Raw genomic sequence first — 143,243 nt, forward strand, 5'->3', positions numbered from 1 at the left:
ATTTCTACTCTTCTAATTTTATTAAGGTACTTGAAAGCCTGATGGATTGGAAAGTTTGCGGAAGTCCTGAAAACAACAGGCCAATAAGTACCTGCACACAAACCAGGTCTCTCTCCCCACCCTGCTGTGCAGCTTCAGCTGAAGATGGAACATCACTGAGGCAGCTTAATTCCCCTCAGCCAGTTCAACACTCAACTTTTCAGGTCCCTCAGCTTATGAGAGTAAATCCAAACTGCACCAAGTGACTTGGATCAAAAGCAACTGGTTTTAAAAGAGAGTTCGTTCAATGCTACTTTTTTTAGAATAATCAGGATTTGTGATTGTGTAAGCACAACATAATGCTGAATTGCTTCATCAGGCAAGGCAAAACCTATACTGGCTTCCCCTCAACAAAGTTTGAAATTATATAGCTGCACTATCACAAAGCTTTTAATATTAACAGGACACGTTCTAAGAAACATGAATGCCACAGGTGGATTCCCCCCCGCCTTCGTTCTTAAAACATCATTTATTTTAGTAAATATTTACATATGCCCAAAAAAAAAAAAATCATCAAGAACAGTACCAGAAAGTCGTCTTATCAATTATATTAAACTTCTCCTGACAGACATTTGTCTAATCTGTTTTTAAAATTTAATTACTGACATTGGAAATTTATGGTGTCCTTAGACCATACCTTTAAAACCTTAAACTATATTTTGTCAGACTTTCAAATTAAGCAATAACTAAAAATCAAACATCCAGGACAGTATTCACAACACAAGATACATGAATTTTTCACAATAATAGGCTTTTTAGTTATCAAGAAAGTACCTTACTTTTTCTGAAACAGAAGCCATCATCCCTTGAATAAAAAAAAAACTGTACAAAACTAAAAGCAATTATTGATATTAGTCAGCATCATTTTCATTTAACAATCCTCACATATGCTATCAAAGTAATAGAAACTCTCCGCCCACAACTGCAAGCAAAGAAGAATCCTGGATCTCAAACTCCTCATTCAGTATTTGAAATGTTTGTTGAGCAGCAAAGAACTGTGATAAGAGGCTATTTGATCATCTATGACAAATAAAAGCACTGCATGTTAACTATATGTATATATATTTAAGAAACCTCAGCTCTTGCAACAGACACCTTCTGGAGAAAAGAGGGAACACCTCAGTATTATCCAAATTTCTCCCCTGATATCCATCACAGCATTTTGGAATTACTAACAGCTTTGTCTCAAGAGTAGCTGAATGTAAGGAACAACGCCTCTGCAATCCACCATGAAAAGGTCCACACGTATTTCCATTCAAGGGTAGTAATCTATTTTAAAACAAGAATTTATTGTGTTATAGTATAAAGACACTAAACACAAAACAAAGTGTTTAACAACATGAACATTGACACAAAATAAAAGTAAGATCATATCAAACCAATTCGGTAATCATTTCACGTGAGAAATTCCAAGTGAAAGAAAAGTTACATACACAGGGTCACCCTATGGAAAGGATGGCACCACCTTCATCTAATTCAGCCTTATTTCAGGGCACCGTAGCATTGTCAGAATAGTTGCATTACTTTGAGGGCCTGAGTGGTATATAGGCTTTGTCTTGGCCCTCTCTATATAGGTGAATTTAACCACAGATCTACAAGAGAATCAATGGAGGCATTTCTACTGTAAACTAAAAGACCTGAGGTACATTCTCTTCTAATCTACCTTGCCTTTTTTTTAAGTAAGTATATTGGGGGCCGGGAGAGTATTACAGAGCAGCATAGATTTGGTTATTTAAATTTACTGTAGTCCATGTGACAGCACAGGTCAATAAAACATATAATGCTTTCCACTACAATGCACATCTTCAACAAATATATACAGTATGTCATAAAGCTTCTCTGAAACCATGTACTGTAGTATGGCAAGCCACTGTATGAAAAGCTACATGAATCTGAGAAGATGTACTTGAACTGTTTCTTCAGAGACATTACCTTGTGGCACAAAAAGGTCTCTTTCCTGTGGACTATTTGATAGAATCCGTTACGTGAACCATTCACACATGAATTTCTCAAAATGTGTCAATCCTTTCAATCAATACAGAGCAGTTGACATGAATATACAGATTAAGAATCAGACTACTGCTGTTTCATATGCACCGTATCCAAAAATAACCAGTCTGATTAACTCACAACAACATTTTGCTAAACAAACAGTTAGAAGCAGAACTATTTCATTTGCTTAAAATTATTTTTGGCTCTTAAAAGAAACTGAACTCTATGTTTTAAAGGCTTATTGTGAAAGTATAATACACGCATCAAATTTATATGCAAAGCTAGATTTTTACCATTGAGTTTTAAAGGCCAAGAGATTTTTTCAATACAGTAGAAAAAACAGCAGTTCCTGAAGTATATTGTAGCCTCACTTCACTGGCAATACCCATAATTCAGTTGCTGTACAAAATACTTCTCTGAAGCAAATCCATCTGAACTCTGTCCACCCTGAGTTAGCATCTCACTTTTTAAAAATGTTTTAAACATTAGGTAACAGAGAAGTATGTACAAGGCTATAAAACTCGTCAGTTATCATACAGCAGTAAGAAAAAAAAAATCATCAGTATTTTCAGCCAATTTTCTGTTTTTATGGTTAGTCACTCTGGGTTGTTTTGGGTTGTTTTTTTAATTTTTTTTCTTTTGTTTGTTTTTATATCAAGTAGTTATTTGATTTTGACATTCATGCATTAACCACTTGACTTTTGTTTTTTGAGTGCAACAATAAGGCAACAGTAAAAAAAAAATCATAGAAATTTTGCATATGTGTAAAGGTATTAAGTTTATAAAAGTGCTTCCTAAAAAGACAACCTAATTGCAGTATCAAAATATTACAGAGTGGTGAGAACAACTATCATTTCAATAAATGTTGCTCCATAGAAAAATGTCAATCTGATTTTAGGCTTTTTCCCCTTTTTTGTGAAGTAAAAGCCTAGGAAAAAAAAAAAAAACAAAACAACAAACCTGGTATGGCTGCATGGGACAAGCAAGTTAAGAAAATATACTTTAGTCTAAGCTTAAATAAGAAGGTCCACACTTTTTTGTCAAAACATTAAGCCTCTGTCAAAAATGTATTTTTTTTCTTTTTATAGTACAGATTAAAAGACAAGACGATGTTTACAAGATAAAGAAATAATTTACATGAAAATATCTTCTGACAAAGCTTTTCAATCAAAATATTGTTTTGTAACATTCAAACATGACATACAACAAAAAAAACAATGAATGCAAACAAAAAATGTTATATGAATTGCTTTCAAATACATAAATAAATGAAATATTGGTGTAGGCAGTAGGGCTCATGCTGATGGCTAGCAGGAAATAACAGTGTGCAATCTATTTGGAAAAAGCTCTAAAGTACAAATTACAAGCCCAGTTATGGACTGCAGCAAGTTCAGTTACATCACTGCCATCCTCTTCTATCTCCAAAATAAATTCTTGATTAAATCACTCATACCCTAAATTACTCATACCTTTGCTTCAGAGATATGAATAAACTATATACAAAAAGTAGTTTTATTTCACCATAGGGATAACATTGTACCTCTCTGCCAATGTCACTTGAAAAACCTTCCATGTCAAAACAATTTGACAGCAGATAAACAATTTCATAAGTATGCAATGATCTTATTACAGACCTTCAGCTATGCATGTTAACTCATGCTGCTAGTTTTGTGATCACAGTGCATAGAATCCAAATACAAAAGAATGGGGTGGCTTTTAAGGTAATGGTAGATCCCTTGTTTATAATCCAAACATGTCTGAAACTTTCATAAGCTCTGTCATGCATCAATCTTTTTTTTTTTTTTGTGGCAGGAGCAAAACCTTCCCTGGTACAATGTCCATTGCCGGCAATGGATGCACCAAAACCGTCAAGGAGCTCAGTGTTATTGCACAAGATATGAAGACCTGGAATTCTTCCAAAAGCTTAAAATAAAAATAATGGAATTATTCTGACATTTCTGGACACCTGCATTAATACTGTATGACTAATAAAAGCATGTCAGTTGCATGGACTGAACCAGCGATCAACATGCGCCCAGAATGCACAGGAGTAAAAATGCAGTCAAAGGAAGTAGTCTTCATTGCCTATAGGTCACTTCCAGTCAAAGGTTAAAGTTCAAAGACTGAATGATCAAAGTGCTCATTTTCTCAGTAGGACTATCTTCTGCTACGAGGATCACAAAATGGTGGCATCAACATGTGTCATCTTTAAAATAAAAGAAGAGCATTTATGGAAAACCTATAAACATTCAAGTCCAAATTAGCAAGGTGCTGTAGGCAGAAACAATTCCTGGCAAAGGCAGGAACATGCAGTGGAAATACAGGCATAACTCTGTGGTTTTTTTCAGTAATGACCCAGGAAAAAAGGGAGAAAATATCAAACATAAAACTTCCAAAATACACACATAACCCCAAGCATATTAGTATTAGCAAATATTCCATTCAAAGGACAGTAATTTCCACATTTGATATTTAGAAAGCCACTCATTAGGAAAATGAAAGACCAAATAAAGGGTGTTTCAAAAACATGGAACCAATTTGAAATCACTATATCTCTGAAATTGAGTCCGTCTTTTTGAAACACCCCATAAGCTTAACATTTTACCCCCTTGAAGTACAGCAGGTCCACATCAGTTATAAAATTACAAAATCGTTTTATAATGAACATACAGCAATATGAGCTGGCAGAGGGGGCTTCTCCTGATGCATTCTCAACACTTTATACATATACACATGTATGTATATTCATTTATTTTTCAAGAATCAACATGAACCATAGCTGACAGAATTAGGGAAAAGTCATGTTACTACTATACTCCTAAAATCTTAAGCATGAAAATAACTTATATTCACTGAAGTTTAGCTACTCTGAATGGAGAGAACATTACAAAAAAAGTATTCTATGCCAATCTTTTCTGCATTATGCTCAATATTAAAGTAAATATGGGTCTGTGAAAGCTCTCCTTTTTAAATTTTCTCTTCCACACATCAACCTGCAGTATATTTGCATCTGGCAACAGCAAATATTAAGCTTGTAACAGAAAATAAACTTACTATCTGGTTATTTTAATGCACTTACTTGTAACCTTGCACATCTAGAAAATGTAGCCTCAAACAGTATCTTTGATTGAACAAAGATCCAAGAGAGACATTTAAACTGTGTACTAAAAGTTTAGGCCAAATACCAGAGAAAACACTTTCTAATTCAAAAGGGTAAAAATCAAAAACAAACAAAAAAAAACCACCACACGCACAACACCACCACAACACACACACACACACGAAAATCCCACAACAACACAGAAGTTCTAAGGAGGTGTTGGTTGAAAACAAACACCATTGCCCTCCTTTATCACAAAAATCTACCTCCTGACAACACCAAAGCCAGGCAAAAGCTTTCAGGAAACTAATTTCAGCCTGGATGCCCAAGAAAACTATATCTGGAAGATCCTCTTTGTCTTTAATATAACATGATCAACCTTCAAGACTGCAAGTCAACATGAAATTCCATGTACTGTTGAAGCAGACATTGGGTCAGGCAGACAATCTAGAAATATTTTTGGTTGTTAAAGATTTTTAAATGGGGCTTGTGAGGACATCAGTTTGTAGCAAACAAGGTTCCACAACTCTGCTTATGGATAAGTTGCTTTGTTGTGGAAGGGATGAAATGAGAGATTAAAAACTCTGCAATAAGATAAATGCACAGATAAATACATGTTTACATACAGAATAGATCTCAAAGTGCCACTTTACCCCTCTATGTTCACATCCATTTGCTTTACATCAGCTCCCAATCACACACTATTTGCTCCCAACTAAATAAAAACCAGGCACCTGCTAATAAAAACAATCCTTCAAAGGCATATGTTTAAAAGTGATGACAGTCTCCCTCCATTTCACATTAAAGGTAAGCCAGTCCAACGGCTACCTGATGAGAACAGGCAGAATGCTGCAAATCCCTCCACACATTCTTGTGTAAGCATTGGCATTTCTCTCACTCGCTGGTTACCCTCAGACAGCTGGTTTTACGCCTTGGTTGGGATTGGCTTTTCTCCCTAATTTACCCACTCAAATTGGTTCAACCACAAGATTAGATATGTGACACTTCAGTTGAAGCAGGAACAGAAAATGAGGAGGACAATCACCTTTTCCAAGGGCTTGTAAATCTTTTTAGGTGCATGTAAGGTTGTGCAAGCAGTTCTTTTCCAGAGAGAGGTGGTTAAAATTAGCAGGCAAGCTACACTTCCCATTTTAGTGTAACCCACCACTTCTGCAAATCCATGAAGACAACACCGAAAATTTAAAGACTGTGCCTTGGCAGTCTTGTTATTATACATGTCCACAGAACAGAAACAAAATTACTTGTAACTGAGAGAAGAAGCGACATGCAAAACTTGAAGGAAAAAACCTCTAGCATTTAAGAATATTTTTGTCTAGTGGATATCAAGCGCATTTTATTTTTAATGTAAGAATTTAATGGGGGCAGGAAGCCCAATAATTTTTTAATCATGACTTCTTCTGTAACCAGTACTTAATTTTAAAAAATACACACACAAAAAAGAATATATTACAAAGCAAAACAATACAAGTTATCTAAATGAAATGCTTTCTCTTGCCTCAGATAGTTTTTTAAGGTTGCTCTGCACTGGGGAGGGGTAGGGTTTTCTGACTTTCAGAAAACAGTCACTGCATAGTTACTCTGAAGTAATTAAATGACTTGTTCAGTGGCCTATAAGCAGCTTGATGGTTTTGAGCCACAATTATATAGCAAATTTCAGAGTCAGATAACCCACATCTCTTTTCATGTGTTTTGCTTGTTTAACTCAAATTGAATTTCATTAATAAGGAACCTGAGTAGTACCTGAAGACTGTTCTTCTTGGTAAACTTCAATCCTGAATCAAAATGAGACTCTAGTGCAAATTCCAAGTAGACAGAGCACTTTTAAATCACAAAATAAAGTCAATAAATGACTTGACTCATTTCTCTTTAAAAATAACTAGCAAATGAAAATAAAAATAGTTAATAAAAACTCTCCCAAAATTGCTAATAAAGGGGAAGCAAAACTAGAAATGGAGAAGCATCAAATACATTATGAGAGTATGAAAACAGAAAGATAAGAGAAAGGGACTACTGAATAACCTGATGAAGATGAAAACCCCAGTCTTGTGAGCAACAGGATTATTACTGTTGGAGTCAATTTAAATAAAAATATAATGTATAACCACACGATAAAGAGTTCAGAGTTTCTTAAATAACTCTTAATCCCAAGACATACAGCACTCCTCTTACTGTAAGTGGTCCCTTTGTTTTAGTGATACTATTAGAGTATAATGAGAAAGATACATGGTAATGTAACAGAATGAAAGTATCACAAAGCCATCAGTCCCAGCCAGTGTTACAAAACACTCAAGTTTTTGTTGTTAAGGCATTCACAGGCTTTTAAGGGTGAAGGCTGTGGCATCCGTCTCTCCAGTCATTCATTCTCCCTTTCTCAAAATACCTGGTCTCATCTCACATAGGGGGCAGAACACGTCCTGGGGTGGGGAGGCAGTGAAAAACAGAGCATGCCTTATGATGGAGTGTCTATGATGAAGACTTCAGATGAAAGTATTGATGGAATCAATACCTCCTGCAACACCCTAGCATGCAGTATTTCCTACTCTAACACATCTCTTGACAAAATACATGGGCTTCTGATAACCATCATTTGGACAGTATTTCCTGAGGGAAAGCAAAGTATCAGCCAACAAGAGAGGACAGAAGAAAAGCATAGCTTGTCTCTACCCTCTCCTCCTTTCTTTCCTCACCAATGGAGTAGACAAGACAAGCACACACAGCCAACCCTAGCTCTTAAGAGAGGATGACAAATGTTGAGGCAGAAGAAAGAAACCACAGAGTATAAAGCCAGACAGAGAACACATGTAAACAACATCCAAATTAAAATAAAATAAAACAAACACACAAACCCACCAAAAAACAAAACAAACAAAAAAAAGAAACCACCACACACACAACACTAGCACTGCAGACACTGTTACTATATGTAGCAATTTTAGTATCGTATTTTTTTTTTATCATGTACGTGTCAAATCTTATTACTGTATTATTGACTGCAAGTTCTTATGAGCAATGGAAATCTATTAAAACACAAAGTTGTTTACAAACATAGAGGCATCTTTTAATTTCTGAAAAACCTCCTAAAAGTATTACCAACAAACTCTGGGTTCAGAGCTAAACCTAGTTTCATTATGGACCTTCCCCAAACTCAAACTTAAGACTTGTCATGGACTAATACAGTTTACAAGAACTTTTGTTCAAATTCAGTCCCACAATTTAGAACACGGAAATCTGTGCTATTTAAATTTCCATCAGGAATTACTAAAATGTGATATATTAAAAAACAAAAAGTTCACAGAGGAGTACCTCAAAAAAAATTTTTTTTTAGAACTCGATGAAATTTCTAAAAGATAGTTTAAGGTTTTGAATGCATTTATCCTGTTTTCATACATTTCAATTGCCTTCAGCCTGAAAAAAACCTTCAAAATTCCTGGTCCTAGTTAAATACTTACCATGATACCACCATTTTGTTTTCTTTGGGTTCTTGTTACACGTTCTTACATAAAATGAGTTATCTGGAGGTCGCCTCTGCAACAGAAGAAAAGACCTACAAATAATCAAACAATCCGCATATTGTAATACACGAGCTACTTAATAAGCTTATGAAAGGCTACCGTGTGAGTGCAGTGAAAATGAGGTAACAGGGAGGGCTAGACCTTTGTCACGAAAAATCTCTTAAGGATCCAGGTAGCAGATCTTACTGGAAATACTCTAAGCAAAGACTCAATGAAAAATAGCAAAACGTTTGGGAATAGATAAGGGGAGAAATCATTAAAAAGAGAGAAAACAACCCACAAGAAAGGAACAACTATTGTTCAAAAAAAACAAATGAAATTAATTTGCAGTTTGGGACCAAATTCTAACAGATTAGATCCAATTCACATCTGTAAGCCTCATCTTGGATTGGGTGAAAAAATTTAAGCAAACATCTCTATCTGATTAATACTTCTTATGTTTCAAGTTTTTTCCTAAATGTCATCATTATGCAAAAGCAAAGTCACAGGACACAATACAATGCCATTTGGGGAGTGTTTTTCTACCACATACACATGACTGAAACTGACCGGGATGTGACACAAATAGGTATGTTTGGATAGCACAGATGTACAAGCTCTGACCACACCTTAATTCCACATATATTCCACTGCAAATGAAATGGTCAAGAGTAAAAGCATAGTCTCTTTACAAAAAAGGCCTAAGGTATCAGTGCCACTCATCTATGACCAAAAAGGCAGCTTAGCACCATTTCCTTTCCTGAAATCTTGAAACAATCAAGATCACCAAAACAGTACAGTTGCAAAGCATTACAAACATCTGCAATAAAGACATTTCAATAGTCATTTTGCACGTCTCTTTTTCCAATAATGATATATGAGCAGGTTACCATGAAAACAGTTACAAAGTACTTACTGTACTGTTTATTTCATAGTTCTACCTTAGAATTTTTTCAGTCATAGAAATGTAGGTAGAGTAGTTTTTCCTATTTTAGAATCTAAGAAATAAAAATCTCACTTTGCAAAATAGAAAATTATTAATTTATCCTACTCCGACAGTGCTAAAAAAACCCCATACCTTTTCTTTGCAGCTGGAAAGCATGCTAATAATGCTAAGACAAACAGATTGCACTGAGAGTGCTGGAGACCAGTCTTCTGTTAGAATGGATAAACAGATATGACCATTGCTATAAACATGAGGATGAACAGGAATATTGTCTCCAGTAAACATGACCTAAAAAAAAAAAAAAGGCATAATTGTAAAGTATTGTCCACATTTTCAATAAAACTGTATTGTTTTTGAGAAAACAGTAATATCTTATTTAAGAAGTGGTTCCGTCATTGTCACACTAAGTAACACACTTTACCATGTTCAGTTCACTAATTTTTAGAATGTATTGTTTGAAATGCAAAATTTTAATAATGGACACCTAAAAGCTAGTGAAGGTGAAGTTAAATTAATGGTTATATGCTGCATTTTTTTTTTTCAGCATAGAAAAATGCCAAGATAACAGTGTAAAGACATCAAACTAAACTTGCTCTGCCCTGCAGCCTTAGTCTTTTATGTCTTAAGGAATACATTTGCCTAGCCAAAACACTGGATTCTAACAATTTCGTAAGCCACAATAACATACGCCAGGAAACAGGAGATTCACAAATGAGAATTTCCATAACCCAGACACAACAGAAATTAAGTTCTGGATAACTCATCCAGGTTCCAGCATAAAGAGTAAAATGCATCAATCCTATTGGCTATAAAAAAGGACATGTACAACTGAAGCACGTTACCATATAGGAAATACATTTAGATAATTATTTCAAACGGAATATGTTTTCATTTGACATGGAAAAATATGGAAGAGCAGCTTTAACTCCTTTCTATGAAAAGATAATATCCTAGTCAAAAAAGGTTAAAAAAGCACTTTTGAAAACTATTGCTCTTAGGTCAAGTCTTCGTCAAACACATAGCTGGCTTAGGACCAATGGAAATGGAGTAAATGTGAAACCTTAGTAGCAGCTTTATCCCCCTGAGCTCCTTATCCAATGCAACCACTATCATCTTTTATGCAGTGACATAATCAATCTCTACCACTCACAACCATAATACCCAGAAGCCTCTTATGTGTTTCTATGTTATACAGATATATGTATAAACATAAAAACATGTACACATACACACCACATCCCTGATTACAAGAAAGAAGTGACACCATCATACATGAAACAGATTAGACAGCTTAAACTATTTGCCAAATGCCAGAGAGGTTTGTAAGACAGTAAAACAAGGGATGCAGAATAATCTTTCACAAGTTTTTAAGCTGATATTTCTTAAGTGTTGAAGAGCTTACCTTTATAATCCAGTAACATATTTCACTTCTAACAAATGTCTTCCTTTTATATGAAAACAAGAACTAGGCACACCAGGTAAGTAAAAGCATGCACACTATGACAGACAACATATATTTAAAGGCAGAAAACAACTACATGATTACACAGCAGAAGTGTAAACTGTCAATTCAGCGTAAGTAGATTTGAAGGAGAGATAATTACGACCAAGAGGTCTGTAGTATAGAATGAACTTATGGCACAGCAGCATTTTTATAACAGAAATTTTAGCTATCTATAAGAATTTAAGTTCTGCATTCTTGATTTTCTTAATTCTCTTCTGTGCTAAAAATCAGTGTGTGTGTAGGGATGCCATTTGCTGTTTTAGAACAAATTGCTCAGAACCACACACACAGATTGGGTAATGAGTATAAATAGTATCTACTTGGAACTATGGAAGCAGCTGCTGCCCCGTAAGTCACCTATGAGTAGTTCACTGCAAACTCATGGGGCGGCCACTTTGTTCTTTAAAACCTAAGACTAAACACGTTTATGTAATGTTTACGGTTTAAGTGTCTCTCACAGACCATGCTTCAGTTTCAACACAAATGAGAAAAGTGTCAGAGATCACTCTAGGAACTTTGAGCTGAAACACACAGGACTAAGGCACTATTGCTTTCCTTCGAGTCAGGAATCATTTAGGTGGAAAGGACTCTTAAGATCACAAAATCCAACCATTAATCTAACACTGCCAAGTCCACCACTAAACTATGTCCCTAAGAACATCATCTACGTGTCTTTCAAACACCTCAAGGGATGGTGACTCCACCACTTCCCTAGGCAGCCTGTTCCAATGCACGGCAACCCTTTTGGTGAATAAATGTTTCCTAATATCCAATCTAAACTTCTCTGGCACAACTTGAGGCCATTTTCTCTTGTCCTACCACTTGCTACTCCAGAGAAGAGACCAACACCCTCCATGTCACAACCTCTGTTGAGGGAGTTATAGAGGGTGATAAGGTCTCCCCTCAGCCTCCTTTTCTCCAGGCTAAAAAAAACCCAGTGCCCTCAGACACTCCTTGTAAGATCTGTGTTCCAGACTCTTCACCAGCATCATTGCCCTTCTCTGAACTCACTCCAGCACCTCCAAGTCTGAAACAGTATTTGAGGTGCAGCCTCACTAGTGCCGAGTACAGGGGGACAATCACTTCTCTAGCCCTGCTGGCCACACCATTCCTGATACAAGCCAGGATGCTGTTGGCCTTTTTGGCCACCTGGGCACACTGCTGGCTTAGATTTAGCTGTTGCCGACCAATACCCCCAGGTCCTTTTCCACCACCAGGCAACTTTCCAGCCACTCTTCCCCAAGCCTGTAGCACTGCCTGGGCTTGTTCTGACTCCAATGCAGGACCCAGCACTTGGCTTTGTTGAACATCACATAACTGGCCTCGGCCCAACAACCTAGCTGGTCCAGATTGTCTGTAGAGCCTTTCTACCCTCCAGCAGATCAACACTCCTGCCCAATTTAGCATCATCTGCAAACATACTGAGGGAGCACTCGATCTCCTCTTCCAGATCATTGATAAGGATATTAAACAGAACTGGCACCAACAGCCCTGGGGAACATGACTTGTGGCCAACTGGATTTCACTCCATTCACCACAACTCTTAGAGCACAGCCATGCAGACAGTTCTTTACCCAGGAGAGTGTGCATGTCCAAGCCACAGGCATCCAGTTTCTCCAGGAGAATATGTGGCAAACAGTGTCAAAGGCTTTATAAAAACCTAGGTAAACAACCTCCACAGCTTTTTCCCCTCATTGACTAAGTGGGTCACCTTGTCATACAAGGAGATCAGGTTATTCAAGTAGGACCTGCCCTTCATAAACCCATGTGAACTGGGCCTGGTTGCCTGGTTCTTCTGAATGTGCCACATGATGCCACTCTAGATGCCTCAACACAAAGGTCAGACTGACGGGCCTGTAGTTCACTGGATCCTCCTTCCAGCCCTTCTTGTAGTTGGGCATCATATTTGCCAACATCCAGTCAACTGGGACCTCGCTGGTAAGGCAAGACTGATGATAAATGATGGAAAGTGGTCTGGTGAGCACCTCTACCAGCTCCCTCAGAACCTTCAGCGGGATCCCATCTGGTTCCATAGGCTTGCATTTGTCTGCATGGTGTAACAGGTCACACTAAACATTTCCCCTTGGTTTATGGGGGCTTCATTCTGCTCCCCATCCCTACCTTCTAGCTCAGGGTGCTGGGTACCTGAAGCATAACTGATCTTACTAATAAAGACTGAGGCAGAGAGGCATTAAGTGCCTCAGCCTTTTCCTCATCCTTTGTCACTGTGTTCCCCCCTACATCCAATAAATAATGGAGACTCTCTTTAGCCCTCCTTTTGTTGCTAATGCATTTATAGAAACATTTTTGTTGCCTTTTATAGCAGTGGTCAGATTCAACTTCAGCTGAGCTTTGGCCCTTCTAAATTCTTCCCTGTATAACTTTACAACATCCTTGTAGTCTTCCTGAGTTGCCGCCTGTTCTTGCAAAGGTTGTAAACTCTCCTTTATTTCCTGAGTTCCAGACAGAAGCTCTCTGTTCAGCCAAGCCAGTCATCTTCCCCACCAGCTCATCTTTCAGCACCTGGGGATGACCTGCTCCTGCACCTCTAAGATTTCTTTCTTGAAGAACAACCAGCTCTCCTGGACTACTTTGCCCTTCAGAACTGCCTCTCAAGGGACTCTGTCAGCCAGCCGCCTCAACAGGCCAAAGTCTGCCCTCTGGAAGTCCAAGACAGCAGTTCTGCTGACTGCCTTCCTTACTTCTCCAAGAATCAAAAACTCTACCATTTCATGGCCTCCAACCATCACATCACCCACAAGTCTTTCTCAATTCATGAGCAACAGGTCCAGTGTGGCACCTTCCCTAGTCAGCTCACTGACCAGCTGTGTCAGGAAGTTGTCTTCCACATGCTCCAGGAATGTCCTAGACTGTTTCCTCTCTACTGTGTTTTATTTCCAGCAGACATCTGGTAAGTTGAAGTCCCCCATGTGATCAAGGCCTAGCAATAGTGAGACTTCTCCCAGCTGCTTACAGAATATTTCAGCTGCCCCTTCATCCTCGTTGGATAGTCTATAAGAGACTCCCACTGGGATATCTGCCTTGTTGGATTTCCCCCGATTCCTACCCAGAAAAAAATCGTATTGTCATCATCATCAAGCTTTAGACAGTCAAAACACAACACCTCGCCTTCCTTGTCTGTCCCTTCTGAAGAGTTTATAGCCATCCATTATAGCACTCCAGCTGCGTGAGTCATCTCACCATGTTTCCATGATGGCAGCTATACCATAGTTTTCCTGCTGCACAATGACTTCCAGCTCTTCCAGCCATCTCCTCCTTCCTTTTTTAGAGGAGCAGGGGTGATAGCCAAACACTACTCTTACCAGTCACATTCTGTAACATTCCCGTCAGGTAATGTAGGGAGGGATAGATGTACAGAGTTCCTTTTGCAGCCTAGTAGTATTGCTGCCTGTTTAGTTCTTTATGTTGCTGTGACAGAAACACAGTATCTCACATCTCAATTATAACCACTAGATTTTCAGGCTACTCATACAGATGTCATTTATGTATGAGAATCCCTACCACAGTATTCCCCCAGCTGTATTAACAATGGCAGCAGACAAGACGCAACAGGCTTAAAAACAAACTAGGAAAACGAGAAGTTGAAAGCAGAAAGAAAAGGGATGAAGGAGCAGTTTGCTGTTTACTCCTACACTGCAGTGAAGGGGACAGTCTTATTTTACCCTGTGTTGCTCTTTCATATGAACATCAGCCCCAAAGAAGCCTTCAGCTTATGCTGCTCTTTCATCTCCTACGAAACCAAGTAGACCATCACAACACTATACTTCACTGAAGTAATTTTTAAAAGGCATCTGCACAATGTGTTTAATACAAACTGAAGTAACTAAATTTCAAACTAGGATATGTGGATGACACTAATATTCAGCATATGTCATGGAGCTATAATCTAAAGGTAGTGTTAAGAAACAGTAAAAAAGCAGTTACCTGAGGCGAATCAAAAGGATACCGACTACTAAACTTAAATAGAAGCTGAAATTTCTCCCCTTCATATAGTGTTCCTGGAGCACCTTCCATGTCCACAATCCACCTAAGGAATGTGAAAAAATTGTTAGAATTGTGGACTGACAAATTACAATTTTATTCCTGGATTACAGGACTAATCAAATCAATTACCAATCACAGTCATACCTTCTAAATTCTCCCTTACTACCATAACTATCACAAAAGTCAATGACACTAGAAATCTACATTTGAAAGCAACAAGCTTTACATACAGGCACTGATATAGTGCTGCAAATTATACAAGTAATTATGACTTGAACTCGCCACAGACCAATAATTTCCCAATAAAATGACTGTTAAAGTGAGGAGAAAAAACAAAACAAAACAAAACAAAACCTGAAACAGAAGACCCGTTCCAAAGTTTATTCCTACACAAAAACAGCCTTGCAAGGAAACAAACTAGTACACATTCTCTTTCATGTTGTTTCACTTTTCTGTCAAGGAAATCATCAATACAGTCTATTAAAACAAAATCTGCATCCAAGGGGGAAGGGCAGTGCTCCTCTTGCACTTACATCTGTGAAAAACTCAGAAATTAAATGGTATGTAAGCTGGCAGGTAACAGAGCCAAAACTGGAAAAGTTAATAGTATAAAAAGGATAAAATAAGAGAAAATTTAAAAGAAAACACAGGATGCTTTGCAACTGTAAAAAAGGTAACCTCAACATATCACAGTATTCTTTTACCTCTACTTCTGCTCCTTTCATCATAGTAACATGGAAGTAACTGACAGGTGGAGCTGATGGAGGCAGATGTTGGGTATGCGTTTTTTGGTGGTGGTAATTTTGGGTTGGGTTGTTGGGGTTTTTTTGATCCAATCAAAAATAGATGCTTTGCATATTGTTCAACACATGCAGCAACACTCTGCTATCTAACTTCTATCATTTTGGAGTTCTGTTGTTGATCACTTAATACTATTCTTCGTGGCATCACTTCTTCATTTTTGTTTTTCACCCTTGACTGAGTTTTACACATTTGAGCAATACAATAAGGTAAAGATTCAGCAAGAGACTACAAAAATGCTCAGGTAAGATTTACATTAGACTGAAGGGAGGCAGCTGAGATTTTTCAGAACAGCAGCATGTACAGAAAAGTCGACATCTCCTCTAGCTGGCAATCTGATGATCCTGTTCCCAACTTCTCTAGCCTCCTGTCCTGTCATGTCATATGCACTCTCCCTGTGTATTTAAGCCATACACATTTTTATCTTCCCTCTGTTACTCTTTTTTTTTTTTTGAGAAAAATTGCTTCACAACTGCCAGCTGTCACACTATTCAGAAGGAATGCATCTTCAACAGTAGTGCTATGATGGCTGTACCAGTGTTCCATATTTTAATTTTGTGAAGATTCCTTCAATTTAAACCATCTGCACTCCAGACCACTTATCTTTTCTTATGCCTTCTGCTTTTACATTTATACACATGCTGCACCAATACTCTTCATTTTCATTGGTCTTTGTGAACCAGAACCTTCACTTTCAACTTTTTAAAATGGTTTCATTTACTAAACAGAAGGATAACTCTGCCTGGACATTGCTCCTTTTATGGTCAACCAATCACTAGAATCCATCTTTTCTCTGTGTTTTATGGTTTAGATATCTCAAATTTCTAATCCTTGTGTATTTAAGATAGATGATTGCTTAGCATTTCACATGACCTAGTTACATCATGGGATCCAACTATTTTATTCAACATCTTTCAAAACCAAGCTAGTATTGCTACAGAAATCCTTACTGCACCAGTTCAAACTGCAACTTCATCAATGAACTCCAAACATGCTACTTTTCATCAAAAACCCTCAAAGAGAAAAAATACAATGTTACTTGTGACAGAAAGCTTCTTAAACACAGATTTAATTCCAAAATCTAGCATGAGAATAAACATGAAGTTTTTATATGTAAGGTATTGAAAGGCATAAAAATTGAATATAGCAGAAAAAAATAAAGTCATACTCTTGGAACACAGGCATCCTAAGAGTCGTGGAAATCCACAAACAGGAGAAAAACACACAGATTCTTCCCCTTTTCCATCTCTTCATCTGCTGGAAACTTTCATTTAATAGCTGTTTTTTGTTTAAATGAATGAAAAACACTGGTAAATATTAGCTTGAGTCCTTTTTTCAGAAAATTTAAGTATTTTGCTTCCCAGAGAAAACCCAAAGGAAAGCAAGAAGCACAAGCTGTAATTCAGCAGTTGTACAGCAGTTTATTTGTATCAAATTCTGAAAAGTGCTATTTCAATTTGTTTTAGTCATATTCATCTGCATGAACTGTCACAGAAACAGAAATCATTTAAAAAGCAATAGCAGTGTTTCACTCAGTATATACAAGGCTCAGAAAAGCCTCATGTAACATAGTCTGAGTGTCACCACCAAAACTGCAGATGTGAAGCAACATCAGAAGTCAGCTTTATGTTATTTTTTAAATTGAGCCATTAATTAATAATATAGTGCAGAACATATAGCCTGAGATTCATACTCTCATAAATGTTTGCATCTGCCAATAATTTTTTAACATTTTTTTGAAACTAAACTAAGAAAATTACCTAACGGAAATATCAACACAGTGTAAATCTTTTGAATTTCAGTCAATTAAAAAAACAGTTTAAATACCAGGAACAACTTCTGTTCATTTCGATTGATAGAACGTAGAACATTCCTCTGCGTTTCTCTTTCTGTTTCATTAATTACAGAAAAAAAAAGGGAAGAAAGTGCAAAAAAAGTACTTAGATAACTTTGCTCTTCAAGCAGTTTCTTCCATATTAGAGAAAGAAGGTAATGGAAATTAACATCTACAAAATACACTCAACACAAATAATGCAGAAACTCTAAACAGACTACTCCATTATTTCAATAAATTTAGAAGGGTTTCAGAGGGTAGTAGCTATGACAGATTAAGTTATTTTATTCTAAAATACACAGAAGCTTTTACCAATTACCATTTTGTTAGACAGTAAAACAACTATTAAAAATTTAATGAATTCACTATCCGATTCCTGAGTGTGACCAGCATGTTACTGCAATATGCTCATTAAGTAGAACAATGTTTCAATTCCCTAGACCAAAACCAAAAATTCAGACTGTAACTTGGAATAGGTGGTAAAAGTGGCATGCAGAGGACTTTTCATTACTCACAGTTTTTAGCTCAATAGGAAAAAACAAAACAAAACAAAACCACAAAAGCAGTACATATACTTACTGTGTAATTGAATTTTGTACACTCTTTTCATTTAGAGTCATTCCTGGAGGTGGATCATTTTGCAATGCCAATAGTTCTTTTTGTAATCGTTTCTATAAATAAATTGTACAGAATATTTGAAATATTAAATAAAGTTCAACAATAAACATGCACACTAAAGTACATTTCATCAATCATTGAAAGGTAAAAGGAGTTTTACTTAAAAATTTAGATAAAAAGTGAAACTCAATGTTGAGAAAGAGAGCAGACTCTGTTAGAAATTAAACAAAAGTCACAAGCTAAACAAGTCACAAGCCTTAAACTTACCTTTTGGTAAAATGCAATGGCACTTTCATTAGGAACACTGCTAAGTGAAGAACTGTTGCACTATGAAATACACAGAGGTATCCAAGATTTTGTTGTATTACAAATATGTCAATTTGAGCTCCACACTCAGCAGTGACCATGTTATATTCCCTGACAGCATAAGATATACAATTAATTCTCCAAGATTTTAACAGCACAACTCTTCTTTCTCTTCTGTCTGGCATGTGTGCAAGCCTTTACCTTGTTCTAAATCATCCCAGAGGAAAGAGCACGAAACTAAAACAAGACTGACATACAGAACACAAACTACTTCGTAATTTATAGTAACTGTATCTTAGAACCTACAGACTCCTGATATTTAAAGAAATGTTAAACCAGTAGCTCAGGTAATTTTAACTATTTTGACAGGGATAAATTAGTAATGCAACCAACCACTTCTACAACAGCTACCAGAACCGTTTCTCACAATCCACAGAGCAAGAGAAATGCAGTCTCAGTGAAGTGCTACCACTGGCACTGCTTTCAGAGTCTATTTTTGCCATATAAACAGTTATGCAATAATTTGTTGTCATTTCCATCTACATAACAAAAAGTTCAAGCCTTTCTCATGTCTTAACTCTCCTTTTTCCTGCCAACAACTTTAATGTTTACCATCTCCCAGTCTGTTCCCATCAACCTACTAGTCAAAATGACCTTAGGTAAGATTTAAGCCTGAGCTAGCACTCAAGAGGAGTTTAATATCTGGGGTTTAATATCTGATTTTGATTCAATATAGGATTTTTAAAATGTAGGTTTATCAGATATTTGTAGCTGTTTCTTACTAATTTTTCAACTTTTCAAATAACTTCTCTGATGCTTAGTAGAACTTTAAAAAAATCACAGGGGAAAATAAAAAGTGTTCATTTGTCAATACAGAAGTGATTCTGTTATCTCATTACTATCTTTGAAACAAGATTACCATGATTTCAGAAACATAACTCTTAAAGAAAAGGCCCCCATACATTCACAATTTACATTTTGAAATAACTTTCTGTCTCTGTCAAGCAGCCCTGAAAACTTGCTTTGGGTTTCCATTTTGAAAGTTCCTACTGTGAACCAGATACAGACTTTAAAAGTAATTTTTTTGCAAGTAATTAAACAAATATGTTTAAGTGAAATGTTATGTCGTAAAAGCATTTTACAGGCTGTTATAATTGGCGTACAGGTATAAACAAAGCCAAAAAACAAAGCTAGCATTTTCAGAAGAAAGCTATTTACAGTGCTAACACAGTGAAAGATCTGATTCCTAGTTCATCTTTTGCTTTCTGCACAGTTTAGGAAAATTTCAAATTATAAACACCAACCCTGTTTAACATTACTATTATGAAATATATTACAAAAGAACAAAGCTTCAAAACCATTTTATAAATCCTTAATTTGAGTGACAGAGATGTTCTGAGGTCACTTCTCTTTCTGACACTTTCCAAGACACTCATCAAGTAAACCTCAATGGTAGTCAACCAGTGTATGCCTTGGCATATAGATCATCACACAGAGAAATACTTTAAAAGTTCAGAGATAAGAACCTTTTATGATTAGGTAACTTCAAACTCTTCCCCTTAAAGAGGAGATCTGGAAACATTAGGTACGAAATAGTCATGAGCAAATGTATATAAGAACAGCAAATAATTCAGTACCCCCATTTACTTATACATGTAGACCAACTATACAACTGTCTTTATAAAAAGGAGACTAATATCCATTTTAAAATTAAATTAAGACCAGCCATAATAAGCTATCAGTATCTGATCAAACACAGTAATTTGAAAAGAGGAAATGTTGTTTTTCTGTATCTGAACAAAAATCCCAAATTATCAACACTTAAAACATCCTCTCATTTCAAGTTCAGCAACTGTCTTTTCAGTCTAATACAGTCTCAGTCACTGTTTTTTCCTCTCCATCTGCTTCACAGCTTTTCAGTTCTCACATATAATACTTATGGTTCTTTCTAAAAAGCCAGTAACCCAAGAGGAAAAAAGAAAAAATAAAATGTCTACTTGATCAGCAGAGGACACCAAAGTGCTCTGTTCCTCCGATCTTAAAACATTTGCTGACACTGTCATAGGTGCCTGGCCATTAAATGCAAATAATACATACAGACAACACATTGCTTCTCATCAGCTGCAATACAAAAAATATTAAGATCCAAAAATGCATCCCAGAGAAACAACAGGAAATACTATTTACACTTTGGGTCAGAAGTATAACAGTAAACAAAACCATCTTTTTAAAGACAAATAAGGCATTATCAGTTCCAAGTTAGGCAGTTCAAACAGCTATCAACGTAAATTCTGTCTGACCTGTATTTGCAGCTCTCAGTGAGAATATCAATAAAAAAAAAAATACATCCATGTCATTCCCATATAAAGCCAAGAAGAGCACATTCAGCAGAAAAAAGGATATGTTATCTGACTATTAAGCCAAAGAAACTCAATAACCTAAGACTCCCATAAAAGCAAGCCTATACCATTGATAAAGCTTGTTTTCATTTCAGTACATGGATAGCAAAGAAATTTATCACTTGGAAATAAGGGAAACCACAAAGAAAACCTGACTATGATTACCTATAATGCATAGAAAACCCCAGTGCAGTTCTGACTAACAGAAAGTTCCTAGGCACAGCTCTGCATTGGAAAGGTAGGGAGGGGACACAAAGGTCAAGAAACCCACAACTCTTTTGGACTTGCTCTCCATTTAGAGCAGTGTCCCAAACCAAACCAACAGGATAAGCAAAAGGTTTTATTCCCTTCAGCTTTACTGTAACCACTCTATGTCTATCTGAAGTATCAGTCGTGTTCTCCTTCATACTCTGCCCTGTCAGACTTCATACATTTCAAGATTGTTCCCCTTAAGAGTAAGGCCAGGGAAAAAATAAAGAAAAAATAAACATCCACTATCCTCAAAATGAAGAGGGTTTCACCCCACAACTATGGACAATCAGGACAGAAGACCAACAACTGCTATTAGAGATGGCACAGAACCCTTTCATTTTTATTCTCTCCAGCTATACTATCTTGGATAACTTCCCTTGAAATTAAAGGATGAAAACACCAATTCTGAATAAACTCGAGGTTTTTTTCAGTCCCCGTAATGACAGGAACTCCGGGGAGACCTTACTGCAGCCTTTCAGCACTTAGAAGGAACCTGTAAGAAGGACAGGGACAGACTTTTGAGCGGGCCATGTTACAACAGGACAAGGAGTAATGGTTTTAAAAGAAAAGAGGGGAGATTCAGACTAGACATGAGGAATAATTTTTTTTTTTTTTTTTTTTTTTTTTTTTTTTTTTTTTTTTTTACGGTGAAGGTGGTAAAATGCTGGAACAAGTTGCCCAGAGAGGTGGTAGATGCCCCATCCCTGGAGACATTCAAGGCCAGGCTGGACAGGGCTCTGAGTAACCTGATCTAGTTGAAGATATCCCTGCCCAGTACAGGGGGGTTGGAATTAGATGACCTTCAAAGGTACCTTCTAATACAAACTATTCTATGAACTCTGAAAGTTGTAGACAGCTCAAGGGGGAAAAAAAATGTTTTTAAAGATTTCATGAGTGTTACTCTAGCCATCACAGATAGAAACAAGGCAAAGTCTTTTCACAAAGAGAATTGCTACTGTTGGACCAACTGATATATATTTAAGAAGTGACACTTTTGGGAATACAAGCCCTCTTTTTCTTCCAACTGGAATAATAAAATATACTATTTCACAACACTATTATTCCATTAACCATGCCACACAAGTTAATCATACCTTATCTGATGAACATAGTTAAGTATCTTTAATAGGTTTTCACCAGACATTTTCAGAATTTGGTTTGTTCTGTCAGGCGTAAAGTCAATTATTTCTGTACGGGCTAGCAAAATAGCTGCCTATAGAACTTTCCAGAAGAGGCTCAAGAGTACCCTATAGCAACTGGGACAAAACTGTAAACAGCATCACAGTCCACTAACCAGAACTCCTTCAAATACTGAAAAATTGTTTTAAGAGAGGGGCTAACTAATATTTAGAAAGCTGTTTTTTTTAAATCAACCTCTCTGGCCAATGCATTCCAGTGTTTGACTGTCCCCATGGTATGTTTCTTTTATACCTTATTGGAACATCTCATATTCCAATTTGTCTGTTGCCCTCTGTCTTCCCACTGTGACCCTGTTTTCGCTGTCGCCCTTCCATTAGGTTGTTGTAGACAACAGGGAAGGCAAGGCCTTCCCTTTGCCTTCTCTTCTTAAGGCCAAAGAAATCCAGTCAGCCTCTCTGTGCACATCATGTAGTTCAGCCCCTAATCATCTTGGTGGCAACCAGTTGAACTTACTCCAGTACATCAATGTCTTTCTTGTACTGGGGCTCCCTGAAGACAGTGCTCCAGATGTGGTCTCAAGTGCCAGAGCAAGGGAAAGAATTGCCTTCCTCAAGCTGCTGACTACATTTGCAGACACAGCCCAAGATGCAACTAAGGATGCTCAGAAAATTTGGAAGATACCCTTCAAAGATATTACGAAGAAATGTTTTTTTCTTCATCTTTCAGTTACTTGAAATCTTAAAATAATTTGTCTCGTGTTATGTCTCAATACACAACACTGTATTATCAGGAGTCAATCTAGTTAAAAAAAAAATCTCTTCAATGAAGCCCTTGAAGGACATATTCATACAGTTTAATTAGGAAATTGAGCTCCTGGTTACCATAGTAATTCAGAAAACATCTAAAGTTTAAATGCAAAAACCTGAAATTAATTCCTGTTCAATGTGTAACAATATTTGTACTAGATGACCAAAGAGGTCACACAGAACATTACTTTTCTCAGAGTAACACTAATTCTAAAGACTACTGTAACATCTTGCACAAATCCAGAGACACACACTCAGCTTCAAGATAATTCAGTTATGTACTTATTAAAAAAAAAATGACTCTGATATACCAAGCCCACACATATTAAGAACAAAAGGCACACTGCAAACATTAGTTTCTGAAATTAAGCATTTGAAAAGGAACAGTTTCAGAGGGAGAAATGTCTTCCTTGTATTTGACAGCCATGAATACAGAAGACTTTCTTTTCTGGCACAAAATCCTCAAGAATTAGCAGCAACACACATAACAGGACAAAGTAAAATGGATTAACACTTTTCAGACAATTTTAACTATCCCATTTGTAGAATCTTATAAACTTACAACCTGAAGATACCTCAGGGAAGTCACCTCTCCAGCTTACAAAAGAATGGATCAAAGATTCTTATAACATCCTTGTGGTTAGAAGCCTTTAATATTGTCCACATTACCCTATCTCTTGCTTTTATAATGGGAAGAACTTTCTTCACAGTAAGAGATCTAGCTGAATTGAATAAACTATGTCAAATTACTTCTCTTACTATTCATGGCTACAAAAGAGAATTATTTTACTTATTTCAACTTCTCTCCTTCTCCAACCTTCACTAAACTAAATTCCTTCAATGTCCCCCTCTCCAAGTCTCATTTTTTAAGTATTTAATTTTTACTGGTCTGCAGCTGTCTCCTTAATTTGTATTTTTAATATATGTATTTATATAAATATCTATCTTTATATATATAAAGAAAATAATGTTTCATCATGACCCTTACATGAATATACCCCAGAGATTTCTTTTTTCTTTGTAGCAGCACAATACTTTTCCCATCTCTTCCCCATATTAAACAGTTTGTAGCTTTCTCTACTGAATTGCATGTTATTAATTTGAATCCTCCTCCACTTGTTGCCAGATATGTATTTTGCAAGAACACTTATATCCCAGTCATCCAAGCCTCTTTCAGAAATGGCAAGAAAGCCAATGCAGACTGTCCTCAAAATACTCTTCCGTAGGTCCACTCAGCTTGACAGAACCAAATGCCCTCTCTCAGTCAGACACACAGATGAAGGAGAGTGATTTTACTACAACCAAACTACAACTGTGATACCCTGATAAGCAGGCTTTGCAGTTAATTTAAAAAAAAAAAAAAAGAAAAAAGAAAAAGACCCCCACACCGATTCACACACTGATTTAGACCACATTTTTCTTGTGTTTTTATTCAAATGTCACACTAATGCAAGTCGAAAATATTTACACAGTCAGAACACAGCTACTGCTCCTCTTTTACCATACTTAGTTTACTCTTCTTGTGCAGTATGTTAGTTCAATGTGATTCATCTCTTGAAATCCATTCTTGCTACTTTTTATCTAGGAACTCCCAAGTTAATGGTCTATTATACCCTATAGGCACACAGGCATCAGAGACTATTTGGTACAGTGATTTCTGGAAGCCACCTTCTCACATGATAGTAGAATAATAAAAATAGTATATATCATTTGGAAAGTCACTCAAAATAATTGTCAAAATAATCAGATTCAGTTGCTCAAACACTCCAAACAAAAAAAGAAAACCAGCTCACACAGGTGAATCGTAGTAACTGACATAACATCCAGTGCCTAAAAGGTAATTATACCGTACTTTTTATTTGGAATAGTTTACTGACTCATTGTTAATTTAAGTATCTGTGTCATCTATTCTCTGTTTTCCTTTTCCATTCACAGGCTCATCCCTTTCTTCATCTTTCTAGTGATTTATAAAAACCTTTCTTAATGCTTTTCAAATCTGCTAACTTAAGACAATGCACTATGGGTAGATTTCATTCATCTGCTTGTCACTTTCTTTCATATTGAGCTTTAGCAGTAATTACTTATTTTCACTTTTCTGACTTGTACAAAGCCATTTCAGTCTTCAAGTTATTAAATAGCTCCTCATGTAGCCATACTGACTTTTACAATTATTCCTATATTTTATCCATACTGAGACGGCTTGACACATCAGTATTTTATTCTAGAAACTTGTAGCACTTCAACACCCTTAATTATTGGGAGTCCTCCTTTATTTACAGATCTCTAGCTATGTTGAAACACGCATATCTAAAGTCAATACCAGAATTACACTTGCTATTTTTCTCACCATGAATCAAGAATATTGTTTTTTTAATCGCATAACTCAAGTTGCTTTCAGCCTCTCAGGCAGCTCCTTTAAGTCAAAATACAAGCTAGTGCAACTACTCATTCCCACAATAACCTCCAAATAAATGTCTTCTATACATTGATATGCTGTGCTTGCTGTATCGTTATTTCCATAACACAAGATCATCATTCCAATGTTTCTGCTAATCCACCAGAAGATTTTATATATAAGCTCCCTTCCTGCTTCTCTACTTTCTATTTAGATAAAACCCACAACAAACAAACAACACCAACCCAACAGCAATTGTGGAGTTATTTAAATAAAGGGGGATTAAAAGAAGGATGCACAAGCAGTCTTAATTTTATATTTTCCTTATTTTTGAGGGAGAGCTTTATGCTTAGACATTATTTTAATACAACTTCCAAGGAAAGCAAAAGTAAAATATATCAAACATATTCACTATCTAGAGGGAAACATAACAGCAGGGTAGGAAGACGAGAAACTCAAGACTGAATAACACTGTGGTACTTCAACTACAGGAAAAACCAGCTGCAAAAGGCAAGAGTAGTGACATAACCAGTAGTTCACACAAGTATGTTCAAAAACGTGGAAGCATTTGAAACCAAGATTACTTAATTCATCTACCTCTACAGGAAAGGATGATTCAAAGATGAAGTCATAGAACACAGCTTAACACCAATCCAAACATCAGTTTCATAAGAAAGTTTACTCAAGTAGTTGAGACATAACTGACATAGTGATGGCCTGTATTCTGCTGTTAATTCTGTCAAATATTTGTGCAACCCCTTCAGTTATCCTCCACAGATTTTCTAAAGTGTCAAGCTTATAAGACTTCTCAAAGCACATGGAGCAAAGAACACAAAATTAACTGGAAGTCAGTGGACTAAAATTCCTGCCAGCTCCACAGACAGCTCACAACAACAGCTATCATTTCAATCCCAATGGATGGACACTCACTGTCTGTCATGGTTCAAATTAAATACATCTCTGAAACAAACAGCTTCTAGCACCTTCTAGATAGCACACATCTTACATAGCCATCACTAGAACTGGTGTGGTAACATCACAAAAGCTACAGCTGAATTCTCATTTATGTTGGTTCCTGGTGAACCATATAAAGACAGGGCAGAACCATATAAAAAGATGCAATAGGTGAATAGGGGGAAAGGCCAGCAGTTTAGGACAGGAGGAGATTTGGAGGTTGGTAACATTAGTATTTCAGAATGCATCTCCTAGAATCAGATTGGTCACCATGCACCATTGAGCAAGATGTTATGGGTCACATAAATGCTTATTAACAGACACAAAATTAGTTAACTGATCTGCGTTCCTGTCAGCTACTTCAAAAGGCAATAAGCTATACTCCTAAAGCCTATATGACAATATCACCATCACATTTCCCCAAACCAGGGATCTTTTTTCTGATTCTGCCAAAACCAAGGATCATATCTATGACCAGACCAGTAGACAGACTTTAAGCACAATCCCCCAAAATGCAACAGAGCAGTCAAAAGTATTTTCCTTCCTTGCCACGAAAACATACCTAGCTTTTGTAGGTATGTGAAAATTGCCTTTCTCAATGCCTTTAAAAAAGGAATATCACAACATCAGATGTCTATTTCCAGCTCTAAGCTCATTGTCAGAACTCTTACAATAGCTTTGCCCCTCCCTTGAAAAACTGGAGCTTAGAGAGTTAAACTTTAACACAGTTATATGCAAACAAAAGCACGTGTACAGTGAAAAACCAAGGCATTCTTAGTCATAGAGGTAACTACCAAGTACGAATTAGGTACATACAGCTGAGGGCAACCAAGATAGCCAATGAATATTGTTTCAGTTAACATATTATACTTCATAACTGGAGTGGGCAAAGCAGAGCACAGATATACCGTTCCACTGGCTCTGTTGATTAGCAGTAGAATATTAACACCGTAATCCAATCAAGGTCAACTGTGTGTCTATACCCTGCTTTATCATTTCCTCAGAGCTGAAAATACAAACTTTATAAAGGCACATGATCCAACAAAAATAAGACTGAAAAACGATCAATGCATACCTTCAGCAGTCTTATCTTTGCAAATCTTGAAACTACATTTTTGGCATTTCAAGAAAAGTTGCACAAGATGTGTCATATATTAACTTGGTAAACTAAACAATGCCCTTATTTTAACGCTCTACTTATGAACAACCCTGAATATAGACCTGAAAGTCTGGTTTAGAGATTTGATTTTTTTTATTTTTTTTTTTTTTTAGGGAAAGAATGGAATAGAGAGAAAAGCTGAGCTGAATCAGTACAAGACAAGATATATTAAGGGCAGTTGCAAGAGCTTGGTAGAAAACAGCTGGGGGGAAAGCAATTTTTCTCTATCAGTGGAGCAGAAACCTACCAGTAGAGTAAAAAGTAGAACATGGGCAAACAGCTTCTGTTAATTTCTGCTGGAGGAAACATATATCGCCACACCTTATTTTAACACTAAAACAAGCTGTGATAGACGATGAAGCTGGAACGTGATGGCCTTTTCACCTGGAGTGGTAGAGACCCTACTAGCCATGCTCAGTTAGGCAATATCATGAGGATATGAAGAAACTGAAAAATGGAACAGCAACTTCACAGACTAGGAAGCATGAATGTCAAAAACATCTGCACTTGAATTTTGTTAGAAACTTTCCATTTCCACGCTCTCCAATTCCCTTTTCTTTGTTGCAATGATAAAGAAACTAGTAGCCTTCCAAAGCCAAGCCTTCCTAGACACTGTAAAGTCAATCTTAATCTGGCTTGGAGATCAAAGAGGAAGAAAAACTAACTGATAAAACAGCTAAAAGTTAAAAATTAATCCCACAGGGGCTCCATTCTTCTATTTTATGCTGGTAAAGCTACTGCGCCCTAGGGAGACCTAAAAATATTTCTTCAGTAACTACCAATTATTCTCTTCCACACCCAAAGATGTAAATGTACCCAGCAAACTCTGTTAGGACAAAAGCACTGTCAGTTCTATGATGAAGTCCTGGCAAAGAATTTACATTTCACTTTTGAGCAACGGGCTGTCACCTCCTCCCCATTCAAGTCAAAAAATGTTTAAAAAAGAAAAAAATCCTTTCTGTTTCAAATAAGTTTTTGCATGCATGAGTTTTTTTTTTTTTTTCCCAAAATGCTCCCTCACAGAATGGAGGCAAACAGTAACCTTGTACCAGAACAGAAGGAGCTGTTAGCAGGCTGTTTTTACAACACCACCATGTTGTTTCATAAGCAAAGCTGCTGCTAGTCTGCTAGTAAAATATACTAACTTGAGAGAGTTAAGACCAGTAACAACTGTATTTTCAGCATTTTGGTTCTTCCATTCACACATTTGTTACTGAAAAGGACATGAAATCCAGAATATGGAGTTCTAAACACTGGGTAGACAGTCCTGCTTTTCAAACAAAACTCCTCTACAGAAATAAAAGTTTTTAGTGGCATTAAGTACTGCTGGAATAGCATGCTATTCTCCAGTTAGAAATCTAACTTTAAACACCAACAAGCTCTCAAACAGAAGAAAAACAAGGTAAAGATTAAAAAACAAGGTAAAGATTAAATTTTTCAAGAAAATTTACCTGTTACAGTTCATCTTGCTATTTAGGGAGTCTAAAGAAAAGATGGCAGTTCCTACAAATTAAAAAAATCTTGGAGAGTGTATCCCATAATTCAGGTGAAATAATTTGGCCCAAACTCTTAAACTCATAAGCCATCCAGATACTGGATTATCACAACCCTGCATGATTTTTTTCCTAATTAAGTTCTTCTGATAAGTTTTAATCAAGACCCAGAGGAGGAAAGAAAGATAATTGTCTGAATGTGCGCAATTAAAGCTTCAGCAGGACACGTAACAAAACAGCTTCACAAAATACTCTGCCCACAAAAAATAATATCATTATTTGAAGAATTGTTTTTCAGTTTTATCTATTTTTGGCTGAAAATCAGGTTTTCAATCCGTACTGAGAATGCAGAAGCAGATTAGTCTCCTCCTTCTCATTCTAATAAAACATGTTAACATCTGGCAACCCAATTCTAATGTTATTTTCCCAGACCAACCCATAGTTCAAGTTCTAAATGTCAGGCATTTTGTACATTTCTCTGTTTTTAAACGAACCAAAAGGCAATACATAAATCTTTTAGCAAGCTACTTAGAAATAAATTTTCACCACTAATCTTTTGTTCTTCCAAGTATTTAAAAATTTAATTAGGTTATGGATTGGGGGGTGGGAGGAAGGACTGTTGACTTCTCAGTTTTATAACAGAATATCATCTTCACATGCTCCAAAATATTCTAAAATATTTGACTAGAAGGTCAAAGCAACACAGTCCTCTTCTACACAGAATAATATGCTTGTCTTAAACTAAGAGACAAGATCAACCTGAAATCGGAACTACAGTGTAATTAAAGACAAACCAATAACTACACACACACACACAAAACACTCTGTACTCCACAGTCTTACAAGCTTTTTGCCAGATAATCCATTTTTTTTTTTACAATGAACCTGCCACTTTAAAGCAAATTGAGTGAAATCCACTAATGAAGAATAAAATGAAAATGACAGCCAGTCATCTGTTTTATAAATGGAGTCTTCAAATGTACTAACACCCAGCAACAAGCCTCACACAGTAGTAGAAAGTCAAACAAAAAAATTTTATATTTTACCGACAAGAATCTGGCATTATTTGAACTGCTTCAGTTAAAGGAATAAATTTAAGATAAGGCTGGCACAATAAGGGCAACCATACGTTTACCAGGGAATTTCTTATCCTTATAAAAAACATTCCAAAGGTTGATAACCAAGATTAAATGCTGTATTCTGACTAGAAGTCTTTCGGAAAGAAAAGGGGCAAAACCTTGGAAGCTGCAAACTGTGACAAGAGTTAAATACTGATCAACCTGTATCCCTAAATATGACCAGGAAAGCATTTCTAACTTAGGAAATCTCAATCCATTCAGTTTCCTTGTCCCTTCTCATTATTGGCAACTAACTTCTAATCAAGAAGAAATAAATAAATTTATGTGAACAAGTAGCATCAAATTCCATGAAGCATTTTATTCCAACACACTTTTAGAGACAATATTTGATATACTCTAGTAAACTATTATCAAAATTTATTGACATATATACAGGTTTTTCTTATTTCAAGCAGTATTTTTAATTAAGGTTTAATGCAAAAAGATGATAACTTTGTATTTGTAATCACCCAAGCAGAAACAATTGTTTTTTAATACTGTGTATGAAAGGATGAATAGCCAGTATACTCAATCAGATCATTAGTTATCAAAAATAACTAAGTGTCTCACAACTGCTCTACCACCGTTAACTTCTGTTCTTTCTTGTCTAACACATTAATACCGCTGCCAGGATCACAAATGATGGGGTTCCCTCCCTTCTTCCCCTGCCACCCCGAACTGATGCTTGTTTTTCATTCCAACCACTAAGGTCACCTCAGAGGAAAGACAAACAACAAACAAAGAAAAAACACTGTAGAGGCTGGCACAGATTCCAGAATACCTTTTGAAAGCCCTCAACTACCAAAAGCAGACAGAAGACAGGTTACCTGATCTTCAGTCTATCACAAAAGGTTGCTTACTAGCTCTGTTTTAAAACATTTATTTACTGTATTTTTGTTATAATAAATGAAGTTTCAACAGGTTTCAATTAATGGGTAATATTGTCTCTTCCTCCCTTCAAAAGGCAAAAGCCCAACCCCCATCTGACAGTTCTGTCACAGTCCTCTGCTACTTCAAAACCATGCAAGATACACAGAATTTTTGGCTCCTAGTACTGAGCAAAAGACCTTTGCCATCTTTTTTCCCTCTGCCCCAGTGGGAACTTTAGCCTGTGACTGCTTGAAAGCTCATCTCTCGGTAGTAAATCAAGCGTACGTCAGAGACACGAGCATTATACCGAACACTTTGTGCTTGTTGTACACAGCCATAACTATGGGTAAATTCAATGAAAGTTATTCCTTCTCTTTGATCACATAATCTCTAGGAGTATTCACTGTTATAGCCTATACCTATGTATTACATGGTGCAGATTCTTTAGTCTGAAAGTCTTAGCTCAATAGAATTTGAGCAGATAATTAAAGAAAGTGCTTGATCACTGAGTTTTGCACATTGTTTGAGATAAGCTGCTTTACCTTATTAATTACAAACTTACAATGCTCCCAAAACTCTGTTTTACACAAACAAGTGAAACTCCTTTGGGCCTAAAGCTGTAACTTTGATTTTATTTATCTTTACTGACTTAAAGACTACAAATTTTAAACTTCATTAAATATTCAACTCACTTTAAAAGTGTATTTAAAAAGCCCAAGACTAAACTAACTCATCTTGGTAAAATAACTATAAATTTTGCCTTTATCTTATTTCACTGTAGCATGGCTATATGCCAAAACTAATATACCACCTATCAGTACACACTGATAACTGAAGGTTACATAAAGGACTAACAAACTCCTGGTGGACAGGAGAAATCCTTTTTACTCCCCACTCATTCTGGTCTCAATTATGGTACTTCCATTTTTCCATTTAAAAAGTGATTGAAATATTTATCGTCAACAGTATTTCACCAATGGCACCACTAAATAATTAAATTGTTACTAACTACCAATAAACACTCATTTTAATCTTTATTTTTAAAATATTTTATTTGAAATAACACAAATAGCGTTTTGTACTATTACGTTTAACAGTACGGAACATGCATCACCACGTAAGTTCCAGCTGACTGAGAGCTTTCCTCACTTAAGGTTAGGTTTGTCCAGGGTTTTTTGGAAGATATATTAAAAATGGTTCAGAACTTTTCCCTGGACAACGCTACCAAATAAGAGAAAAGTATTTCCAAATTATCAAATAAAAATGTTGTCAACATCAAGAAAGATTAAGAAATGAGGAACTGTTCTGAGAACAGCTGGAAGCACAGAACTTCCACTGAGACTAAAAGAACAAGTAAAGAACAGAACCAGGGAAGTCTAACCAAAAGCAGGCATATTCAGAGCATAATATTTTCCTATAATGTAATTACAAGTCAACTTTTCTTGAGATTTCAATAGCTTATATACATTCTCCCCATCCTTTACACCACTGGCTGAAAAAAAATGGGGTGAAAATTGTGGGAAGCTTTTGTGCTGCTACTGTCTTGTGTTTTGTGACAAAACTTCCTGGTGATCTCAAGTTACCATGAATTCTGCATTGTCATCTAGCACAATTATTTTATTAAATGTCTGTTTAGATATAGATTTTGAAAAAAAAAAAAAAAATCTATTGCTGTAACAAGACTCTTCAAGCAGCAGTTTGTATTTTGATGGCAGCCCACCAACAGGCAGCTGTCAAGGACAAAAAAATAATAATCCTGATAACGAAAAGGCATGGCAAAGGCTAAGGCTAATGTTCTACACAAGCTGTTTGTGCCATTAATTACATTTGTTCTGTATGTAATCAGATTTAAATAGCTACATGTATAAACCTCATGTGACCAATTTTAAAGGAACAACCAGAGGTTTTTTTGGGGATAAAATGTAAACCTAAAACTGTTCCCACAGATGTGTTTGTGAAAGCTGTTTAAATACCTCCAGTCATAATTGACAGTTTGAAGTAACATGGTATTAAAAATGAAAGGAGAGGAAACGTAAAATGGTAGTAGCTAGAATGTCAGCATTATGGATAAAGCAAATCTTTCAAGTTTAAGATGCAAATAGTTGATATCTGTGGGTTGAGGGAGAAATGCCTTCATTATCTAACACTTTGTAAGGCAATAATATATTCCATACACTTTCAACTGAAATTCCCTGGTTCTATTTTTTACTTGCTCTTCTATTCTTAATGCAAGTTCTGCATTTCCAGTTATTCCAAGAACAACTGTTAAATGCTTTTTTTCTTCAGTAATTGCCATATTTTTACGTTTATGTGTAGCTTTAAGACTTCAGATTACTAACTATGCTATACCACATTTTCCAAAGCAAATTCACTCTATTCACTTGTTCTACACTAGTGACAACTTCCAATAGTATTTCTGTGGGTTTTTTGTTTGTTTTTGTGTTTGTTTCCTGTTTGGTTGCTTTTTCGTGCAGGTATTTTCGGTGTTTGTTTTTTTCCAGGAAAAGTTGCACAAGCTTCGTTTTTTTTCTGGGAAAAAAAATCTTGCTGCAGAGAAGCTTTTCCTTCAAGTTTGTTGGTTTTTTGTTTTGTTTTGTTTTTTTTGGGGGGGCTGTTTTTTTAATTAAAAAACCATAATTTACCTGAAGTTATGCAAACCAGGTTTAAACCAATCCAGCAGTGGCAAATTAGTCACCACTTTAGGCAACACATTGATTAAAAAACAAACACAGGATCTTCTCAACATTGGCTGCTATTATTCTAGAAGAAAAGTGTTACAGAAAACTACCATTAAAGAATGTCCATACAGACAAAGATCACAATGAACTTAAATTATACAAGTAAAGCCTCAAACTCTCCAATTTTACAAGTTGCTATGCATCAACTGCACTGCAGTAGCCCTTCACGGGAATGTTCATTGCCATTGGCAAAAAGAGGTAAATTGTTACATTTTCAAAACTTTCTTTGTACCCTGACCTAGACTGATCAGATAACTCCAGCTTTAAGTTAATCAGATAAATTTTGGTGGATTTGTAAAAATAAGATGTAATTAACCCAGGGCATCATAAACTGCCATAATTTTATATGGCAATGTAAGAGGTGACTAACTCCTACTTAGTGTACCAACTCTTATCATAAATACAAATAATTTAAATATTAACTAATAGAAGAATTCAGAGCCTTGAAATCTTGTTCACCTGTGAAGGTGTCTACTATTGAGAAACTTACTTTTACAGTTTATTTAAAATAATTTCCCAAACAATTCCTTTTCCAATTAGCTAAACTGCATTACTAAACTAGTAATTTACTAAACTCGGGAAAAAAAACATAACATTACACAACTAGCAACACAGACAAAAAGAATTCCATAAACTTCCTTGAATCTCTCATCAAAAGACAACAGAACACTATTAAAAAAAAAAAAAAAAAAAAGAAGTGTGTAATCTTACCATCTTACCACTGGTATTTCTAAAACGAATGCAGTTACAACATTAGACTTATGGCATCGCCATATTTTCAGGAAGCAAGTACTACCTCCACACATATCTTGCTTTTAGGCAACATTTGTCATTCATGTATCCTAAATATCCTCATTTAATTTGTAATCATTATTTCCCCTTTAAAGAGGGAGCAACAAGAACGAGGGTGAGGCAAATTGTAGAAGGTCATTTCCTAGACCAGAGACAGCAACACAGCACAGGCATACAAAGTCCCATGGAGCGCCTCCTGCAAGTTTCACAACTGTCACTTCCCTACGGTTTTCACACAGTTTTATAAAAGATTTATAAATTTTATAATTATTGCCTCTGTTTTGCAGTTATACTTGTTGAAGTCTGAACATTAAAAAAAAAGAGCATTACAAAAACACATTTGCCAGATAGAGCTGATAAAATGAAGGCAGATCAGACTGTCTAAATTACTACTACATGAAGAACATTCTGTACAGTATGTTCTTGATCCCATTTTACTTTAATAACTCAGAAAGACACATTATGTTTTTTTATGCTTCTAAACTTCATAGAAGAATTTCTACCCCATGAAGTTCTATGCCTTACAATTTTAACTCTTTTTAGCTATGCTAAATCCAGGCTATTAGGACAATTAAACTAATTTCATTCATTTTGTACACCCTTTCCGGGCTTTTCAATTACAAGAGACAAAATAATATAAGTTATACAGGACCAAAATGAAAGAAGAAAAGAAGCAGCAGTTTGAGGCAGAAAACAGAAGTGCTAGATCATCCAGATCTAAAAACAAAATGGAAAACTGTAACAATTCAAGGACCACCAGAGCAGTTACAGGCAAAATAAAGAGGGGTCACTGTCACAAAACTCACGTGATCCTTTCCCCTGCTTCAGTCACAATAAATCACCACCCACTCAGAGCAGCACACAGTGAAAGCGATCCATTCCTCCAGTGCAATTTCTGTAGCTACTATTTAAGAACTCCTTTGGAGAAGGTATGAATAAATAATTCAGCTGGAAATACCTGTCAAGCAGCAGGATGTTTCATGCTACTGTACCTACAGCAACCCCATCCAACCAACTACACCAGCCATTATCTATCCACAGGACTAACACCACACTACAATCTCATTTTACCGAGAGAAAGAGCACCCCACAGGCAACACAGATACACGGCCTGGGACAATACCTGTCTGACCCAGTCCCCCTGTACCCGAGAATTACAGTGCCGTAACCCCAGAAACGCCTGGCAGGATGGAGCTGTTGATCACGTCCTTCGATGCAGCCCTCACGGTGTCACCAGGAGGGTCTCCCTGACTGCCCCCCACCCCCCACCCCAAACGCGGCCGCCACATCGCGGGGGGGAAGCGAGCCGAACACCTCCCATGGCGGCCAGTGAGGCTGTGGCCCCCTCAAACCCTGCCGAGGGGGAGATGGATCCCTTCGCCCTCCACTCACTTTCCCAAGGAGAGGGGGCATCGCTGCCAAACCTCTCCTCTACACGCCCGGTACCCCTGCCCTCCTCCCCCGCCCCACCCGCCCTCCCTTGCGGCTCCCTGCTCCCGTACCACAGTCGAGGCCCAGCGTCGCCCCTCAGAGCCTGCCCCAGCGGGTCTCGGCTCCATGCCGGCGCCGGGCCGGCTCTACTACACCTCCTTTTGCCCTTCGCGGCCCCGCCGAGCGGCCACCGACCCGCGGCCGCGTTGCCGCCGCGCAACCGACTCCCTCAGCCGTTGCCCCAGCGGTTACTCCACCCGCGCCGCTCCCTACAACGCACCACCACGCACACGCCCGCGGGAACGGCTCCTCCCGGCTCCGGTCCCCCGCCGCCGCTCGGCCCGCACCCCCACGCCCCGGCACTGCCCCAGCTCCGCCGCAGGCTCCTCACCTGCATAGACGCCATGATGGATCCACCCCCTCCCCTCTGCGCCGCCGGCCCAGGCCCACAGAGACGCAGCGTCGCGCGCCCGTCCCCTTCCCCGTCACGTGCCCGCGCCGCCGGCCGAGCGGCCGCGCATGCGCGAGGGGAGGGGGGTGTGGGACCCGTCCTTGAGCTCGCGCTGCCGCTCCCGCCCTCGGCGGCGCGTGCTGGGGCTGCCCGCGGCGCGGGGGAAGCTGCGTCTCCTCACGGCTGCCGGTCCCGGCAGGGACGCGGGTTCGGAACCTGCAGCGGCCCGGGCGCGCTCCGCCCCCTAGGCTCCTGAGCCGGTTTGCTACGGGGGAAGGGCCCACTTGCAGCTGGCGGGGATGAGCTGCTCTCCTGGCCGCGGGAGACGTGTCCCTGTGCTTTGCCTGCTGCTCTGTCACAGCTCTTCAGACTTCACATGTGATTTTGTTGGTTTGTTTTGTTCCCCCTCTACTCTGCCCTTGTGAGACCACATCTGGAATATTGTGTCCAGTTCTGGGCCCTCAGTTCAAGAAGGACAGGGAACTCATGGAGAGAGTCCAGCGCTGGGCAACAAAGATGATGAAGGGAGTGGAGAATTTCCCTTATGAGGAAAGGCTGAGGGAGCTGGGTCTCTTTAGTTTGGAGGAGACTGAGGGGTGACCTCATTAAGGTTTATAAATATGTAAAGGGTGGGTGTCACGAGGATGGAGCAAGGCTCTTCTCAGTGACAACCAATGATAGGACAAGGGGTAATGGGTACAAAATGGAACATAGGAGGTTCCACTTAAATATGGGAAGAAATGTCTTCATGGTGAGGGTAACAGAACACTGGAACAGGCTGCCCAGGGGGGTTGTGGAGTCTCCTACTCTGGAGACATTCAAAACCTGCCTGGACGCCTTCCTGTGTAACCTCACCTAGGTGTTCCTGCTTCAGCAGGGGGATTGGACTAGGTGATCTTTTGAGATCCCTTCCAATCCCTAACATTCTGTGATTCTGTCGTGCTCTGGTGGTGTACATGCTCAAATGAGCATGGGTGTATTTTAAATGTGACCATTTTTTGGATTCTACATTTTCCCTTCCTGCACTGGAACTTCCTTTGTCCTTTGCACTGGATTATTCTGTGGTGACTGTGTAGGTGAAAATAAACAAGCACCACTTACTAGAAGCAACCTGCATGCAATCAATAAATTAAGCAACTGGAGGAAACTATTTTTCGTAAAGCTGTTATTCCAGCTATAGTATTCCAGACTTAAAATCCTCAAGATAAACTTACAAAATGGTTTTCCAAAGGCAAACCTATAAAACTAATAATTCTAGTGGATATGTAAAAACAAGGATTTAATAGAGATACTGATTCTATAGCTCGTTATAATTTGTACCTCCCCACTGGTCTTGCTGCAGATGCTGAAAACATTGGAGTACGTTTGTGCCTTCACACCTCGCTTTCTGATGATGCTAAAGAATCCCTTTGGGTCACATCTGCTCCATGGGTAGCACCTGACTTTTCCTTCAGAGATGGCCTGATACAGATCCAATTAAATTATTGAACAATTGTTCTCAGTTTGTATTTACCTTTGAAATCTGCTTCTTTAATTTTAGACCTTAAGAAGAGTTGTGCATCTGAAAGCCTCCCTACCTTCTTTAATCATATTATTTAGTGCAATGCAAGATACTACTTCCACCTGTAAGCTTTACCTTCTGGGAAGTTTTTATGTATCCTCAACTTTGAAAAAGAGTAACTGGAGGAAAACAAAAAGCAGCTTCCAACTTGTATCCAGTGTCAGTGTTGCCATTGTCAAAGTGAATGTACAAACTTGTGGAGTTTGCTTAAAGGGAGGAACGGAAGGCAGCAGGGGTGTCCTTGCTCCAAGGTAGCTGCAAAAGGGAACAAGCCTCTTGGCTTTGCAGGAATTTTCTGATGACAGAATTGTGGGTATGTGCCGATTTTGGAATGGGAAAGGAGACCAGCCTACCAAAAGTAAGGATGGAAAAAGTGTCGCGATGTAAGCCAAATACTTTACTTTTCGTCTTGTAAATTCAACCGCAATTCTCAGTCACAAACCGTGGGCTTCCGATGCTGTGCAAGCTGGCATTGTTCTGCTGACTCATTTAAATGAGTTAGGAGAGTCTTGCCATGTTTTTTCCTTGGAAGTCAGTATTTATGTACTGTATGATTTCACACCACCATTGAGGTTGCAGAGGATTTATTGCATTACGTAGACATTAAGACCTGGTAGAAGTTTCTTTTTTCCTGCAGCTCTTCAGAACTAACTTGGGCTGTTACAGCATTAAGTGGAACGTTGGTATTTCTGTTTTACTAGATGTTGTTGTTTTGCATGATCCAAACATATGTTTAAACTAAAATACATTTCTTAATGCCATATGCCACAAAGATAACAAGAACATCAAGTTTAAGCAATGGACATGTGTTCAACTATAAACATGGACATATTGACTGTTCATGTTGATGTAATCTCAGTGCAATAAAACTGATTTCAATGCATGATACTCAGTTTCTTAACCCTGCTCCAGATAACCCTGTTGAAGGTCAGATGAGAAGACATAAGCTTATGAATGCCAGCATGCTTCACAGACTGCAAGCTAGTTTTGTATTAAAAGGTCAGCTTTGTAGTCTTAAGCTAACTCTAATTAGTACAAATATGATTTTACTCTGTAATGAAGAAAAATTATCTCTGCACAAAAAGCCACCTCAGCAAAAAATCATAGCTTTTAACTGTCGTTGTGTTGAAGAAGTCTTTTTTCCTGTCACACAGAGCTTTTCAACGTTAAAAACAAGGCACCTACCACATTTGGGAGTAAAATACTGTTTACTGACACAGCTTCACCTGTGCTGCAAATCCCATTCCTGAGGACAGCAGGCATGATAAGTAAGGAATAGTTTGCCCTTTACATAGACAATAAAGCACAAGTTAATTACTATCCCCCCATCTTAACTGGATCTGTAGGAAACTGAAGCATTACTCTGCAGCTGAAACTTGTGATCAGAACCACCCCCATCCCTAAAATTCACTTAGAATTTATTCTTACAGGGCTACCAAGGGTATCTTTTATCCCTGTTTTCACATCTTTGTTCTTTGAAGTGTCATGCAATTGCATAAGATATAGGGGCAACATTTTTAGCTCATCATCATAGGAATAGAGGCAGCTGGAGAATTTTTGTTGATTGTGTTTTTTTATTGTGTTTTTGTTTGTTTGTGGGTTTTCTTGTTTGGTCAGTTTGTTTTTGTTTTTCCTTTCTTCATATCTCAGTAACCTGGCTTGCAGAGAGTGATTTTAGTAACTGTTTTTGTACAGTGCATAATGCTATAGGGATTCAATCTCTTGAGCACAATATGAAACATTATTAGCAGACTACCAGAAAGAATTTGCATGAATATTGATATTTTCTTCGTTAAAAACAGTTCCATTCTTGATTTTGTGGTGGCTTATAGTATTCTTTGTTTGAAGTTATTCAGTAATCTCAACAATGAAAGGCCCAAAATTCCAGAGTGGGTAGATTTCACAAGGAGTTGGTTATATTGTAATTTGCTGTTCATTTCAGCATTGACCTTTACCTGTGCAAAATGTAAAACAAAACACTTTTGCAATTAACCCTTTCTAATCTGTTGCAGGTGTAGAGATAGCGAACGTAATAGTTGTTTGCTTTTAAAAAAAGCAAGCTTTAGTATTTGGCTAATGTAGCCTGATCCTGTACCAGTCAACCTAAGTTTTGCCACAGACTTCAAAAATTGGAGTCCTAGTTCTGAAATACTCAAAATTCTAGGGGTAGGAGGAATTTTTATCTGTTATGTTCATTATTTCAGAAGCTATGTTGTAGTGATCTGATCAAGTACATGATCATGACTCATATATCAAAAACATATAGAGCAATTCATGAAAATTGTACCTCCTACTAAAAAAGTTTCTGTAAATATTCATGAATTTGTTCTAAGAATCCATTTTTCTTCAGAGTTTGCACTATCTTACATTTACAGAAAAAATGCAGCTAGTGCTCAAACTGCATTTCTTTGATAGTTTTCTGATGTATCTAGCCAGATTCACAAAGGTCGAATATGTTTGAGTAGGGTCCTTATAATTTTATATTTTATTCCCTCCATTATCCATGTTTTCAAATGTTACCTTCTTTTTTTTTTTTTTTTTTTTTCCTGTATACTGAACTATTACTGCCTGTTTCTTTACAATTTCTGCCACTGTAACAGCACAAGAGCTTAATTTGTTTTGTCCATGTCCACTATACGTTTTAGCTTTCTCACACAGAAGTCAACTATCACATTAACGTCCCCTTGTTACTCCGGTGGCATAGCAAGCATAACATGCAATGCCAGGAGACTGCATCTCACCAGCTTGGAGGACTACGTACCTCTCAGAGGGACTGGGGCAACTTCTCCTTCCATGCTTGCTTGCCAGTCTCAGGAAAGGTACTGAGTTTAAAATGTTTGTGGAACAGAGATCTTCTGATAAACACAAGCCTCATGCACCTGCAGGAAATGCTGTCTGCATCACGCAAGTAAAAGACGTAGAATCAAACCAAGGTAAGATTGTACTGAGAATACTAAAGAAATAAATTGTAGACATAGCTAAACATGAAGAACACCCTAAATTTGCAAGATGTCTTTGACCCATTGAGATTTTACTATTATTTTATTCTTTAGTGACAATGTAGCTTTTTCATCAGAGACTTATTACATTTGTGTCTTACTTAGTTCTGCATAGTAATGGACATTCCAGACTTTCAAAGGGACAAATGGAGGCTGGGGGAAATGTTTCACCTTATTGTTGATCTTTCCAAGTGCAGCATCTGCAGAAGAGGGTCATCCTGTTCATGGGTGTCATGTGCTTCCATTTCTCATCTTGTATAGGATTTGACAATTTTGCAGCCACTGGGTGATCTGTGGCTTTCAGGTTATCCACAGAAGGCTAAACTACCTAAATAATTTTCCATCTGATAAGAAAAATAATCTCTCCTATTTTGTGGACACACAGTTGTTACAATTACTGCAGGGGAAGAAGGACGTGTGGCCAGGGAACAGAATGGAATTACCTGGTTTAGTAATATGCCATAACTACCAATTTATAGTAACTGTCAAGCTCTGATTTTTGGCACCAGTAGTCCTCTAACTCTTTTAAATGCTGTAAAGATAAATACCTATAAAGATACAAGCTATTAAAAAATGAGGTTTGTGTAGAACCTATACTCTATTAAATAGATTAATACACTAAAAAGTGCAAGGTTATGTAATCATTAAAAGTGCTGCCACATAAAAAGCATCCTTTTCCAGATCCCATGTAAGCAGGTTGATTACTGTATCTCTCAAACACCAGGGTTCAGACTTTGCTCAGTGATAATACCTATGAGATTCAAATATAATTATCATTTAGTAATTTTACTTTACCTCTGAAGACTGTGAACTGAAGGCTTCTCAGGTAAGACCAAGAAGTATATAAATACTTAGTTGATTTGGTTATTAGGAATACACAGAAATGACTGCTTGGTTTTGCTAGAGACCAAATTTGCCGGAGAAGAGGCTTCTCGTGTAACTGGTACAGCTGTGCAATCAGCTGCCACAGCTCCTGAGGGACGAGAAGCAAATGCCCCCCATGCACACAGCAGCGGGCAGCACGCTGCCAGCACCACAGCCCACGTGGCACTTGCAGAGCTTGCAGAATTGCATTGCGCAGGCCTGTACAGCAAGGTGACTCTGGTCCAACCCGTTGGTTTACATTTGTTTCTTTAATGTCCCTCGGGAAAGACAAGACTTATATGGGATATGAGTACCATGAAACGCACCTACATGATGAAGCACAATGGAAAAGCAGTTACTTGACTAAATGCTTTTAATTACTGAAGTTCTCTATGACAAATGTGAAAGCAGCTTAAATGTTAGTGCAATATTGAAATGTCATCTACATGTTTCAAGTAGTTTGCTACAAATAATTCTGACTCAAATGGCGTGCCACTTCTGGAAAACATATGTCAATGTAGTATGCTAATGTCTAAGTGTTTCCCTGTAGAAAAAGAGAAATTAAATCCTTTGTGCCAAATGCGTTTAGATTCTAGATATTTTTCAGGTTGGGTGATACCAGCCAAAACTGAGAACCATTTACATGAGAGTGAATTAACCTGCATAACAAGTATCCCATTGTTTTACTAGACAGAGTAACAAGAATTTTTAGTGACCTAAAACACAATATATATATATATATATATTTTTTTTTTTCCCCAGTGTTGACTTTGAAGAGAAAGGTTTTCTATTATGAAGTACAAAATACCAGTAGTATTTTTTCATGGTAAGCAAAGCCATAGCTATGAATTCTCACCTGAAAAGGCAGTTTTAAATTTGAATGAACATTAAAGGAATAAGCAGTATTTGCTTTAAATTTAAAGTAACTTCTGCTTGAGGGAAGAAATTTGCAACAAATAAATAGAGTAGCATTAATCCATGCTTGTGTTCCCAACAAACTCACATCACAAAACTATCCTGAAAACCCAGTGAATTTAGCATTGTACAGTAAGATTTTAATTTATCTAAAACCTCTCAAGTTGTTACTTTCACCAGTCTAAAATGCAGTCCATATTTCAGTGGCAATTTTAACTTAATTTTCCAGTATTACCCTCAACTAGCGAGGCTCCAAAACATTACATTATTAGTATCTTGAAAACTGTGTACCCAAGTTCAGTAGGATAAAACATTTAAGTGCTCCATTTGTCTAAGAACAATCACGATCTTGCATCTCTGATTCTCCTCCCACATAGCGTGGGAGGAAAATCCTGTATTCTGTAAACATCAAACAGTAATACGGGAATGACAGAGAAAAAGATCTTTTTTTCCCCCCTGTTTTTAAATCTGAGTGACCTTTCTCCCACAGAAGAGTGATTGCACCACAACCTATGTTTTAGATGTAACATACTCAAAGCTTTATTTCGTGACACGTAACTCTTGCTAAACTTGAACTGATAGAAGCTGACCGTTCTTTTCTCTGTGCTGCCCTAGGGATGACACTCAAACAAGCTTCATAGGTGACTGATAATAATCACAAAATCTACTGTGTGTTCTTTCTTAGCTCATCCATTTGTTGTGTAACACATTGAGTTCACAGCATTGGTATCTCCCCATAAAATTGACACCTGATAAGCTACATTTAAAAATAAATCCAACTCCAATCCAGTTTATTATTTGTCAAAAAATTCCTTCAAAGTTGATTTTCTTTTTCATGGGAAAAGCTACCAAATGCCTTTTTTGCTAATTGCAAAGCTTGGTCTTTAAAAACCAGCATAACAGTTTAACTTCCAAATCCACTCACTCTTTAAAAGGTGAGTTCCTACTATTTTTCTGTCATTCAGTTATTGAAATTAAATTTACACCACAGCCTCTACCCTTTGTTTTCAGCTAGGAAAACCTGCTGTTTCTCATTAGTATCTACACGTTAACACTGTACTTTTGTCGGCTCTGCAGTAGCTGTTACTCTTTTAAATTATAGTGCAACATTTGAAACTTAAAAAAAAAAAATAAAATAAAACTAGGGACACAAAACACAGGCTGTAAAGTTAACTTTCCTGCCCCATTAATTTCCTTGTCCCCTTTATCTATCACATAAGACAACAGACTTAGCCAGGCGTTGGGAAACCCCTTTCAATGGGAACAGTAACAAGAAAGGGTGAAAAAAAAATAGCCACTGCTGCAACTTATGCCTGTGAAATATGATATACAGCAATAAAACACAGAAGCAACAAATGACTTACTGCTGTTAATTAAGAAATGCCTTTTAGACATCATGATCAACGCAGCTGTTGAATACAATGGTGTGGTGAATCTTGATGGTGAATTTGCTTTTCTTCAACCTCAGAACTAAAAAGGACTTTCACGTCTTGTGAAGCAGAGTTCTGATCATTCTGGATGCATAGGCTATTTCATGCTGGAGACCATCAGAGACCCCTTCAGCAGCTTACACACACTCAAATGATGAAAAACAATAACCCAGCAAGACTTTTCTCCTCACTTAGTTAGTAAAGAACCTAGATGTTTGTATGGCTAAATCAGTGGTTCAGTTTAAAATTTGAACCACCAGATACAGGACTAGCTTACTAAGTAAAAGGGGCACCTGAGATCTTATCAAAGCATCATAGAATGGTTTGGGTTGAAAGGGACCTTAAAGATCATCCAGTGCCAACCCCCCTGCATGGGCAGGGACACCTTCCACTAGACCAGGTTGCTCAAAGTGCCATCCAACTTGGCCTTGAACCCTTCTGGGGCTGGGGCATCCACAGCTTCCCTGGGCAGCCTGTTCCAGTGCCTCACCATCAGCATGGTGAAGAATTTCTTCCTTTTCCTTATATCTAATCTAAATCTACCCTCTTTCAGTTTAAAGCCACTATGCCTTGCACTACCACTACATGCCCTTGTAAAATGTCCCTCTCCAGCTTTCTTGTAGATCTCCTTTAGGTACTGGAAGGCTGCTATAAGGTCTCTCTGGAGCCTTCTCCAGGTTCAACGACCCCAACTCTCAGCCTGTCTTCTTAGGAAATGTTCTCCAGCCCTCTGTCACCTTTGTGGCCCTTCTCTGGACTTGCTCCAACAGGTCCCATGTCTCTCTTATGTTGGGGGCTCCAGAGCTGGATGCAGAACTCCAGGTAGGGTCTCACGAGAGCAGATGGAGAGAATCACCTCCCTTGACCTGCTGGTCTCACTTCTTTTGACATAGTCCAGGATACATTTTGCTTTCTGGGCTGCAAGCACACGTTGCCAGCTTCTCATGAACCAACATCCCTGAGTCTTTCTCCTCAGGGCTGCTCTCAATCTGTTCCCTGCCCAGCCTGTGTTTGTGCTTGGGATTTCCCCAGACCATGTGCAGGACCTTGCACTTGGCCTTGTTCAAGTTCATGACGTTCACACAGACCAGCCTCTCAAGTCCATCAAGGTCCCTGTGGATGGCATCCCTTCCCTCCAGTGTGCTGACCGTCTCACACAGCCTGGTGTCACCTTCAGAATGTCCTCTTCAAAGCTCTTCAGGAATACCATTCTTGGTTGTTCCTGAGAGTAGTGCATACTTGTAATTCAGAGGAGCAAAAAGATATCTAAACACTTCAAATCTGTGAAACTCCCCACAACTACAAAAAATATATTTAATTTAGTAAATGCAGTTTCACCACCTATTACCCAAATACTAATTAGACTAGAAATTTGTTCACCACATAACCATGAAAACTATGACTCTACATATGAATACTTGCTCTAAGAAGTAAAAATCAATAGAAACACAGGTTTAAAAATTTTCAGTTTTGAAATTTATTTAGAACTCAGGGGTTAAGTGTGGTAAGTTTCCAATTGTCTGATAATAGCATACCCATGTCACTGTCATGGAAATTGCACTAATTCCCTCTGCCCCTGCCCCTCCCGCCCCTTAGAAATCTGCAGGTTAGTTTTCTTAACAGCCGGTGGTTCTGCAAATAGTACGCTCTAGGGCACTACTGCATTTCCTGAGTGTTCAAAGCTACTGTATGATACATTAAGTTGAAGGAAAAGCAATGAAAGTATTATTCAGAACTAAACCAGATATTTTACCTTAGTGCTGAATTATGGAATCAGAAAATGCAACGTATTTTATCAGATTACTTAAAAATAAAAAATAAAAAAATTCTGGAAAGTGAGATCCTTTTAACTTCAATTTTGAACTAAATAATTTTGAACATGAAATCATTAACCTCAAGACTATTAAAAGTGGCTAAAGACTTAAGAGTCACTCACACTGAAATGTAGTTAGGACTAAAATATGCATGTTGGTATTCCTTGACCTTTTAGGGTATTCCTTGTGGCTCTAACAAAAGCAGCATAACAGGGTCTGTCTGGTTTGTGTTTATCCTTTCAGTGCTCTCAAAAATGAGTTACTTACAGCACTGACCAGAGTGCTCAAACATAGGATTTCAGACAATCACCTTGCAATGCACTCCAGCTTTACCATGCAAAACTTATCTAGTCATAAACATCCCCACATTAAACACAAGAAATTGTGCCCAAGTATGTGATGTGAATAAATGTCAACTAATCTATCACCACGTTGACAAATGTCAGCTTGTCTATCAGGTGTTCTTTAAGCCCAGAGTAAACTGAACTCTTCCACAGGCAGACTGCACAGTCTATGCAAGTTACCAGCCTTTGTCCGGAAAAAAACCCTTCGAAGTTGTATTTGTGCTGGCAAATAGGTTTAGAGGAGTGTTTCAGCCCTCTAAATTCACCATTAGTTATTATATCAATAAAGAGGTCCCACCATCTGTCAGCGGGATTTTCCCATAAAAGACCAGAACCATTTCTTGATCAAAACAAAGCTGAAGCAGTGGCAGCTGATGGAAACGCTAACTACATTTTACTTGCATCATTTTTCATGATGCATTAGTTTTATTCTCATTTACAGATTATTTTGGGTTCTTCAGGCTGTGGATGAACAAAAAGCAACTTCTTGTCTCAAGTTTATTTTTTTTTCCTTTATGGAAACTTGTTTTGAACAAAGAACTCATAGTATGGGCAAGCACCAGCGGGAACTACCAAGAGATTATGTGTTCCACTCTAGTATTGTCAGTGGCTTGCCTTTTCCCCTAAAATATTTGTAAAAACATTGGAAATACCTATGAAATTTATAAAACAGCTCCTTAAACATCTGCTTAATGCCCTTTCCTTCAAATACAAAAGACCTTGACATTTCAGGGTCTTTTCCTGGGGATTCGAGGGAGAAGTTGAGGATAACTGCTATCTTTTCAGTTGCTACGTTAGAAAATTTAAATGATTATTATGCTAAAGATTAAATACACACTTTACAGAGCCAGTCACAACAATGGGAAAAAAAACATAACTGAAACCATATAAAATCCATATCAGGTCAAGTGACAGTACATTAAGAATAACCTTATATGTTATACAGAAGATAATATACACAGAATGTAAGTTATTTTTACCCTTAAAAGCCACTGTTAGTAGGATCACTGTCTTACTGTACAGACAAGTGACTTGAATATTTGTAATTAATAACGGGGAAAACTTAGGTTATAAAAGAAAAACGTATCAAGTACATCTTTACACATGTTTCTACTGTGATTTAAATTAAAAGCCTTAAGCATTCTTCTACATAGTCCACTTTCAACCTAAATGGAATATCGTTATCAGTACACAAACCCTAGGAAGGACACTTCTAATCTAGTTAGCATAACTTTGCAAAAGGACAGCTATCTTACAAAGGCGATTAAGTTCAGATGTTTAGAAACTTTAATAAGAGAAAGTTAGAAACCCTAAACAGCTACTCATATTTAACTATAATTACTTTTTAGAGAGCGTTAGACTAAACTCCAGTATTTTCTATGGTCATTTTATTAAAGGAAAGTTCTACCACACCTAAAGGATAAGGCATAGCCATCTACTAATTGGCATATTTGTTTATTTGTCTCAGTTTGTGAAAAGGTCCTTATTTGTGTAAGCAGCAAAACAAACTTCAACTGAATGATTGCTATATGCAAAAGGACTGAAGGCAACTGCCTCTGCAGTGAACTTTACAGTTCTCAATAGCACACACGCAACATGCTATCTGAAAAAAAGTTACTAACTGAACTACATGTATTAAATACTGAAAAAAGTTTTACATTTTTTAATTATAATTTATTTTATTTAACAATCTAAGAAGTTTGCAGCCATCAGAAGTTCCAGTGCAATTTCAGGTGCAATTGGGAATTCAGGAATCTCCGTAGAGCTGTTAGTATAGCGGACCTTGTAGGTGAAATACATGCATACTTTGGATAGGACATGGGATGGAATCTCTCTAAAATTCACCTCATTTGTTTCATTTTCTGCAAACTGTCCTGTAGAAAAACAAAACATCAAGCCAAAAATCACAATCTCAATTCACTGCAAAATGAAATGCTTTACCATGCTAATAAAATACATTCTAAACAAACTTGCATAAATCACATATTCCTGGGTATTAGATTCTTCAGTGTAAGGCAGGATGTGTCACATTCACAAGCCTCAATAACATTTAGATCCACTGCATTACAAAATTTTTATTCTGGCTGCAGCCTATAAACAATATTATGAACAACTACACCAGAATTTTACTGATGCTTGTTTGTTAACTATGAAAAAAGTTAATTTCATCCGAGCCAGATGCAGTACTAAAAGTTCCACCATGGAAGTAGCAATGAAAAAAAAAAACAACTCTTGTTTTGTATAAAATTCACATAATACCCTCAAGTTCTCATACCATGGGAAACTAGCAGTAATAACACTGTAAGATTACTAACTGTGGAAAACCAGAGTCAAATTATATATTGGGTAGTCCACAGAGGTGGACTGTTTCACTGGAAACAGGAACTAGTCAGCATCTGGAAAAGTTATGTTTTATTCCAACTTTCACTCACTGCATGACACAAATTCAAACTGTCCAAGAGTGAAAACAAAGGACATGAACTTACTAAATCTTTTGTACCTACCTGGTCCACTCAACATAGCTTTTATTGTTCCTGATGTTAATGCATGCTCTCTTTTTACAATGAACTCATGGCCATCGGAGGATATTAACTTCACATACATAGCATCCGGGCCCTCACACCCACCGTATGTTTTCTCTTCTCCATCTATAATGGAAAACAGATCAACAGTTTCAGAACCCAATGACTGACTCACATCATTAAGAAGGCAAACTGCGGCCTTTTCTATGACTGTGTTTGCAGACAGCAGAACAACCCAAAACAACCAAAAATAAGGCAGAAGCATTTTGCATATTTGAAGATGAGTTCTCCGAAGCGCTCAGCAATCTGTTTTAAAGTAAGAATTTTTCAAAAAGTAGGATTTTTTTTATTAACATCTATTACCAAATTCTGACATATTTCTAAGATCTACATAGCGATTAAGTTTTCCTTTAGACATTCTTAAGTGAAGTGAACATACTACTGCTTCCCTCCATAAGGTTATTGCCATGTTTATCACATTACTACTTACTAAAAGTTAGCTAAATACATACGTAATATTTAAGGATACAGACTGCAAGGGTTAAAAAAAAAAAAAAAAAAGAGCTTTTTGAAGCAGAGTTAAGAGCAGTCAGTATTTCTGTACTGAGGAAATGACATGAAATAGGATTCATCCTCCTCCACTGCACAGACAGACCCACAACCGTACGGCATTAGTGCACACCTGTGTTGTGACCTTCGGTAGAAAACAGGGAAAGTGGAAAAGCACTAAACCCAAGGAAATCTGGAAATTCTTCCCACAGCACTTTTGACTGTTTTTTCTGTTTCCTCTCTCCCTTTCGTCTCACTGTATACTTATTTCTCTATAAGCCCTTATCCCCCTTCCCTTTTTGTGTGTTCATTGATTCTTTCCTAACACTGCTGTCTTTCAAAGTTGGAAAAAAACCCCAAACATTACTGTTACCACCACTGCACTGTTCACTTTGTGCAGTCTTAACATGTTCCCCATCTCACACCTGTCTCGTCTATTTGGGCAGCACACTCGCTGGGATGGAACCACTGACTACTTTGTGCCCACACAGTGCTTAGCACGATAAGACACCATAGCACTATTGAGACCAGCTCTGTTGTTGGTCTATACACTCCTGTAAACTCTGAAGTAATAAAGACTGCAGTAACTGAAAAAAAAAAGTGTTAACAACCCCCAGCTCACCAAATACATAATTTCTATCCAATTCAAACTGGAAAGTTAATGCCTTCTTTCAAACACTGTGTTTTCTAAGGCAGTCCAGAACTAATATAGAAAGTATTGCCAGAATTCCATTAAAAATACTCGAATTTGATACTGCATGTAACATTTTATTCTCAGAACAGTATTAATCTTGACAAAGTGAAAAATGAAAGTCCTGGAAGTTCTTCCAGCTTGCAAAAGTATAACAGAAGAGTTCTGTACACTTTTCTAAAAGTAATACACTGCCAGTATCTAATGATCACATACAAAAGTACAGAAGATAAAACAAATACAGACTATAAACTTGACATTTGACTGATAGCGTTGTTTCTCCTTCCGACAAAACAAAGAATATAAATCATATCCATTATATAAGAATAAGTACCTTGCATTGTATATAGTGTTACAGCAAATATAACATTCCCCCAGTCAATTAAGTTGCTTTGTGAATTTGAAGTAAAAATTGAATTACTATGTAGTTATTGCCAATTTTAGTAAACTACTACCAGTGACAAAGGTGCTAAAATACATTCATTAAAAGTATAGATAAAACCAGAATCTGTCCAATGTTTCATGAAACAGCCATTTGCAGAAAGGCAGATACAATACTTTCAGACATTTAGTTAGCTCACACACACATATACACAGTTATTTATCATTAAAAGTCAGCCCTTATTATGATCTCTAAGCCAGAATTCAAACAGCTGACCTTAGTTAAACAGAAATCTAAACAAGAACATAGTAAAATTTTCTTGTCCACTATCTAAAAGTTTAGTGCTAGAAAGGCCTAACGGCATCCTATTTTAGCATGTACATTTTCAGCACTATCATATCAAGCAAGTGAAATGTATTGTTAGACAGATGTGCTCTGAACAATCCCTTTGACAAATGAACTTCAGAAAATCTTCCTAAAATACATTTGTAGGAAGTTCCATTTATTTTTGAGGCTACAAGAAAAACAGTGACAAGATCAACATTTGAAGTCTTACAATCTACCTTCCCTACCAACGTAACACAGAAAATGCTTCACATTGTAGGAAATAAAGAAAAAAGTCTAAGATTATTAACTTACCCATTCTCTTCTTATTAAAAAATTTTCTTTACAACTGCAGCTTTTGCAATAGGAGCGTCTGAAAAGACAAAAGTGGCAATATTTTCAGTCAGAAGTACAACTTCTTAAGTCAGCTTTAGTTATTAGCCTTTATATTATAATAAACACTCTTCAGAAAAGAAAGTGATGATACATCGCATGCTATGTTGATGAGCTTTACATTTGAAACTTATCTTTGCTGTCCAGAAATCCCTACCATATTCAAGAATCTCTAAATTTTAGCTTACTTTGTAAAAAAGTAGTTGCCCTATGCTTTTCAAAAGCCCTTGACTATAAGCCAGAGTTACTTCAAGAGCCCTATGACTTTTATCACTATGGACATGATCTATGCAATTGCATCGGGGATGTAAATGAAGCAGGTTTTGATATACTGCAAAAGGCACTTAAGAGACAGAAGGGCTTGTCTACAGAAAAAAAAAAAAAAAGTCAGAGAACAGTTCACTACACTGTGAAAGTGTGAAGGAGAGTTTGTCCTGCCATTCAGAGGGACCTCAGCAACCTGGAAAAAGAAGCTAACAGGAAACCTATGAATTTCATCAAAGGCAGACAAACCCCTACACCTTTGGAAGAATTACCCCAAGCACCAGCACCAGCTGGGGGCTGACCAGCTGGAAAGTAGCTTTGCAGAAAGAGACTCAGGAGTGCTGGTGGACACCAAGTTGTACATGAGCCGGAAATGTCCCCTTGCAACAAAGATGGCCAACAGCACCCTGGGCTGTGTGAGGAGGAATGTTGCCAGCAGGTTGAGACAGGGGATCCTGTTCCTCCACTCAGCACTAGCGGGACACATCTGGAGTGCTGGGTCCATCTCTGCGCTCTCCAGGACGTGCGAGACTGAACCAAGTCCTGCAGATGACCAAGGATTGGAGCACCTGTCATATGAGGAGAGGCTGAGAGAGCTGGGGTTGTTTAGGCTGGAGAAGGCTCAAGGATCAACCTAATCACTGTGTATTAAATATCTGGCCTCCCACTTGTCCTTCCTGGAAGACTGATACCTCCTAATAGAGCCACCAATGTCACCTAGATAATCTACCTCAGACATTTAATCTATTCACATGATGAGTTAACCAGGAGCTTCCATAGCTTATACATTCACATGCAGTTTGCACCATACATATTTTGCCATGTAAATGAATCCAAAGAGTTAGAAGAAAATAAGTACTTATTTGTAAAACAAATCCAGTATATTCAGATACAACATATATTTGTTTATGCTGAACTGCATCTCTGCTGTGGAAAATAAAACTTTGGAAGAGAAATTCTAACTGCCCACCTGCTGTCCTATAATTCCTTTTGTGTCAACAGCTACTCTCCAAACATTAACCCAGTACAAATCAATGAACTACTGTTCTCTGCCCACAGGATCAGGAAAACAGCACCAGTGATTTTGGGTAGTTTCCATGCAGATATCCAGGGTCGGTCAGTGGCAGTAAAGAGACTGTTAAGAATACAGGTAATCCATGTTGTTGCTTTGGAAAGCAAAGAACAACAACAGAGGCACACACTCAATACAGAGAAGGACCCCAGAGTGAAAGGTGCGGAAAAACAGAACAGAGCTACCCCTCACCCCCTCCCTCCTACATTTATTGTAAAAGCTTAGCAAAAAAAACTAAACAAGTTGAGAAAGAAGCTGCAAGACTTGGAGGAAGTTTCACAGAGATCTCTGCATCTCTTCAGAAGATGCAGCTCTTCCCTATTGTTGACAGTTTCACTTCTTATCAGCAACACTGGTGCGGATTTGTTCATCTCTCTTATTTCATAACTATGAATATGAAATTGTCTGAATGTTTCCTCTAGCTTTCATGAGAAGGCACTTTATTACTTACACCTCAAACTACACATACACAACAAATAGTTTTTAGTTGTCTGTGGAGAATTGAGCAAAATTCATCCTCCACTTACATGGTTGTTGTCTTTGAAAACTATCCTGATTTCACAGAAATATCTTATAAAACATTTCCAGACTGGTATAAGGAACATCTTCACCTCTAATCTTGCAGATGAAAATTTTCTGAATATAAGACACATTCAAGAATGCCTTTTGAGAGTTAATTTGTGTACAATGTCACAGAGGTACCTTAATATCGAGTGTTAAATGCCTTTGCCATTTTCAATAACTCCAGAAACTCACCCAAGGAAATTACATTCCAATGCTGGAACAATTGTCGCATAAAAACCAATGGGATCTTTTATCCTATTGCAACACTTTTTTGTAAATTGAAACCAAGCATCTTAATGGAGAGTATCTGTTGCTCAAAAACTGAAGGGATACCTTACATTATTAGTTCTACCTCAAAGAAGAGGATCACTTGTGCTACTTCTTTCTCTAACCACAAACCCCTTCCCTACACTACAAAATAGCGAAACTGTTTATGATTTATAAATAATAATAATTTAAAAAAAAACCACGAAGAAGTGATACCATTTTGTGAAGGTACTGGTGATGATAAAATGTGTCTTGTTTTCCAATACAAATAATGACACTCCATGCAGGAATAAAGACAGGCGAGTTAGTGGGAATGCAAATATGTTAACATCTTCCAAAGTACAAGCCTAACTTGAAAAGGCTAATACACTGAAGGTGGGGAACTGAAAAATATCTACACCAAAATATTAAAGCAGTCCCAAAAAACTGCAATAAGCATTTAAAGAAAATAAGCCTGCTATCATATGATTAGAGAGAAAAAAAACACCACAAAGAAAAAAATTATCAGGCACAGTGGTCTGAATTCAATTGTATTAAAAAGGAAAGCAGGATAAAAGCGCAGTAAGTTTAAGCATATTTAGTATATGCTGGACTAATCCAATATCTAAATAATGAATCAGTCATTTCCTTGAAAAAAGGAAACTCAAACAAGATGCAATCTGGACTCGGTAAATCATCTGAGGTTAAATTAAAGTGAAAAGAGGGTAATCTTAAAATGAGAACTTTTTATAAGAATACAGCACAATGTTGTAAACATAGAACAATCGGACTAGAAAAGAACTACTAGTTCCTCCAAAAATAATCTCAAACTTCAATTTTTTTAAAACAATGCTGCCAGAAAATAATAGGTAGATTTAGATGAGACAGAAGTGGAAAGCACTGCAACAAAAGGGGAACAGAGTATCACGCACAAGTGACTGGTCTTAAAAAATTGCATACTAGAGGCCACATGAAATGAAATCATATGAAATGCAAGACTCCTGCACTTAGAGACCAATGCAAGTTTCTTTCATGAAGTCAGGGCTTGTTATTTGGGAGTAGAGTCATTCTGTGGTCAACGATAAACTGATGCAACTATGTAGGGGAGAGGGAAAAAAGTGTGTGTGGGGTGGAAGGCAAAGACACATCAAGGATTCATTTGCAACAGAGATAAGGAAATATGAACATTGATGCATATGAGCAAGAACTTGTCTGGGATACGACACAGGATTCTGAATTCCTGTTTTCAAGAAAAACGTTCTAATTACAAGAACTACAGAAAGGCACTATTGATACAACCAAAGAGCCTGTTGTATAAAAAAATTATTAGTCTTCCTTACTCAGCTTAGCAAAATAAAACTGGAATTAAGGTAAATATAACAATTCATTAAAAGAATAAACAGAAGAATGCCAAGATTGTTCTTCAGTTTAAGTCCAACAAAGAAACTTTGACTAAAAAAAGAACACAATTTTTACCGCTATTCCAGAATTCAATTGTGGTTCCAATATAGAACAAAACTAACATTCTATTGCCAAAAGTAAAAGATGCAGAAAGCCTACCCGCTTTTATGAAAAAGACATAATACAATCCATTATATGATACACTCAACATGTAAAAAAGGGATACCGTTTGGTTTCACTCAGTTTCTATTCTGATGTAACAATGTATCATTTCCAAAAAGAAAAAAAATCTAAAAATATAATAGCGAATACTATTAGGAGTATAGATTTACTCCTGACAGCAGAGAGCACAGAAAAATCACAGAGTCAAAGAGTATAGAAGGAAAGAAAACCAAGAAACCTGGGAACCCAAAAGTGTAATAACATCCTGTTAGCATCTATGGGTTGCTCTTCTGCATCAAGAAGTGTTCAGTATGTTATGATACTTTATGAAGATTAGAACATACTGCAGTTCAAAATTATTTTGTGAAAAGCATCTCCTTTCCAACAACTACGCTTAAGTTATCTGAGACATTAACATGATCATGCGCAAGCCACAGCCTATTTTTTTTCAGTCAACTATCTTATTGGTCCATAAATTTGCAGAAAAGTGGGAACAGCAGAAGAAACACACTGAAAAATTGGCATAGAAAACTTGCAATATTTGATTGATATATTTTTGATGGCAATCTTGATTTGCTATTTAACTTCTTCCCAAACCAGAAAAAAAATGCACATAGAAATTAGACAAAGGACGTACAAGTCCCCGCCACACGCCAGTTCTCTCTTGTGCGTGTAGTAAAAGGGAAATTTTCTGCACTTTTTTTTTTTGACAACTGCATGCCCTTAAGTATTAAATAATAGGTTAGAGGCAGAAAAGTCAAGTGATCTCATATATTCTCTTACCAGAAATTCTTTTCTTATGGTGTATTTTCCAATACACGTGTAACTATATTTCCCTTCTATATAATGAAAACAATACAAACAAAAACATTTCCCAAGACACAGAAAAAGAGACTTGGTGAGACTTCAGAACTACCTATATTTTAATTGCTTTTACACATTTTATAGCTGCCCCTGTCTGACTTCACCAAGACTACACCAATGCAGCAGTAGGGAAGAGAACAATCCAAGTTTTCTGAACACTCAGACATTAGCCTTTTTTATTATATATTTCTGACCTGACTGTTTCAGACTCCTGCAAAGAACCACTAATTTTTGTAGAAGTACATTCAGGATTCCATTTCCCCTTCAAGAAACTTATGTGGCATTACCACTCAGGCAGCTCAACTCCCTGCCTTTAATCTCAAAAAAGCACATATATGATTGTTCTCCTACCTTACCTCCTTGAAAATAAATAAAATAAAATAAAATAATAAAATAAAATAAAATAAATAAAAATAAAATAAAAATAAAATAAAAATAAAATAAAAATAAAATAAAAATAAAATAAAAATAAAATAAAAATAAAATAAAAATAAAATAAAAATAAAATAAAAATAAAATAAAAATAAAATTAAAATAAAATAAAAATAAAATAGTTGAGCAAAGCCTGCATTTGTTGAGAGAAAGGTTACATAAAAAGGATATGCCACTTTTTAATCAATGAGGGAGAATACAACACAACTAAAATCAGCATACTTGGCACAGAAACTTCCCAACCAGTGTAAAAAGGAAGCTCTTGCTGCAGAAAACATAAAATTCTTGTTAGATATTAGAGAACTAAAAATTTGTACAAGTTGCTAGAATAATTACACCTACAAGGCAGAATATAGCAAAGTATCATAGAACATGATAGAACATGAGCACTTTCCACACAAGGAAAGTGCTCTCAGTAACATACTTAAAGATCCTTACAACTCTAAGAAAAAATATATTATAGTGGGTATAGTTTCCTTTCTTTCCTGTTTCTCTTGACCATCAAATGCAAGCAAAACAATGAAGAGTGTCCACGACCTTCCCACCTCATTCCCAAAGCTGCATGCTCATCTCCCAAGCTTCCCAAACTTTCCAGAATCTAATTTCCTTTTACATCTTGTATGTTGATGAAAATGGAACAGACTTGGAGGACACACATTAATTGAACTCAAAACATGCAACCCCTGCACTGATTCCAAAACTCCACTGCTTTATTCTGGTTAGCACAAGAAAATTATATCTATGCAAACATTTGAAGCACTCAGACTCTTTGATCCCATAGAAAACTCTTTAAAAACTCAGATTCTGATCCAAAGAAATGCAAATGGTTTCCAACTCGTTTCCTCCGCAACACACATGGCATTTGTGTGCTTCAGCTGGTGTCATTTCTGTGTTCAATGCTATCAATTTCTGGAAAACGTGGGGCAAATAACACAAATGCCTTCACAATTCCTAGGTTAGTTTAGAAGCCAAATATGACTTTTTCTGGCTGTCATTTGTATGTTAGTCAGAGTTCATCAGCAAACAAAGGCTGTTCTGTGTTAAATCAGTAGCCTCCTAATGCGTAATCATATATTCTAGCCCTATTCTTAATCCTATACCCTAACTTTAAAAATACCGCTCTTCAGTTTAGTATTCATTCTTCAGTACACATATAAAAATAATTACTGTAAAGAAGCGTTAAATCATATTTAGAAAAAACATGAGGGAAAACCAGAATGGCGTGATTTCCAGACAAGCTGATTCACTATTCCATACTCACAGGCATTAAAATTCAAATGTTGCAGGGCACACTCAAGTGTGACAGGAAAGTATATTACAGGTGAATGTGAGTTAAGGTAAACAGTAGATGAGGTAGGATACTGTGCATGGAGTAACAAAGAGCTCATATAGTGTGTTCTTCTGTCTAAGGAAAACTTTCCTTTTCAGTAATTCTCAATAAAGTTTTGTGGGTGTTTTTGTTTTGTGTTTGTTTGTTTTCAATAAAAGGGTAGGGGGATCCTATTTTTTTCTTCCTAAAATCTCGTGCCATTAGGGGAAAAAATGCTGCTAGTATATTGCAAAATCTCATAGGTCATGGATTTCTGCCCTTCCACTATAAGCCTTCATTGAAAACTACAATTATGCACACTACCCCAAAATGAAGATAAAGTCTGAACCTTTCTATGTGCACGAAAACTTGTCAAAATACATCTACATTCCTTAGTTTTAATCTGACAAAACCCGTGTCATAAAATGACAGAACTTTAGGGCTTCTTGCAACATACACTCAGTACTGCAAAAACACAATAAAACATCTGAAGCTAAGTATACTTTCAAAAGATATTCGTTTACCCCCACACAAGGCATAAGGGACAGAGGCATGAACAGCAAAAGAAATATAAGGCTGGGAGACAGAAGGTACCTCAGAGAATCAACTTGATCTCCTCACTGAACCAATATTAAGTCTTCACATTAAGTCTACATGAAGCTACCTAATTTTTTTGTAGTAGAATAGGTGCTGAACAAAGAAATACCAAAATATTTTTTCTGTGTTACAACAATAGCAACAAAATGCTGAAGTGCTGAAAGTTTCTACAGATTATCTTAAAGCTGCCCATGTTAGTGAGAGATTTTAGCAAAAATTTTATTTGCCTAACTTAAGCACACTTAAAAAGACTGATCTCCAGGTATAAGATGTGCCCTACGTGTGCAAAGCTGGTAGCCAAGATATTACAGATGAACCAATTAACATGTATTCCCCTGCTAAGTAACACCTCAGTTAATAAACATTTCTCTCAGAACAGTATTTTTCATCCTCTGTATGTAGCAAAAGTAGGAAATTGGAGCACAGAAGGGATTATTCAGAAATAAGGGCACAAAGTGGTTCTTACCCTAAAGGTCTCTTACTTGACTATTTATCTGGTTTTTCTGGCTTGCTTCCAAACCGAACTCTTGCAAGTGATCTTCAGCAAACCCAGGTAAACAAATAGCTTATGACTATCTAAGCCTCCCTACCAGACCGGGGTTAACTCACAATCTACAGTAGTAAACACTTTCAATTAACTTCCTACACATAGTATTTATTACATGTTGTAAGATTAAACTGGCCTTCAAAGTTAACTGCTAGCATAATCCCTTTTCATTCTCCCACACATATCGGAAGCCATCAATAAATTAACAGTGTTAAAGTTCCCTTATATTAAAGCAGGATCTCCCTCTGAGGAACACATGGCTCTCAAAAGCTTATTTTTCTTAATACTTTTAAGTGTATGACCCTTTGCTATCAACCTTGTTTTGCTTACATTCGTCGACCATGACAGCTAACGCACTTTAACCAGCACTTTCCACCTTGGTATAACAACCCCTGGGGGTGCATCCTAAATTCTTTCAGCCTGAGTTTTTCCTCTCTCTCGAGGGTCTGGCGTGGGAACAGGGTGAACGTCATTCACGGCGGAAAAAGTTTAAGAGCGATATTTAATTAAAACGCCGTTTCCCGGCGGCGCCGAGACTTCAAGGAGACGCTTCACTCCCGCACGCAGGGCGAGAAACGGGCCTTTCGCCACCGTCCCGCCGGGGGAACCCCCACCTGGCACCGCGTCTCTCCGTACACACCCAATGGCTCCCCGGCCCCTCCAAGCCTCCCAGCACCGCGGCGCGGCTCCCGGCCAGGCCCCCCCTCCTCCAGGAGCGGGGCGAGCGCGGCGCGGAGGGCGAGGCCGCTCCCCTCCGAGAAGCGGTCCCCGGGGGCTCCCCCGTCCCCATTTTCCGCGCGCCTCGCCCCCGGGAACGCCGGCGGGGCCTCCTCGCGGGCAGGGGAACCGGCCCCCGCGGCCACTCACCCGTCAGCGCCGCTCCCGCCGCTCCCTCCGCCCCGCTCGCAGGGCCCCCGCCGCGTCGGGCCAGCTGCCGCACAACTACTTCCGCCTAGGTCAGAGGGCACTTCCGGCCCGAGGCGAGCGCCCTGCCCCTGGAAGGCGTGCGGCTCCCGGTTCCCGGCATGCCGTGCGCGGGAAGCGGTGCATGCTGGGGCGCGTAGTTCTCGGAGGAGCTGCCGCTCCGCCATGTTGCCGGCGGCGCGGGGGAGATGGTGAAACGGGGCTGCCCGCGGGCGTTTCCCGCCCCGGGGCTGGCGGAGCCGAGTTGTTCGGGGGCGCCTCTTCCCGGGGCGGCCCAGGTCCGGGACTCGCCGTACGCGGCTTATAACTGTGCGGGCGGACGCTTCCGGTGTCTCCCCTGCCCGACCGTCCCCATGACAGCGATGCCGCTGGCGTTCCTGGGGCTCCGACTGAGAAACCCCCATCGCCCGCGGGGCCGGGGGTTGCATCGCCGGGCGGAGGCCGCTGGCGGCAGCCGGGCGAGGGCGCAGGGGAGGCGGACGGACCCTTCTTGCCGGCGGAACCAAAGCGCGGGGCTGCAGGGCGGCGGGGCTGCCGTTGGGTGACACCGCCCCCGGCTCTCCTTCCAGCGGGCGCTGCAGACGCGGCCCGACAGGCGCAGACATGCTGCTGCTGCTGCGGGCTGCCGGCTGCCGCCGCGGCGCCCCCACGGCCTGCGCCGCCTGGCTGCGGGGCGCCCCGCACCGCGGACCGCCGGCGGACCGCCGCCCCTGGGTCGCCCCTCCCGCCCCGCCCGCAGCGGGGGCACAGCAGGTTGTGCGGGGAGTGACGCGGAGGAGCGGGCCGGGGGGAGGGCGCAGCCCTGGGGACTGCGGCTTTTCTTTAAGAAAAATGCGTCTCTGAGGAGGAAACTGGGGTTTAAGGGAGTGGAGCATCTCCCTTGTGAGGAAAGGCTGAGGGAAATGGGTCTCTTTAGCTTGGAGGAGGCTGAGAGGTGACCTCATGAATTTTTACAGATATATAAAGGGTGAGTGTCACGAGGATGGAGCCAGGCTCTTCTCGGTGACAACCAATGATAGGACAAGGGACAATGGGTATAAACTGGAACACAGGAGGTTCCATTTAAATTTGAGAAGAAACGTCTTCTCAGTGAGGGTGACAGAGCACTGGGACAGGCTGCCCAGGGGGGTTGTGGAGTCTCCTTCTCTGGAGACATTCAAAACCCGCCTGGACGCCTTCCTGTGTAACCTCATCTGGGTGTTCCTGCCCCTGCAGGGGGATTGGACTAAATGATCTTTCGAGGTCCCTTCCAGCACCTAACATTCTGTGATTCCCCTAAGAGTGTATCTGGGATCAAGCGAGGGGGCTGTGAATGTCTCCATGCAAAGCTGGATGTAAAAAGGATTGCAGGCTTAATGCTCGTCACTGGGTTTCCATGTATTTAATGCTAATTTGGGATGTCTTAATAGAAGCTTATTAAAACAGTCAAGCAATATGTTAGTTGAACTTTGTGGTGTGCTTTGTAGTGTAACATAACTTCAATCCCAAATTTAAGATTCTGGGAATAGGTTCAGGGCAAGGAGAAATTTCATGTATATATTGTATATATGAAAGTGTGAATTGGTACTCATGTTGCTTGGCCATATACTGCATTCTTCTTTCAGGTTACATCTTTTCAAGGAGTGGCTGTTCGCAGCCTCTGCACGCCATCCCCTTATGACCACCCAGAACATGGAAGATTAGTTTATAAAGGAAATTTGGCAAAGGCAGTGTTAGGTATGTGACTTGAAGTGATTTGTATTGATTTTTTTTTTTTTTTAAACAGTGTTTAATAGCTTTAAAATGCAAGTTTATAAAAGTGGATGTTCTCCTTTCCAACTCTCCTCACGCCTGGATCCACTGTAAAGCAAAAAAAAGTGGTGGTGCTTGGTTTCTGCTTCTGTGCATAGGTCTGCTGGAAGTTCTGTAGGTACAGGGTATCTCTAACCCCTCAGCCACCTTCTGTTTCTCTTGCAGCCTTTAGGGTGCGTTACCCAACTCAATAGAAAACAAAGTCTAGCTGTAACTGCTATTTATATTCTGTGTGCTTTAAAACATCACTGAAATGTTTCTGAAGTAGGCAGATACTATGATGAAATGCACTGTCTGTAATGAAACCGTTAATCTTTCATTGACCAGTTAATGTTACAAAGACCTGATGAAAAGTTGTCCATTGAATATTTTCTGATAAACACTTTTGAAATTGGTCTTTAAGAGGGAAGTGCCTTAACATACTGAATTATCACAGCATCTTAGACTACTGGTTCTCATGGTGGCTTAAGGACTGTGGCTAATCCACAACACCTGTTGTCTTTCAAGCTGCGTGAAGGATGGCTGAGGAGTACTTGTTAATATTGAATAAGCTAGGTTTTTCAGGTTATGTGTGGTGGAGGACCAGGTAAGCTTCTTGGTAATGCACACCGAATGTCAATATTAGTAGTTGCTGAAGAGAGAAATTCTCAGGCTTATCTGTGATGATCACCATTTTGTGTGTCCATCGCTGGAGTCAAGTTTGTTTTGAAATCCTTTCCTGTCTGTGAAGTGAAAACTTCATAGATATGCATAAACGTAATAGCTGACCTCATCATAGACATAGAGGCATGTACCATAAACCCAACGTGAAAATATAAACAAACCAGAACAGTGGTAAGGAGACAAGGTTGAACTTCGAGTGTTTTCTTTGCAAGCTTAAAAAGCAAAAAGGAAGTGATTTTTCAGTAACTTCAGCTGTTCAAGTAATGCCATCAATACCTAGTAGAAGAACATATGTAATTAGAGAGAAAATTTTACTTGTATTAACCTTTGTGTTCTTTTTGTTTCGTGTAGGCGTGAAGTTTTTCTCTTACTCTACCAGCATATTCAACCTGTTCATGATGCCCTACATCATGCTCAAAACCGGTATTGGATTTGAAAGTCTGCTTATACAAGCTGCCTTTTATGGGTTGATCGGGTTTTTTACATTTGTGACACCCGTTACTTTGCATATCCTTACAAAAGGATATGTGATTCGACTCTATTATAAAGATGAAATGGACACATATACAGCTATTACATACAATGCGATCTTGGCAGAAAAAGCAACTGTTTTCCATCAGAAAGATGTAAAGATTCCGGACATCACCAAGATGTTTACAACATTTTACGCCAAAACAAAATCAATGCTTGTTAATCCGGCATTATTCCAAAATCCTGAGGATTATCACCGTCTCATGGGCTACGATAAATCCCTTTATTTTAACTTTGAGAACTTAGAGGAGGAAAAGGAAGCTGGTGAAAGGAAATAATTTGAACATCATGAATGTCACTGTCATTGTTCATGGTGTAGTACTATATATATGAATGAATGTAAAGTTCTATTATGCTTTCTTCAGTATCAGATAACTAAGAGTTCCACAAATGCATCTTGGAATGTGTAAAAAAAATAAATAAAAACAACCTTTTTTTTTTAACTTGTAAACAATGTGAAGGTTTTTTCAGAGTTAATGACACAAAGCATAGTAAAAAAAAAACATGCTTAGCTCTGTCTCGTGCTTGTTTGTTCTTGGCTTGCTTTTTCTTTTTTTTTCTCTTTTTTTTTCCTTTTTTTTTTTTTCATTTTTCGTTATTTCTTTTTCTAGGATGAGAGAAAATGACCTCAAGTTGTGCCAGGGAAGGCTCAGATTGGATATTAGGAAAAATTTTTTAATGGAACGTGTTGTGAAGCACTGGAACAGGCTGCCCAGTGAAGTGGTGGAGTCACCATCCCTGGAGGTGTCTAAAAGACATATAGATGAGGCTCTTAGGGACATGGTTTAGTGTCAGAGTTAGGTTATGGTTGGACTCGATGATCTTAAGGGTCAATTCCAACTTAAATGATGCTTGTTAACTATCCAGGAGCACCGTAAGGGCTGTTGGTCAGTCTCACCATCTCCATTTCAAACACAGCCGTTCACATAAAAGGAAATCAATACTCATTACCTGTCAAGTACATCATTAAGCTCTTAAGCCTTAAAGATTAATTGTACTTAATCTGAAAAGATTGAACTTTTAATCTGTGCTGCTGGTGGTATGAATGGAGTAGAGATGGCTTTGACTTCCCTTTGTAAGAGCATCAATAGCCAGGAGAAGCCTGCAGAAAGCAGACAGGTATCGCTGCTAGTTCCTGCTACAGCCTCCTGGAGGCCTGCAGCCTCTGGAGAAGATGGGGAGAGTGTCTGTGTCACAATAATCTCCAGCCACTCACAGCTACTAAATGGTTTCTGAGGCTGCTGTCCCACTCTGAGCAACTCTGTCCCCAGAGCGTGGAGAATAAGAAAATTCTCTTTTGTTGAGTGGGGGGAAGCACCTTTGCATAAGATGTGCCACAGAGCATATCCCGTTAAAAATGTGTTGTATTTGAGCTTACTTAAAGAACATATTAGCAGCTAGTGGTTAAAAGGGACTCTCAGCCTCCATGCAAGGTGGGGAAGCAAAAGGGAATCTCCTGTAGAGTACTGTTTAGATCCTGTGCCTTTCAAAACCATACATCTTGATTTTTTTAGCACCGCAGAGAAAGCCACCTTTAGCTCATGTGAAAAGAGGATTAGATTGTTTTGTGTGACTAGACTTGTTCTTCTCTGTGAGTGTGTAGAAATAGGATTTAAATGTTTTTAGCCCAAGGGGAGGTTTGTCATGTAAACTGACTTGTTTGCGAATGACAAATGGCCTGAATATTTTGAGACTTAAAATTATGGAATTAAAAAAAAATTCAAATCCTTTTGCATTAGCACTTTGTAATAAGTAAATATGATTATTGCTACTAATTAAGTCACCCTGATACTGCAAATAAAGAAAAAATAATTATAGCTACCTTTACAGGCGTTTCCTAGATTCTAGCTGAGGAAAAACGTATGTAGAAGTCCAAATGTCTACCAAGGCTATTATTTCATTTTCCTGATGCAGGATAACACTTGAGATCATATTAAAACATCAGTGGTTTATGTACTTGCTGAGTAATTAAAAAGCAAATAATCTCATCCAGGTATTTTTGAGACAATTCTTAGCTATTGGCACAGCTATAATTATAAAGCCTTATCTAGCCCCATTAAGCCAGTATTGCTACAGAGGTAAGCAATAATATATGCATTTAAAAATCCTATAAATTATGTTAAAGTCATGAAGCCAGTAACAAGTAATTCTGATCACTCATTTGCATTACCTGTCTCTACTGAAATGATGTTTCACACCTACTTTAAAATCTTTCTGTTCTTTACATGTCTGATGCGTTCACTCTTTTATTGTGCTTGCAGATAAAGTTAACTTCATCTTTAAATGCCAAATACAGGGAGAACAGGAAATAGAGTTTGCAAGGAAAGGTAAAGGCCCCAAAAATATGTTTATGTACCCCTTGAGCAATATCAAAATTCACAGCCTTTTTTTTCTGACTGCAGAAAGTTTTCACTGTTAAATTTGAGATTTTGCTAATTCAAATTTAAGCAGCAATAGTAAGAGATTTCCATCCCAGCAGCTAAGTTTCTCGAAGTACACAGGTTAAACATTATTTCTTCTGTCTGTTTGTCTTCCAGCAGTGAAATGCAAGTTAAGCTACTAGGTGCCTTTCTGACACACATAATTGTAAAGATAAAATGAAATCCAGATTTCCATCAGAAGATTGGTGATAACTCTGGCCATGATGTAGTCTCGGAAAAGTATTTTATACTTCCAATGTGCAACTTGAAAATAATGATAATTCCATAACTTTATTTTATATTAAAGGATAGAAAGAACAAATATTCTAGAGATGCACAATATTCTGCCTGCTTCTACTTTGTTTGCTGCTAACTTGGCAAACTCAGTTTGGGAAACAGTTGTATATCTTAAAATCATATTAGTTAAGATTGCCAGACAAGTCTGCCTTTGGCCCCATCCCTGTTAGTGTTTGCACTTCTGTCTGTCCTGTGTGTCATCCCAGGATTCTCAGATTTGGCTTTTTTACAATTTTACTTACTGTATGTACTCACACATTTGTGACTGGTTTAGATCCCTGGAGCTAATTGAGAAGCTGGTATTCAAACAACTATAGTTCTTCACATAGAGACAAAATAAAGGAATGGAAATGTAATCCAAAAGACTTAGATGTGTTTCTGGTTTACTTTGGGTTCTGAACAGTCTGTCTTAAAACTGGGATTTCATAGTGCACTGAGCACATTTCCACATGGGGAATTCTGCAATGCCTGGTGTTCCTCTAAGCTCAGAAATGTGCATAAACCAAATCAGGCCGACTTGCTACCAACAAATGTGGCAAGACAATGGTCTATAGTGGGAGTGTTTAAATGATCTGAGATTGTTATCAAGTCATTCCCAATGCCTGATTATGTTTTGATTTTCAAAAATCAGCTCTACAACCTTCACAGCCCTATTAATTTTGTAAGCTGCTATTTTCTGCTTTTTTGTTTTTTTCTTGACTTTTCTTCACTTGGTGAAAACCAATTCTAATTGCAGACGTGCTTCTTCCTGCTAATGCTGTAGTCCCTGGTAGTTGTTGGTGTTTCTTCGGATGTAGGTTACTTATGTGCAACATGGAAAAAACAATTAATTTATAAGACCTAGAGAATGTGCTCCTGTACATGGGTGGAGATTCTGGAGGAAATACTGATGCAGAAGCCTGGTGTTCTAAAATACATGATCTACAAGGTGTCTTGTTGGCAAGGCTACACCCACTATGAGGGCTGCCACCTTCTGCAACAGGTACCAACACTCTCAGCTGGGCCTTGCATCTTGCTCTGGCACCAGTTTCACTCAGTCTGGAGTGAAGAACAGGAATGTATGAAATGCTTCAAGCCTCTTTCCTAGGCACTTGCTTCCTATAACTTTTCAGCCTTCAGAGCTTCCACAGAAGGTCATAGCTGACGGCTGTTTTTCCTAGGAGAACAGACAGGTGATCTGGATTTTTCTTTCCAGTCTTCGACTACATGTTGTTCTTCTGCGGGTGTCCCTTTCCCTTTTTCTCAAGTTTTTTTTTTTCCTTTATCCACAGTATTATTCATTAGTCCCTCTCTGTTCTTAATTATAAAGCACAATGATTCTTGTAAATTTCTTTAAAATTAAATTATCCCACAACCCTCAGCTTTTTCTTGCAAATGTAAAAAATTCTGATGAGAAAATTATCCCATTTTGATACTTTAAAGAGAAATCTTTAAAGCTTGGAGGTACTTTGCACTCTTAGCCATAATCTCTAGAATCAGAAGGTAACTGGTTTTACTAGAGCTTGCTTTGTTACAAACAAAAGTAATTGCATGGGCAAAGATGAAGAAAAGCTGTGTAGGTTTTTGCATGGTACTGTGAGAGACTAATTTAGGTGATGGAAACTTCATGAAATTCTGTTTGTGCTGTAGAAATTAAGAGCACACATGTGAATTATTACCATTACTCAGTAGAACTTAATAGGTGGAAACTTGGTAAGCTGCTGTAATTTGATTGCCCTGGAGTTCTTTGGTCATACCATTAATTTCTTCATGCCCTATGTCCAACGTGGCCTGCTGCAGCCCCCATCAGAAATGGGACAAGCGTGCTACTTAGGAGCTGGATCCACTATAGCAAGATTATCCCACAGCTAACTGGACCTCAGCGAGCGGCTATTTTAAGCAGGGAAGAACAGCGAACAAGAGCAAGCGGCTGCAAACTATGTCCAGCTGTCTGCATTTCTGGAATGCCAGGGTGGACAATGTTGCTGTGGTTTGCTTTCTGTCAGCCCAAGGTAGGACACAGCCCTTCTCTCCTCACCCGCTGCTTTCTCTTCTTGACAGCTTTAATGGTTTAAAGTATACTTTAAAGTACAACTATAAGCTTTGATCCTAGGCTTGGCTAGGAAAGAATAAACCATAAGCCTACTGGCAGCTACTGCAGAGTTATTTCCAACATAATTGTTTCCACAGGATATGACCTGGTGTGTATTTGCTTCACTTTAGTAGTCTTCAACGGTTTATTATTCAAATGAAACAACTAAGCCAAAGTGCATACAGCATTTCAAAATATATATTCAGGATAATGCACATAACTTTTTCTTTCTTTCTTTCTTTCTTTCTTTCTTTCTTTCTTTCTTTCTTTCTTTCTTTCTTTCTTTCTTTCTTTCTTTCTTTCTGTCTGTCTGTCTGTCTGTCTGTCTGTCTTTCTGTCTTTCTTTCTGTCTTTCTTTCTGTCTTTCTTTCTGTCTTTCTGTCTTTCTGTCTTTCCGCAACTATTTGCTTTCTTACTCAAATGCTACCAGTTCGCCACTGGATACACACTGCTGCACTGCTCTTGGGTTGGACCACCCTGGTGCCCTCCTGTCCTTCATCAGCTGCGTGGAGAGGAGATGAATCTTCCACCTCTTTCTAGTGTCCCTGGGCTTGACTTTCTACTTCCCCTATTAAACACTGTCAAATATAGGATGAGAGGATTTGAGAAGAGAGATTTACCAATGAATTGCTGCAATTTTCTACTTTTTATGTTGATTGCCAAGTGTGTTTTTGTTTTGTGAACATATACCTTATGCCTTATATATAACCCCTTTATATTGCAATGTCTTCAGCAACAACCCTAAACCCGGGATCAGAAGTAATAAACGTCTGCTTACAGCTGCAAAAAAGATCTACTTCAAAAACTCTCACAAATGGTCCTGCAAGGAAAATTAAACTATTATTGCATGTTTCTTTATTGAATAAATGTGTTTTACATCTTAAAAGACTCTTCCATTAACATGAGGTTTTGATATATGCCGAGAACTATGACAGAATTTTTGATTCTGTCTAACAATTGTAAATGGAGCACTTTGCTGTACTGGTATACTCTTATTTATTTGTCTGTGATGGGATATTATGCTAACGTATATTATAAACCTTTCCTGAGGGAGATTTCAGTGACTTATAAGTGCTCATCTGGTCAAAGTACTCGTGTACAACTAACAATCCAAATACAAAGTGATTATTTTGAAAAGCAATCACAAGAAAGTTAAGCACTTTTTAGATCTATTGAGAAGATAAAAATATCAGAAATTAATTTAAGGATTTTAACCACAAATTGGTGAGAAGGCTTGGAGTTACACTTCTGCTCTTAGCATCTCAGATGTAGACAAAATGAAAAGTAATAGGTGTGAAGTCCCAAATTCTCTAGATTTGCATTTATTTTATGTACTGTTAACTGGATATGAGAGTTGGTCCTTACTATGCGTAGTTGCAAAGCATTTCAAAATAAATTAAGTAAATTGTCACAAAAATTCAGTGAATTAACACTATAGTATAGCTCTTCCCACTTTATTTTCTTTCCTTTCCACCTTCCTCCAGGATCAGAGTATATGAGAAAAAGATTATAGTAAAGAAAGAATACTTAGTACAAATAAAACATATAGAAATTTATATCGTTCTTCTCCAGTGTCCTTCATGGTGACTAGAAAGGAGAGAGCGGAGTCCTAACACGCGTTGTGCACTAGTTTGGGGCTTCAGTGAGCACCACAAGAGGCATCGACATGGGCATGAAAAGCCACAAGCATCTAAAATTGAATTTGCTGAAAAGACTTGAAAATTATTTAAGTTATTTTGATTTAAGGACCGTTTGACCAGACACAATGGTCAACATTGTGGACTTTATAATTGTGGTCATAAGTGGTATTTCAGCCCTGATACCAGTAGCACTTCTTGTTTCTGTTTTCCCATTAGCCAGCCAGATCCTCTTAAAATGGAGCCTACTTACACTGTTTTTTTTAAGCATTGGAATAGTCTTGACTTGTGCAAGAAAAGTGCAATAAGGAATTGGCAAGGATACTGAGGTTTCCCCATGTGTCTGTCTGTCTAAGCCACCAGGGGGGACTCATTCCTCATCTATATAATTTAGTGCAGCAAGGATCTGAAGAAAAACCCACCTCTTCTTGAATCAGGTCTAGAAAGTCTGGGTGTTCAGCATACAGCTTGTCTTCATTTATGATATAACAGCTTTTATAGAAAATCTTGTGCGTTTGCAGTGCTCTTTCCAGTCTGCCCATGAGTACATCAGCCACATAACGCACCGTGCAGCAGAGGACAAGTGTCACCGCAGAGCGACACGCGTTCAGTGGGACCGGGGTATGTGTCAGCAGGGCACAGTCAGTGCCCCCTCACACCTAATTCATACTGACCTGTGTCTTTGCGACATCCTTTGGGCTGACAGAAGACTCAGCGGGGAGCCTGGCCTGGCTTCTTGCTGACAAACCTCCCTCCACATCAGGGGCCTTGGCTTTGTGGTTGAAAGGAACCTTTGTTTGACGTGGTGATGGTACATGTACAAGGTTGCTCATCTTTAGTGACTGCTTCATCGCTTCTTAGTGATCTCTCATTACCCCTTCTGTTTTTCCAACTATTACAGCCTTCCAGATTTATTTCAATTTTACTGCATCTCTTACTATTTTTAGGCAAAACCTGGCCATTTTAAAACAGAATTACATTATTGCTGTGATCACAAAGGGTTTGTGTGTTTTATAACATCCTATTAAACAAAAGTAAAAATCTGCGTGTGATGTATGTACTCTGGAGATCAGTCAGGAAAGCTGTATAATTTTGAATTCCCAGTTAAAAGCTGAATGTTAGAAGTTTCTTTCAGTCTTGAACTCTCTTAGGCCAGTGGGACTCTTCTTGTGGTCTGTAGAAAGATTTGGAAATACTGAAGAGAATACTCTAGCCATATTAATTTTTAAAATCTTTACCTTATTTCCTGAATTATTACATTAACTCAGTAGTTTGTATTTCTAGGTAGTTTGGTAGAACTCGCACTTTCCTCCTGGGCACAAACGTTTTTGTGCATATTGCTGTTCCTAAATTATCTTCTGTGTTAAGTGTTTGGACTTCTGAAAACCAATTTCTTAATATTTTGCTACTTTAACTTTAAAATATGTAAAATATTACCCTGGTGTGTGCAGAATTTGTGAGAATAAATCTTTTAGGCACTGTGATGGGGAATGGACAGAGTCGGAACAATTGATGAAGTCATATTTGTTTTAAGCAATTTTTCTTGTGTTTCCTGCTTAGCACAAAACCGAATACCTGACTATTGTGTACAATGCTTCTTTTTTGTAGCATACAATTTCTGATCTAAGAGGAGCCTGCAGATATACATATAAATCATTAAGGTAATTCATGATAAAATAATGTTATTAAGTTGTGTAAGTTGTTTCTCCATAACTTCAGTAAGTTTCCATATTTTATTACATTAAACAAAAAGTAATTGCATATCCTGTCAGTTAGATGGTGTGTTTGCTCTCTTGTATGAGGTATTAGACTTTTTTATACCTGTTTCTACAGCTGGGACTTGCGATATTGCTGGGTTTGTGCAATAAAAGCTGACTCGGTTTTGTGTACAGAACTGATACAGTGGATACAGGGAAAATATGTTATTCTTTGTGTATTGAACTAACAGAGATAAGGATGGGTATCTAATACTAAATGTGCTTTAAGAGATTTCGTTTTAGTGTTTCAAGCTTGAGTACCAAAATCTGCAACCTAGGCTGTTTTCAACATCCTAAGTTAAAACCTGTCTCCTAACCTATTTCCAGTTGTGACAGGTGGATTCTGTGTTCTTATGGAAATACCTCACTCAAAATTTGACAGCTTTTGTTATGAATTGTCCCATGGTCAGTGTCCACCTGGACCCATGCCTGTGCGCTGCACTGACAGCACCAGAGTGTGGTCTCTGTGCTCTTGGGCACAAGGTGCAGCGCAGCTTCTCCAGCAGAGACCATGGGGAAGAACATGGGACAAGGTCCTAGAAGGAGGCTGGGAGGCAGACGTGAGACTCATCAGTTGTAATTTTTTTGAATTTTTCAGTTTGCTTTCACTAGGGAGTATAACTGTGATAGATACAGCTTTGAAGACGGTAGCTGAGATAGTGCAGAACATCAGCGGTTCTACTCAATAGCATGTAGATGGCTGCATTCAACTCCCATTCTCACCTCCATTTGGAAATACATCATCTGATTGCACTTCTCTGGAGTGCCGGCATGTTCTGAAAGCACAGTGAGCTTTGCAAGAGATTAGTTATGAAAACTTGTGAGAGTTACTGACTTCTATACCAATAAACGAGTGATCTTGGTTGTCATAATTTTGGGGTTTTTCTCTTCTTTATTATGTACAGGAAACTTTGTGAATGTTTGAAGTTATGCCTTAACAAATGTTACGTCTGATGAGTCAATTAGACTTTCCCTTTATGTGCTTTTGGTAATCATTATTTTACTTCTCCTCGCTTCCTCATTTCACACAGTTTTCTCTTTCATTTTCCACTCATGGCTTGAGCTGCATTGTGTGGGGAATATATAACAACAAAAGCAGAAATTATTTTTCTTCACAAAATTTATGATGGTAACTGATCATGCTGCAGTAGGATTAATTAAGATTGCAGAGAATTTGACAAAATAACTGAATATTCCCTGAAGACCTGTGACTGAGAATGACTGTGCTGAATTTTTGTTCCTCTTTCCCCAAAACGCAGTTTTATTTCATTGCATACTGAACAACACAAGTAACTATGTTTGGACTTCTTTTTTTAATTTTATTCACCCCTGGAGTAAGTGAATTTCTTTGTATGTCGTCAGATTTAGAACTGTCATATACTTTTTGTGGTAAGTAAAAAAAAAAAGCTTATTCTTTTCTTACTGGAGTTTGAACAGTAATTACTGTAGTCTGAGGAAGTGTGAGCTTTTTTCAAATATTTTTCTTTGATGAACACATAAAAATAAGTTCATCTGGAGTATATTTCTCTTATTTATTACCCTATTATAAGAATTATACTCCGTAGTTATAAATGTTACCACAATGCTGGCTGCAGCAGCTAAGAGAGAAGTGAGCTCTCAAGTAAAGCAGACATGTTTCAATGCAGGAAAAGCGAAAAAATAAGAGATTTAAACTTGTTTTGTAAGTGCTGTATTGTATAAATTATCCACATTGATTTAACTTATATATTACAACGAAAAGTACCTGGGAGAAATGGGAGAATGTGATATTCTGCCAGCCTGGGGGATCAGTTAATATCTGGGACAGCATAGTGTGTCTCTTCTTGCTGTGTTCATGCTGTGGGCCACTGAATCTGGGTAGCTGACTGAGGTTTTTGGTTGATTCTACAAGAGCTTAGCACATCCCTGATGTCCGTGTTGACCGGGCTCAATGTACCCATGGAGACCCTGTGACTGGAAGGTGAACTTTGAGGAGATATTTCACAAGGATGGGCCTATGTCTTTTGAAAATCTGTGTGCATTACCAGTGCACGTCACCTGCAACACAGCTATATAAACTGAGGCACAGGAGGGGATGTTTATTTTGGGTACTTTACATTGATACTCATATTAAAAACTGAACAAGGATAAAAGTGGCCATACTTAAGCTCATGAAGAAAACCTTTGAGACCACAGTGAGTTCTGTTCACTCATTCCCTTGTTGTAACTTCCTGTGCGTAGCTGTATCCGCGATGACAAGCCGACTGCTGGTTACCCACAGCCAGATAGTTTCCCTTTTCATGCCCCTTGCTCTAATCCCCAAGTCGCAGGATAGAGCCCTTCTCTGTAAACCACCCTTCACACCATCCTGTTTGCTGGTGGGGCTGGCACAGGGACCCCACTTTCCCCTCTGGGCCCACAGCAAGTGGGGCTCTTCTTCAGCCTCAACACACCAGGGAGGACAGAAGCAAGCTGAATTGAACAGACTTATTTCCTAAAATTCAAATTTAAAAAACACTGACTGGAAATCCTTCCAAAGGCTGTCACTGAGCAACTGTTTAAAAAATTAAAATGTCAGCTAAAGGGGTGTAAACTTGGTTAGATATGGGTTGTATGATGCTTTGTCACACTGTGTCTGACACTGCGTTGTGCAATGCTGGCTGGGTCACTCACGAAGCAAATCTACTCAAAGGCTCATTTACATTATCCTGGGAAATATGCTGGTACATGAAAAATATTTTTAGCTGTTGTTGGCAAGTTTGTACATTAGATTCCATGGTTAGCATAAGTAGGGATATTTTCAGCAGAGGACCATGCTGGTTTACTGCTAATAAAAAGTATGTAACTAACTTCAAAAGAGAAATAAAGGTACTTTTACCTTTGAGTTTTGTGTGTGAACTATCATCAACTGAATAATTGACTTTTTTTGCTACTTAAAGAAATATGATATTATTTTTGCCATCCAGGCATATAAATAATTAAGAATATAATTAAAATTGTGTATTTAATATTTAATATGGATATTTATATTATACAATTATATAGTATACTCCTTATATTAAATACATTTTAAAATGTGCATGTGTTTATTGTGCGTGTGTATGTATGTATATTTAAATTATTTTCCTAGAGAAGCCTATTCACACTACCGATATAAAATACTTTTTTTTCCTGTAGATTCTATGGCTCATGATTTCATGTTTAATCTGACACCTTGCAGCATCGTGAACAAACCCATCTGGAGTCTTGCTCTTACCTGGATTCCAAGTGAGTCCCTCTTGTAACTAGACAATTATATTCCACAAATGCAAAAAACCCAAATACAAGGAAAAAGCCAACATTTTATCCTAAATGCCAAGTGATTTAGGAGATCTGTGATTAAAAATGGAAGAGATAAACTATAATGATGGACAGAAATGATGATTTGCGGAAATAAGTGTGTTTGAGTTTTACTTGTTGGAACAGTTACCGAAGCTCTGTGCGGTACCTGTCACTGTACATGTAAATTTGAGATGGTTTAAGTGCAAGAGCATTTGTCACGAAGAAGTAGACAGGATTTGCAGCACACAAGCTCTTATAGCCTGAAGAAGATCCAAGTCTTTTTAAGAAGAGAGAATATCATTACGGTATCCAAGTATGACAGGACTTCTGCTAAGAAATGCGTGTTCCAGAAGCTGGAAATGGTACAGGATTGTGTATGCAAACCCAACTTTAATCTTTAAACACGGCTTTAAGCTCACAAGCTGGATTACTTATGAAATAACTGTATCATAAACTTCACCTCCCGAGTAAAAACTTTGGAGCTAGACTGAGTTTGCTTCCCTAGAATGATGGCTATCAGTATTCAGGAGAGTTTGTTTGCAATACCTGCTTAAAGCGACAGTCTTCATCTGAGTGTTTATTTAGGTTAGCTGTGGAGCTGCCTGGGCTCTGTTGTCTTTGCTGAAGAAATTAAAACAGATTTGGAAATTGTTCACTCAAATATTTTTTAGGACTGATTTTTTTTTTTGTTGAAAACCAGCTTTTTGTTTTTCTGGAAGTAATAATTTTCAAGACATGTATTTTCGTTAGTTTTGGAGGGAGCCTTTAAAAAAATACTATCTCAGAGAAAAATAGTTTTTATTTAAATAGTGTGTTTATATATATGCCTTACCCTCCCCACCAGCTTTCTTTTTATCACTTGCAATGTCTTAACTAGGAAGTGACATCGCCTTTTTGAAGGTCATCTTCAGAGTCTGGTACAACGGTGCCAAAGCGTTACACTGGAAAGAAGTCCTCTGCAGTGGAGTCGACGATGAATATTCAGTGTGCGGAAGGCTGAAAGGAGGTTGGTGTGAAAAATATATGATGCCTTTCCCTTGCCTGCCAGGTTCCCTCCACCACAGGGCAATATCCAGCCAGCCCTTTTTCACCACTAAGCAGATTTCTTAAAAGATTAATTGATCAACCCATGCAGACAGATTTTTTGTCTCTGCAATTTAGACTGATTCACCTTGCTTTGCAGGCAGCAGACTTCAGAACAGGTGGTTCTTCAGTGCCAGAACCCCACTAAAATAGAGAATTTTCAAATTCTGTGCTTTAAGATCCTTGTACTACAGTTTCCATCTCAATAAATTATGATTACTAATATCCTTCACCTCATTTTTACAGTTTTATTGTTCACATCTCTAAAATGACATGGAAAGACTACATTTGACTGGACTGTACAGGAAACTCGAGAGGAACTAGGGGCACTACTAATATTCATAACACAATTTATTTAAATAGGTGTCCATATGGGCTTTTAAAGAAATTCTCTACACCCATGTATAATACAGTGCCTTTCTTTTTTTCATTAGAGAAGAGTCAATGCTGCTGTAGGGGCTAACCAACATTAACATGACATAGACTCAGATCCAGGGAATTCAGGTAGAATGTCAGACTAAAGGCCAAAAAGACCTGCAAGGAACTCAAAATATACAATCCATGTTTTCCTTTCTTTAAAAGTGAATATCGGCTCTCTTTGGTTATCATTTGGCTGAACTATTCCTAGAAGTTAAATTATTGAGTTATCACTGTGGGATGGCTCTGCAGGAGATGTTGCAGGAACATTGGAGTAAATTTCTATTTTCTAATGCTGTTTAGACAAATATTAATAGGTAGAACTCTAGGAGAAGAAACTGAGGGCTTTATCACTGGAAGAGTAAATGGCATTAGCACTGCTGCTGAGAGATATGCCATATTGCTTTGAGGTTATTTAAGAAGTTTGATTGATGGCTTTATGATTAAGTAATCATTTATATTATAACCATCTCTGTTTTACAGAAACAGTTGCAACAGCATTTGACATTAAAGGTGCAAGAATATCATTTCCAAAGGTACTTTTCACCATTTTATATAAAGAAATAACAACTGTAAGATCAGGTACTTAGACGTGTATATTTTCTGAAAAGAGATGCTCACCCAGCCTGCAGAAAATGGCAAAAGGAAACATCAGAAAACTTTACCATTCTTGAAGTGATGACTCCAGATTGGTAGTATCTCTGCAATGGTAGATATCCTCAGGTTATGACTCTACTATTCCTCCTTTATTTTATAAAATAAAACACTAAAAGTATCAGTTAATATCACCTTAATAATTCCATTTTGTTTGGTAAATGTGTTACCTTTTATCTGTTTGAGTAAATCTATTCATATTCTTTCTGCCCATTTCATTCTTTATTTTATGATCTCTTCACATATTTCTGTGTTCTCTAAAACCCTTTTAAAAGATTTGAAGAGGGATAACAATATCCAAAAGTAAAAACAATGCTCCAGCATTGAACCGGGAGCAGCACCAGTCCTCAGGTTAGCCTGCTCTTCTCCAACACCTGCCTCATCAGCTGCCTGAGCCTTCCCAAGACTCTTACCGTCCCTATTAATCCCCACAAATGTCACCAAGGAGCTCCTATTGGAACAAAAGCTCAGCCTCCCCTTAGCTCAGAGCTCATGGGCCTCTTGAAAGAGGATGCTGACAAGTGAAAGCAGGACCACAGCTTGCTGCTGTTCCTTAGTAACCTGGTCATGAGAAGAAAGTTGAGCACTATTTTGTTATGTACGCATATATCTGAATATACCCATGATAACAGTCCATCATGGGAATCTTTCTTTTTCAGTCCTAACAGGATTCACCAGAACCACTCCAAGCAGCTACTTGGGCAAGAACAGGCAGCATTATGCACTAATTCTTTGTCTTTGCTTATTTTAGGGCAATTATGATATTGTTTTACAAGGATTCTCTGATGATTCTGAAAATAATATGATTATGTGCTTGAATCTCACCATGATAGTAAAACAAGACCCTTTCTGAATACAACAAACATTTCAAATAAATCCAGAATGTGAAGATCACTTCTGCAAGCAACTGGAATCTAAGCTGCGAAATAATAAGGACACTAATTTCCCTGAGTTAGAATACACCGTGTACTGCCTGGAAAGCTACACAATGGATACTCTTATCCATTTATAGCACTGCTGTAATCAGATGCTCAGCAAACATGCAAAAAATCTCTGGGATTTTTTTTCTCAGGCATCCTGAATAACAGAATAACCCTGACTGGATGTCAGGCTGAGGACTTCCTTTCAGTGCTGTACCTTGCATTATGGAAAAGCCAAGTCCTTCAGACTGCACCGAACTAATAAAAGAAGCTTTTAAGTTTTGAAATGCAAGAATCAGAAGTTCGCTAGTACTCAAAATAAAGCAGTATTTGAATCTAGAAAATCCTGTTGGCTTGTGTGGTGTTGTGGCTTCTTCTTTTTTTTTTTTTCTTTTAACAATAAAACTTGTTTGTACAATAAATTTGAGAAATGTTTCTGATTCTCCCGTTATTTTCTGATTATCTTTAGAGATGTTCCTAATGTTCTGCTCCATTTGCACCAAGCCGAACCATAGGAGTTACAATTTGTTGTGTGGTACTAGCTGATGTGAATAACATCTGACGTGGTGTATGTTGCCAGCTACACTGATCCTTTATGGCTGAATTTAGCCCTCCAGAGCTGTAACTGCAACCCCGTAGTGTGTTTTCAGTTCTTGCTCAGAGTCTGAGGGGCACAGACTACACAGGCTGTCCCCTTCGGAAGCAGGATGAGAGTCATTGCCCAGCAGGTTAATATTTTCTCAGTTACCTGCATGGTCTTGCATGTGCATCTTTTGCTTACTTATTAAACTGTCTTTATCTCAACCCATGACCTGTCTCACTCCCAGCAGGAGAGGGGTGTTGGTGGTGGTGATGAGCGAGCAGCTGCGTGGTGCTGAATTGCTGTCTGGGGTTAAATCACAACACTGGTGCAGTGTACTAACACCTTCTGCCTTCACACAGGTGCCCTCCTTACGATGTTAGGATGTCGTGTCCTCTTTTCATTCTCGGCCTCCAGGCAGTGGTTGCTTAGTGAGTTTAGACACTTTTCTGTAAGGAACAGGCCAGTGCTGAAGGTGCAGGTTGTGCTGGCTGCTAGGTCATGCTTTGTCTAGCATACTGCTTACAAATGCCTGAAAAAATGAAAAATCAGAACAGACCAATCCTCTTTCAGGCTCCTAAATACCAAACGTGAAAATTCACAAAAGTGAAAGTTTAATGTCACTTTGCACACCAAGAAAATTCAAACTGAGTATCAGAAAAAGAAAACAACCAAACCCCACACCCAGATACTCCCTTTAAAAATTGGTTTCAACATAGCTAGTTCAGCAATCTAAAGCAAAATCATCAAGAGCCGATAAAAATATAAGAAGTGTGTTATGGCTGGACACAAGAAGACACCCGTACATCGAAGTGTCAATGGTAAAGCATCTGTGCGTATGTTCAGGTCACAGACCATTCCATGACTGAGTATCATGGCAGCGCCTGCTTACTTTTGAAACAAGTTACCAGAGTTGCAGTTAGTTCCCTCTTAATCTAAAATATCAATCAAAAGCAGCCAGCTTGATAACCTATTCCTACTTCTGTGTTGCTCAACTAGTAGTACCTGTCTAGGGAACAGTGTCTAGGGAACTTATTGTTTGATGTCCCCATGTAACCATTTCACAGTGTCCAGCAAACACCAGGTGAAGCCTCAAACCAGTTTTTAGTGACAAAGTGTTCTGAGATTTTTTTGCCACCCTGAATTAATCTGAGTATTAGAGAAAATGTTTTGTTTATTAAGCAGCAAATTCCATAGGCAGGAGAAACTTAACAGCTCCTGGGAATCAAGTACATTCATGTGCTCTGTTTCTCATAAGCACATGTTTTAAAGCCCTACAGATGTTACAGAAAGTTTACAGTATATGGGTAGAAATAAAATTTCTGCATCCAAATATGGACATTTACAGACAAACATATATATATATATATATATATATTCAGTAGCTTGCATTGCAGACTTTTATAGTGTAGATCTTCAGCTGAAGGGTTTTAATTACACACACCAGCAGACAAGATTGTGAGGCAGAATGCAGGAGCCACAACCTTATGAAGCAAACACCTTTCAAAGGCCTCAAGCTCTTCTCTACACATCACTGAAGGTTTCCACTTATTACAGCGGTGGTGGCTGCTGCACCACATTCCCCGCATGGGCAAGAGATGACAGATTTTTTGCAAGGTATTAGACCAGGCAAATAACCTTCCCCGAAATCACTGTAGGGTGGAGGACACAGCTGAAGGCAGAGCTTTGCTCTGGGTGTCTGGTTCCTGGGACAGAGCTGTTACAAGGCTTTCCTTTCTTCTGCTGTCATCTGGAGGTGACAACAGTCGGCATTACACTTGCTTCCTTTCCAAACTCTTACAAGCCCATACTCAGGGCTCTACAGCAAAGAGGAGTCTACTTTAGGATAAGGTGAATTGCTTGTACTCAGTAAAGACTGATCTGAACTTATCCTTTTTCTTCAATTTATTGGGTCAGTAAACTTTGATCCATTTTTTACTTCATTTCCTGGCTCCAGACAGAGATTGAATGGTGTCTATGCTGTGAAGCAAACCATTCACTAGGTATTTCTTGCTTAAAACACTCAGTGAGACCTACAGGTCCCAAGATACCTGTGTTTTGCCAGAAATTCCAGTGAGTTGTGCAAAGCCCCCTCCTCTGCAAACGGAAATAAATCAAGGAAGGTCTTGTGTGTGGCACGCTTATCTGAAACTAGTATCTAAAACCTTCACAAATATCTCTTTTTCTCTCCTTCATTACTGCTGTTTTTAAGCGGCTGTCAGGATTTGCTGCAGATGGGAAAATGGCTTTTCTTCACCCCCTCACCCTCTGTCACCAAATATGTAATTATCAGAAGAAACAGTTCCTGGAAAAAGTGTTTTTCAATAAGAGCTCACACTTTTTGAGCTCTGTTATTACAGTTTCATTTGATAAAAGCAGCAAAGCATGCATAATTTCAAATGAGAGCAGTCCTGCTGACTGCAATAACATACACATTTGCTGGCTGAAAATGAAACACCATTTGAGATAGATAAAGAAAATTCCACATAATTAATGTATTCCAAGACCAGATCTTGTTTCTAGGAATGTACTGGAAAGCATAAGCAATCATTCAGCCACCAGTTAGCTTAGCTGGTAAAACGCAGGCATACTTTTACTGAACAAATAAACTATGTGGTGCCTGCAGCAAAAAAGGGTTGGAATTGGTGGTGCAGGAGCTTCGTCCTGATCTGTGTTACAGGCATCAGAAGAGAAATATAGCAGCATGAGTCCCTTTTGCACCATTTTTTCTTGGCGAAAAGTGCTGGTAATTGCCTTGGAAGTGTCAATGCAGCACGTTGTGCTGAACGACTTCAGCTGCTTCGTTCTGCCCGCGTGTTCCTGCCAGCACAGGGAGTTCAGGGGCAGCAGATGGGGACAGTGACATTTCTAATGGGAAGAGATGAGGAGGGAGGGTAGGAGGGAGGGGGGGGGGGCGCAGCTCATGCCTGCAGAGCTCAGGGGAGAGAGGGCAGGAGAAAGGAAATTTAGAAACTCTCCTCGCTGGCATTAGAAATGACTGAACTTTCGAAATCCTGGAAAATAGTCACCAGTCACTAGTACTTGTGGAACCCAGGCACAGGGGCCTTGCTGCATGGCTGCTCTAGATGGTATGTCTGTAACCTCTTTTCTTCAAGATACGTTTTAATATTGGCAAAGAGAGACCTTATATATACGTATATAAAAAATATATATTTAATATACATACATATATACACATGTATTTGGCCAGATAATTTATAACAACTTTCCAAAGCTTCTGTCTGCAAAACCAACTTTTTGTTTGTTTGTTTTCCTGGGCTGCCTTAGCTACAGGTTTTGCATTTTTAAATTTAAATTTCTTACTAACAAAATGTATTGCTGACATAACTAAGAAAGCAAAACTTTTAAAAGCAGCCCTGTCTCTTTGCTCACAGGAGGCAACAGTCAATCTTTCTGAATATTAAGGTCTCATCTACCCATTTTCTGCCCTTCACAAAACCATCAAGTACTACAGAGCTGATGATCATTTTTTTCTTAAATTGTAACTTCTGCTAACTGTGCACATCCACCGTGCTTTTTGTTCTCCAAGAGGTTCGGCATCTCTTCTGAAGAAGTACCTCCATACTGATTAAGAAGTTGGATTAATTCTTGTATATGTTCTGTTCAGCCAGATTCAATTTACATTTTTCACTGTATTACCCATATTTTTTGTATTTTTAATATAGCAGTATAGTTTAACCACTTCAGTGATGCAAATTTTAAAACAAAACAAACAAAAATATGAAACAACAACAAAACCAACCAACTCAAGCAGAAAAATAACCCACAACTCTACAATAAGTAAAGATAAATACAGAAAGACAAAATTTTGGCATTAGTCTTCCGAAAGCAATAGAATTGAAAAATCTGCCCTTTATTTATGAGAGACATAAAGGAGAAAATAATCGAAGAACACATAATGAATATGAGAGTGAGCTTTTGTTCACTTTGACATTAGATTAATTTGACTCTGTTTCAGAACGTCCTGACTTTATTTCACATCTGAATATCAGCTGAACAAACTGGTAGTTATCTTCTGTAATCATTTATCACACTGAAGCAATCTGCCCTGTGTCTGTGGATGTTGCATGTGGTGGAATTTTCCTCATTTCTTTAAAGCATTAAAGATGCTTTAATAGCATAGATATAACATAAACAGAACAACAAACATCATTAATGAAAGTTTCACATGACAGTTGCAAAATGCTGGTTTGATTCCCCAAGCTACCTTCCAGTGACTCTGACTGCTGGATATACAGTTCCTCTAGCCTGTAAAAGTTCTGGTGATTTTAATATTATAATTATGAAGAAAAGATGTTCCTAAAAAAATCCAAAGTAGTTGCTTATCTAGGACAATCCAAAATATTAAAATAAAGAAAAAATAATCTCAGATGACCAATAAGGAAAAAAAGGGGTTGTGTGAAATACATAATTTTAGTAAATTCATAATGTTTTGTATTTATTTTGACCAAATAACTTAAAAATAGTGGGCTACAACTCACTTAAATTTAACATGCTTCAGCAAATAAGAAATATATTTTTACTCTTTTTTTTTGACAAATTCGCTTTATTCAAGGGAAGTCTGTTGTGCCACAAAATTGTTGTTATTCTGCTGATAAGCTAAGGAGTCCAGCTGTGATAGTCCTTCTCATATTAGTATCTCATATTAGTATCTGCTCAACAATTGTTGTCCTATAAGGTGTAGGTGCACAGCACAGCTCTAAATGACTCTATATGACTTCTTCTGGAACTAATGTGCAAAGGGCAACATTAAGACTTTATAAACAGTAAAACAGGAAGCAAGATGTTGAGAGAAGTAGATCAAACCATACATTTTAACTTTCTAAATTAAAATTTTATTTTAGCACTTTTGGTTTTATAGGAAGCAATTATTATAACAAATAGAACAAATAAACAGACCAGTATGCCTCCTTCTTATGCACTTTTAAGAATATATGGCTAGGGTAAGCAAAAGATTACAATAGAATGGAACAGAATAGAATCAAGTATTTTAGTTGAAAGAGACCTACAATGATCAGCTGCCTGACCACTTCAGGGCTGACCACAAGTTAAATTCTATTTTAGTGACATCCTGGACCTGACTTGACAATTTCTGGTTAGCCCTATCAGAGGTGGAGTATCTCAAATCTTACTGAAGCTGAGAATTGGACATACTCAGCATTGTATATTTTCATATGCAACAATCTTAGTATAGTCATAACGCAGATTATTTTATGTAAGTGTAGATGAGAAGTCTGTGTGAAAATAAAGAGATGATATTTACTTCCAGGGTAGTATTGGGTCTTCTGCAAAAGGTAGCTTGGTTCATGATGCCGAGCCTGGATTTCTGTGAGTGGACAGGGAACTGCTGGAGAAAGTCCAGCGCAGAGCCATGAAGATGATTGAGTGGAGCATCTCCCATATGAGGAAAGGCTGAGGGAGCTGGGACTCTTTAGCTTGGAGAAGAGACTGAGGGGTCACCTTATTAATGTTTATAAATATGTAAAGGGTGAGTGTCACGAGGATGGAGCCAGGCTCTTCTCGGTGACAACCAATGACAGGACAAGGGTCAATGGGTACAAACTGGAACACAGGAAGTTCCACTTAAATACAAGAAGAAACTTTTTCACAGTGAGGGTGACAGAGCACTGGAACAGGCTGCCCAGGGTGGTTGTGGATTCTCCTTCTCTGGAGAAATTCAAAATCCGCCTGGACACATTCCTGTGTAACTTCATCTAGGTGTTCCTGCTCCAGCACGGGGATTGGATTAGAGGATCCTTTGAGATCCTTTCCAACCCCAGACATTCTGTCATTCTCTGATTCGGTGAGTGGGCCAGGAGAGCAGCAGGAGGGAATGACTTCTGGCCTGGCCAGAGGGGCAGCACTCTACAAATCCATGGTCACTGTCACTGTTGTGATGGGAGTGGAAACATGACTGCTCTCTGTTTCGCTGCTGCTCCATTGATAGGTACAGCTGACCAGTGTGATAGGTCATTCAAAAATCACAGTGGGTTAGGGGAGAAAATATGGATTAAAATTATGAATATAATTTCAGTTTTGAAAATGTGGAAGAAAATAAGGAAGAACATACACGTGGGGTAAACAGTTACAAAAATGTACAGTCAAACACAAGATGTTTGAAATATTTATAGATAAAACATTGCAATATCAGTGAGTCAGGCACTAATATTAGGTTTATTTGAAAGAGAAGACTTTCTCCAAACATTCTGTCAATACAACAATGATGACTAAGACACCATAGTTTCGTGAGAAGAGCTAAAATTCACCATAAGCTCAAGGTATTCAGCAATTACAATTATAACAATCTGGGGTTTTTTTAATACTTGGATTGCAGTAGTGCCTTCTGTAAGTAGCTTGTAATCAGGACTGTTACTTCCCTGCTGCGTACTGTATAAATATTTATGAAATTAGTAAAGTAACATCTTAAGAGTTCTTTGAAATGTGAATCATGGCCAAATCCAAAGCACCTGCTAAGCATTTAGTCCCAAGAAAGTGAGACTCTTTGACATCTTCAAAGAGCAACCCAGAAATCCCATACAAGGAGGGGACTGGTTCGGTGTAGTGCAAGATAGCTTTTTGCTGAGGATGGCAGACAAATGGAATTTCCATTGCAATTTCCACTGGAATCCACATTTCAAAGCATTAATAGCCTGGAAAGCATATAGCATGACACAAAAAAGTATATTCTAAATCAAAAAATTTTGCTGGAACACTAAGCAGAAAATAGAGCCAGATGTCTAGTGGTGGTGAATCTTGACCTTATGCATTGTTTGGATGTTTAAATTGATATTACATGGATTTGACACCAAATTCAATCTTTTTAGCAGCGGTCTCACACTTTTCCAAGGAACATCACACTGACCATAGTTCTGTGAAATATAAGATGGTAGGCAAAATGAACTGCCTTATTTTCCACCACAATGAAGTATGCAGCTGTGTTATTAAAAAGATCCTAACACAAGAAGAGCATTGATGCAATCTTTAGACCAAATAACTGTCCCTTTCACTGGCTGTTTTCTCTATTTTTAGTCTTGATCTGGAGGCTAAGAGGCTAATCTAAGAGGAAAGCAATGTATCTTTAGGCTCATTGCCCTAACGTTCACTGTAATCAGGTGGAAATCTTTCAGTCTGCTGTCTCTTGGTGGGACTAGATTGTTCTCCAGCTTCTCAGAGGTCATTCACTGAAGCCACTGTAGACTTGTGGACTTGAGGAACAGCAGTGTCACTTCTCAGTGACTGGGGTGTCTGCCAGCCAGCACTCAGCACCTTCCTCTCTGCAGGGCTGTGAGCCTTCACCATGCTATGGGTCTGAAGTAGTCTGGTCTTAGAAATTAATCTGTTTTCCCCAAACTCACCATGGTGTCTCATTGTGTGCACGGTAACACAGAGATGATCTAGCAGTCGCATCGCCACCTCAACTTTCTACACATGCTAAGTTTATCTGCCAAGAAGAAATAAATATTAAAGGGTTAAAAACCAAAGCTGACCCTCATCTTGTTAAGCTACCACATTCTTCAAGTTCTTGTTATTAAATCCCCTACATGAAGTTGTGAGTATTCCCTTTTCCCTCTTTCCCTTAAAACTGTGAAGCAATCTGCAGTCTTGGAGTTGAAGTGGAGGCCTCCCAACTTGGTGAGGAGTTTGCCCTATTACTGGGGGTGCATTTTAGTTACTGCAGAACAGGAGGAGTTTTCACACAGTCCAGGAACCGCTACTTTAGGAATGTATATATGATAAATAATGAAACTTATAATAGTTTGCAGGGTACATTTTTTGAGTTGTCAAGAGAGCGTTATTCCCTTCAGGGCATCTTGATGTGCATGAGAGCAAACTGCACGATGTTGCCTGCATGCTTTATCTTGGTTTTACTCTATTCATTTCTGTTGGGGAAAAAAAAAAGTCTATTTACACAGGTAAGATAAATACTAAAATGTTCAAGAAAGAAATTGAATGTGCTGTGTTCAGGCTTTAAATTCTTAATAACTCTGCCAAAGTTGGTATCAAGCCCAGAATAAAAGGAGGAGGTTGGCTACAAGTTATTGCCTCACTTTCTAAAATCAACGACCACTCTCTGAATTACAGTGCTAGGAGAGCTTATCCTCGCTGAGGATTGACAGGTTATTATCTTGATGAATAAAAAATGAGCAATCAAACGTGAAAGGAAACTCTGTACTTGGAATCAAATTCTACACATCCTTAAGTGTGACACAAACTTGCTTAAGTCAATGAAGCCATTTTTCAGAAGGATTTTTACAGCTTGGCCCTTGATAAGTGCCTACACATAATATGCACTTGTCACTATGCTCCTAAATGACTCAAAAGACTAGTAATGTGGTAGAAAGCCTCGCACCTGTAGACTGTCAGTTTGAATCTATCAAGCAACCAAAAGTCTCTCCTGCAAGAAATTTTATGTAAAAACTCCAAGCAGTGCTAGAAGAACATTAAAGCTGCATGCACAGTTATATGCTCAAATCAGGAAGGCCTGTCACTCATTTTTGATGTTCCCCCTTCTGCTACAGCCTTCCAATTCAGACTTTAGTAACCCAATCACATATCACCTTTTGAGCAGTGTGGTACAGGATTTTTCCTTGAATCTGCAGAAATCTTTGCTTTGATGAACAGAAATCTTTATTCAGTTTCTGAGCACTGCATAAGCTTATCGCCATCTAAGTGAAAGGACACAAAAAGAAGCACACATTTGAGTGACACTGCATATCACTGTCACTGTCGTGATCAAAGTTTAGTTGCACTGAATATGTCTTTCCTGAAAATCAATTATGTTAAAATGCTGAAGCTGAAAGAAGAAATACCTGTTCAAACTATGTGGAAGTCAGTCCCTTATATAATCAGGAATATCAGTGATTGCTAGTTATAGACTAAATAGCTTTTGCCTCCTGGGACATCATTTGCTGTTATGAAATGAAGTGCAAGAAACCTAGGTGCTCCCTTAGCCTTTTCACAGGAAAATATGAAGAGGAATATGAACACCTGAACAAGAATCTCTTCTAAAGACAAGTCCTATTGTCTTAATTTTTTCCAGGAAACTCCCTCCTTGAAGGTCTCTTGTTTTCTGCAGATCTTTCCACATATTAACAAATTTCCCCACCTCTCCTTACTACAAGACCTACTATGCAAGAATCTCCCATAACACAGAGGGGTTTTTCCTCATCAAGTGACTCAGGGTCTCTCAACTCCATACACAAGCTAAAGTTTTGAAGAAGGTTTTGTTGCAGGATTGCCCACTGGCTGAATCAGCACCTTTCTACACACCCTGTGAAAAGAAACCTAAATGAAGATGGTAATTCCTGTAGTGGTCACACGTTTCTTCTGCTGCAGCAGGCAGAGTTTTTCTTGGCTTAGTTGTATAGTGAAACTGTCTGTGATGCCACAGGTGCGCTTTAAGGAAAAGATGAGTCAAGACCCCTGAAAAATCCTGTGCAGCTTGGAATAGAATGAGCTGGAAAGTCTGTGTAACATTATAATTTATTGGGATTCTGATTTCTGGTCAGCACTTACAACAGATTCTCTATCAGGTCAAGTGTTTTGGGATTTGTTGTTGGGCTGGAGATTTAATCACACAGTACTGAAAGGAAGAGAATAATTTTCTTGCTTAGAATAAGGTGTTCTACCACTAATTGAAACCAGACTAATTAACTCAGAGAGTGATTAACATCACACAAGCAGAGTTGTAAGAAAAAGCAGTAGCAGTGATACTGAGCCACTGAGGAAGCATGCAGCGGCATGCAGAAAAGGATCCCTTGTCCACAGGGGTCTGTACACTAATTGTGGCAAAAACTGTCTGTGGTTGATCAAGCACCTCCACAGCTTGATGCTGAGGCCTCTGGTTGCAATGGTGATTGTCCTGCCAGCAATCTCCTGTACTGCACATGCCACTGACATGCTAGAGGTGCATCAGAGCTGCTTTTGTGGGCACCAACTCTGGTCTGGGCTCATGATCACCGCACTCGTTCTCCCCTGCTCCCTGTTTGCGCTGAAGGAGGAAGAGGAGCCTGTCTCATCCATTGGTATGGAAATGGAAAATCATCTGGATCTAACAACTGCTGTGAGCACCTCTGCCCATAATTCATCATCAGCCTGAAAGTAGGGCTGGGAAATATTATTATTCAGTGGAAGTGAAGAGCTTCTGTTGTCTTGGAGCTATTGTTTCTCTCTCTAGCAGGGCTGCTTTGAATATTAAAGAAACTAATAGTGATTCAAGTTAAAAACTGTAATTAACATTTTTGTACCAGCCTAGTGTGCTTATGCTGTGAGAAAGGAAGAGATAATAGAAAACTATCCAAAGCTTGTCTTGCAAAAGTGAACAAGTTCATTAAGTTGTACAGTGCTGCTGCAATAAATGTATTTTACAGTGCAAAGTGACTCCGGTATTGGCATTTGGCATAAAGTTACTGTTCTGGTGAAAGCAGAAATCGTATCTTCTTTAATTTTAATTAATAATTTAATTTAACAGAAAGTATATTTTCTTTAATTTTTGGTGGTGGTGTTGCCTGGAACACTGCTGTGAGTATATCCTGCAGTGGCATGTCCAAGAATATTATTTTTAGATGCAGCTTTGCCATTTTTTTTACAGGCCTAGTATTCATTTTAAGCATGTTTTCTTGCTTCTGCTGCTGTCTTCAGTTACCAACCCCATACCAGCCACATGCCCTTACACATTCTTTCAATTTTTCTTTTCATCACAAGGCCCAGCTCTTCCATTCAAATACCTTCTTCTTTAAATTTTGTTTTATTTTAAACTGCTAAACTAAATATGTTCTGCATTCAGCTTTTGCATATGATACATAAGGCTAAAAATGATTGTTCTTTTAATCACCAAATGCTAGAAATATTTATTCATAAAGAAAAACAGAAATAACCATAATAGCTGATTAAATAAATTGTGTGTGTGTATATGAGTATGCATAAGTATACATAAAAGCTTTAGCAGAAGGCATAGCAAAGAGGCTGGAGCTTCTTTTTAGCACTAGCTGATGCAGCCACCTGAAGTAGTCACCTCGCTATATATGTTCCCCCCACTCTCCCCATTTAGGTCAGGGCCACTAGTACCTTTACAGTACGAATATGTTGAGTTTATTAGGGTAGAAGACATTTCTGTGGAAAAAGGCCCTAATTACAACTTTCTGTTTCCATTCTATAAGGATCCATAAAGATAAAAGGTCATCTGAGACTTTTCTAAATTTTATACAATGCAGACACACAAAAAAACCCCAAAGATGTCTGACCTGGGGAAAATTGGCACAAGTCGTTTCTCCTTGCAAGCTGTACCTTGTGTTAAGAAGCATTAAGCAGCCACAGCTTAGAGTATTACAACATTCAGAGTGCTGAAAAATCTGGTGATAATATGAAGCCAGTTCATTTAAACGTGCACTCTGAGAGTTCTCAGAATTGGCTCCTGCGTCTAGTTTTATTGGTCACGGTCTGTTCAAAACTGAAGAAAGCACACCTTTTTCTATTGTTTTACAATTATTGGACAAATTCCATGTGGTGAAAGTTGATACAAGCCCATTATCTTCATTTAGAGTAAGAAAGTCTTTGCAACAGTTCTGGTGAGGCCATTTGACACAATGCAGTTTGGACAAGTGTTTGTAAGTATTAAAAATTAATCTAAACTTATGCTTCTGCAGAAAGCATTCCTACAACAATACGACTTTTCATTTCCTAGCTTTGAAATATGACAATCACTTGCTATTAGGCTATGTAATTGCTAATGAGCAAGTGTGGGACCTCAAGGTTATTTCTATTAGAGCTGTAGAGCGTCTGTATGCCCCATGCCAACGAGAAGGAAACATTCCCGTATTTTTCTCAGAAGTGATGAGAATAGCTAAATGTGTGTTCAAAGAACCTACAAAAAGAAAATCTGTAAAACTCGAACAGTGATTTTCCAAAGGTAATGTCTTTTGTCTCGGGATGATAACTTTCTGCTGCCATTGCTGCCGGTTGTAACTAAGCGGTCGTGTCACTGGGGCCATTTGGCTGCCGAGCATGAGCCTGCTTTTGGACGTGGCAGGAGACGGGAGGGGCAGTGATCCTGCTGGAGCTGAAGTGTGCACAAATGCAACATTTTTCTGCCAGGTCTCCCAAAAGGGGTTTCTGTTGTCCCAAAAGGGCTTTCAATGGAAATCTGGCTACACAAGGCCATGCAAAGAGACCTACAGAGCGTGATTTCATTTCCCGGGTGACTGAATTGTGGAGTCGCCGACCTAAAGAATGTTTGACAGACCGGAGCACTCTGACCACACCAGACCAAGCACAGAAACTAAACTCTGCCCCTGACTAGCTGCATAAAAGCACATGTGGATGAGCCTTTTCATAACAACAAACTAACAGGTGACCCAAGAGGACTGGATATTTATTTAAATGTAGAGACTTCAGCACCTTGTGGTCCTCATGGACTTTTGTATGTATTCCTTCTTTAAAGGAATTCCTGAACAGCTTACTTTTAACTGAGGTTTTACATCTTCACAGGTCAGTGTTAAAACTGAACACAATATTTGTTCTGACTTGTGTGTTCTGAGATGAAGAGTTACAGGCTTGTGGATTGCATGTGGCCTCAAATTTGGAGCCTGTTCAGCAATAGGAAATCCTTACTCTACAAAATGTAAAGCAGTATTTTCATTGGGTTCAGAAAATACTGTACAGCCATGTTAGTGATAAAAAGTTAACTGTTTAAAGATGAAGTTATTGATGCTAGCAAAATGTAACAGAGAAGAGGTGGTTTATTAGACTTACCAAGTTAGCACTTCATCTACAGACCATTGCCCTATATATTTAACAGCCAGCAGTGATGAGACTTGATTTCTTATATTAATTATGGGGTTTTCCTTTTTCTGACTGCTCAGTGGAGTGTGCATTTAAGTCTAACCTGAAGAAAGAGGTTCTATACAACTAAAACCTTATCTTAGGTTTACACACACATGAAAGAAAGTTTTGACATGAGTGGAATATTTGATGACTGAAAAAGGACAATGTAGTGAAATCTACAGCCTCAGGATGGACCCAAGTCAGTATTTCCCTGCCCGGCCACTACCTGCTACAGTAGCTTTGATTTCACTCTGGACACACTAAACTACTTCTGTAGGAAGGATCATCCTAAGGGTCATCATAAGGACTCTGCTTGCCATGAAGCAGTTCATCTAGTGATCAGCTGTGGATTTTGTAATGAAAGAAAGGATTATATTGTCCAAAGTCAACAGTAAACAAATGTCAGGGAAGAAACAGTCCTTTGGGGTACTTGGCAAGTAGACTATATTGGACCCATGACGTACCTCTGGAGGGTGGAAATTCATTATGATTGGTGTTGAAATAGTGAGCAGTTTGGGTGATGTTTGCCCTACACACACAATATCCAGATTGTATTTAATCCTGTGGCAGGATTAAACCTAATAGTTTGCTATGCAGCCAATGCTGTAAGGAATTCAGTTGGATAATGGGTGACATTTTAAAAATAAAATAGTACAGGAATGGTATCCCAAGCAGGGAGTAAAGTGGACTTTCCACTTACTCTGTTGACCTCAGAGTAATGATATAGTAGAAAAATGGAAGGGGTTGCTTAAATACCAGCTTAAATGGTGAAACAGTGATGCTGACTGTGGAAGAAACTAACGGCAGGATGTCTAAGCACTGAAATCCCAGCAGGTTCCTACTGGTAGTCCACTATATGAAGGTTTTGAAGAATCCCCTGTGCTGAACCAACAGCAGCAGGATGCTTTGAACACCTTGGTGTGGTATCTGGGAGATTGGGTGAGATTTCAACACCCATCACTTGAAAGACGCTGACTACTTTACAGCACTTTTGAGGGAAAGGAATATGGGAAACTGTAGATACTGTGGGAGTGAAATTAATCATTGTTTTGGCTTGGATGTGATCCAAGGCTCAAATCTTCTTTCTCCCTCCCTAGAATTGCTGACGTCCTGGATGAATAAGCAAAAGCCATCGTTCAACCTGCCTACTACAGAAAGTGTCCACCTAGAGAATGCATGCAAACTGCTCTGAATTTTGTTATAGCATAACTGGAATAAAACCATCGTTCCTGCCCAAGGTTCTAGTGCAATGTAATGTCACTAAGAGACCTGTGGACAACTTTACAGAGACCATAAAGCTAACATCATGTTGATGCTGGTGGACCACTGGCCTACAACCTGGACCCAAATAGTCTCTTAGGACCAATATGGGACACAGTGTAGTCTCAAACTGGGGAACTGGAAACTTTAATCACCTAATATGAAACGGCTATTATTTGTCAAAAAACAGGTGACCATTACTATCAAACATGATACTGGCTGGATAGTCAGAATTGTGACAGAAATAGAACAAACTGCTGAACATCATTGGTATGATGTTTTTATGAGATATGTGCCATCTGCAAATGGCATATTGAATCTTATGTTACAGCCCATGATCATTGTATTATCCTGCTGTATTTTATTAGTTTTGCTATTAATATGCTTTTATATCCATGCTTATCACATATCTTGCCACACTGTGTGCATCACCAGTTGTTACCTGATTTGGACTTATGTGTGTGCTCAAATCTTCCCCCCACCCTTAACCCCCGTGAGGCAAGTGAAGGAACAGTACCTCCGCTTGTCACAGCAGTGAGGTGGCTGGGTGTTTGGTCTATGACAAGGGGCAAGTGTGAATGTCCACTCGGCTCTGGTTTTGGCCTCACTCACAGTTCTTGCCGTGGCCTGACATGTGCTGGAGCAGCCATGGGCACAGCGGGAGCAATGTGTGGGCAGGACACAGCGACAGAAGATAAAAGGGTCACTCTCCTGCCATTGTCACCTCTAGCCCACTGTCCCCTGCAGCTCCCTTCTCCTGCAGAGGAATTTCTGAATTAATGAAGTGATGAATCAGAGAATTCATATGTTGCACTAGTCTGCACAAAGAGCATTGAGACAACACTTGATTTATTTTTTAACTTAGTGAACTCCTGAGATAAAGATTAATTTTCTGAGTATGTTGTCCTGTAAATTTTAGAGATCCAAATGGACAGTGACATTTTGACATGTGGCAGAGGTGAAAAACTGGCAGAGAAAGTGAAAACTGGCAAGTTTCTTCCTTCAATTGACGTGTTTCTCTGATTACTAAAGTTTATTTATATTACACGTAAGATGGGTACACTGTGCATAGCATGAAATACCTGTGAATCATTGGAGATTTAAACATCTCTTAAGTAATAACACTATTTATTTTTTAAAAAGAGAGAGAGCTCTGTTCTAGTCTTTCAGGATGAGAAAAATCTTGGCCAGATCATCTGAGCCTTTCAGATATGAGTTAAAATTTCTCACTTTTCTTTGTCTGTCACTATTTCTGTAGGTGTTAGAAGAATTGCTTCGAGATGTGCCTTGATCTGGAAAGAACCGGGTGAAGTAAGGTTGTTTCCATCTGTGCTTGTGAGGGTTTACTTTAGGCATGATTATTCAAGTTCAGATGTTTAAATGTTCGCTCTTTCTTTTGTTTTAGCTTAAGAGAATTATTCTTACCCATGCAAGAGAAGATCCTAATCCAAACCTCTTAGCTTCCTCCAGGGACCTCTGCTGCTGTAAGATTTTTTACTTGGTTCCTCCTTCCCTTCCCTGCTGTTGTCCTTATCTAGGGAATTTTCCTCTGCCGAAGGAGACTACAAAGCTTCCAGCATGCCGTGCATATCTAACATACTGTCCTGGAGTCAGCTGCAGAGTCACCATTTCTGTCTGTTATCCAGTCAATGAAAATAGATTCTCAGTCCTACAATTATGAATCACAACACAGTTCCTGGCTGCCTTGCCTGACTTTGCTTGCTGTATGTGAATAAAGGGGAAGATGGAGGGGTGAGGTTTTCCAAGAAAAAGGCCATGCCACTAGCTAGCTACTGAGTCAAATAAGCTAATTCCAAATCTGCTCAATAGCTTTCAGTGGAAAACTCCCTTTCCCTTCTAAAAAGAAGGTCTGTAATCCTTTGGTGTTTGGCAAGAAAGCAAGCTGGTTGAAAGTGTTCTGGAAAAGCTGCTTCCCAGCTCTCTAACAGCAAGTGTTTGCTCATTAGTAGGTGTCGTTTGCTAGAACTGACTCCACTGCGGCCTCTCAAGTACTGTCAGTCAGTGGCTTTGATTGCTGGGGATTTCTTGGAGCAAGTGACAAATGTTTCCCTTCACCTGATGCTACTGAGAAAAACGGCAATTACCAAAACTTTGTATCTTGCTGCTTAAGCCTCGGCTTCTGTGTGTGAGGCCAATTGCCACTCTCTGAGATCAAGGGGGGTTCAGTTTGAAGTATCAGGATATACAGACATACATGTTCCACTGTCTCTCCTGTATTTGTATCAGGACTAAACCAGCAACAGGTTAAAGTGTGGGTGTAGAGGGAAACTCAGGGAACTTAAATTGCAAAAGAGATTAGTGGCCATGTTACACAAGACTAGTGGTTTAATTCAAAGGCATGTTGAACCTAGCACTTCTTTTGTGTCTGACACTGGTATATTGCTCATAACATCACTGTTGAGGGGAAGTGAATGTGGAATTCACCTGCATTTCCCTCTTATATTTTATTGCCTGTTCACTTGGAATTTGAGTAATTATTTGGTAAAGAGCCTGGTAGAAAGGACAAAAAGTGTATACAGAAAAGTTCGTCATTATATTAATTTTCTTTGATTATGAGTAAACAGTATATATAAGAAGAACCAATCCATAGTCCAGTGAGAAAACGGCAATTTTAATAGCAAACAAGTAGACGATGATGTAAATCCAATTCTGCAGAGATGTGGCAAAAGAATAGCAACAAAACTTGCTGTGGAGAGGTCTTTAAGGTCTCATGTTTGGAGGCCTGACAGCACTTTGTGCCCTCAACACTGCATCGGCGCTGACTGCAGAAGCTGGGGCTGGGCACATTTCTTTTGCTGACTCTGCCATGGGATGTTTATCTCTAACAGAGCAAGCAGCCCAAGCCAGAAATCCTGCAACAGCTCAGGGAGACTTGCCAGGTTTCATCTGTCAACACCCTTGCTTGTCTATTTCATGGATCCACCATGTGGATCCATGGGAAGTGGTTAATGAAGGTCTTTAAGTTGCAGTTAGCAGCCTTGCAAGGGAAAAGTGAGGCATGGAGTTCTCAGTTGCTTGGAAAAAAAAAAAAAAGTAGCAGGGAGGTATTCTTTCTGGTCCCAATGAGAAGTAATAAAAACTGGGGGGAGGATCTGCTCTGATATCTGGTTCATGTTGCGGCAAGCCATCCCTGCACATCCTTTCTCTGTGGGCTGAGGTGACCTGAGGGTATTTGGAGCTATGGCTGTGGTTTGGCACAGTTTTAAGTGACAGTTCTTTTAGGTTTGGATTTTCCTGTCCTGTTGCTAGTGTCACAAATAGTTTACATAATGGTTGTCAGTGAGCAAGTAGGAAGTACAAAAGTACAATTCATTATCATCAGGAAAGTCAAGCTGATGTGTGAGTCAGCTTCCCAGGTCTCAGGAGGAGAAGATTCTATTCCCTTGCTCTACCCAGAGCTCCTGCAAGAGTAACTCCACCTGGGATACCTTATACAAAGAAATCCTAGATGTCCATCTCATGCCTATAGCACCACAGAGATGACTGATGCCTTAGGGCAGCAGATCCCATTCATCCCTCACATAATCTCTCTGGGGAAGTAGTGGATTCCCTAACACTGGATACTTTTAAGATTCAGCTGGGCAGGTTGCTATGCCATCTTGTCTCAACTGTGCTTTTGCTGAGAAAGGTTGGACCCTTCCAACCTCATATTCTATGATTCTATGATGGACTCACTGTGCATGTGCTACACAGCAGTTGTATGTCTGGTGATACTGGGGGTCACATACCCCAGGCAAAACCAGGCTTCTGGACACATGGACATATGTGATGGTCTCAGTAAGGAGAGAAAACACTTGAGACTGAGTATTTAAGTGGTCTTGGACACTCTCTCATTTGATTTCTGCTGTGCTCATGAAAAAGGACTTCACAGTGTCTTAGCGAAGAAGCAGACTGCACCAACAAAACAGCAGACACCACCCTCAGTCTGAACAAAGCAAGCTGCAAAATTCTGAGTTATTGACTGGTCATTCAAGTAAAAATGTAGCAAAAAGCAAGAATTAATCAAGTGGAGGTGGTGAGGATAGAAATATTAGAGCTTTAATAGCTTCTTTGCACAGCACTCACTGAGGCCAGTTAGCCAACTAAAGACTGCATATGATTGAGTTGGACAGGAGTCCCTGAACACATTCTCCTCTACATCCTAACTGAACATACAGTGTTGTTTTTTTCAGCAAGAAACTCTTCAAGAACATTTAAGTGCCAGGAAAAGTCTTGTGATGACTGCCACACAGAGTAACTAAGCTGAATGATTAGCACTTGAGATTTGTTGTGAATTTAGGTGCTTCTTCAGCTCATGAGCTTTATATACGTGGCATGCAACTTTCTGTACATTATTTGTTATTCCATCTGAATCAAGTAGAACCTTAACCTAGGAACTAGGGTCATGACAATGAATTTCTGTGGCTGATCTGAACCTGCATTAATCTCTATGTTGTTTTCTCTCCGCAATAAGTGGAATTATAAATAGTCCAAGAGAAGCATTGAATGCTGAGTGTACAATTGCAAGTAATCCCTGTGTGTTGTGTTTTGGTAGATGATGTAGCTGATAGATGCCTTGAGCTCTCGTAGTCAGAGAGAGGCTCAAATCTTCACTTGTGGCTTTGCATTTTCTCAAGAGCCAGGGAGCATGTTAAGGTGAGAAGGCTGATGGTAAAATCTGTAGTGGCTCAGGAAATGTTAAATATGTTTTTGTTTTTTCTGTTTGTTTGTTTTTGCTTTGTTTGGGGGGTTTTGTTTGTTTGTTTTGTGGTTTTTTTGTGTTTTGAGTTTTTTGGTTGTTTTTGGTTTTTCTTTTTTTGCTAAGGACATCTTTCCTGAGTGTTATTCTTAAGTAAAATTCTAATAAGAGGTGTTAACTGGCTTCAATTTTTGTCAGATCAACATGGTTTCAGCTGCGAAATATTTCACAATATTGTTGTCTAACAAATTAAATTTCTTCTGTGCTGGGATGCTGTTGATAACTTGTGGGAGTTCTGTGTCTCCACTTTGTGGAAAAAGAATACTTAAGTTGTGTAAGAGCACAAGTTTCCTTGATTTTTCAAGAAGATTAGTGGAAGGCATATGTCAAAGGCTCAGGCACAGTTCACTGGTTATCTCACCATACAAGCTATTTCTCTGGGGCTTTTATATTGCTTCCTACCTAAGCACCTGTTGTTTGTTTGTTTGATGTTGTGTGATGTTTTGTTTGTTTGTTTTCCCAAATAGGGTAATTTGAATGGTGCTGCAGGGATATGACAGGCTTGGGTTGCATAAACACAAAAGTGCTGATGCAGAACTGTGCAGAGTGTTATGTCAAAAGGAAATCTACTTCTGGACTCTAATGAGGCAGCTGGTATTTACTTTGCTTCTGTATGGCTTCTCCCTCCAGGCCTAGAGGGAACCTAGAGAAAGTGGAGAGGGTTTGCATGTCTTTACCTTCTTACTGCAGACATACCCAGAGTGATTTGTCTGAGGACGATGGCACAGGAGTGGAGTGAATGTAAATCACCCTGCTTGCACCCTTGTCCTGGTTTTGTTAAAAACAAGTTTCTCTTTCAGTGTATTTTGCCTGTCAGCTAAAGCCTTCGTATCAGCTGCATTTTCCTGGAGAACCAGACACATGTTTTGGTAAACCTAGCAATGCAATGCAAACTTATTGATAAGCATGGATAGACATCTCGCGAGAGGGGCAATGGGAAACCGGTGACCAAGAAACTGACCAGCTGTGTATAACATTCCATTCACGTGAATACTTCATATAAAAGTGGGAGATCACGAGGATCTCGGCCCTTTTCCTTTTGCCTTTGCTTTTTCCCTTCTGCTTATGGCCGACATTAGGAGAGGACCTTGCTAGTCGTCCCTGTGAACTGAGGCCTAGTGAGAGACTGAATCCAGCTCCGGTTGGCTGCAGAGTCCAATCCAGGACTTTGGTTGCCAGCTCTGCAGTTGCTGAGACTTTCAAGATTGGTTTTGTATATTTTGTATTATTTTCTCTATTCTTATTAGTAGCATTAGTAAAACATTGTTAATTTTTCCAACTCTCTTCTCTGTCCTTCTTTCCCTCCCGATCGCCTGTCCTGAGTGGGAAGGGGGGAGAGGGATGGGCAAAAAAGGGGAAGTCAGGGTGGGGAGAGGGGGCTAACAATACATCTGCCAGGGTTTTATTGTCACCTCGCAATCTTAACCCTTGACAACCCTCAACATTTTCTGCTAGGAAAGAAGAGAGAAAACCATCAGTAGAGACAGTACATTGAGTTTCAAGCCCTGCCTTGGTGCCCTCGTGTCAGAAATGGGATATGTGCTCTGCTTGTGAAAAGCACCTAGTAGAAAGCTGAGATTTTTTTTTTTCCTTCATCCTTCCCAGGCAGGAATGTGGACTTGGATCTTGTGCTCAATCCCTTCTTCTCCAGGCAGCTTTGCCATGGTATTTGTCACGCTTCAGGGTAACAGAGCGACTTGTTTATCTGCTGCAATGAACCCTGCTGAGTCTTCAGAGGAGTGGAATTACATTCTGGATGGTGGCTTGGGCTGCAGTCACGTTACTAAATATTGGCTAAAATTTCCCCTGGTCTTTGCCTTCACTTTAGCCCCCATCAGTGGTAACACTGTTGGGGGCAATAGCACAGAAAAATCTGCAGAAGCTGTTGGCATTTTAGCCAGTGTGTCATCTTGCTGTGTTCAGCTGAATGACACAGCGCTGCAAATATTGTAAATTTTAGCCTGTGCTCATGTTGCTCTCCCTGTTGGTTCTTCTGGTAAAACTTGGGTTCATTTTTATTCAAAGTATGCATAAGCCAACAAACCCTTCTACTCACATCCATCAGCTGACAACTGCCATTTATTCAAAATTTATCTTAAAAAAGAGATCAAACACAGTGTCTGGATTCCTGAGGGGTTCCAGTGTTTGACTTAGGTCGCTGGTGAGGAAGACTAACATATTACCAGTTGAATAGTAGTTGCAACTTCTGATGGCTCAGCTCTGAGCAGGGTAGCTCAGTCTTTGGGGCACATGGGGTGAAGAACAGCTACAGGGGACGGAGAGGGCTGCCTATATGTAGGTAGGGTATGGTGGATTTTAAGTCTTGTTTTCAAAACACAAAGTTGAAATCTTCTGTTTAACCAGGTTTAGGGACAGGGAGTTGGTTGCACTGTTTGTAAGGGTAATAATAACTTTACATGTTCACTCTGTGCTGTTCTTGTGGTCTTCAAGAGGTTACTGAGTCTGATGTCCTGCCATTTATGCCATGTGTAATTTGTGTCATCAAGGGAATCGTTTGGACAGGGGAAGAAATTTTAATTAGAAGAATAGAATTCCTTCAGGATAAAAATGGCTATATATTAGTGTCACACTGTCCCTTCTCAGCATTGCAAAGAAGAGGATATGGATTAAATTTTTAATGTGAAATAAGAGAGATTATTTAAATAAACAAAAATAGATGCATTTCTATTGGCATGTCGAAGTCAGTTCCTTTCTGAGAATTTGCAAACCCACACCTCTCTCACCCACACATGCACAAAACCCACCCCTCTGCCTCCAGTGAGTCCTCAGAAGCGCTGGGACTTGCAAGAGTGGATCCTGCAAGTGGGAATGCTGGGTGAGGACAGTTCCTTTCAGTCACTAGCCTACTGTATAACAACTGCTCTGGAGACTCACTAAACCTTGCCCATTGCGCCACGGCCCTGGATTGTTTTAAAGCAGGTGCTAAAAAAAGACATGAGGGTGGAATATGGAACATGATCCCGTATGCCATCCATTCCCTTGGAGATGACAAGAGAGACTTGGGGGAACTAAAACATAAATAGAGCTTCTTTGCAGTGGTCACAGTTAATACGTCTGTATGAAAATAAGGGGGAAGAAGGTATGTAAAGCTGATACTGATGGAAACCCTATTACTTAGGCAACGTTATTCAAGAACAATTTATCTGTGAGAAAATATGACACTTGTAATGCAGCCAAGTCCTTTGCAAGCTGTAGAGCCAGCTGCATAGGCTTGCCTGAGGCACTGAGTCTGCCATCAGATCAAGTTATAGTACAAGGAAATCTCTAAATAAAAAGGGAAAAAAAAAGTAGTTCATGAATATTAGGCACTCTGTGTCCTGCCAGAATGTTCTCTTTTCCTATCAAGGGTCTGATTCTTCAGAAGAAACACTCTTTTTGTCCTCTTCCACACTACTGGCTGATCCAACGCAGAGTATAGGAAGCAAAAACCATACTCATCTATCAAGCATCTCTGAAATAAAGGTTGCTGGTTTATCTGGTATTTCAAAGACTCATTCATGGCTACATGGTGTGTGATTCAGCCACAAGCAGAATGAGATTCCTCATGTCAAACTGCAGACATCTGCAATGTCTCTGTGTGAGTGATCTGTCAACCCACCCTATAATAATCAATGGAGAGAAATAAGTCACTATGTGGGACTGCTTCTTATGTGTTTTGGATGTCAGTGTAACATAAGGTGATTTGTGTCTGAGGAGTGCCTACTTCTTTTCCCCGACAGTAGAGACATCTTTAGATGTCCACTGTAAAGTTAAGATCAGGTTGTTCGGATGACCACAAGGCAACTAAGTCTTGCCTTCTCAGCTTTTCTTTTTTACATTGTTGGTGACAGATTCTTAGTTTTCCACTAAAATCCCTCCTTTCCATCGAAACACCATCATATTTTCTTAAACTTTTGTCTTGTTTTACCTACAGGCTGCAAACAGCACAATACCCCATGGTGGTACCCAGCAGTACAGCAGCCTCCAAAACTACAGGTGTCCTATGTACCACAAGGCGAGCTTTGCTGTGAATTTTCAGCCTGTTGGGCATTGATAAATTGGGATGACAGAGCAGCTGGTTGGGATTTTTTGATGAATAATTGTTTCTACAAAATGATAGTTCACAGAAGCAAGAAGGACTAGTAGGAGCACACTGGTTCCAAACAAATTTTCACAGTGGAGCTTTTTGCTTTGTGATTATTTGGGAGACAGAGCGGGCTTGCTCAGTTACTAAGAATAAGTTTGGTGCATGTCCTGGGAGTACTCTAGTTAGATTTAAAGGTTGAACTTCTCTCTCCCACACATTCACTATGAACTACTCTAGGGAGTGTGAAAAAGGGAAGAGAAATATCTTGCTTTTGCAGAAAACTTTGGGAACTGTCAGCATCATTCATATCTGAAATGAGAACAAATCTTTCCTCTAAAAATGTGAAGGAGAAAACTCTTCCTGCCCAGGAGACCTCAAGAAAGAGACTAACAAATTTAAAAGCACTTCATGCTTCTTAATACAAGAGAGATAAGCAGCAGAGTTTTAACTTTGATTTGTATGAACCAGTCACTTTTTAAAAGTCCAGTAACCTTTTAATAAAAAATTATTATGTGCGTCCAGACAGATTGAGTTCTAGGTGAAATAGTTTGTGCTGTTACTTTCCTTGCTGCAGGAAACCCAGGTTGCTTGATTATTTGTCTGAAAACCTTCATGAATGCAACAGAAATGATGCTGGAAAAGTAAAGGCGATACTCTGAAATAATTTCAAAGTTTTTATTTTCCAAAGTGGAGATGCATACTGTGTCTAACACACACTAAACCTTTCAGTGAGTTCCTACTTAGCCAGAGGTGCACACAACTGCTGCTGATGCTTCCTGTTGCTTGAAATGAACCAAACTTTAGATCACAGGAACACCTCAGTTTGTATTTAAAGCACTACCTCACCTCAAAGCAATTCAGGTGCTCTAAGTGCTGTGCATTGCCTTTGGAATACATGAGGTGAAATACTGTAATAGTGCAAGTTTTAGAATGTTTTTGTTTGTTTTGTTTGTTTTGTTTGTTTTGTTTGTGTGTGTGTTTTGTTGTTGTTGTTGTTTTGGTTTTTGTTTTTGTTTTTAAAACATTCTAGTGACCTTATTATGAGTGCTAGTAGCCAGTTGCCACTTCAGTTCACACTCGGTGCTATAATGAGCTATAAAGAGTTTTGACAGGATCAATAATTCACTCATTGATCTTTTACATTCATTATTGTACAACTGAAGGGTGCCTAAGAATTAACAGGCAAATTATTTAGTCACACAGTATGCTGTGAGACCACTGTCTGTTTCCTAAAAGGTGAGGTAAAGAGATGTTGCACAGATTTTTAGGTGAGCTACTTGTCACCCCCTTGTCTGTAGTTGACAGGACCCAGTGTCAGGGAGATGCGTGTTACCCTCATCACTATTGATTGCAGCCAGTGCTGTGCTCTCTTTAGACACCCGCTGATCTGTATAAATCTCCAGGGTGGACCCACACTGTTCTCTGCTCAAAGGCTTTTAGCAAGATCATTTATGTTTTCTGAGAGCTTTGTTTGTGGGACAGTGCAGGAGAGCTGGGGGAGTATGGTAACAGCATCCACTGCCCTGAGTGTGTAAATAGTCCAGAAGAAGGACAAAAGGCAGGTGGCAAATTAGGACATGAACTTTTGTCTGTGGGACCAGCAGCCAGTTCCCTGTGTGGCCAAGTGACACAGCTAATCAACAAGAATTTGTACCCTCCCCACCCTCTCGCTTTGGCTGGCATCCAATCACAGTCTGCCTGCAGTTCTGCAAGGCATTTGCACTGTTTCTTTAACATAGTTGGTGCCATTAAGTATAGAAATGTCTGAACACAAGGACAGAAGGCCTGCAAAGAAGACATAAACAGCGAACGGGTAATGGTGCAGCAGGGGCTGCAGCCTCTTGCCACTGGCACCACACAGGCTGATCCCAGCCTAGGGACAGCCCCTGCTCCTGGTAACCCCAGAGCTGGACTATCTGGATGCATCCCACCCCAATCTAAATTTTATATACCTTGCTGCATGTTTAATTAAGGAAAGCAGCTTCCATGCTAGTATCTCTGTGCTAGTTCATGCCATACAGTGATTTTCACCAGCTAAGGAACGTGCTCGTGTTCTTCTGCAACAACTTTTAGTCACCAAGAAAACTCGTTTCCTCAGGCCTCTTCCTTCTCCAAGCTCAAAAAAGTAGGAAGGTAAATATTAAGAAAGAATAAATACAAATCTAGGAAAAACATTAAGTAAAATGAAAAATAGCTGAAGAGCAGCTAAACTCTAACCGTAGCATGTCTGTATTTCTTGCCCTGCCTTCCTTCAAAACACTTTTGGAAACATGCCTGCTTCACGCAAGCTGGATTTGTATTTCAGGGAATGGTTGTGCACTACTACTGTGCTATAAATAAATGTCTGCTGTACCAGGTTGGCTAAGTTCATCCAACTTCTCTGAACCTTCCTACCTATGCTTTTTGCCTTTGGATTTGCATTACCTGAACCAGAGCAAAGCTTACCTGCCCTGTCTCAGATATAGCAAGACTGAGGTCTTGCAATATTTTTGCTGTTTAAGTAATTCTGTAATCCGGTGCTAATTCACATGAGAAGAGTTTTTTTTTCAGAGTTTAAGACTGCTTTATATCACTTGAGGTTGTGTCAGTAATTAAACTGAAGTGTACGTGCACACATGCAAGTAGTAAGCTTAAGTATGTTGTTTTCAGTAAAGCTCATGTGACTTCTGCATGTACAGGGCCCAAAGCTCTGAGGGAACATAAGAGGGAAGGGATTGCAGAGATGAGAGCTGACAATACTGTGTCATGGCCTTCTCTCTTCCTCCTCCTCTTTCTAGTTTCACGCTGCAGATTAACAGCATAAACATCTGATGTGTGGCATCCTGCACCTATGCCTAGCAAAGCTACTGTGATTATACCTCCCCAGCTTTTCATAGGAATCAAACGTCCATTCTGGGGTTGACGGTGAAATCTCTTCAGAGTAGATCACAGCCAACCTTGGAAAAAACTTTTTGGTTTTCTTGCAAGGAAAAAGTCAGTTTTGTTACTGCAACAATTTTATTGTCAGGTTTTTAGCTGAAATGTAAATGAAGTTTAAAGGGAGTAGCACAAGCAATATTCATAAAGATTTGCTGGACTTTTAAAAAGCATTTCTATTGTCCAGATTTGGCTCCCTTTTTTCCTCTCTCATCTTGGATATTATTGTAACATTCAGGTACATTTTTATGTTTGAAAGAAGAAATATTCCCTTAGGCAGGCATTCTTGAATTGTCAGAAAAAAAGTTCAAACTAGTTTTGTTGATCACCCTACAGTATCGAGAATGGATTTGATAATCACAAGAACTTGCACCACAAACTTGATTCTTGAGCTGTACGAAGCATACTGCTCCAGATATCTTCTTTCCAAAGCTACAGCTTTGGGAAGAAGTTATACTAAAACTTGGCTGAAGGTAAGGACAGATTCAGGAAAAATGTGCTCCATTACAGATTGTACAGTCTAAAGATATGTCACGGCAAAAAGATTTACATTAAAGTTAAGCTATGCATATTTTGATCCAATACTCATATATTTTTTAACTTCCTTGATGACATTATGCAGCGATTATTTCTGTAATTCTACAGAGATGGAGAAGCCCAGATTCATGCATTTCAACTCCTCCAAGCTCTGAGCAACTTATATTTTGAATCTGAGTTGTATGCTTTTGCTTAATTTCTGTTCTACGTAATTAATACCGTGATTAATTCCCAAGGAGCACAATGCCAGTGTAGCAGACTCTTGTATTACAATTTCCACAATCTCAGCTCAGGGCATGTATAAGAGGTGACTGAGAGGCAACTATTCTGAGTGCCCTTCCCTGGGAGTCAGGCTTCTGGTGATGTTATTTGCTGAGAAATCCTGAATCAGCCCCTTTGCAGCTGTACACTTTTCCTGAGCAAATACCACAGGAGCTGTGACTATTTCCTTGTCTTCACTTCTAACTTTATTCAAGGGAAATAACGAGATATTTAGCTGAGGCAAAAGCTCTCACATGGCTCTTCTGTTGAACTAGAAAAAGTAGTTTGAACTTTTTTTTTTTGAAACCAGAATATTACCACCCTTTCCCAGTCTCCCCAAAATGATCTACCAGTTCTGCTCTGGACAAGGAGCAGAGCTGTGTGTCAGCCTCATCCTTTCCTCTCTGTCCTGATATTCATTCATATCCTGGGGTAAATATTTGCTGAACCAACATTATTTTCTTTACAAATTCCCAGGCAGACACCAATGCTGCTTTGGAGGTAATAAGGCTTCTTACATATTTTCTGATCAACTCTCCCAGGGTTAAATTATACTTAGTTCTTTTTTGTTTCTTTTTAAACTTAGAGATTCTGGGTTATTACAGCTAGATGTCTGAATCCTGAGATTTTTCAATAAGTCATTAAATCAAGAGCAAAGAGATATTTCATCTCCATGTTGTTTTCTGGACCACAAAAAAGAGGATAGAAAATTTTGTGGGGATGCTTGCTCTCTTCAAAGATTGTTTTGGGGATGTTAGTGCTTGGAGCGGCAGAAAAATCAAATTCATCACTGAAGTAAACTTGTGATTATAGTGAACTATGAAAAGCAATGGGGCTTATTTTCCGGCTGTTGTATTCAATGTGGAGCAGCATCACAGCAAAAATGTGGGGGTTAACAGCTTGTGCTACTTTCTGCATTAAGTCTTCTGGGTTTGAGAAGAAAGTCAAACCTAGCTGTTCTCCAGACAAATAACCTTTCAGAGTTTTTACTTTTATAATCTTCAGTGGTGTTTCGGGTGGAATATGAAAAAAGAAGTGTTAATTTAGTTGCATGCTTGTATTTTATGTGAAGGCAGAATGGTGTCCATGCATTGCAGACCTGTTAAATACCTAAGGGAAATTGCATCATGTCAGTTTTGGGCCAAAGTTTAGACATGTAGCCTGTAAAATCCTCTAGATAAGGAGTTTTCAAGATTTTATTTAAAATTCTGTTTAAATGATTAATTTCAAAGTGTTCCTTTTAAGCATTTACAAGACAAGAACTGCGACAGGGGTTTGCTGCCTGACAACAGAACTGACTGAAGTACAAATGAAACTGTCATCCTTCAAGCTGAGCAAAACATAAAAAGGAAGCAAATGGTATTAATGAAAACTAGCTTAGCTTTTAAAGAAGTTCCATTATCATTAATCTAAGATGCTGTTAATGCAGGCAGTTTACAGCATTTTGCATTCTCCATCTTTCTGTACATATTTGATGTTTCCTATATTTAAAATCCTTGTTTCAAGGATCATCTTTTTGCATTTGTGTAGCACCCTGTGCAGCTGGGTCCTGGTTCAGGTCTGATGCTACTGCAAATTGTAGTGATGCATCTAACAATAATAATTACTCATGCAAGACATGGTGGGAAATGTGGTCTTGTGTCTTTTCTAAAAAAAACCCCACCTTTTATCATCAGTGTTTGGTAGTGCTTGTGAAAACCATTCAGAGAAGACAGCAATGAAGTAATTTCACTTGATTAATCCCTTCAAAGGCAAGTGGGTTTTAAGGTAGGAAATAAAAAGGAAAACATATAAGCCTGTTACCAAAAGGGGTACAAAACCAGAATGAAAAAGGACAAAGTCGTTGCTACCTAGCAACCAAAGGCACATAGAAGAAAGCTGTCTTCGTGACAGGGGTTACCAGGCAAAAACTGGGCATGCAGGCAAGCAGGAGCAAGGCTGTGCAGATTGTTTGCTCTTAAACTTACTTGGGTTAACTACTGCTGTAGGAAGTAGCAAGGGTGACAATAGAAGCCACTCGGAAGTTTCACTTTCTGGTACACCAGAGGAGACATTCAGCTCTTCAGCCAGCACTTGCAGCTTGATGTACTCTGGCAACCATCACACAAATGTGAACCACAATTCAAGAAAGACTGGTGTTTTAATTTTGAGAACAACATACTAATCTGAGTGAGGGGGGATGAAGGACTAGAGAAGGGATATGAGAAGTAGTTGTTATAGTCCTGGAAGCAGTTGGGGCACACAGAAAAAGTGGTCTAGGTAGCTACAAAGCTGTTACTCTGACCTTACAGTATACAATGAGCTGTGTAATATAATAGCAGATACAGTCTTTGGGGAACTATGATTAAAAGCCTCAACTTCTTACCTATGAGCAACGGAACACATTACTAGCAGTGACACAATTTAATGATTACTGAATAGCAGTTATTCACCAATATGACTTTAATCTGACATAAGAGAATGCCATTTCTGAATTTCCTTTTGGAGAGCAACGAGGACATGACAGAGAAGCTCTTTTTGCTGAACCAACAAGCCTTGATATCAGCTGGGGAAAAGAACTCAAAGACTTCAGCATGGAGGAGACTTGGAATTTAATCACATCTTGGGAAAAACTTTGGGAGGACCTGTGTCACATTAGCCGTTTTGAAGGCCAGGGAGAAAGGGCACAGGAGCCCTGATGACCTCCCTGGCCTTGGTACAAGCAGAAGTGACTTTTCTATTCATGGTGTGGCAGAGATGGGATTTGCAGCCATGAGGCTGGTTTGAAGATTCTGTCCAGGCAGTTTTTCGACCAAGTCACTAGAAAACAGCTGAAACCTTTACTCTTAGGAGAGACTGGAGGTCTCTTAGAAGTGGGTCTGCAAAGGGGCTGCAGACCTACTCCAGCAGGAGCTCTGTATTTCCTAAACCTCACCCTTACCCTCACCTAGACCGCTGTATGCTACTCTGACTTCTGGATATGCAAGGTTTTAAAAGGCATTTTGAAGGAAGTGTTTTTAAATAATGGGGTGAAAGCAAATTCTAAAGGGATGAAATTCAGTGTGAGAGCCATGGAAAAACTTAGCTAGAAATCTGTCTTTGATAATCTGCTAGATAGTGCAGTACCCGGTCCCTGCTGCCTGCACTCATGCCTTTGATACAGGACCACAGGAGAAGTCATTTCAGCTGGAGAAAAGGGCTGAAGGACCAGCTACAGGGAGACAACTGTGGGCTGTGTTGGAAGCGTCCCTGTCTAGACTGGGAAGAGGTCATGGTTTTACCTCTGGCTCTGGTCCTGTTTTATGTGTTCATGTGTCATTACTTGCTTGCTAATGGAATTTGCTAATGACATAGTTTTAGGACAGAGAGGATTCCTACAACAAAAAAAGAGGATGACTGTGATAAAAAAATATTAGAAATAGGATTAGACTTAACACTACAAAGTGCAAGCTTATGTGTTTAGGGAAGAATAACAGCATTTTATTGCTGTATGACAGGAGTTCATCTGTCAAAAATTACAGAGAAAAAAACCTTAGAAGCATCTGTAGTAGTAATGTAGAAAAAAATCACTTAAGATACTGAAATATATAAAATGTTTCAATTCCAGCAGAGATTTCCATAGGTATTAGATCCACAGGGATAAATTCCATTATATACAGCTCTCTACAAGGCACAAATGAGACCTCTCCTGCAGACCGGATGTTGTCCTGGTGACACGTAACCAAGTATTATGAACTCACATTGTAATACTTGCAGAAAACAGTGTTACCATGACCTCAACAATGTTTTAGAACACGCTAAAAATATGTTACTTCGCAAAACAAAATTAATCGCTTTCTAGGAATGCCTTAAAGGTACAAAAAACAGGGAGGGAAGGAACTACTCAAACCAAGGAGCAATGCTGTCATTGCAATAAAGGCATATATAAAACAGAAAGAAGTTCCTAACAGAGAAATGAGTATTTGGATCTTCTAGTTCAAGTAGTAAGGCAAAAAATCCCACCCCTTCCTCCTCAACAGTAGTGTTTGACAAAAATCTGCAATGATTAAAAAGCAGACTAAGCTGCACAGAGTAAAGACTTAGACACAAAGTATCAGATGCAGTTGCATTACAGTTCTATTGCAGTAGCTGCCCTGCCAGTTCATGGCTGGTTTTGCCATTGAAATGCTGCCTGGATGGGATGTCTCAGACAGGTCTCAGAAGGGTGATGTTCCAAACACTATGATCCACTGGAATTTCATGGCAAGAATGGGGACAGAAGTGACATTCAAGTGCCAAAAACTGGAACGTGGTGCTCAATCATGTCAATGAGCGTTGTAACTGACACATTTCCATTGAGAACTTCCATTGGGAACTTCCATTAGTTGTTAGCAGCTTAATGCCCAGGGCACAGAGCATACTGGATGTGGGTCTGCCCAGTAAAGGGTCATGGTGGGAATACACAACACAGCTACCCTCACAGAGGTGTTATCAATAGTATTGCACTGGAAACTCAGACACGAGTTGTTAACCGTCTTCAAGGTTTCAAGAGGATATGGGGTTTTAATCTAGCCAATGCATCCCATCTTCCTTAAAAAAACAAGAAAAAAGGATCTCTTCATCATGTCCAAGGCTGTACCCCTCCAGACACCCTGCCTTCCTTAAAATAACTCTTGTTGCACCCTGATTAAGGAAGTTTATCTTCTCCAGATCCTGTTACACATGGTGCTGGTGTAACGCAAAGCACAAATGTGTATTATCCTTAATCTTTGTGTAGGCACCTGAGTGTGTTTGTGCATACTATCCTTTTTAACAATTTTGTTTGTTTTACAAAGTATTTACTAGTAATTAATTATGTAAATTCTATATTTTACTAATAATTATATAAATCAGTAGCTGAATTCAGCCAAATAAGCAGACTTGGGAAGATGACGGAAAAGTGGAAAGGCTATACACTCAGGTGTCTTTTGACTCAATGGATTCACTGAGTTGCCTACTTCTGGCCAACAAATATACTAATCTACATACTAAAGACATAACCTTCATTTCCAACCAGGAGCTATTAAGGAATACCAAAAAAAAAAAATCTGTTTCAATATTGCTCAGTTTTCCTAGGGTCAGACAGAGGGTTATCAATGTGACTGATGGAGCACATGTACACTATGTGGTTGTGTGTTGGAAGGAGAAGTGAAGTTGTTATGGTGCAGAAATTGCTCTGCTTTGGAGTGTTTTGTGGTTTGGCTGGCATGAGTTATGAATAGAGGTACTTCTTCCAAATAGTCTCCTCAGTACATTTTTCTTACATTTTAATTTTGACAGGAGAAGTTTAAGCAACTTTACCTTCATGAAGAATGCCACCTGGGACAAGCAATGGAAATACTTTTGATTTTGGATATTATTATGAACTTACATGAACTTACAGGTACATAGATAATTTAACAGTTTAGGATTAATAATTATTATTCTGATTAATTTAGGTACTAAAATGAACTTGTACAAGATAGATGCATTATTAATTACTAGATCAAAGGCTTTGGGGAAGATTCATTTATGCAGTCCATTAGCACATATTTACTGAATGACTTTTGAAATCCTTTAATAACTCAGTGTTAGTGCTTCAGCTTAGAAAACTGTTCTATTTAGGGAGATATGACTTACGGAAATACTGCAAGGCAACGTTTATAAGGAATTGTGTCCTTTTTATTTTTTTTTTTGACAGAGAAGTTGATTTGGAAGTGAAAAGCAAAATAATAAATCCAATTACAAGCTCTTTGAAATAACAGTTTCTTTTCAGGCTTTTTCACACCTTATTGTTTTCTTTTCCTTGTCTCTTTTATATTTTGTAGTAAAAAAAAAAAAAAAAAAAGTTTAAAAACTTGAATAGAGTGAAAGAGAAAATACATAGCAATTTCATTTCAACTACTACTCTTTTTTCCAGGACCAAAAGGTAAAAATTTATACTGGGAAATATCATATATACTAAAATTATTAGCTCCAAAGTATTTATTTGCCTCAGCTGTTAACTCATGATTACTGGAGGGGTGATTTTGTAAATACAGTTTATTCCATCTACCACTGTGTAATAACACTCAATCTGTTTCACAGCTCCTAGCTAAGAAGTCACTAATAAAAACATGCAGCTACCTCAAATTTTACTGTTTTCAAATAGCAAATTTAGCTCTCAGAGTTTTTCCAAGTAAAAAGAAGGCATATCTGTTCTAAGGGACACAACAGCCTAATAGTAACATATTTAAAAATGCTTCACATCTGAATGGTTATGGTTGCCATTTGTGGTGACTTAGGGGGAATAAAACTTCTTTCACAAAGCTGCGATGCTGTGTACTGGTCACTCACTATATGCTGCTACTCACAGCTGTGCTGCCTGAGAACGGGCGAAGAATTCTTCTCATTTTATACATTATACATCGCTTGCTTATTTATCCTAAAGTACCCTTCCTTCCCATCTGGGAGGCTGCATATGCCTAAGGTCAGTTAAGGGAATTCTGTTCCTTATTAATGAAATCTGTTGTAAAATAAACCCACCATACATTAAAAAAAAAAAAAAAAAGAGAGTTAAACGAGGCTATAAAATCTCAAAAGGGATATGCATCCTTTTTTTTTTTTTTTTTTTTTTTTTCTTTTTTAAGAAGGTTTTTCTTTCCTGGAACTTTGTGGCTCACATCATGGAGCCCAAATTAAGATTGCATTTTGCTGTATAGGTGAAAAGCCGTATCTTCAAGTGACGTAGATTATGGAGCAACTCAGCACTCTCCAGATTTAATTCTGACAGGCAGGAGCAGGTGGATGGCATGCAGCGTAACCTTGGAAAGATGACCCCACATGACTGTTGATTTATATTTGATAGTTGTAAGATAAAGTAAGGGTTAATTAAGGAACTTCTAGAAGGGGCACAGGATGTTCAGGTGAAAGGTGGAGCAAGGAACGTGCTGACCCAGAAATAAGCCAGCTGGTTTACGTTATTATTTTATTCTTTCCTAGGACCTTCAAGTGACTGGAAAGGTTTACAGCAAAGTGTGCTCTGTGAGAACCTGAATATAATCTGCCTTTCAAAGCCAGAGTGGCTGGTGCACTAGTTTACCAGAGCATGCTGTGAGAATATTGGAGACTAGGATGGTGTCACATAGGCAGCATGCAATGCAGGCAGGCTTTGCAGTATTTTGTGTTATGAAGCTTTGAAAAAAGTACTCTCAATTGCAGGCAAGCTTGAAAAAATGGGTGGGACCCAAAAGAGTTGTACTAACACTTTTCTTGCATTTCATTCCTGCCATTTTTTTTTTTTTTTTCCTGCAGGCGGTCATCTGCATTTCTCAGTACCAGGATAAAGAAGAATGAACATTCTTGCCCTTAGTAAAAATCCTCCTATTGCAGCTTGTCTCTTCTACATCACATCTACTCATTCATTTTGCTGTTAGCAGTGGTAATGCAGGCAGACGAGCTATTGCATCATCAGTCAGAGAGCCTCTACTGGGAAACGAAGGAATTTATTTGATGCCATCTATTTTATTGGCGCAATTATTAAATTAGTAAGAATGCAAAAAAGTAGTAAACTATGATACAGAAGAGACATTTTTGTTTGTAATATTTTACAGCTATATGTGGTTTTATTTTGTTCTGTTAAGAATTCACAATAACTGCACCTTCCCAGGAAGTGGGAAAGATTGTTCTCATTAGCCCATGAGCTGGATGGCTCTTTTATTGAGAACAAGCCTCAGATCTGCTAGGCTGTGGTTTCCGCCTTTCTGATAAATATCTCCTTCCCTTTCTCATTTGTTCTCAGGCACTACAGCCTTCCACATTGGGCCATCTGGGCTGCATATGCTGATTCACATTGTTGGAAGCAAGAGATACTCTTGCTGTTGCAGGGAAAACTACATTTTGTAACCCTTGTGGTCATCTATGAGTGTGTCTCTCAGGTGACAACTCTGCTCCTCTGTTCCACCTCTCTGGTAGAAGTTCGTAATCCATCCAGTAAGACTGACTCACTGGTTGGCTCTGTCTTGATTTTCTAGTCATGGTATCAAAACAGCAACAGCACGGCTTTGCACCTTAAAATCTTCTTTGTCCAGGGACTTTTGAAGGTGCTGGGAGAGGCTCAAACCCACCTGAATCACAGTCAAGAGGAAGGTTATAATCATACTTCTCATTTAAACCCTCATCTTTCCACACAGGCTTTATTAAGAAAGCCAGACCTGTCACCTCCTCTTCTGGGCCCAATGCAGCACACCACTCCACCTGTTTCTTCCTTCTCGTTTCTCCTCCTAAGGGACCACCGATTGCCGCTGTGTTTACTCCCAGACCACCCGCAGTTCACCTACCTCAGCCAATTACAAGCCTCTTCAAAAGTCTTTTCAATAATTAATGAAACACAGTAACACTTACGAGGTAGGGAATGTATATTATCTTTCAATGTCTCCTTGCTCTCTCTATGTCAAACTGTTGATTTTGCTTTGTTAAAGTTTGGTGCCAAAACTAAATTCATATTTTCAGTATCTCCATGTCTCTCATATTCAGGCAGTTGGGCAGTTGGACAGATGCTCTGAGTCAGTGTCTCCCAGGCATCCAAGACCAGACTATCTGGCTCTGTGCCTCCAAGGCATTTGAGGGAGCAGTTCCCAGGTTATCCAGATTCTCTTCTTGCCCAGAACATGCTGGGCAATGACATTCATCTCACTTATGCTGAGTATCAAAGGAAAAACATCACACTGGCATCAGATTGATCAACGTGTCATCATCCTCCACAGCAAACAGTACTTAGGACTGAAGCACTATGGACCTCTAACAACTCATGTATGAAACTTTTGATGTATATTAGACTTTTTCAGTCCTTTGATATCTTCACATTTGCTGTTATAAAGTAACTAACTGGGAAGCTTCACAGCCATGAAAATTTGTCGTTAAGTGACTGAACTGCCCTACCTGCCAATAATGAAGCATTATATAGGACTAAATTTTTCTAACATTCTTTTGTCATCATTAACTCGTGAATGACAAATTCCTTTGCTACAAAGTGACATGGTTCAGCAAAGTTCCTTAATGCCAGCTCTATCTTCCTATCCATAAATGGTTCCCATAGTACCAAATTGAAATATTCAGATCTGTTTATTGATTTGTGGATCTACTAGGTGCCTCAGCTACTGCTACAGGGTTATGCTCTTATTGCAGTGTCTGGTTGCTTTGGAATTATTCAAAGATTAAAGATAGCTTCCTTAATTTTTTAATAAATAAGACATCTAAAAAAAAAAAAAAATCTATGTGCCAAAACTGCAGGCTTGAAACTAGAGGACTCCTATTTGTTGGAGAAGTGGGGTTCTGGAATAGTCTTCTAAGCAGAGTTTGGGGACAGAAATACAAACTCCCTTATGGGGAGTTCCCTCAGCTGATGAAAGAGATTATGTGATGTGGTTGCCTGTGAAACCCTGGGACTCAAGAGATCCCTTCTAGTCTTATGCTTAGCAAACAGGAAAGATGCCTTTAGCTGCAGTTACTGATCGTATCTAGACACCTTTGTCAGGAGTTTATTTTGCATGGGAAGGTGGAAACTGCAATCCATAAAATCCAAGTTTCATATAACAGAACCCAAACTCAGTCAGTTCAGGGGGGAATCACCCCTGTAGCAATGAACAAAATGTGAGGGTACTTGGTTGGCCTGGGAAACCCCTTGGCTTCTAGACGAGCAAAGCTCAGAGGGTTTCTGTGCCTGGGCTTGTAGGTACAAACATGCCAATAACCCAAGAAGGGCTCAGGAGTAATATGTAAGCCTTTCCTATACCCCATGGAAGGAGGGGTAGAACCAGGACTGCAATATCCATATGTCCTAAAATCAGTATTATACAAATGAACGTTTGCATGGCGTATTTTTAGCCTGTATGGAAAAGTGTCAGAACGTTGGATACCATATGAAGTCAGTGATTGTCTCCAATTCTAGAGGAATAAATCTGCTTTTTTGGTCTTTAAAATTATTATATTTAATCCTTTATTAATAGGATTATTACCTGTGAAAGTGTTAAGGCTGGCGATAATTTTCTAGGTTTTCTTAAGAGCAATCAGAGAAATAAATCCAATTGTAAAGCAGAATTTGACCTAAGACTCTGAGAATGTCAGTGTGTGAAGTAGTTGGCCTGCAGATTAACTAATACTGTCTGTGTATATGAAATTCAACTTGCAGTGGATGAACTGCAGTAAGCCCAACAGAAAACACCAAGGCAATGTTAATATTTTGCCAGCAATACGTTTATAGATGAACTCTAGCTGTATGAAAACAAATGAATTTGCAGGAACAAGAAAAGTTATTGCCACTATATATTTTAACTTTAAGAAGACTGTTTTTAATTAACAACTGTTAAATTTGATTATATATTCTGGAAGTAATTTGACTTAGCAGTCAAATTATCAATGTTTTTCACTACTTCAGAGTTAGTCTTATAATTTCTAAAGTTCCAATAATTATTAAGAATATTTAAAAAAAAATATAATCAGGCAAGAAAATCTTTGAATGATCTCAACTTTCCTGGAAAGATGTGGAATAACACAATAACTTAGGAAGAGATTGTTCCTATACTTCATAATCCAGACAAGGCATAGAAAGCTCCTTATTTTTGATCTCAAGTTATGAAAAGGATTAAGCTGAGTATTAAATAAACACATGAATATAAACACAAATATATTTGTATAAATACAAAATTATAAATATATGAATATAGACTTTTTGCATTGGAAAAAATCTGAAAGTGAAAAACTTATTTTCATAAAGATAAAAGCTATAGTAATTGGAACATGCAGGAAAACATCCAAAGAAATAAAAATTTAACTTAATAAAGGCTAAAAATAGGCTCATAAATTATTTTCTTGATCCTGGGGAAAAGGAATAACATTTAAAGATTATATTTATCAAACTATTGTATCATAGAAACAAGGTACTTTGCATTAGCTTCTTGCTTGAAAAACATCTCCAAATTATATGGAAAAGCAAGGGGTTAAATTCAGTGACAAGTGATTTAGGAAAGCCTTGGTATGCTATTTGTTTGAGGAATATCTATAGTATAAACTAGAACTGTGCAGTAACAAAAAGTGACTCACGCGAGATGGGATGTTTGATGGGAAAAGAAAAAGGAAGAAGAGATTTTGATGCATAACAGAGAAAGAAGAGCTTTTAAAAGCCTGCCTGGGAAGCAAACTCACACTTTCATTTCCTCTGTATTTTTGTCAGATGTATGAAAGACTTGATACTTTGAGAGGCTGAAAGTCCTGCTCCCTCCCTTGCTCCTGGGCCCAGGGAATTTGGCCCCCTGTGCATTCCTCAATATCAGGTCACAGATGAAGGTAATTAAAGTAACCGACTTACATGGTGAGAGAAGGTAATGAAGGCAGCAGTATGTGCTACTGCATCAGACATGGATTCCTGCAAAGCAGCTTCAGAGAAGCCAGAGCAAGTTGGTACCAGTGGTTATTGATTCAGGGACAGGATATCTCAAGGACAGAGCTTGTCATGTGGGAACCACAAGAGGATGGCCAAAACCCTGTCCAACCCTGACAAAATGGGCTTAACTAGAGAGGTCAGCATGCTCGAACAAGGTTTTTGCTGCTTGACTTTACTTTCTGCGGTGGCGTCCCCTGTAGTCCTTCAGTTGTGTGTAATACTGATTTTCCTTTCTAAAGTAAATGGTGGTTGTACCGAGATGCCCTCTCCAGCTGAGCAGGCCATCTGTTGCCCCGGCACTGACATCTCTACCTCTCCATGCCTTCCACATGGACATATCCAGAGACTTGACCTGGCTCACAGGGTGTCACACATGATTTATGTCAGAAGCTACACAGAAGTGGTCATTGCATAGGAGGCCTGGATTACTTGTGTCCCCTTATCCTTAAGGCAAATTTAATCTGGCCAGTTGATGACAGGATCAGTGGAAAACAACCTTCACAGTCTTTCGTTATTTTGCATGTATTTTTTTTTTTTAATCAAGTTATTACCATGACTATCACCACCCAGCTAGGACAAGCCAAAATGCAATGAGTGGTGCTTTGTGATGGAAGCAGAAGGCCAGCACAGGAGTGATTGCTTGCAGACTGACAGAGCCCCTTCCCAAGGATGTGTGGAGGATCCCCCATACCCTGGGGGGTCCCTGGTGACCTACAGGCTGACTTTGCTGTGGGAAGGTGGGTGGGCTCTGTCACAGGGATTCTCAGAGTCAGGCACCCCCAATGAAGGGAATGTTGATAAAAGTGCTTGAGATACTCCTCTCCAAACCCCTCTCTGATGCAGTTCGTCCTGCCATTTTGTCCTGTCTAGCTGAGTGAAAATTTGCCACTGTTGTAGAAAAGCTGTTTAGGTACTTGTTGTTTTATATGTGTTCTTCTCTGAGGAGCTAAAAATGGTGCAGATAACCACCTGAAAGACCTGGACCTTACCTAGAGAAATGGCTTTGCAGGGAAGGCAAGCAATTGTTTTTGTATTTAGTTATAAAACCAGCAGGAGATCATTTGCAGTATTGCTACTGAGGTACAGATAGAGAAAGGTTCATGTAGAAGACTTGACCAGTGAGGTGTTAGACATCCATATTCATAGTCCTGGGCAAGACATTGAATGAAATCCCATTTTTGCTTATATGTCCAGTGTTCTTGGAACAGAGCTGCCAGTAATGACTCTGCAGCCAGAGGAGATGGTGGAAGAAAGCGCTCGTGAGGAGTGCTGCAAATTCATCTCCCTTAACTTTACAGAGAGGATAAAGTATCGGTAAGATGAGCTTTCAAATTGCAAGCCCACAGTTTTTCACGCTGTCAGAATTATGATACTACAGCTCCACAAAGCATGTGGAGGTTTGGGTGAGGAGTTTCCAAAGCTGGTCTGGGTGTCGCTGAGTGTCCTGAGAGCGCCAGGGCTCTGCTGCACAGGAGAGGGGGCTGGATGAGCCAGTCAAGGCTTTCTGGCTCTCCCTCTGCAGGCAGCTGTTCTGTTTGCTTACAGATATTCAAAATAAGTTATTTTTATACAAAGTAAATACTTCTTGACATGCTGTGAGGGTAAATGTATTGTTTCTGCCGTTGTCCAGGAGCTGCAGCAGGACTGAGCTGTTACACCAGACAGGAGTGGAGTTTCCAGCCTGTTCAGATGATGAGGGAACAGGCAGCCGGATGGAGGAGGATGAGGAAACTTGGAATCAGTGACAGGCAGATTCACAGTCCATGATCTGAGTGCATCAGTGATTTTCCCTACAATGTATTCTTACCATCTCTAGCCAGTGAATGAAAAATTGAAGGTTTAGATGACATTAATCCAGCATGCTAACCATCCACTTGAATAAAAATATCCTGTTTCCACAGGGGGTATCAGCATAGTAGTCCTGATTCGTTTAATTTATCAGAATTAAAATGTAAATAAAGGTAATACGGTAAGTATAACATAACATGACAGAAGTAGGAAATGGGGCAAAATAGATCATATTCATCTCAGCTCCTGTGATCCTTCTGTGCCATGAGTCAGATGGACAGTAATGGTTCATTAATTGTGTGAGGGGCTGTGACCTGGAGAGAGATGGCCAGCAGGGAGGTTCTTGTCCTGTCAGTTCCTTTGTTTGGACAAGGAGTTTTAGGAATATATATGACTACCGGGTAAAATAACAGTTGTCTGGAAATGTTAGTGCTACAGGAATTGCCTTCTCCTTCCACTAAAATCAATGCAGGAAATATGCCTAAACATTTGCATGGTAATGATGAGTGATTTAGCATAATTATATGAAAATTGATGTGGTTTTGCTACTACTGAATGGATGTCTTGGCTGCCCATCCTACTCTTCTCTGTGTCTGGAGACTTACCCTGCAGCAGGCTGCCTCAGCTTGTGGTCTGTGTCTGGTCTTCCTCCAAGGGGTCAGCCAAAGGCACTGTCAGAAGGGAAGCTATTGTGTGTAGGTATAAATTCATAAGACTGGAAACCACAACCAAACCACTGGGCACATACTAGCATCTCACAAATCAAAACAGCTTGAGTATTGCTGCTGTGAGTTTAAATGACCACTCAGGTCAGTACAAGGATGAACCTTAAGCACAGATGCCAGCTGTGCTTTGATGCAGCCAAGGCTCTGCTTTTCAGATTTTGCCTTTCTGTGTTATCTGTACATTGACCTCCCTTGCTTGAAGCTGCAAATATCTTGAAATGGAGCTGAATTTTTAATGTGTGTCCTTCTCCCTTTTCTTTGTGATTTGCTCAATGCCTTTTGCTGACTTGGCTAGCCACGTGAAGCTAATTACTTTATAAAGATATGCTTTACAAATTAAATATATGAAAATATACTTTATATGTATATATAAATACATAGTTTATAAACATAGATTCTGGTGAGACCTTATAGCAGCCTTCCAGTACTTAAAGGGGGCTTGTAAGAAGTGTGGAGAGGAACTCTTTATCGGGGAAAGTAGTGATAGGATGAGGGGTAATGGTTTTAAAGAGGGTAGATAGAGATGTGAGTGTGATGAGACACCGGAACAGGCTGCCCAGACAGGTTGTGGATGCCTCATCCCTGAAAGTGTTCAAGGCCAGGTTGGATGAGGCTTTGAGCAGCCTGGTCTAATGGAAGGTGTCCCTGCCCATGGCAGGGGTATTGGAACTAGATGATCCTTAAGGTTCCTTCCAAGTCAAGCCACTCTATGATTCTGTGATTCAATACAATAGAAATTACTACAAACTTGGGGATATTTACCCCTCCTTTTTCCCCTCCTCCTTGCCCAGTACTATTTGTGGGCTCTCTGCTGCTCTTGCCTGTGGTTTTCTGGCTGTTGTTAATTTTATTGTCCACACTTCTTATAAATCCATGGCAGGATGTAAACCTGTCAAAATTTAAGTGTTTTGAATTAATCCCAGAATACTCTTTATATGGATTTTAAAGTATTTCCTTTGACACATAAAGGCAAATATATACACTTTGGTGTTGATAAGGTGATCTTCTCATAGAATGGACTGAAACAGCGCTACTGGCTTTGAAGAGGAGACGTCCTCTTCCAGGAACATTAATTGGTTAAACCCCCAAAATCTCCCACCGGAAACAAACCTCATGTTTTGTTCTTTCTGTCACTCTGTGCTTATTCTGAAACCACTGCGAGTGATCCGTTTTAATTTTACCGTTTAGGATTAGTACTATAATAAATCCTGATTTATAGTATAGCACAGCACAATTTTCCTTATTTTAAATTTAAATACAATTAAGGCCTGGTCTAAGTTAGAAGTTACAGTAATGGATGTTAGGTAACACCTGTTAAAGCATGACCAGCCTTCTCAGTGTGACCACGTCCACCCCAACGAAAAGGTTGTGCTCTTGGAAATAACAGGCTTTGAAATGAAAACTAAATGAGAAGGACGAGGCAGGGCAAGGTGGGGAGAGCAATGAGCTTGGGAGCCGGCTTTAGGAGCTTTGTGCTCTGGGAAGCTCTCAAAAAGGTCCAGCTGTTTTTAAACACACAAGCTGCAAAATGGACTTTCGGAAAAGGCATTTCTTAGAAAATATGCATGGATCTTGTCCTCACTGCTTTCTCCCTTTTTGTTTTTTGGAGAAGAAAGAAAGAAAGAAAGAAAGAAGAAAAGAAAGAAAGGAAGAAAGAAAGAAAGAGAAAGAAAGAAAAGAAATAAAATAAAATAAAATAAAAAAATAAATAAATAAAGAAGAATAAAGAGAAAAAGAAAGAGAAAGAAGGAAGGAAAGAAAGAACACAACTTTTTAGAATGTCAGTTTTAAAGTATCAGACATGATGTTTTAAGCTTTACTCCCTATAGTCTCCTAAGAAACACCTTCAAAAAGCATGAAATTAATAAAAAAAATCTCCACTTTTTATGCTTGCCTTTCAGATTTAGAAACTGGCCCTCCATGTGTCTGGGATTTGCAGGCTAAAGCTTGATGGCTGAAGTTCCAGAAGACAAACAAAGTCTCCTTTACAAAAATAAACACCTACTGAGTGTGGTCCTGCCTGTCAGTCACCTACAGTTTCTTTTGTTGGCAGCCAAAAGAGATAAGACCGAAGCAGCCTCAGCCCAGCAACTGTTCCCAAGCAAAGGACCCTGCGAAAGCCGAGCGATGCGAGGAGGTTTGTTGTGACTAATGCAAACTGATCGTCCTTGCAAGGGGATGGCAGCGCCCGGGGGCCCTTCGCCTCCTGTTGTTTCAAGGGAGCCTGTGGAAAGCAGCCTGGCTCAGGAGGAGCTCATAGTATTCCCTCTCTGGAAAAACAAGTGTGTGCTTGCGTTAATGAGTGTGGAAAAATTCTGTGATAGTGTCCCTGTGTATTTCAAAAGGCATAGATCAGGGCTGAAAGTAATCTTTGCTTTTTCTTTTTTTCTCATTTGTTTTTGAATTTAAGGCAGCAGAATAAGAAATATGCATACATAATAGCTTTTTTGCATTAGGATATACAGGGGGCTTTCAGTGACACTGCTTTCTAGGAGGAGCTAAAATAACGGAAACTTCACTTTTAGTGCATGGGTTGTATTTTTTTTAAATGACTATTTATTTATCGCCACCTCCCTCATTTCCCTAGCTTTTCCTGTGAGTAACCCTTCGAATGCGTTCTTTTTTCTCTCTTTAAATTGTTTCTCAAAAATAAATCATATTGTGTCAAATAAGCCATTACCAGATATATCAATGTCTTTTGAATTAACAGCCTCTCCATGAGATGCTGCCAACAGTGTTCAGGCCCTTTGTCCCACTTTGTTTTGAATGCCATCCTGAGGTTCCCAGCTGGGAAGAGAAGATGGAGCTTTTCCTTTGCTTTCTCCCCAGTCTGCTCCTCCTTCTCTGGTTGTCAAATGTCAGCTGTGATTATGCTCTCCTAAGGAGAAAGATTCTTGCTCTGGCACCACCAGAAACCATGTAGTTGGCGGTTGCTTGGGGGTGGTGAAAAGCAGGATCAGTTGGGCTTGGGCACGAGTGATAATCTCGCCTGGTTTTACACACCCAGAGCCCTGGCCAGGCTCACAATTTAAACTGCAAATGATGATGGTAAGAGGATGATGATAATAATAATAATATGTCACTGTGGGTGATGCTGCTCCTGCTGCCAGGAAATTGGTGATGCTTCTTGAGGGCTGGGGTGACCTCAGGTGCCCTTCTGCAGCGAGATACTTTCATGGCAACGTAAAGCCAACACTTCATGAGCCTGCTATCACAATTTAGAGAAAAGATGGATGTGCGAGGTTGAGGAGGGAGGGGAGGAAGCTACTGAGAACATTTTAGGCTCTTTTTAATAAGGCTGTGCAGAAATAATTAGGAATAAAGCCACAATAAAAACATGGTACACAGTGTGGGTTTTCAGCAGAGTGGGGTACCAAAACATTTCTACTGTATTTCTGTAACAAATTAGTAATAAACATGCAGCTACTGAACAAAAACCTTTATGGAGCCATAATAGGAAACCTACCTCAATTAAAACCTCAGCATAATGGACAGGAAGTCTTTGCACAAAAAGGGAATCATGTGGCTCAAATACTTTTTCCATCCTCTAGCAAAGCAGCTGGACAAGGTAAGTGACTGCGACGGGCTATTGCCAGATCAGACCCCATGGCCAGGTGGAAAATTAGGGTGTCCTGGCCACAGCTGGGGCAGCTGGCACTGCGTAAGACTTGGTGACACTTGAGAGCAGCCGGTGAAAAGGAGTGTCAGAGACATGGAGAGGTGGGACCCTGTGCCATACTGCCACTGGTCTGCAAGGGGACTTGTGTCACTGCTGCTTTGCACTTGCTCCTGTTATTTCTGTTCAGGTACACAAGCACTTGTGAACAAAGTGATCTGGGAGTTCAGGCCATGCTGAAATGGCTGAAAGGTTCTTAAAAGGAAGCTTTGGAATTTAGTCATATAATGTTTTTATTTCAATGTAAATAAGACAATACATATTAAATCTGCAGCAAAAATGGCAGTTGTTTAGAAAATGCTATGTAAAACCAATAAACTAACTCTCTAATAAACCATGGAATCAGAGAATAGTTTTGGTTGGAAGGGCCCTTCAAAGGTCATCTAGTCCAACCCCAAACAAGCATCTTTTCATATCCTCGATTCCTTCAAAATATACTCTAATTTTCTGAAAAGTTTTCTCTTGAGTGTTGATAAAATCAGTGGAAGAGATAGTACTCAGTGCTTTTGGAAATAGACCTGTATGGATACAACAAAAAATAAGTTCAGCATCTGTTGATGATTTACATCCTTTGTCATATTCCTGACTGTCTTTGTAGTTCAGAAGTATCTGTTGTTCTGCTTGAAGTGAGCAACCCCCAGCCCCACGGGCCTTCATCTCTGCAAGAGAAGTTGAGTTGATGATTTGGAAAGCCTGAAATGATAGAAAAATGGAATAATAACATGGAGTTAGGTGGTAACTAAGTAATCTAGAAGATAAATATACAGGTGAAATAACCATAAGTTAGAATGATTTGCATATCTAAAAAACTTACGTCTTTAGAGATCTTAGAAAAAGAATTCATCAATTACAGTTACTGGGCAGGGCTGGCTAATCCTTGTCTTTGTTTTAAATTAATTTACTAAACTAGTGATCACATTGGTTGAAAGCAGAACTTTATAACTGTCTGGAAAGAGACGGCAGATTAAAGGATTTGGGGTAGAGAAAGGTATGTAACCAATTAATTCAGTGTTTAACACACAGGAATAGCAATAGCTATTTTATGTAAGCCTTTAAAATATTGCTTTGGCAAATGACTGCAGAGACAAGCACTGCTTTTCAGAAATGTACCTAAAATTGTCAGTAGAAAAGTTAGCCTCTTAGAAAAAAAAAAAATTAAAAAGAAAGAAGAGAGAGAAAAGCTAAAATTTAGAGGTTTTCTGGTAGACAGCAGGATGACCATGAGCCAGCACTGTGCCCTTGTGGCCAGGAAGGCCAATGGCATCCTGGGGTGTATTAGAAACGGGGCGGTTAGTAGGTCGAGAGAGGTTCTCCCTCCCCTCTACTCTTCCCTGGTGAGACCACACCTGGAATATTGTGTCCAGTTCTGGGCCCCTCAGTTCAAGAAGGACAGAGAACTGCTGGAGAGAGTCCAGCGCAGGGCAACGAAGATGATTAAGGGAGTGGAGCATCTCCCTTATGAGGAAAGGTTGAGGGAGGTAGGTCTCATTAATTTGGAGGAGACTGACGGGTGACCTCATTAATGTTTATAAATAGACTGAGTGTCACGAGGATGGAGCCAGGCTCTTCTCGGTGACAACCAATGATAAGACAAGGGGTAATGGGTATAAACTGGAACTCAGGAGGTTCCATTTAAATTTGAGAAGAAACTTCATCTCAGTAGGGGTGACAGAACACTGGAACAGGCTGCCCAGGGAGGTTGTGGAGTCTCCTTCTCTGGAGACATTCAAATTCCACCTGGACACCTGCCTGTGTAACCTCATCTGGGTGTTCCTGCTCCAGCAGGGGGATTGGGCTAGATGATCTTTTGAGGTCCCTTCCAATTCCTAACATTCTGTGATTCTGTGATTTAGAGCTTCAGATACAGAGAAGAGCTGACAATGCTGTCATGATATTACTGTCATGGTGGACCCATCATCTCCATGATGAATCACTGCTTTCTTAAATTTTCTTTCAAAAACTTTTGCCACTTATTTTTGAATCATACATAATCATTTTTTATACATAGATAATTTAGTATTTTGGTAAAGAAGTATTTATCAGTGTTAGACTGTCTTAGCCTATTGTTATTTATCAAGTGTTTTGGTAAGATAGTATACATTACAAATGCTAAAAATAAAAGTAATTTGAGCTGATCATATTATAGAATTATTGTTAACACACTGTAAATGTCACTTTGACAGAATAACAAAATTTAAAATACTGAGCCATAGACATCTGTTAGTTTCTGAACTGTTACCATTATTTTACCGCAGTGAATATCATTCTCATTTTTCTGTACCATTTTTAGGTTGTTTCTGTGCCATATGGACATCTTTTGATATTTGGGAAAAACTTAGAATAGAATCACTTTGATGTAAAAACCTGGATTTGAATGAATTCTTTGTTCTCCCTTTTTGTTCCTAATTTGCATGGAGTATGGTCCACCTATGCAGAGGGAGGACAGAAACTGGGCAGTGCCTTTGTTTGTGTTATATAAGGCACTGACTTAAGCTCTACCCTTGTGAAATTGTTTAGTACCTCCCTCCAAATTTCATTTGATTGCAAAATGCCTATACCATTGCCTTCAGATGTGATAGGGATTGTATTTTAGCACCAGGTCATGGTCCCTCCTGCAGACTACCTACTGCTCCTTCAATACAGGACAGAAAAGAAATTCCACAAAATAATCAAGAATCTCTGTCACCCTTCCAATGGTGCAAGCAGGACTTTCTTTGAGCTGTACCATTCAAGGAGCGCTTTTCACATCCTCTGTTTGGCAGCTCTGTCTCCTAGCAGAACACCAGCACTGGTTTCAATAATGTCTCTACTCCTGGTGCCATGCAGTGATGAGTACAAAAAGCTCCTTCTTTCCTAACAAGATGAACAAGATGCTCCGAGCCAGATCCTGGGCTGGTATTAGTCAGCACATAGGCACCAGCTGAGCTCTTATTTCTTGGCCTCAGCAGTTAGATCTTCTTCTGGAAATATTCTATCATAAATAAAAGTGGTTAGTTCATTCTCACCTCTGCTGTGGGAGACTCAGCAGAAGTTGTGTGTGGGGTGAAGGAGAGAGGGCTCGACCCCTGGGGTGTCCCCTGCACACTCACTCATCCTGGTGTCAGCCAATGTCAACAAGGGGCATCAAACTTTGCAACTGGTACCATGAAGATCCCCACGGATCACCCAGATCTTGTGAGGAGGTCAAACCAACAGCCTGCTGGACATGTGTGCTGGGCATTGGTCACACAGTATCACAGTATCACAGTATGTTTGGGATTGGAAGGGACCTCAAAAGATCATCTAGTCCAATCCCCCTGCTGGAGCAGGAACGCCTAGGTGAGGTCGCACAGGAACATGTCCAGGCGGGTTTTGAATGTCTCCAGAGAAGGAGACTCCACAACCTCCCTGGGCAGCCTGTTCCAATGCTCTGTTACCCTGCAAGGGTCAGAGAGCAGGGGTAGGACTTGTGCACACAGGGGTGCCCAAAGCCAGCTCTGGCCCCTCACTACCAGGTTTCAGTTTTTCTTCCCTGCTCTGTGCTTGTTATCTGTGTTGCATGGGTCAGGCTGACAGCTGGCCTGTAGTGATCAGTGGTGCATGAGCCACATTGTCTAAAAACTGCTAAATTACAGTGTTTACTTTGGAAAACAGTGCCAATGTTCAGGAATGACTGAATACTCGGTGCAACTCTTTGATTAAATGTAGTTTGTTTTTCTCAAATTCATAGTCTTAAATTTTCAGGAAGACATTTTCTCCTGTATTTTAAGCCTAAGTAGCGAGCGCTGGCTTATATTTTTCACACAGAAATGTGCTTGTTAGAATGCTAATTTAATACACTCAGTTCATCAATGATTTCCAGGTCTCTGATTCATGTGATGGAATAAAATTCCACTGGAGTAAGTGAACTGCAAAGCGTAGCCTTCTTCCTCCAACATGTATCTTCAGGCATTGGAAATGTACTGATACTGAAAGAAAAACAAGTGTAAAAGCCCCCATCGTGAAGTGGGAGGAAGCCAAGCATGTTTTTGCTCATCTGACAAGCTTGGGAAGTCAAGAGACAACATAATTGAACAATTGGTTCACTGACTGGATGAAGTCTTAAGTTACATGAATGACAAAACTATCAATTATTGAAAAAAAATACACAGTATTTCTTGCAGCAGAAACAGCATGTAGTAATTAGCAGCTGGGTTTTCTCGCTTTCACAGCCCAAGAGAAGGACTAGATTCCAATTCCAATTGACATAGCATGAATTAATTGCACTTTCTCATGATGTAGCTTTAGAAATCATTTGCATCTTAGGTGTCACTTTATTTTTTTCATAGGTAATAATGAACAGTTTCAAAAAGTTTCAAAAGAATAGCTGCCATATACCAGACAGAAAAAAAATACCTTAGTCCTCCCCTCCATTCTTCCTTTCCTCCTTGTGGTTATTTTTCCTTTTTTTTTTTAAAAAAAAAAAAATGTATGTTTTATTTTTTGCCTGTGGCTGGTAGGCAAGTTGCTGGTGAACAGACCAGGTAAGTCCCCAGCAGAGCCACCAGGCAGCAGCTGAAGCCCAGCAACAGGTGTTGTGACAAGAGCGATACCTCCTGGGGTCCTCTGTGCTGCCTTGAAAAACATGACTCTCAGACTTCACAGAAGAACCCAGAAAGTGAAGGATTTGGGAAAATACTGAAGAGAGGACTCCAAGTGTGATTTCTGCTCTCAGCTCTGCCACCAACACTCTGAGCTTCTGCAAGTTACTACAAAGTTCTGTCCCTCCTGTGTGTTTACTTGTCCCTAGTGCTTCTTCTGACAGATCAAGCAGCATAACATGAGAGTCAAGTCAAGAACTTTTCTTCCAAGCCACAGGTTTCTCCTTATCTACTTATACTTATCTACTTTCTACCTACTTGGTGCTACCAGTAGCTATTTCTAAGGGTGAGTAGAAATCCTAGCCCTCTATTCTGCTTGTCTCCTGATTTATGCTGTACAAGGGCTTGCAAACATGTCTATTATATATTTTTCTGATTTTTAGATCCCCTTAAAATTTGTGTTGGGTCAGATTGCATAGAACGAACTCTACTGAGAATAATCCTTGGCAGGATTTGTTGAACTTCCAGGTGTTGGTGGATAGCAAGTTAAAAAAATAATGTTCACTGAGCTCTCTAGCTTGTAAATGCTACAAGCCCTATGGTAAAGGAAATTCCAATGTTTTTCTCTATGAATCTTGCTATAAATACAGGGAAAGCTGTCTCTTCTCTCTCCATATATTCTGCATCCTGGTGATAATATCTAAACACAAAAATTTGCAAGTTTGTGAACACAAATGAGATGGTACAGAACAGTATTGCTTTGTGAACAGGAAAAGTCTTGAAAATCACAGCAACCCCCTCATCTGATTCCTGGTCTTATATTCATCTCCGTTTCAAAACTTCACCAGTTATTCTGGATTTTGGCAACAGACCGAAAGAACAAAGATGGCACCACATCTTGGTCAGTTTACTAGTAAGTAAATTCTAATCCTTCCCTTGGTAGGAAAAAAACAAAACAAAACAAAACAAAAAACAGCCAAAGAAAAAACATCTTAAATTTGGGATGCAGAGACTGTGCAGACAACCCGTCCATACAGTGAAGGCAGCTCAGTGGTGGGACATCACTAGGACATCAGTATATTCTTAAACTTATGAGAAAGTAGAGAGACTAGCAGTGGTAATGGTTGCAAAAGATACAAAGTTATTCAGAATATTCTAAAAATGGCAGGACATATTCAGTGCTGCAAAGGGCAAAACATGCACATGGGTAAAAGGAAGCTGAGCTACATCCATGCGTCAAACTTGCATGACTTACCAGAAACAAAGATGTTTGGGAAGCTGCTGCGACCTGGCTAAGTGTCAGCTCAGGGCTCAGTGGTGACGCAAAGGATACATAGATTATCAGGAGTTGTTGAAGTACTATTGAGCAGCAGGCTTGTTTTCAACAGTATTAGTATTATTATTATAAAGTTGCAAAACTCTGTTTTGTAACACTGGGAGTGCAAATAAAGTGCAGGACATTTGTGTAATCTGAAGTTCAGGAGCTCTGAAATGAGAAGACGAAAGTAAAGCATTTTTGTCTTTGTCTTTTGAAATGTTATTAGAAATCTGATTTTGTTAGCATATTGACTCTGAAATCTCCAGGTTAAATACAAATCTATTTCAGTGTTTTGGGAAACTGTAATACAGGGGGGAAAGTCTCTTTTTGGCATAAAGAGGCAGGGGGTTTTGGTATTTGAAATTAATAATGATTTTCCTCAAGAAAGACTGCGACTCTCTGTTAAAAAAAAAAAAAAGAAAGAAAAAATTAAAAAAAGAGGGGTTTTTAGACACTTGAACCTAGTTGTGAAACCACTTCATGTTTTGTTGTTCTTACTGATGTCTGTGGAGTTTCTACTTCAGCCTTAAAAACAATAAACCAGTGGGATTAAGAAATGAGTACAGTATTTGGCATTTTAATTATTGGTGGGAAGTTATGAGACATTAAAATAATGCATTAAGAAGTGAAAACTGAACTCAGGATATAAGCCTCATTGTTTATATCAGAGTTGCACTGGTCTGACAGCAAAATATGAACTGAGACACTGTTTCCACATTTTTTAAAGAAACATATTAAGTGTTCTTTTCAGCTGATTAAATTGGTTTCCTTTCAGACATACAGCCTGCGAGCGAAAAGTCTGTATTTACATTATGGATTTGCCATCCCTAGACATTCAAAATGCATGAATCAGAACACTAAAATCATGACATTTCCTGGATTTTCTTGAGCTTGAAAACGCCACGTTTTCTGTCTTTTCTTTGTAACCACAAGAGACAAACAACATTTTTTTTTAATGCAATTGAGTGGCTTCAGGAGTCGAAGTCCCACTTTGTAGTGTTTATTCCTAGCAGATATGAACAAAATAGCTGTGAATATGAAATGTCCCAAGACTTGCAATAGGAACATGAGAGCTGACAGCCGGATGATTGACACATAGGTAGTATGAAGAGAAGGCTGGAGTGCAAAGCCTTACTCTCAGGGCTGTGCCTGTGATATTGACATGGGGTTTGATGGCTGGACTTCTCCAGTCATCTCCAGGCAAGACGCAGGCTACCGAGATCCCAAAAACACAGTGCTGATGGCTCCATTGGAGGCCACGACTTCAGCACGTTGTGTAGCCATTCTTCTATCAGCTTCTCGTAAAGTTCATATTTCACTCCAGAAAATTGTGCCTACAATATTCATCAAGGATGAGGATTTGTATCCTAAATGTTGGGTTTTTCTCAGCCTCTGTTGGTTTACATTTCACTGTGGTTGGAGACTTCCAGGGAAATTAACTGCATTCGAGCATAAATTTATGGGAGAGACACATCCAACCCATTCTGAGAAAGGTGGTTTGACTCCTTAAAATAAGTTGCCTGATGGAGAGTCTTCTCTCTTCTCCTTTGTGTCTATGGAAGGACCACTGACACCTCGCTTGGCCGCTATTGTGGACTATTGCTGTGGACAACTGCCCAGACCTGCAGAGGAGAGGAACTGCTTTCTCTCATTTTTTTTTTTTTTTCACTTTTTCCTGAGTCAAAACTAAAGCCGGTCCTGTTCTTCTCTAGTTTTTGTGATTCAAAGATTAACACATTATGCCATCACCAGGAGACTCTGCCTCTTGGGATTAGCTTGAGAAAAAGCTTCCATTTCTGTTGAATTGTTTCTGTTAGTTTCCAGAAAGCCAGTAGCATAAAAAGCTTTTGTAGAAAGTTGGCAATGTGCACCTGGAAATCAATCTGACATCGGTTTACTTTGCCAAATGATATTCAGTCTCTATTCTTTTTTGACTGGTGGGTGTTATTTTTGGGTTATTTCAAGAAAGTTAGGAAAATCTCATTATATGATACTGCCAGAGCCCACCTATCAGCACATGATCACCCCCAGAGCATTGAGGCAACCTGTGGGTCTGATCACAGTGCCATGAAGCAGGAGCATGCTTATGTGCTGTCCCACTCAGATGTTGATTCGGTTCAGCAATACAACTTTCAAAGTGGCCATGGAAAAGGCTGTAGTAAAACGGGTTGTTTAATGGTTGTGTGCTCACTCACACACTCAGGGTGCGTCTGCTTTTCTCTAGGATGCCTGCCTAGTAGGTGTCATTTTTGTAGAGGTTGCTATTCTAGACCTAGAGGTAAATTTATATTGCAAAACACAGAATTTGTGAAGGACACTAAAAATATATAACTTTTGAGGAGCTGCTTTATTTTGAGGATGCACTGTATCTTACTATAAAATACCGTACTACCAAAGACAGCCCTAGAAAAGGTTCCATATAAATACTAAATACAAGTCTGCCTAAGAGGCTAGTTTGCAGATGCCAGTTAGGAACACCAACACTGAATTCATTTCTTTGGTGCTGTTTCGAGCATAAAAGCACCATTCTGGCAATACTGAGATTTTGGTTCCTCTTGGTTTGGTGATCAACTGCTTGTACCCCAAGGTGCACTGCTGAATGAGGACTACACGTTTTCACCTAGGTCAGTTGCAAAGGGAGTAACAACATGCCTCACGTTGTGGGGAGAGTGTGCCTGTAATTTGGATGTACAGAAAATCTTCACCCTGGGCATGCAGTGTTGCCTATTTATGAGACTGATTTATTCAGATTTCTGCCTTTGTTAGTCTATCCCTTACGCCTATCACTTAAATACACCCACTTGTAGAAAGAAATGCATCAACAGATTGAAAGCTCACAGCATCCTACGTAACAGTCTCTGTCAGAAAGTAATGAATATCATATTAAGTCAAAACTGCTGCGACAATATCAGTCATGTTACGTACAGAAAAATTTCGACTAACATGTTTACCTTCCATTTTGGGAGCCATGTCATGAGATCTATATTGATGACAACTGTCAGACTTCAGTTAGGAGTGACAGAGACTTTGTATCTTCAGCATCTGTTCCCCTTTCTTCCTAGGCAGTATTTTCATTTAAAATAAGATACGAAGGTCTGAAATATTGTATTGTATCGTAATGCTTTTTGCACAATATAGAATAACTTGAGGAATATAGAAAGAAAATGTTAAGAAGGCGAACTCCTCAGGGGAAAGTCAATTTCTCAAAGCACAGGCCATAATGAATCTGGATTAACATTTTGCCAGATTTCTCCATCATGGTCTCTGTCGCAAAGTACAGAAGAGATAATCCATGTGACCTTTCACTGCACAATGCAGCCTGTTGCAAAGCAGTGTCCTAAGACAGGCCTTTTTTTACCCATCCTTAGCACAGGCCTGCTTATGAGAACATATCTAAACTGTCTTTTATCTTGGACTAGCCATGGATTTTCCAAAACTGACTCTGCTTGAGTGTTCACTCCAGTGAATTCGAAGTAATGTAATCTGAAATGTGTGAACATTCACGCATTCAGACATTACAAATATATTTTTTTCCCCACATAGGAATTTCCTAGCAGGATGCCTAATCATTTGGGGGAATTTTTGTCCCTGGAGAGGTTTGGGATCAGGCTGAGCAGACTCCCCGTGCAGTGTTGCTGTAGCTGCGAGAAAAGGGCACAAATCCCTTGAGCTCACCCCTTGAGATCCTTTACAAACAGGGTTTCTGTGAAGCACCCCGGCTGCATGGCTTTGATTACCTCGCAGAAAGTAGCTTTCTGCTGAACCTATCCTGCATTTCTGGTAGAAATCTCCATGTTTGTACATGGGAGCTGAGTGTAAAGGCACCTGTGCTGGCTGGAAGTCTAATTCTGTTCCATCCTAGACTGATGTGCAGGAGAGCTGAAACTACTAATCTAATAATTCTTTGTGACAATATCATCTGCTATGGATGAACCATATTATCAAGAAGAGTTTACCTAGGGCCTGGTGATTTCTGTAGATAGAATTAAAATTTGCTAATTTATTCATACAGCAGTACTTCTATTTACTGCAGGCCAATACATATGACTCCTTAAATAATTAATTTATACAGAGATTGTATTTTTTGAGCTGATACTGAAGAACCTCTTAAATTATGTTCAGGTTCATTGGCTGACTGTCATTTAGGAGGCCATCAAATAGATACTAACTTAAATGTAAATATATGTTTGATTAAATGGTTATTGTCAAAATCATAAGATTTTTTTACATTGTTCCAGTCTTAGGATGCAAATTATTGTCAATACAGTCAATCACAAGGAAAGATTTGGTAAGTCTTGAAGAGACTGAAAAATTATATAGCTGTTGCAGAGTGACTCTTTGCAATTTTTGCTTTCATGGCATAACTTGCTAAATATTATTTTTAAAATGGGCTGATCTCCATTCCCTCTTCTGCTAGTGATGTGAGCTGAGTTATGTGTTTCTTTCCTGCTAAATGCATATGTGACATGGTTTATGCATATCTCATTTCAAATTATGCTGATATGTTGGAAACGCACAACACAGAGGCACCAGAAAATAGCCTGTACTTCAAACATTTCTGTAGTCATTCGCAGGACTACTCAAACATATTCAGATACATTTAAAAATCCAGAATGTAGAATATATATTTTGGTCTTTGAATGATAAATTTGGCCCTTTTTTGCATGATAAACTTAGTAAAAGTAATTACAGTATCTTTATAGGCTTGAAAGCTTTTATTGTTAATTTGCAGATAGGCCTTTTCAGATCTCTTAGGATTCTCTTTTCACAGCTAGATGGAGACCTGAAAATAAGAGACTATGTCCAGTTGTATCAACCTGATCAGGTGATGATCCGGTTTCTCATCTCACTAATGAGGATGCAACTTCTCTGAAGTCCTTAATAGCCTTGAGATGAAAAATTTGCTTAACAGAGCTTCCCCTGGTTTGTTTGTTTTCCTGAATAGTGTTATGTTATGCCAGACTCTCAGGATGGCTTGAAGTTAACAAGCAGTATCAATAATGATAATCATAATAGTCATTTAAATTCACTAATTATTCCCAGCACTAGAGAACTATTTTGCTGAATATATGTGAACCAGAATGTAAACAGACAGTGCTGATGTTTTTTCTTCCTACTGTAGCTGTGTTGACACTAATGTAATTCCAAGCAATTATGACGCCTGAAAAAGCAGAAACAACGCTCAGAACATACAGTTCTGATATAGATACCCTGTCATCCTCTAGGGCCTCGGTGGAAGACACTTTGCATGTTCCCACCATGCCTGCACCAGAACTGAATTCAGTCCAGACAGTTCCTCAAATGGGACCACAGTCTGTTTCTGCAGTGGACACTCACTGCCCAGCACCCTCATGGGTGCACCAGGGAAGCTGTGAACAGGGGAGCTGTCAGGGGCATGTGTCTGCTCCCCCGTGGGAGCTCCTACAGGGTGTTCTGGTTATGCTAAGTATGTTTTTTTTCAGACAAATAAATCTGAAGGCAAATATCTCCTACCAACCCCAATGTTCCTAAGATGGGAAGCTGAGCTTCCAGGTCCCGCAATGGGACCCTTGAGTGCAGAGATTTCAGGATACCAAAGAATTCAGATGCTAATTGCAATCTGTAATCTTTCCGGCAGAAGAGCTTCTTGGGTTTGGAAACAATGGTGCCCATTTGCTTAGCTCACCAGCTTTATGCTCTCCCCTTGCACTGTCTCACGGATCCATCTGTTTCCCCAGTTTCCTGCTCGCATGCTCTTCTGGGCTGAGCATTAGACCTTCCCCAGCCATCCCCACTGCAAGAGCTCCTTCAGATACGTTTGCTTTCACTGGCTTTGCCTTACAGTAGTGCAGGTTTTGGAGCTGTTTCCTGCCAGCTTCCCATTCTTCTTGCTCTTGAGGGAGGGGTTTCTGATGGCAGGGTGGACTGACAAAATTTGCTAACAAAAACATTAATCCTTTATTTCTCAACTGGAAAGAAAGAAAGCAAAATTACACTGGAAAGAAAAAATTGCTTCTCCAGATAGACTCTAAATGATGATAACAAAGAAGGAAATGTTATTTACTTGTAAGCTCTACAAGAGAAGTATACGCTGTACAAAATGAGCTTACTAAATCAGTCCCATCACAGAAAACTTGCCTCTATTACCGCTCTGCATATCTGGTTCCTTAGCAGGGCCTCAATTAATGCTAAATTTGTCGGTATAGTCTCCCCATTGTCATATATATAGAAAAAACCTAGCACTTTGTGCCTGAAAATACGTGTTGTGTGTGCACTTTGCCAGCTTAGCAAGAAGCTGGGTTTTGTTGCTGTTATTTATTTATTATTTTTAAATTTTGGTGTTATCAGTGAACATGTAACTTGTCATATTTCACAGGGAACTGCACCCTTTTATATCATTATGCATTTTCTGTGCAATCATTTGTTTGCATATGCGTTCATCTTGTGCACATGAAATTCAAATGACTACACTCCAAAAACATCAAAGAGAGATAAAGTATAAAACAACATGAATTTATGTCTTTCAGTATTCATGGTTCTCTTTACAAAATTTAGTTTAGGGTACAAGGGGAGAAATTTACTGTTGTTCAGCTGGTTATTAACAGTTGGTGATACTTTATTTTAGTTGTCCTATCATTGTTAATACAGCAGATAGTCATCATATTCCCACCTTATATGCTTTAACTGGAATTTCATTGTAATTTAGCATAACTGACGTGTTCATTTGAGCCAAAGTACTGTTAATACCTGAGTTAAAACAATTTGCTTTATGCCTGAGCTCTGGGATATTATTTGCACTGCTTGCCCGCTCCTGAACTAAATATCCAAAAATGTTGAAGACCTTCAAAGGATCATAATGCTCAAGTCATCCAACAAGTATTAGCAGTCTCTCCTCCCTAAAAAGAGAATCATTACATAGCTAATTAATTTACCATAGTAAATAATCTGCTGACATTTACAACAAGCATCCCTATTGGAGTTTTAAATAAATATTAAGTTGCATGTAAAACTAAAAATAGTAAGGATTTTGATGCCACGCAGTTTCAAAATACTACGGAAAGTAGTAGAGTTCTGGCTATGTGGAATGAATCTGTAGGTCTCAGCAACATAAGCACAAGAAGAGCTCAGCTATCTGTGAGAGCAACCATCGAGCAGACCTGCTCAGCACCCTCTGTGATGTCTGTGGGGGACATTGGCTGTATATCCTATGTGTGACTAAAGTGAAGTGCCTGAAGTTTGTTTTTAACAGCTTTACCCTGTCTCACTTGGGGAGAGTTTCAGCATTAAGTCTCCAATTAAAGGCTGAAGCACAGTGTGTGTGGAATGGAGCCTCCCCCCACTGCCCAATATAGTGTGGACAGCTCGTAGGATGGAGACAGAGATGAGTAGCTGGGGTAGCATGGGACCTTTTAGGCAGGAAAGTTGTGCAATTTTGGTCCTTTTTACACCTGCTGAGCTTATCTGGCCTGTGAGGTTACTGACCAAAGCTGCCCATCATATTACTTTCTTTCAGTGGAGGTTATGAACCCCTTTGTTTGGCTGTTTTCACTGCCCTGGATGGTCTTGTTCTGTCATTGTGCCCTGGGTGCTAATTCCTTTTCTTTCAAATGTTTGAGTTAATGCATCTTTGTAGATGCAACATACATACATACATGTACACAATAAATACACAATATACGCACCATATATAAATACACACATACATTACTTGGCCACTAGCTAAGTTAGCAGACATTGTTTTAGTGGTGGTAGGTGAGGGCAGGATACTCCCTGCAGCTTTCTGGGCAGGCAGGAAGGAGCACGGCCCAGGACAGGCAGCAGCTTCTTCCTTCAGCTGCAGAGGAGGTGGCAGGAGTTGCAAAGGGATTTAAAACGCTAAGAAACCAAGTTGCAAGCAGAGAGTGTTCTTGACCATGGGTGGATGCAAACTCCAATGTTTTGGGGTGCTGTAGTAGTACTGTGCCTTAACCACGAATTCCTGCAGGCCCTGAGTAGGTCTGACCAGCCCATGCCAATGTGGCTCCTGACTTGTGTGGCTCACACTTTCAAAGCACCAGCATGTGAGTCCCAACTGTCTGGAGCCCTGAGGATGAGCACAAAAGGACAAGCACCATTTCCTGCATGTCACAAGAAACCCACCTGGTTGCTCTTTCACCTCATCCAGATGTGTAATGCCACTACGCGTTGTCTCACTCTCCAGCTGCCACCATCTGACAGGAGATGAGGACTGGGCATACCCAAGGCTTGCCTTGAATAAATGAGTTCCTGAGCAGCACGTGGACATGGCTAAAGGTTTGCAACAGGGGATCCACCTTGGCCTGATCTCAACTTGTCATCCTTTCCCTCACAAAAAAATGGGCAATTTTCTTACAGTTGTTAATTATTCATATGTTAGTGCTGCATCTGTACAGATGTAAAGATAGGTGAGAGAGAGCATTTTTTTTTCTCTACAGACTTTTGATGATCATTCCCTGTGATTCCAGCTGAAAGACCAACACCAGGACATGTAGTTGGACTCTGGTTCCACAAAGGTTTGAAGGTGGAGTATCGTGAATTCAGAATCATTTAATTGACCCAGAACACTTCCAGTTCACAGCTAAAAAGGGGAAAGTCAGGAGTCAGATGATGCAGTTGATTCAGCATGATGTAACCAGAAGAGGCTTCGGGGGCACAAGGGGCTAAGCAGGCTGTAGAGCGAGCAGCATGCTTCTGCTGAGAAATGAAAACCAGGGTACAGGGTGACATTAGAATAAGTTTGATCCCTCGAAGATGTAACAAGAACTGCAAAGGAGAATGCTCTATAAAACAGGAAAGGCACAGAGAATAATCTTGAACACAGTGCAGTGGTGCTTAGTACAACCTGGTCAGCAGTGATGGCACTAGGTAAAAAAGGATGCTGTCGGAGCAAGGGAGCTGAAGATGGATGAAAAGACTTGGAAGCATGGAAAAACGTCTGAATATCAAACTGTAAGAAATAAGACAATTTGGCATAACAAGATGAAGGGTGAGACAGAAATGTAACACAGCTATTCAAAAGACTAAAGACAGTGAGCTATTCCTCTAATTTACCCTTTCACTTAATATAAGAGCAAGCATACAGTTCTGAAGTCCAAGATACTGGCGGTTTCAAGCAAAATTAGCAGTTACAGACCATGTGAATTTATACAATAGTTTATAAATCAGACCCAGGTCCACCAATGGATTCAATCCTGATTGATAGGCATATCTGCAGGTAGATTCTGGTTTGATACTTGGGTTTTCTATCCTATTCTCCTTGATTATTTGCTACTCTTGAGCACTTTTGCCCATTGGTAGTGGTTGTGCAGGTGAAAAGGGGTTGTGGCCATTGTAAGATAGTGATTTGAGGATTAAGATCTATCGACTTCATGTTCTGCTCACGAACCAGGGAAATCTCTGACACTTGAAATAAATTATGTGAGATCTTAGGGAACTCCACTGCTTTGGGTATATGTGGGAAGCCAGTGGTTAGCTTTGGGCAGCAGAATACCTGGAGTGCTCACCCCATTATGGACTGTGGGGAGAGAGGACTGGTTCTTGCTGACAGAATTAGCCTGAGCTCACTGGCCCGCAGAAAGATGGGGGGAGACATATGGGACTTGTGGTCACCCAAACTACTACTACAGTAAGGCTGTGATTAAGAGAATATTCATGGGGTTACTGAGCAGACCCAAACTCTCCTGCCACTGAACATACATAATTGATTACAAGAATTAGGAAGAAAGTTTTACTTTCTTGCTTTGGGGTTTTGTTTGATGTCTCTGGTATGGGTCCCTATAATAACCTTTCCTGCTTGCCTTTGTAGCTATTTCATTCAAGGTTTAAATGGTAAGCCCATTTTGTTGTATTGCTCGCTCTTTGAATAGTGTGTTGCGAGGGGCTAAGCTTTGAATTAGAGTGGTACATGGAGTCCTGCTGGGCAGAACTATTTCTTTATGTACTTTGTTAAAATGCAGGTTGATGAAGGATCCCAGGCAGAAGCAGCAGCCACCATAAGTGTTAGAAAATTGGGATACTGCTTTGAAGTTTCATATTTGACTACAGTGACATTGGCATAGATCCTGTTACTATGAAAAGGTGTAGAAGCTGTAAAAGTGCCTACTCAAATATTGAAATTTCATCGTTATCACATATTTTAAAATGATACAAACATGTAACAGCTCATGTCCACCTTCTTTCAGTGAAATACAGGTCCCTTTGCAAATACTATCCCAAATTTGCTAACAGAAAGGCTTCAGTTTCTACTTCAAGGATGAGCATCCTAATGTTTACTACAGCATCTGCCCAGAGTTGCGGATTCTGTAAAGCCCAACTTGAATTCTGAAGATTCATTAAGGATTTATTTTCCAAAGGTAGTGAAATACCAGCGTTTGAGAGATTTTCTTTAATTTCTTTGTTCAATCTTGATTGAGATCTAGTCTTCAAGCAAACAAGCTGAAAATGTCCTATGTATGTCCCTTCCTCCCCAAAAGAGAACGCTCCTGCATTTGAATGTATGTTTATTCATTAATTGCAGTAACACTATGATTAAGCAGATGTTATTTACATCCTTAATGCAATCGAATTAATGTAATAAATTATCATCTATATTTTTATTAAATGCCAAGTAATTATGTACACCCTCATCATACTTTGATTTTGTTTACATGGTATAAAAGCTTAAATTTCTTATTCTTTTTGAGGTGAAACCTGTTCATTCGTCAGTGGGAGAAGGTAAGTCATCTAATGTTTTGGTCTACTTGAACATTTTAAGTGGATGGGTATTCATTTGGAAGTCATATGTTCCTGACAAGAATAGTCTCTGTGAAGTCAAGGAGAAATAACATCTAGCATCTCAGTGTCCTTAAACAGGCTGTACATTTCAGTAAATATCAGAGATTTATTGGTGAGCCAGAGGGAGATGAAGGAAAGGCTAAGGTTAAGACTGTAATTTGTAACTTTCAAATCACTGATGAACAGGATTAAAATTTAGCCCTTTGAAGTCTCCCAGGCTGAATGGTGTAAATGTTTACTGTCCACCCCTTCTGTTGCTTTTCTGTGGAGCTGTGCCAGTGCAGCACACTTTGGACCCATGTCCTAAGTGAAGTTTGTCCCTCAGCAGTTAAAAGGAAAATTAGTGAAGAGTGGAAGCTCTTGCATATTCAGTAATAAAATGTTATATTTTGCATTGCTGATTCGCCTCTATTTTAAAGACCGGAAGGCCAAATCGTGTGAATCTCTGAAGAATATGGAAAAATTCAGGACACTCAGGTGAGACAGGTAGACCTTAACACATCAGGAGGAAATGAGTAATCTTGTTTCTGGTGTGGCTTTTCTACTTGCACCATTCATCTGAAGTCACTAGTCAGCATTCTTTCAGTCATTTTTCTTCCAAGTAATTTTTTCTTGCAGAAAGCCAATCAGCTTGTAAGAGCTCTTATCCAGCTATAAATTTTTTGTCTGCAATTGCATTTTCTACAGTTTATAAAGGGTATTAGTTAATCACCATTGCCACAGAATTAGAATATTAGTTTTCTATCTTATGTGACTTGATTAATGACACAAAGGTAGGTAAGAACAGGCTCTCTGATGTGGATGTGCCATGAGCAGCACCTGTGGCTCCCAGGAATAAAGCCACTTCGTCAAGAAAGACTCAGTGTCTTCTTTAAAAGATGTGGATTGTGAAGAATTTAAAGGTCATTCTGGAGCACCGTGTGCCAGACTGCTGTATTAGATCTGATCTTATGCTTTATTTCAATTATTTCTGCTGTGGTGAGTATTAAGGATAGAAATATTGGAGTGACATTTTAGAAAACAAAAGGGTGGGGAAGAAGAGGGGCCTGTGGTATTCCCCGTTACAGCAGGTCTCTAAACACCAGTGGCAGTTCAGGTCTGCAAAATTCACGCATCTGTTTCATAAATGCTGGAAATAATAGAGTTCTCTGCAAACAGGTTCAAGATTTCCTGTTGTGAAAATCTATTAAAGCATTACTAGGCTCTGAGGAGACAGAGAAATGTGGGAGGATGCAACCATACAGCCATTATGGACAACAGAACACCACTTTTCACATTTTCTTACCTTAACTTTTCTCAGCTCTTCCCAGTGTCTACACAGCATGTACTCCAGATGCATTTTAGGTCTCCACTGTGGTCATTATTTGGGATAATACCTCATAAGTAATTCTACTTTAGTTAAATATGTTAATAAAATTGATATACTGTAAATATGTCTGTGACTATCCCCCTTGGGATATTTGATGTGCTCTGAAACAGGCTTGTGCTTATTCCCCTGATACAATGAGAAGGTCTGGAAGAATAGGAAATAATAACACAGCCTGCAAGCTCATGACATGCCAGCTATTTCGTGCCAAATGTTGTTCTCAAGCACCTGGCAAGCACAATTCATTCATTTTCCAAATGTCAGTGGCCAGCCAGCTCCTCAGGACATTCCCTCCCAAAACAGGGACACTCGATAGGCGCAATCGGGCAGCTTTTGGCCGCCAGCCTTGTTCCCAAGCCACGTGCACAGACTGTAAGGACGGAAGCGCCTCTTGTTTCTGTTTTTGTCTTGCAAGTGGCAACTTTTTTCTGTTATTCTTCCTGTTTATTTTACTCCACCATCAGTATCTCATGGTATTTCAGTGGGGCTTTGACAGATGAATATTTGAAATACTGAAAATACTCCATAGGTGCCCAGACGCAACAACTGGTTTCTGCTGTAATATGCAAAATATTCACGGCATGCTGTAAGCACCTAGCTGTCCAGGCCCGGAGCAGCTGTGAGAGCTGAGCACTTGTGCAGATCTGCTGTACGTGCCATTATTCATGGCTGCCCTCTCCAGGATACAGTGCTCCAGGCCCAGTGTAGGTGGGCTGAGCATCAGTGTCAGGAGGCTTCTACCCACCAGTCACTGAGCCCAGGGAGCTGCTCCACCATCTCCTGCTTTCCAGCTGGACAGAATATCACAAGTCCTCTATACTAAAGCTTGTACCTACAGTTGGCTGGAAGCTGTAATGTCATAGAATCACAGTATGTTTGGGGTTGGAAGGGACATATAGAGATCATCTAGTCCAACCCACCTGCTAAAGCAGGTTTGCCTACAGCAGGTTGCACAGGAATGTGTCCAGGTGGTTTTTAAATATCTCCAGAGGAGGAGACTCCACAACTTCTCTGGGCAGCCTATTCCAGTGCTCTGGCACCCTCAAAGTAGTTTCTCCTCATATTCAGATGGAACACCTTCTACGTTTCAGTCTGTGCCTGTTGCCACTTACCCTGTCATTGGGCACCACTGAAAATGGTCTGATCCCATCCTCTTGACACCCCCTGTTAAGATATTTATAAGCATAAATAATATTCTCTCCCTCTCCTCTCCTCCTCCTCTCCTCCTCCTCTCCCTCTCCTCTCCTCTCCTCTCCTCTCCTCTCCTCTCCTCTCCTCTCCTCTCCTCTCCTCTCCTCTCCTCTCCTCTCCTCTCCTCTCCTCTCCTCTCCTCTCCTCTCCTCTCCTCTCCTCTCCTCTCCTCTCCTCTCCTCTCCTCTCCTCTCCTCTCCTCTCCTCTCCTCTCCTCTCCCCTTCTCATGTGAAGAATGTGAGATGGGTGAGCACAGGGTTTTGAAACGTTAGACAGTTAGCTAGTAGTCATAAGATGAATTGAAAATATTTTTCCTTGTTTTTCTTCTTCTTCATAAGACAGCATCTTACATATCTCAACACTTAGAAGTCCATACCTCTGACACATGAAGCCATCCTTGCAATTTAAACAACTATTAAAAACACTCTGATGTGTAAAAACAAAAACAAGTTTGTAAAAGTGGTGAGAAGCATTAATGGTAGACTTTACAGGGGCTCTATGCATCTAGTGTTTTTACCTATCTGGCAGCAATGGGCTATACAAGTGCTCAGTCTCCTAGGTAAAAGATGAAGCTCACATGCCTACACTGACTCTCTGAATTGTCTTTGCTGCCTTCAGGCTGCTTGACTGAGAGAAATGGCCAGTTACCAGCAGGAAGTAGTAAAATGGCTGTTTCTTTCTGTCTGCAAAGAAGGACACTGGACAACAGTGTGCGTGTGTGTAAAAAAACCCAAACAAACAAACAAACCCCAACACCCTCTCCACTGCTCCACTGCTTTCCATGAAGAAGTGGTGCTTGGATGAAGCCCTAAATCCTCAAAGGTGTGCAGGTGTCCACACAGACTTTGGGGACCTGCTATAAACAGGTTAGCGCTCAGGTAAATCAGAAGAGATTAAGTGAATTCTGGATTGTTGGCTAAAAGTTGTCCTTGATCCTGCATTTGCTCACCTCCAGGGAAAAGCTCATCTTTCCTTTCAGCGTGGTCACGCAGGAGCCAGGCTGGAAGGTGCGTGCTGAAGAGGGAATGCTGCTGATGCTTTGGAGAAGTGACTTTGTTTGGAAGGAGGGCTGTATACATGGTCATGCATTTTACTAGACACATTTTGTGGCCAGTCCCTCTGTTCATGTTCACATTTGCACCAGCATGTAGTATGGAGTAGTGCCCTGGGTGCAGTTACAAACCCATGCAATAGACGACAGCTTTGTCAAGGATGAGGGGATGGATGATGACCAGCAGGTATGGCCACTGGTGCCAATGGAGTATTCTGGTTTACTCCCTGGCTGAGTCATCTCCCCCTGAGGAAGCTGCATGAAAATGACGCTTAACAAGAGTGAGAAAGACTGTAGAGATAAAAGAGAGTGAAGAATCTGTTAGCAATATTTCTGTAGCAAGCAGATGACTGAATGTATTTCCAAATGTTACGTAATTTCTTGTGTGACTCACACCACAACAGTCTATAGAGCATATGCAACATTTGGTACAGCAGTGAATCTGTGTAAATACCAACAACATTTCTGTAGTCTTAGGAGATGCTCAGAGAGAAGTAAACCTGCAAATTTACATTAATGTTCTTTCAAATGGGGAGCTTGTATGATTATATGGTGGTTTAACTTTTTTCTTGTTTTATCATATCTTTATTATTATAATAACAGAAAGACACCATTGTATAAGGTATTTTTCTTAGAGCAGTTTTACACAGAGAGTAAATAAAATGTACTGCTACCGTGTCGGCATTATTGACTTCTTTCAGTGGAACTCAAGCCAGCCTGCTGTAACAGCAAGCTGTTGTTTTCTGCAGGCTTTGGACACAGATGTTTTCCTGATCATTTAATAAAAGGAGGCT

At 39.2% G+C, this 143,243-nt stretch overlaps 4 protein-coding genes and 2 long non-coding RNA genes across 13 annotated transcripts; 3 read left to right on the plus strand and 3 right to left on the minus strand.

Moving 5' to 3' along the window:
• Nucleotides 1-1,307: 1,307 nt before the first annotated feature.
• Nucleotides 1,308-36,765, minus strand: UBE2W (ubiquitin conjugating enzyme E2 W). Of its 7 annotated transcripts, XM_065053817.1 has the most exons (8): nucleotides 36,596-36,625; nucleotides 18,313-18,404; nucleotides 17,727-17,788; nucleotides 17,068-17,177; nucleotides 15,039-15,141; nucleotides 9,722-9,877; nucleotides 8,602-8,677; nucleotides 1,308-4,237 (listed from the first exon to the last, which is right to left on the minus strand). In XM_065053817.1, exons 2-8 carry the CDS (start codon nucleotides 18,341-18,343, stop codon nucleotides 4,224-4,226), a joined length of 552 nt encoding a protein of 183 aa, XP_064909889.1. In that variant the 5' UTR covers nucleotides 18,344-18,404; nucleotides 36,596-36,625; the 3' UTR covers nucleotides 1,308-4,223. The 7 variants fall into 7 exon arrangements, 4 of the variants coding, with proteins under 4 accessions (XP_064909889.1, XP_064909892.1, XP_064909890.1 ...); XR_010470622.1 differs by lacking the exon at nucleotides 36,596-36,625 and having other exon boundaries at nucleotides 8,602-8,696; nucleotides 18,313-18,401; XR_010470624.1 differs by lacking the exons at nucleotides 17,068-17,177; nucleotides 17,727-17,788 and having other exon boundaries at nucleotides 8,602-8,696; nucleotides 36,596-36,765.
• A 9,112-nt stretch (nucleotides 36,766-45,877) lies between these two features.
• Nucleotides 45,878-59,934, minus strand: ELOC (elongin C). Its single transcript, XM_065053824.1, has 4 exons — nucleotides 59,769-59,934; nucleotides 51,366-51,423; nucleotides 49,087-49,230; nucleotides 45,878-48,456 (listed from the first exon to the last, which is right to left on the minus strand). Exons 2-4 carry the CDS (start codon nucleotides 51,367-51,369, stop codon nucleotides 48,266-48,268), a joined length of 339 nt encoding a protein of 112 aa, XP_064909896.1. The 5' UTR covers nucleotides 51,370-51,423; nucleotides 59,769-59,934; the 3' UTR covers nucleotides 45,878-48,265.
• A 23-nt stretch (nucleotides 59,935-59,957) lies between these two features.
• Nucleotides 59,958-63,321, plus strand: TMEM70 (transmembrane protein 70). 2 transcript variants are annotated; one of them, XM_065053822.1, is made up of 3 exons: nucleotides 59,958-60,103; nucleotides 61,430-61,541; nucleotides 62,631-63,321. In XM_065053822.1, the coding sequence occupies exons 1-3, from the start codon at nucleotides 60,014-60,016 to the stop codon at nucleotides 63,086-63,088; spliced, it is 660 nt and encodes a 219-aa protein (XP_064909894.1). In that variant the 5' UTR covers nucleotides 59,958-60,013; the 3' UTR covers nucleotides 63,089-63,321. The 2 variants fall into 2 exon arrangements, with proteins under 2 accessions (XP_064909894.1, XP_064909893.1); XM_065053821.1 differs by lacking the exon at nucleotides 59,958-60,103 and adding an exon at nucleotides 60,172-60,578.
• Nucleotides 63,322-72,000: 8,679 nt separating this feature from the next.
• On the plus strand, nucleotides 72,001-77,801 carry LY96 (lymphocyte antigen 96). Its single transcript, XM_065053823.1, has 5 exons — nucleotides 72,001-72,381; nucleotides 74,149-74,238; nucleotides 75,170-75,298; nucleotides 76,276-76,328; nucleotides 77,198-77,801. Exons 1-5 carry the CDS (start codon nucleotides 72,288-72,290, stop codon nucleotides 77,297-77,299), a joined length of 468 nt encoding a protein of 155 aa, XP_064909895.1. The 5' UTR covers nucleotides 72,001-72,287; the 3' UTR covers nucleotides 77,300-77,801.
• A 13,784-nt stretch (nucleotides 77,802-91,585) lies between these two features.
• LOC110363788 (uncharacterized) lies at nucleotides 91,586-120,538 on the plus strand. The gene is made up of 3 exons (XR_010470628.1): nucleotides 91,586-96,705; nucleotides 109,887-109,989; nucleotides 120,419-120,538. It is a non-coding gene; the product is annotated as an uncharacterized LOC110363788 (long non-coding RNA).
• Nucleotides 120,539-122,647: 2,109 nt separating this feature from the next.
• Nucleotides 122,648-141,399, minus strand: LOC135578654 (uncharacterized). The gene is made up of 3 exons (XR_010470627.1): nucleotides 140,126-141,399; nucleotides 128,008-128,238; nucleotides 122,648-122,886 (listed from the first exon to the last, which is right to left on the minus strand). It is a non-coding gene; the product is annotated as an uncharacterized LOC135578654 (long non-coding RNA).
• Nucleotides 141,400-143,243: the final 1,844 nt, after the last annotated feature.

Source organism: Columba livia, chromosome 2 (genome assembly GCF_036013475.1).
Source record: "Columba livia isolate bColLiv1 breed racing homer chromosome 2, bColLiv1.pat.W.v2, whole genome shotgun sequence".
Lineage (NCBI taxonomy): Eukaryota > Metazoa > Chordata > Aves > Columbiformes > Columbidae > Columba > Columba livia.

Coding starts and splice junctions, on each gene's coding strand:
- UBE2W (XM_065053817.1), bottom strand. CDS start 18,343: ATGAAAAGAGTGTACAAAATTCAATTACACA. Junction 17,789..18,312: donor GTACAAAATTCAATTACACA/GTAAGTATATGT, acceptor TTAATGAAACAG/AAAGAGAAACGCAGAGGAAT. Junction 17,178..17,726: donor ATGAACAGAAGTTGTTCCTG/GTATTTAAACTG, acceptor AACAAAAAACAG/CTATTAAATGAAAGTTTCCA.
- TMEM70 (XM_065053821.1), top strand. CDS start 60,429: ATGCTGCTGCTGCTGCGGGCTGCCGGCTGCCGCCGCGGCGCCCCCACG. Junction 60,579..61,429: donor CCGCAGCGGGGGCACAGCAG/GTTGTGCGGGGA, acceptor TTCTTCTTTCAG/GTTACATCTTTTCAAGGAGT. Junction 61,542..62,630: donor TTTGGCAAAGGCAGTGTTAG/GTATGTGACTTG, acceptor TGTTTCGTGTAG/GCGTGAAGTTTTTCTCTTAC.
- LY96 (XM_065053823.1), top strand. CDS start 72,288: ATGTTTGGACTTCTTTTTTTAATTTTATTCACCCCTGGAGTAAGTGAA. Junction 74,239..75,169: donor TGCTCTTACCTGGATTCCAA/GTGAGTCCCTCT, acceptor TGTCTTAACTAG/GAAGTGACATCGCCTTTTTG. Junction 75,299..76,275: donor GTGCGGAAGGCTGAAAGGAG/GTTGGTGTGAAA, acceptor TCTGTTTTACAG/AAACAGTTGCAACAGCATTT.
- ELOC (XM_065053824.1), bottom strand. Junction 48,457..49,086: donor AGCTATGTTGAGTGGACCAG/GTAGGTACAAAA, acceptor GTTTTTCTACAG/GACAGTTTGCAGAAAATGAA.